Source organism: Sturnira hondurensis, unplaced genomic scaffold, assembly GCF_014824575.4.
Source record: "Sturnira hondurensis isolate 20B ecotype Veracruz unplaced genomic scaffold, ASM1482457v3 Scaffold0020489, whole genome shotgun sequence".
In the NCBI taxonomy this organism is placed as follows: domain Eukaryota; kingdom Metazoa; phylum Chordata; class Mammalia; order Chiroptera; family Phyllostomidae; genus Sturnira; species Sturnira hondurensis.
In genome coordinates, this window is record NW_028093120.1 from 7,700,274 (window position 1) to 7,844,452 (window position 144,179).

General features: G+C 36.9%; 2 protein-coding genes and 1 pseudogene across 5 annotated transcripts; 2 read left to right on the forward strand and 1 right to left on the reverse strand.

The window, feature by feature from the left end:
• The first annotated feature begins 14,059 nt into the window (after nucleotides 1-14,059).
• Nucleotides 14,060-15,470, forward strand: LOC118975720 (coiled-coil domain-containing protein 47-like; annotated as a pseudogene).
• Nucleotides 15,471-36,738: 21,268 nt separating this feature from the next.
• DCUN1D5 (defective in cullin neddylation 1 domain containing 5) lies at nucleotides 36,739-109,373 on the reverse strand. Of its 4 annotated transcripts, none has more exons than XM_037029717.1 (8): nucleotides 109,229-109,373; nucleotides 87,112-87,171; nucleotides 61,772-61,842; nucleotides 61,243-61,334; nucleotides 42,491-42,599; nucleotides 42,300-42,404; nucleotides 38,391-38,493; nucleotides 36,739-37,077 (listed from the first exon to the last, which is right to left on the reverse strand). In XM_037029717.1, the coding sequence occupies exons 3-8, from the start codon at nucleotides 61,811-61,813 to the stop codon at nucleotides 37,022-37,024; spliced, it is 507 nt and encodes a 168-aa protein (XP_036885612.1). In that variant the 5' UTR covers nucleotides 61,814-61,842; nucleotides 87,112-87,171; nucleotides 109,229-109,373; the 3' UTR covers nucleotides 36,739-37,021. The 4 variants fall into 4 exon arrangements, with proteins under 4 accessions (XP_036885612.1, XP_036885611.1, XP_036885614.1 ...); XM_037029716.1 differs by lacking the exons at nucleotides 87,112-87,171; nucleotides 109,229-109,373 and adding exons at nucleotides 66,206-66,297; nucleotides 68,309-68,750; XM_037029719.1 differs by lacking the exon at nucleotides 61,243-61,334 and having other exon boundaries at nucleotides 109,229-109,372.
• LOC118975708 (tripartite motif-containing protein 5-like) lies at nucleotides 47,538-48,434 on the forward strand. The gene is given in 3 exon segments (XM_037029792.1): nucleotides 47,538-47,961; nucleotides 47,964-48,015; nucleotides 48,017-48,434. Coding segments are annotated over 3 exon segments (894 nt in total).
• Nucleotides 109,374-144,179: the final 34,806 nt, after the last annotated feature.

Here is a 144,179-nt window from a genome sequence, read left to right on the forward strand (position 1 = left end):
GTGGGTTACATAAAATCCACTAGTGATAGATTAGGGAGGTGGGAGAAAGCAAAGTGGAGAAACTTCTGGGACTGGATAAAAAAGTAAAATGGTAGACACATACTTGTTTTACACAGGTGGGTACAGGATAATTCACTGTCAACACTACCATGATAACAATAACAATGAGGGGATTTGCAGCCTCCCCTGGGTGCAGTACCTGTGCTTTGAGGGCACAGAAAAAGGAACTCTGACATTCCAAAGATATGTTCTTGTAGATGCAAAAAGACAACAGACAGGCGCAGCTAAGGTAAAGGCTGACTTTTGTCAGGGAAGATCTAAGCCTAGGACACGACTGTGTTCATGGCCTGCTTTTAGTTTGAAAGTTTCTTAACTTTACACCATCCTGAGTGGCTACTCTAGGTCTCCAAGCTTTCAAGGCCATCACAGAGGCTCCCCTGAGCTTGTTAGGCTTAGCATGTGGCCCCTTTTCACCCACAATATATTCCAACTAATCTCGTCATTTCATTCATTCATTCATTCATTCATTCAACAAATACTAAGTGCCAACTAAGTCACAGGCAGTTTTCTAGGTACAGAGGATTCAGTAATGAGTAAAATCAAGACCCTGCTTCCACGAAGACAAAGGAAGGGGACAGAATAAACAAATGAATACGTGAAAATATAATTACTGGTAATGGTAAGTACCACAAAAAATAATAAAGCAAGTGGCAGAGATTCATGGGAGGCAGCCACTTGCTTTAGCATTGCTTTTATAGACTCCCAGATGCTCCAGGCTATGAGACTGTTCCAAGTTTCAGTGCCCCGTCTCAGCCGCCACTTACAGAGAGACTGCAGCCAAAATGAGCAAATGCAGGGTGTGATGCCCCTACTATCCAGTCCATCCAATTTTATTTAATCCCATAAACTGATATGAGAGCTGAAAACTTGACAACAAATGAACGTGTGTTAGGTTTCTAATAAAAAAATCAAGTTTATATTTAAAAAATTAGAATGTATTACATCAAGATATAAGAGAAAGAGTGTTTTCCTGCCTTTACTGCTCAAGTGGTCTCAGTGACTGGTGATAAAAGGAGACAAGCATAATCTGGATACAAAGCCAAATGGGTAACACCAACTCTGACTACAGATAACATTCTGACACCCATCTGCATTAAATCACTCACAGAAACATCACACAGAGAACAAAACTTCCACACCACAGAAATCCCGTACCAGGCTGCAGAGAGAAGCAAAGGAAAAGGTCTAGGTAATCCCCCAAAGCAGATCACTGGCAACCAAATAACTGATTTTAAATCAACTAGTAACTGCTTAACTGAGAACTGAGGCAGTATAAAGTGAAGAGCGCGAGTCTCAAAGACAAATCAAGGTTCAAAACCCATCTCTACCCTTTAATGGCCAGGTGACCATGAACAAGTTACTTAATCTTTCTGAGCCTCACTTCCCATATTTTTGAAGTTACACTATAATGATCCCCACTTAATAGGGTTACTGAAAGGATATACAGAGAAGTTTGCTGTGTCTGGAACATAGTAACTGTTAAATGAATAGTGGCAATGATTATTAAAAGTTTTCAGATTCATAACTTCAGTTCAATGTTACTAAAATAGTCTTTTAAGATGACATTAACATTAATGTGCTACATTTTTATGATTTTTCATATTGTTTAAATTAATTTTAACAAAAGTATTATTGTCAGCTAACTGAAAAGATATTATGATATCTTTATATTTTCATAATATAAATCATAAGAAGGAAATGTCAAAAATCATAGTCATCTCACTTCTTATAAACAACTAGTTATACATATATACACACATAGTATATATATGTATATAGTATATACATGTCTTTTAGATTAACTTATAAAAATTAAGTTGTACTGTTCATATTGTACTATAATTCACTTTTTTCTGTTTTTAATCCTCATCCATGGATATGTTTATTGATTTTAGAGAGAGAAATATCAATGTGAGAAATATCAGTTTATTGCCTCCCATTTGCTCCCCGACCAGGAATTGGACCTACAACCTTTCTGTTGTACAGATGATGATCCAACCAACTGAGCCACCCGGCCAGGACTGTAATTCACTTTTTAAATTTAATAATGAAAGAAGATCATTTAATAATGATCTTCTTTAATAATGAAGATCTTCTCAAAACTATTTATCTAAAACATTATTTTTAATGCTTGAATTGTATCCCACTGTATTAAGAAACAACTTACTGCCCTGGCTGGTGTAGCTCAGTGGATTGAGCACAGGCCTGTGAACCATGTGATTGTGGTTTGATTCCCAGTCAGGGCACATGCCTGGGTTGCAGGCCAGTTCCCAGCAGGGGACTCATGAGAGGCAATCATACACTGATATTTCTCTCCTTCTCTCCTTCCCTTCCCCTCTAAAGATAAATAAATAAAATCTTTTTTTAAAAAAGAAACTACTTACATATCTAGTGCCCTACTGGTGAGCAACAAAAAAAAATTTTTTTAAGATTTTATTTAGTTAGTTTTAGAGAGAGGGTAAGGGAGAGAGAAAGAGAAATATCAGTGTGTGGTTGCCTCTCACATGTCCTCCACTGGAAGGGAGGACTTGTGAACCAAAGGGTTGCTGGAATTGAACCAGCAACCCTTTGGTTCACAAGCCCATCCTCAATCCACTGAGCTACGCCAGCCAGTTCTGGTGTGCATTTTTAATTTCTACAAATGACTGGATGTATGAAAAATTTTGTGGATAATTTTGGTGCACACATTTAACATTTTTCTTTTTTTTTAATTTAATTATTGTTCAAGTACAGTTTTCTGTCTTTTAATCCCATCCCAGCCCACCCCCTCCCCAATGCTCCCCACCTCCCTCCCACTTCCACCCCTGTTAGTTTTTGTCCACGTGTCCTTTATAATTGTTCCTATGAATCCTTCCCCTTTTCTCCTGAAATTCCCTCCCCTCTCCCCTCTGGTCTCTGTCAGCCTGTTCTCTATTTCATTGTCTTTGGTTACATTTTGCTTGCTTGTTTATTTTGTTGTTTAGGTTCCTTTTAAAGGTGAGATCATATGGTATTTGTCTTTCACCGCCTGGCTTATTTCACTAACCTTATTTCCCTTTTGCTTTCCAGTTCCATCCATGCTGTTGCAAAGGGTAGGAGTGGGCAAAGGACTTGAACAGATACTTCTCCAAGGAAGACATACAGAGGATTCAGAGACACAAGAAAAGATGCTTAATATCGCTAGCTATCAGAGAGACGCAGATAAAACCACAATGAGATACCACTTTACACTGGTCAGGATGGCCACCATAAACAAAGCAACAAATAACAAGTGTTGGAGAGGTTGTGGGGAAAAGGGGACCCTAGTTCACTGTTGGTGGGATTGCAGACTGGTACAACCACTATCGAAAACACTATGGAATTTTCTAAGAAAACTAAAAATGAACATGCCTTTTGACCCAGCAATTCCACTGCTAGGATTATATCCTAAGAACCTGCAAACACCAATCCAAAATAACCTATGCACCCCAATGTTCATAGCAGCACAATTTACAATAGCCAAGAGTTGGAAGCAATCTAGGTGCCCATCAGAAAATGAATGGATCGAAAAACTATGGTATATTTATGCAATGGAATTCTATGCAGCAGAAACACATTTAATATTTTTAATATAATTTAATATTTAAAAACTGTTTATGTGAAATTTCTTGCCAAAACGGTTGTAATATTTTAAGGTCTTAAAACATATTGCTAAATTATCTTTGAGAAGGAAGTGTGAGGTGTCAGTTTATACCCTCACCAGCAGTCAGCAGTGCATAAGAGGATCTTTCTCTGCACTCTCTCAATCATGGATTACCATTTTTTCAGTAACTTTTGACAGTTTGATAGGTAAAATTATGTTGTTTGAATTCAGTCTTTTGTATGTTTACTGGCTACTTCATTTTTTCTTCTTTTGTTAGTTTAAATCCTTTATATATTTATAAACTGGAGAGTTCATCTTTCTTATAAATTATAAATTTTTTTATTAAAAAAAGTTTTATATATTAAATAACCTTTGTGTATCTCACATGTTATACCGTATTTTTCAGACTATAAGATGCATTTTCCTCCCCTCCACAACAAATTTCAGAGGAATAATGGTTGTAAATGGTATTGAATTCTGTTTACATTTACATTGGTGAAATATTATATTATTTATATTATGAAATATTTTACCACATTTTTTCCTTCAAAATTTTTTTCCTATTTTCCTCCTCTAAAACCTAGGTGTGTCTTATGGTCCAAAAAAATAGTAATTCCTTTTGCCTGATTTGTCATTTGGTTTTTAAAATTGTTTTATCATATTTTAAATTCAGGTGAATTGAGATATAATTTAGAAAGGAGTGAAATTTCCCCTTTTCTATGCATTTTTTAAAAAGCATATACTCATGTAACCATCAACACAAAATAGAGTAGTTTTATTATCCTCAAGGATATCCCTCTAGCTCCCTCCTCTCGCACCTCTTCTCCCTGGTAACCAGTGATCTGTCTTCTGTCCCTATGGTCTTGCCTTGTCCAAAATGTCATATAAAAGAAATTGTATAGTATGTAGCCTTTTGAATCTGACTTTGTTCACTTAGCATGATGTATTTAAATTCACCCATGTGCCCTGGCTGGTGTAGCTCAGTGGATTGAGCACGGGCCTGTGAACCACACAATCGGGGGTTGATTCCCAGTCAGGGCACATGCCTGGGTTGCAGGCCAGTTCCCTGCAGGGGACTCACGAGAGGCAACCATACATTGATATTTCTCTCCTTCTCTCCTTCCCTTCCCCTCTAAAGATAAATAAATAAAATATTTGTAATAAATAAATAAATAAATTCACCCATGTATCAGTAATTGTTTACTCTTTGTTGCTGAATAGTTTTCATTCCATGCATGTCCACAGTTTTCTATCCATATACCTGTTGATGGACATTTTGATTGCTTCCAGTTTCCAGTGACTGATATTTTTAAAAGTCTCCACAAACATTAACATAGAAATTTTTGGTAGACATATTTTCATATCCTGTGGTCAGACATCTAGGAGCATGATAGAGGTATACTAAACTTTGTAAGAAATGCCAGATGGTTTTCCAAAGTGGCTGTGTTCCATTTTGCACTCCGACCCGAGTTCCAGTTGAGTGTGAGAGTGCCACTTGTCCCATGTCCTTGACAATATTTAATACGGTCAGGTTTGTTTTCTTTTTCCTTTCCTTTTTAAAAAAATTTTAGCCATTCTAATAAGTGTGTGGTAATATCTCATTGTGGTTTTAATTTACACTTCTCTAAGAAATAGGATGGTAAATATTTTTCCATGTGTTTGTCTTTCTTACATGTTCTTTGGTAAAATGTTTAATTCTTTTGATTATTTTTAAAATGAGGTTGTTTGTTTTCTTATCATTAAGTTATGAATGTCTTTACACATTCTGCATGCCAGTTCTTTACCAGATATTTGCTTTGCAAATATTTTTTTCCAGTCTATGGCTTGTGTTTTCATTCTCCTCACTGTAGCTTTGTGGAGAACTTAAGTCTTTAATTTTCATTAGGTCGAATTTATCAGTTCTTTCTTTTATGATTCATATGTTTTGTCTTACCTAAGAAATATTCTCCTAACCCAAAGTTGCTAAGATTTTCTCCTATGTTTTCTTCGAGAAGTTATAACATTTAAATGTATAATCCCCTTTCAGTTATTTTTGCCTCCGGTATAAGTAATGGGTCAAGGTAATTTTGGGAAGAGGGGACAGACATCTAGACGTCCAATTGTTCTAAACAATTTTTTAAAATACATTATCTTCACTCCATTGAATTGCCTTAGTGCCTCTGTAAAAAATCAATGAACCATACATATGTAGATCTATTTCTCTACTATATGTCTCCATTTATTTCTGGGTTTATCTTTATGTCAATACCATTTTATTTTGACTTGTCTCAATTATAGTAAGTCTTAAAATCAGGTTGTAGGAATTCTTCAATATTGTTCTTTTTTTTTCAAAATTGATTTGACTCTTCTAGTGTTTTTGCTTTGTCATATGAAATTTAGAATCGACTTACATTTTTCTACAAAAATGGCATGCTAGGATCTTATTTGGAACTGAAGAATCTATAACTTTATCTGGGGAGAAAATTCATTCTAACAAAATTGTCATTCAATCTGTGAATATCATGTACCTCTCCACTTATGTAGATCTTTTTTTTCTCTAATCAATGTTTTGTAGCTTTCAGCACACATTTTTTTTACATTTTTATATAGGTATTTCATACTGGTTGGTGCTATTATTAAGTTTCCCATACCTATAGTATTTTTACTCATATATTTACTCATATTTTATAAGTAAAAGACAATGCTTCTTCTGTCCTATATTTTACTAATATTTCCTCTGATTTACTTATTATGTTTATAGCCAAATATTTAAATCTTTTCATTCTTTCTTTTTAAACAGATTCTTTATATTTCAAATTAATTCTTTTTCATCTATATTACCTCACTTTATCTTTATGATGTTATTACAGTAACATCAAAAGGTTAATTTCTCAAAGTCACACAGTTCATTAGTGGTATTTTTAAACTAGAGTCTTAGGTTCTCTTATAAATAGATTCTACAGATCTGGCATGCAGGGAGCACACAGTCTAATAGGAAAAGCATAAATAAATGAAATTAATTAAGCTTCAGTGGTTGCCTCGGGAAGTACAGCTCTTAACGTGTGAGGTGTGGTCAGGTCAGTACTAGGGAGAGTATCCGAGTGTGCCTAGTAGTCGATGTAGTCCCTAGGTCGCAGGTTAATTTAGTTCCCGACTGAGGCAGAGCTTATAAAAGTGCATTTCAAGACTTCTTTTCTGGCCTTTCTGATTCACGGGTTTTTTTTCCCTACTAATTGAAGACTTAGAGATTACATCCTGTCCTATGACAACTACCAGATGGAGTAAGCTGACATTCTAAGTATAAATTCATATATTTCTTAAGTGAAAAATAAGGCTGCACTCAAAATAACTCAAATATAAAAGATATTATCATCATGGACAACCTTTTAAAAAAGCTGGCATGTATCAAAATGTAATATACTAATAATGGTACCCATGGAATTCCCAGTTAAGATGATTGGTAAAATGTATGGATATGCATAAAGAAATGTAGCTACTAATTACTTTCAGACTAAAATCAGATTAAGCCTTTAAGGAAATGACACATATTTTCCAACCCAGAAAATACTACTATTTATCAAAATACAGGAAATAGCAGAGTATTGTGTATCCAGTTTCAGTAAACAAAGGAATATTTCCTTATGCTAAACACAAATGCTGATCAATGGCCTCATTTAACTCTATTCCCAGAATGCCAGCCCAAGGCAAACCTGCCTTCTCTTACAACAGAACCTCAATGGTGACTCAACAGGAAGCTAAACAACAAAACAAACAAACAAGCAAAATAAAAACAAAGACACTGAAATAGAGAATAGGGGGACAGTGACCAGAAGGGAGAGGGGAGGGAATTTCAGGGGGGAAAGGGGAGGGATTTAGAGGAACTAGTATAAAGGACACACGGACAACAACTAAGGGGGGTAGAAATGGGAGGGAGGTGGGGAGCACGGGACGGGGTGGGCTGGGATGGGAGTAAAAGACAGAAAACTGTATTTGAAAAATAATTAAATTAAAAAATGTAGATTTTGGCAAATAATAAAAAAAAGAGCTAAACATTGATGGTGATTAAGACAGAGTTCACAATGATTTAATACAATATTCTCAGTCTTCTGAGGGAAATAGAACAAGCCTTGTAAAATATCACAAATCATAATTTTTCAGAAGCTCCTCTCTTGGATTTTTATTGATCACCCAAATTGCAGTAAGTCCTCTAGAAAGAAAGGCTCTCCATCTGAGAGCCACTGGACCTGCTCATATATTAACACAATTTAAACAACATGTAATTGAGTTGGTTTCAGAGATTTTAGTTTTGTTTAGGTAGAGAGAAAAGGTGTTTCAGCTTTTCATAAAAAATTAAATTTAGAGATACAAAATTTTATTGAACACATTGTATTTATTCAACTTGGTCCAAAGAAGGGAAGAATCCAGGTAGGAAAGGAGACGGGTAAACTGAGAGAACTGAAGATACAAAGGTGCCTATTCTCAATAATGCATTAAAAAAACTGTTTAACCTGAAAAGATTGATGAAACTGAGAATGGAGCAAAAATAGGGGGCCAGAAAGGTGTTGGAGGAGAGAATATTTGCATGGGTGTACCTCCCACAGGTAGGTACACATGGTAATTAGGTTGGGAAAAGATAAAGCAATAGTCAAAATATATAATTAAACAGAAGATATGTGAATACATAGGGAAAAAACAGGTGTTNGAATAGGGGGACAGCGACCAGAAGGGAGAGGGGAGGGAATTTCAGGGGGGAAAGGGGAGGGATTTAGAGGAACTAGTATAAAGGACACATGGACAACAACTAAGGGGGGTGGAAATGGGAGGGAGGTGGGAAGCATGGGGCCGGGTGGCCTGGGATGGGAGTAAAAGACAGAAAACTGTACTTGAATAATAATTAAATAAAAAAATGTAGATTTTGGCAAATAATAAAAAAAGAGCTAAATAAGTGGTAAATAAGACAGAGTTCACAATGACTTAATACAATATTCTCAGTCTTCTGAGGGAAATAGAACTAGCCTTGTAAAATATCACAAATCATAATTTTTCAGAAGCTCCTTCCTTGGATTTTTATTGATCACCCAAATTGCAGTAAGTCCTCTAGAAAGAAAAGGCTCTCCATCTGAGAGCCACTGGACCTGCTCATATATTAACAGTATTTAAACAACATGTAATTGAGTTGGTTTCAGAGATTTTAGTTTTGTTTAGGTAGAGAGAAAAGGTGTTTCAGCTTTTCATAAAAAATTAAATTTAGAGATACAAAATTTTATTGAACACATTGTATTTATTCAACTTGGTCCAAAGAAGGGAAGAATCCAGGTAGGAAAGGAGACGGGTAAACTGAGAGAACTGAAGATACAAAGGTGCCTATTCTCAATAATGCATTAAAAAAACTGTTTAACCTGAAAAGATTGATGAAACTGAGAATGGAGCAAAAATAGGGGGCCAGAAAGGTGTTGGAGGAGAGAATATTTGCATGGGTGTACCTCCCACAGGTAGGTACACATGGTAATTAGGTTGAGAAAAGATAAAGCAATAGTCAAAATATATAATTAAACAGAAGATATGTGAATACATAGGGAAAAATAGGTGTTAACTATAAATAATATGGATGAGTTCACTAGATTCATGTCGTATTAGCAGATCTAATTTCCTTCCATAACAGGGTTATTAAGTAATTAGATCGAAGGAATATTCCCATTGACTTGGGATATATCTGACCAACTCTTCCCACTACTTTTAAGAATTAAAAAAAATCTAAGTTGGATATTGGCCAAGGTAGATGGGTGGATATCTAGTTGAATAACCATACCGAAAGCATATTACTAAACAGATTAATGTCAATTCATTCATTTATTCTCTAATTATAAACTTATTGAGCAGCTACTATATTAAGCCTTAGAGATGCTAAGAAGACCAAGATGTGGTCTCACAATCTATGAAAAGAGAAACAATTCTATCACAAATGACTGCAATAAACTCTTCAGTAACTATGAGTAATCAACATTAGAGGAAAACCTTTAATGAGAAGACAGTGTTCTTTACAAGCCTTAGCTTATTCAACATTTTTACCAATAATATATCTAATGCTAAAAAGGACTTATCCCTTTAGCAGGTATCATAAAACTTAATGGACATAGCTTTCATTGGTAGGTAAGAATAAGAAGTGGAGCCCTGGCCAAGTGGCTCAGTTGATTGGAGCACCATCCCATACATGGAAAGGCTGCAGGCTCAATCCCCGGATCCCCATTTGGGATGTGAATGGGAGGTGACCAATCTCCCCATTGGGGATGCATATAGTGGCAACCAATAGATGTCTCTCTCTCTCCTTCCCTTTCTCCCTCCCTCCTTTTTCTTCTCTAAAATCAATAAACATACCCTCAGGTGAGGATTAAAAAGAAAAAAGTCAGATTGTAATGACTAGAATTATAAGCCAAAACCAAGATGAATTAAATATAAACAAATTCAGTGATCTATTATACATTCAGGTTAAAAAATACAATCACATAAATACAGGATCTGGGAGACTTAGCTTGATAGCATCTAATGTGAAAAGAAACACAAAGTCGACATAGCTTAGCTATAAACTGTAATAAATGAAAACACTCATGTAATTTGAGGTTATATTATCAAACATTATCTAAGCCAAGAAGTGTTTTGATACTACATTCTGTGCCGGCAAGAATGATGATTCAGTGTGACAAATTAGAAAATGTTCAGCAGGAGGCAACCAGGAGGGGGTTTTATATGAAACCCATCTATTTTACATGTTTTAAAAATGTAAGGAAATGAAACTCTATAGTCTACAGAAAAGAAGATATAACGAGACATGTAATTATTTTCTTTTAACAATGAATAGAATTGCTCTATGAAGTCCCAGAGGGTAAAATGAGAATAACTAACTTTTCTGTTGGGATTTATTCTTTACAGAGGACTGTTTTATACATTATAATTTGGTTCTTACCATGACCCTGTGAGTTTGGCAATGCAGGCACGACCCATTACCACCATTATACAGGTGAGGAAAGGGGTTCAGAAAGTAAAAATGCTGGGATCCAAATTCCAGTTTTCTAACCCCAGACCTGTGCTTTTCACAGAATACCATACCATCCTTCCACCTAGAAGCACATTTCATCTCAGTATGAGGAAAGCCTTTCTAACAATAATGGCCACAGCAAAATAAAAGAGACTGCCTCACAAATTAATGATCTCCTTTTCCCAGAAAAAGGCAAACAAGGGCTGGAGGACTTTGTGTCGAGGATATTATCGAGGTGACTTCTACTCATAGAGAAGGTGAGTCCCCAGATCCACTCCAATAAATGTTTACCATGGGGAAAAGAAGGAAGGAGGGAGGGATGAAGAGAGGCACGGAGGGAGGAAGGGAGGGAGGTATTGAGGGATATAAGTCATCCATGGAATCCATTCATTTAGCAAAGGTTCACTGACCGTTTACTATGTGATACTAGATCCTGAAACAGTGATAAGCATACCGGACTTAAAAATGGAAACCTTGGTATTTAGTTCTAGTTCACTCAGTTATCATCTGTGTGCCTTTTTGAGTATAAGTTTTCCCTGTCAACAGAAGACTATAAAATCCACCTCAACAACTGAAAGGATTGGATGAGATAATATTTCTAAAGTACCAAGCATATAGTAGGAGCTCAATAAATACTAGTCCCTTTCTCCTCTTTAAGTATGAAAAGTGCCTGAAGTTCTTTGGAGATGGTTTTTATGAACTGAATATGACAATCAGACAGGACCCAGATATAAAGAAAGAGGAGGGCAAGCAGGACATCTCTTAGTGTTCACATGATTTAGCTGGTCTGAGTGTGACCATTCTGCCTCAACTGTGTAAGAATAGGATAGTGTTTTAATTCATATGCCTCAAATATGACATGCTCTGAAACTTTATTTGAACTTGAATACTCAATCTCAAATTTATCTTTTTTATGGATGTTTGAACGTTATTGACCAAATCGTACCAGTTTCTTATTCTCAGACAGAATTGGAGAAAAAGAGATATTTCTCTGTTAGATGCTTTTATGATAAAGTGAACACTGGAAGCTTGCTTTATAATGATTTATGCATCCAAAACATTATCCATCTAACATGCTTATAATCAGAGAAAAAGAAATCATTTGACAAAAAATAAGGAATTTTCCACTTAGTAGATTTATCAGTTACACATTTCTGTTTTCAAAATCAGGCTTCTTGGCTATTAGAGTAGTTTTGAATGTAATGTTTTTTATAATTTTGCCAGCTTCATGTTCTGGCCAGAAATAAGAATGCATCAGCAGACAATGGCTCAACTGGTTATGAAAGATTTGGGGTTTGTACATAAGCTTACCCAGCTATGGAAACCAAGCACGTAAACAAAAACTTGTTCAGCCCTGCTGAGCTGTTCTTCCAGAAATAAGACTGGGGAGAGTCTTGTTTTATTTTTTTCCTCCTTTGTTTTAATATATAAATTAAATATGTGCCCAGTTCTCTCATTAAAACATTAACAAAACTGAATTCTTATTGAATACAGCCTGGTTTACTTACTTTCATCTCCTACTATTTATCCACAAGGTTAAAAGATACCAAAGAAATGTAAGTAAATCGATGCTTAGATGTTTTCCCATGTTAAGAATATATAGTTAATACACATGATACTTCATATATATTAAATAGCAATATCAAATATATTTCATGTTTATAACAACATGAAACCCATTATGCAACATGGACACCCATTTTTGCTTGAGAAATTTATAGTCTGGTGGAGGTGGGGGGTGTCAGATATAGACAAACTTGTATAATATAAGTTAACAGTATAATATAAGATGGGTTTCACTAACATTTAGAGACTACAGGATGCAAGACAAAATTGTGTGACTGTGTACACAAACACAGAAGTTTCCAGCTTTCAGAAAAAGCCATCTTATTTAACCAAGCAATATCCTACCCAAATAGCTTAAAAACCACATATGCAAAGTTTAACAAGAAATGCAAAAATAGGAATTCCCTTTCTAACATAGTAAGAACCAAAACATCAATTCTCAACTTTTAAATGTCTAGGACTTACCTGGGAACATGCTTCTTCAATCACAGACTCCATAATCTTAAAACTCCTTGAACAAAAAAATATCAATTCCCTTAAAAATCTCTAGGAAACGACTGTTTTTAAAAATCAAAATAATTCATCATGATCACATTTCCTATTTTCATTTGATCCAGATGAGAACATTAACTGCAAAAGGAACAAATTAGAGTCATTTCTAAGGCAAACTTTCTGACAAAAAGAATATAATTTGGATGGTAGAATAAATTCTATATTAGAAAAGAGAACCTTTTTTTTTCTGGTATAACTAGGCTATCACCACATGGTATCAAAACAACCATTTGAATTAAGTAAGGGGAGCATTACTTAGTTCATAGATCATTTTCTAAGGAGAATCTATTATGTGTATAAGCCTATGGCAGATACTTGGTGGCAGATGGGAGAGGCGATGGGGTGATTGCCTGAGTGAGGTCTAAGCCCTTGAGGAAATTAAAACTGCCTTAGAGAAAATACAAAAACACATAAAATATACACAAAGGAGACAATAAATGTATGATATTGACAGTAAGCATTGGGTTAGTTTAATGAAACTTAATGTGCTCTGGAACAATCTGGGAAAAGAGCAAGAGTTGGAGCATGGAGAGTAGAGAGAATTTGGAATATGAGAGGTAAGAAGAAAACAGTATTAGCAAAAGCACAGCACACTATTTTGTCTCCGAGGCTGCTAACCTGTGGTCCGCTTCAACTGAGCTGTTATTTTGGGGTCACCAAACCACAACAATGAAAACCAGTAAAGAAAGGAGGATAGGGTAAAGAGAATAAAATATAGAAAAATAAAGGGGCAAATAAATTTCCAGAGAGAAGGATAATTTCAACTGTTAGGCAGACAAAACATCTCCTCACTGAATACCCACGGCTTTATTTAAAGTAATAATCAGAAGAAAGTAGCAAATATTTATTGAGCACATACCACATAATTCAGGCACTATCCTATTCTGAGCACTACATATATTAGTTCGTTTACTACTCCAAGAACACTGTGATGTAGGAACTCTTTCCACCTATAATCAGGGTTCCTCACAGCCCATGACCCTCTAAAATTTAGGAACTGTAAATCAAAGGTTAATTTCATTGTCATTTTCAATAGTTCCTGTTTTTCTGCATCACAGAAGTTTGCTTTAGGAAAATAGCCCTGAATGGGGGCGGGGGGGGGGGCGGAGGCTATGTGAAGAGTGGCAGGGCTGACTGAGCTACGTGGTGCAGCTGTGTCCTAGAGGTGTGGGGGAAGTAAAACCCAGCGACTGTGCAGGTGGCAGCCAGGCCGAGAGGCGCAGCAAGAGCTCTGGGACGGTTTGTGGCCCCGGACACAGAAGTAGTGAATGCTTTCCATGCTGTTGTCCTTTTCGGCGTTCCAGAGCGTCTCTGAAGCCAAGTTGGATGTTTCGAGCTAAGGAAGACGAAGAGTATGATGACGATGACTTGGCAGAATTTGAGAATGTCACAGAACATGCTGTTACTGAAGCTCCTCAGTGGCACAGAAAATGTGAAGACAAGACCACTGGGGAGTTGGGAGGGTGAGATGAAAAGACAGAGATTTTAAAGAAACAAGTACCCAGGAGGGAGATAGTGAGCCATACAATGACAAAGATTTTTAAGGTTATGAAGACAAATAGATAGTTCTTCTAGATAAAATGAAGACCAAGTAACAATTTGTTGACATTCCTGCACATTTCCAGAACAGTTGGGAGAGTTATATTATCTAGAAATTTTGATGGTGACTGCTCCACTTCTCTATATCACTGGGAAGAACAAAAACTGTTGCCCTGCTTGGGCCTGGTTTAGCATTCATAGCTTTTGGAGAGCAGCTTTACCTTGGCAGAAGCCATAAGCACAGGAAATTTAGACCAGAAGAAGCATATCCACAGCCTGGGGTTTTCTGGTCAAGTGCACCGTGAGGGGATGCTTATCTAGCTCAAGTTCCTAAAGAAACAGAACTTAGTGAGTCTCCTGGCTCGGATGTGATGTCTGTGAGTGATCAAGTGCAACTAAAAGTAGCCGTGAATGATGAGGACATGGACACCTATGTGTTTGCTGCTGGTCCTTGAAAAGCCTTGGTGAGACTGCAGAAAGAGATGCAGGAGTGAGTTTGGTAGTGACACACCTAGGTCTGGAGCAAAGTATGGACTGCCAGACTCCTTGGCTCTTCTGTCAGAGATGAGAGAAGTCATAGAAGGAACAATGGACATAAAGAAGGTTCACTTTCTTATATACTGTGCTGACAAGACTGAATCTGTTCATTTTTAGACCAGCTCTTGGGTTCAAAAATCATGCAAAAAGGCCAGTCTTAAAACCACCTGACATGAAGGGGGCACTACTGTTACGCTGAACGTGCCTGGCTCAGGTGACATTTACCCAAAGGATATGGAGGCTTTGCTACCTCTGGTGAACATGGTAATTCATTCAATTCACAAAAGCTTAAAAGTCTCTCAAAGGGAAAGAAAACGAAAAGCAGGTAAGAACAGAGGTGAAGTCGAAGAGAATTTCTTGGAGCTGAGGCATGTACAAAGACAATATGTCGCAGAGTCTCGGCATGAGGAGAAATAAAGGGCAGCAAAGGAGTGAATCATAAATGAGGAAGATCCTGAGAAATGGCATAGGCTGGAGGGAGCTGCCTCAAGGAGTGAGCAAAAGAAATTGGAAAAGGAGCAAAGGAAAATGAAGCAAATCAAGGCGAAAGCCATGAAAAATTATCCCAGAGATCTGAGTCCTGATGCCACCTGTAAATTCTAAACTCACAGGAAACGTGAAAAATACACCATTTCTCATCCTAAAGTTCAAACACTTCCAGTTACTGAGAAATCCTTTATTTCATCAGCTGTTTTTTTGTTTGGGTTATTATAGAGATAATATAGAGATACATTGGCAGAACTGTGTTAGAGTAATTTTCTTCTAGATAAGCAAATTGTTTTTATTATTTTATGAAAGGAATGATATATTGAACTCTGTGTAGTTTTAAAATGTTTTTAAAATTATAACGAGTCACCAGTGCTTTTACTGTTGTGATATTTGAAGAAATTTCATGAGTTTATAGATACATAATTGGACTACTGCTTTTTGTTTAAAAGTAGGCAGTTAAAATGGCTATAAAATTACTCTAATCGAAGATTTCACAAATAACTCTTGGAACATCACAATAAACATTGCTTAGTGTCTTTTTTTTAAAAGAAAGAGCTGTTTTTAAAAAATAGCTCTTATTTTTCATGAATAGTATATTCAATCAGTTGAAATGTAAAGTTTAAGTGTTACCATTAGGAAATTTCCACTGAGTTTTCAATACAAACTTTATATAGATATGCTTTATGTATACCTTTTAAAATATTAGCATTAATGAGAAACAAAGTATATAAACTTAAATCTCAGTGTAAGGGAACGAAAAGTCAAGTAATATGGAATAGAGGAAGCACAGAGAGTAGTATCAGAAGAAAGCCACTCAAGAATTTAATAGGCAAGGCCAATCAGAGTAAACTAGTGACCTAATGCAAAAAATGCATCTACTATACTCTTGCACTTATGGTAACAGATTAGATATATCAGTAAGAAGCCAAGTGGTTTTAGGAATTATAGCTTCTATTACTTAAAATTCCCAGCAGTTCAGAAAGTCAACATAATCTTTTTTGGGGGGCAATTGTGTTTTTTGTGACTCTGTTGGGTAATACTTAAAATTCCAAACATCTCTGAATTCTCCTAAATTTACTAAGCAAAAATTAAGGACTTAAATGCAAATTCCACCCTTGTTTAGTAATTACAAGTTTCCCTCTAACATTAGCAAGAATGTGTTCCTGTAAGATTGGTTTCCCCACATGTATGCCAAACAAGTTGTTTCTTCATTGACTGAATAGGCTCAAACCACCAATTGGCTTAAAAAAAAAGAACTTCATTAAAAGGTCAGGAATGTTAATCATAATTGCAGAAAACTTAAGGAGACATTTATTAGGCTAGTTTCCAATCACATCTAACAGTCAATAAGTTTGGAGTTCTATAAATTCAGTCATGCATTTCACATAGTTAATCAAAGCAGTATTGATGTTAATTGCAGGGAGCCATCCTGCCTAGTTTCAGGGACTGTAGCCTCATTAACAGACAAGAGTCCAATGGATAGAGCTGAGTGAAAAGGCCTTGGGACCATGAGCCACTAAGAAGACAGAACATATCCTCCTGGGAGAAGCGCAGCCCCTGCCTCCCTCACTTCCCCCTGCATGGCTGGGTGGATGACTGGTTAACCAATGATGAGGTAAGATTCCTCAAGGGACAACCTAAAACAGGCACAGTTGCAAAGGGCCATTGGGGAAGGACTTTGGGGGTCTATAGAGGAGCAGAAAGACCCTTACCCCTTGCCTTTGTCATAGCCTGAGTCCTCACTCTATCTGTAAAAACTCTCCTAATCTCTTAGTGGCTTTGCCCCCCCGAACCTGACTCAGCCTGAAAACAATGCCACAGGCAGCTGTGACCTTGTATTGGAACGAACGGCTCCCAGGGTGAATCTGGCATTTTGTCCTTTGAAGCCTGATCTGCATAGCATAACCCTGTTGATTACAGCAGCACTGGTGCCTTTGGTTATGCCATCATAACAAGAAAAAGAGGGGGAGATGTTGGGGACCACTCTGTGTGGTTTCCAAGACTATAGTCCTGTGAGAGCAAGCCCCCAAAGGGGCTACTAAGTCTCCTTGGAAAATCAGGTAAAAACACAGGTGGCAAGCATGACTTGACCCTAACACGAAGGGTTCCTGTGGGAATCGGGCCTGATAAATACATTGTATCCTTTGAAGCTTGCTCTGCTTTGTTTTGTATAGCCCTGGTGATATAAACTGGATGTTTAAGGTCAAGGCATAAGGAGTAAACCCCTTATCTCATGAAATATCTCATGAAATAAAGACCTCTGGAGTCAGCACAACTAACAGATCCTGACCTATGACAAATCTCTGTGTTCCTTCAATTGTTATCTATAGATAATACTTGTTTTTGTATGACTATAGCCTTTAGGCATTGATTGATGAGCTATGCATACATGATGTATACACCTACACATAGCATTCCCAATAAAAGCCATTTGGGAGGGCTCAGGACATTCTCCACTAGAGGGATCGCCACCCCCTTTCCCACCAGAACAACAAGATTGTGTCCGGGACAACTTATTTACCATCTGTGGCAGGTGGGAGGATTCTGCGGGCCAGAGTTCCTCCCACAGTTAATACCACTTGAAAGTAATGAAAAACATTTTAGATTCTATACCATGCTTTGCCATGCCTTATCAGGACCTTATGACAAACCCAGGAATTCAGGCAAATCATCTGGCTTCTAATCCAGAACTTTTTCTACAGCTAATAAAGAAGGATTATGAGAAGTCAAAGAGAACGCTGGACATTCTCAGTCATTAGTGGACAAATTTTCTAGTTTATATGGACTGGTCTTCTCTAGCCTGACTTTTGGAAGATTCAGACCAACCCATAATGTTGATGTACAAATTCCCCTGATATATTGGTCTCATGTGCCATAAAAACATAAAGAGATACTTTCCCAAATATAGAGACTGATATTTAAAATAAGTAGTTATTGATTGAAATGCTGATTTCTACTGATCTAATTTACTTTCAGGTATAAAGGAGAATTTCTTGAGCATTTCCATATTTTAAGTCATTGAGTGATTTTCACAATTTGCATTTTAAGTTGAAGGCTATGTTGCTGCTAGAATCTGGGTCATTGTATTCTCTCCCTGGTTGTTATTCTTTTTACTCAATTACTCTCTAGAAATTGGGTTACAGAGAGTATACAGTTTTCCAATAAAGTAATGCAGTATTTGTTTATATTTCTAGTCTTTCCTGTTTTTTTTCCATTTTGTGTACATGCATACACAAAATGTCTGAACAATTTGCTAGTTTTCCTTTAGTCCTACTGGTTTTATTTCATGCCTTTTTTCTAATCAAAGAAACAAAATAGCTCATGGCACTCAAAGCAATAGCTGGTGTCATTTCACACTGCATTTTTCCATTATTCCCACACACAAGCTACACTCTACATTTGTTTCACTGGTATCTTGGTCCATTCAGTGACAACCCCCTATATCTATATGCATTTGCTTCGACAGATATGATGTGAAAGGTGTGGAAGACAATTATTTGTATTTTAATAATTGGAAGAAATAGCATTCTAAGTTGTTCTGAGCAAAATGCACATAAACCTCTACTGGGACTGCTTTAAGTTATAGTTTTTATTTTTAAAAAAGCTTATATCACTTTAAAATATAACAGAGGGCTTCTAAATAATCACTTTAAGTCTTACGGGTAATTAACTTTTAGGTCAAGGAAAGATATTTCATGAGTGTCAGATGGACCTTGAAAATGAAGTTACCATACCATAGGCACAATCAGTTATACTAAAGACAGAGGTGGCCCTGGCTGGTGTAGCTCAGTGGATTGAGCACAGGCCTGCAAACCAGAGGATTGCGGTTCAATTCCTGGTCAGGGCACATGCCTGGGTTGCAGGCAGGTTCCCTGCAGGCCAGTTCCCAGCAGGGGATGCACGAAAGGCAACCATACATTGATGTTTCTCTCCCTCTCTCCTTTCCCTCTAAAGATAAATAAAATCTTAAAAAAAAAAAGACAGAGGCATGTTTCACATAGAAGAGCATAAAAGACAAGAGGAAGAACAAAGTAAAAAATAAAAGAATGCCTCAGAGAGCTAAGGGTAGGCCTAACGGAGTTTCTCTCTTCTCTGTTAATGCTAATGTGAAATTAAAGAAGGTAATTTCAAGAATAAGGTAATTTCAAGAATAAGGTAATTTCTCTCACCCTACACTGGTTGTATCACATCTGGAGTTTCATTTGTGCCTAGGTTCAATATTTTAGGAGGATTCAAATGGTCATAAAGTACATGAAGCAATTGTATATTCATTTATTCATCCATTAATTCATTTATCCTTCAGTACTTCCTAAGAACCTACTTTGTACTGTTACCCACATTATATGTTAGAAAATAGATTCACTCATTCATTCACTCACTCACTCATGCATATCCATCACATTCTGGGTACTGTGAACAAGCCAGTGAAGATCCCTGCAACCACAGACCACTCAGATATGTTTCAAAAACAAAATACAGTATAAAATCACTATAGTGAAGAGTATATAAAACATAGTAAAGCATCTATAAAGTACAGAGGACAGAGGACAGGATAGAGCCGGAAGAGGACACAGTTTAAAGTGGGCCTTGACAAATGAGAAAATCAGAGTATGGGGAAAGGGAGGAGGGGACTGCCAACAGGACGGCATGTGCAAAGTCACTAAGTGCAGACACACAATCAGGCTGCAGCAGAAATAAACAGCAATGTGGTCATATGAGAAAATCTTTTTTTAAAAAATATTTTATTTATTTATCTTTAGAGAGGAAGGGAAGGAGAGAAGGAGAGAAATACCAATGTATGGTTGCCTCTTGTGAGTTCCCTTCTGGGAACTGGCCTGAAACCCAGGCATGTACCCTGACTGGGTATTGAACTGTGATTGTGTGGTTCGCAGGCCCGCGCTCAATCCACTGAGCTACACCAGCCAGGGCCATATGAGAAATTCTTAAAGAAACTAGATTTTTTTTTAAACCTGGAGAATAAGACTCATAACTAGGGTATTACTATTATCTTCAAGTATTTGGAGGAAGGTCATGTGAAAAAGGAATTCCACTCCATAGGGCAAAACTTGAAGCAATTCATAGAAGTTAGAGAGAAATGAATGTACCTAGGGTTGATGTCAAGAAAAACTCACAATGAGAGTTGCTTCATGCAGAATGGGATAACTTTTGTGGAAGATCAAACTGCAGAAAATATTCAAGCATGGCCTGTACAAATCAGAAGGCTACAGAGCCAACTCCCATGTTGGGTTGGGCACTAACATTTAAAGTCAAGTGTAATTGTTCAATTTCATTGAATGCTAAGATTGGGTCTCAGTATTCTAAGTGAGTATGACAGAATTTGAGAGAATCCTGGAGAGTAACAAGATCTTAATAATAATGAATCCAATGCTTTTACTTTACCAATGAGAAACTGAAGCCTTCAATAATAAATGGCTAAGGTAACAGAGCAAATCAGTGGCTCTGTTTGGACTAGAGTCACCTCTTCAACATTCTGTGTGGTAATCACTCCACTGAGTCACACGGTTGCTCTTAAGTGAATCTAAATATCTGGAACCAAAACTCTCAGTGAATATACACACTTTTTAAATTTTCACCCAAAGATACGTTTATTGATTTTAGAGAAGAATGTGAGAAAGGAAGGTGAGAGAGGGAGTGAAAGAGAGAGGGAAGGAGGAAGAGAAAGAGGAACATCGGTGTGAGAAATATCTATCAGTTGCCTCCTGTATACACCCCAACTGGGGATCGAACCTGCAGCCTAGGTATGTGCCCTGACCAAGAATTGAACCCATAACCTGTTGGTGTACAGGACAATGCTCCAACCAAATGAGCCACCCAGCCAGGGCAGTGAATATACACATTTAATAACTAAAACTGGTAAAGGTAAAGATGGAAAACAAGCTCAGTTGCTAGAGAACTGGAAAGGGGATACATTTTTCCTAATTTTTCAAAAATAAAGAAAGGGGCTTCTGGAGACTTTTCTCTCAACCCAGGAGAAATATATACCAGATCAATGAATAGTATATAAAGAAAGGGTAATCTCAAGGAACCAACACAGAACAATTCATTCCATATTAAGCTTTACTTTGCAACAGATAAGGAAATGTATTCAGTATATGCCATCACTCATTTCTTCATCCTAATAACAAGGATACATTTGAATAGATGTTATGGGTCTCACAGTGACCTAGGCACATCAGGAAGATAAAAGACTACATCTCTGGTTTCAAGGAGCTTAGAATAATACAATGTGACACGATCAATGCTATAAGGGTAAGAGAGAATGTTGGAGTTTTGAAGGGTAAGTGAAGACATGAGGACTTTTAAGGTGGAGTAGCATGTAAAGGAAAAGTACATTTGGTAAACTGCAGTAGTGTAGAGCTGTACTATTTTTATACTGTATCTGTATTTCAGCAATTGACAAATTCTACATAGTAATCTTCATGCATAATGTAAATATGTTGGGTGGATAAATTATGGAGTGGCTGAATGGCCCCTCGCTAAAAGAAGCAACCATTTGATATAGATGGCAAGGGGCGGGATGAGTTTAATGGGCTTTGTCCAATTTTGTGAGGTTAAAATAGACTGAATGTGTAATTTGAGATTCATAGATACAAATCTTTAGTTAGCCAACAAATTCTTTCAGGCAAAATAAAATAAGTCAAGGTTACTAATTAAAGATATTGTAGGAGAAACAAGAATGAGGTTTTGTTTTTTCACTTTGAGAATCTATAGTGGTCTGTACAACTCTAAATGCCTTACAAAACGAGAGGCCCAAGTAACCAGGAAAAGTACTAGACTAGAAAGCGAATTTCTGAATTCAGATCTAGAGATGTTACTTACTCTCATTCCATCTTAGGCAAATACCTGGGATCCAGTTCCTCTCTCTCCAAAGAGAGGTTTGGACTAGATAGCTAATTGAACTCTTAGTTTAAAAAATATAATTTAACTTTCAAAAATTTGACACTTACCTTTATATCCCAATTTCGTAAGCCACAGTAGGGCCTCAATAAGTATTTCCTGAATGAAGCAGTGTTACTCTGTATAGTGAGTGTCCACTGTTCCCTATGAATGAATACCACAGGTAACCTAGGTGTTACAGGCAGGGAAAAGGTCTGCTGCAGTGGGTCCAGATGAGAACTCCTAATGTAAGGTTGGTCTCTCTTCCTTCACTGAGAGGATGTGCATAATCAGCAAAGGAGAAAGTACGCTTCTTTATAAAACCTTTATTTACTTTTTTAAGTTACAAAAGTAATACTCATTGTATTACAGAAATAGAGAATGAAGTAAAAATTAAAACTCTTGATCACCAAGAAGCTACTATTTTTCCCTTTTTGGTAGATAGCTTTTCAGTCTTTCTTCTACACATTCACATATACACTGGAGTAACTAATTGTACAGTCTGCTGTCCCCCACCACCTTTGATAATACAGCATGGATTTTTCAAGGCAGTGTACTCCACAGTATAAAGATACACTCTATAGTTTAGAGCCAATTTCTGGTTATTTCCTTTTTTTTGCCTATCTATAAACTACATTATGACAAAAAAGTTTTGAAAATTTCTAATGTTTTAGGAGAAATTACTAGCCATTGAATTACTGAGCAAGAGGATATAAACATAATGAAGGCTTTTGAATATATCTTTCCAAATGCCTTCCAGAGAAGTGTCTAACAATTTACATTCCCTTCAGCAAAATATAAAAATTCTTGTTTCCCTGTACTCTTATTGGCAATGGGTATTAACAATTTTTAAAATCTGTGCCTATTTGAGAGGCAAAAAGGTCTTAATTATTTTAATATGCATTTCTTGCTTTTTAAAAATATTTGTTTTATAACTTTGATAGATCAACATTTGAAAATAGGGCTATACTGGAATGTTGGCCATCCAGTGGGAAAAAATATGTAAACTATAGCCATCTTACACAGGCAAAATCATTTAACAGATCTGTTCACCTTCATTTATTCATCTATTTATTGAGTGCTTCCCCTATAGTTCTGAACTCTGGAGAAATAAAAGACAAAAATAATTCTGAACATTGCAGAAATAAAAATACAAAATAAAATTTTGTAATCTCTGCTCTCAAGATCAGAGTTAGGAACACAAGTATGCAAATTACACATTATAGTATGGTGTTATCAACACTCTAATAAAAGTATACACAAAACTGGCAATGCTCAAAGATGAGCAGAGAGGAAAGAATGTTTCTTTAAAAACAATCATATCCAGAATAAGGAGGCAAATCCTCAGCGCCTACAGTAGGCAGCAGAAATACAGTGTATTTCAGAGACAAAGAAAGGTGCTATGACTTTTGGACATAAGGGAGAAAGTTCAATAAATACAATCTTACATCATAAAGTTAAAGATCAAGTTTACTACCAGTTCATACATTCTAGTTCAAAAAGAATCAGATCTCTCATTCAGCTGGTAGATCGTCAACCTTTTTTCAATCACTGTGTTGTAACATAAGCCATCAATGTAATCATTTTAGGACCTAACCATCTTAGGACCATTTAAAACAATTACCAGTTATGGAAAAAAGTAACCCATTAGTAAGTAAAGATGCAAACCGTTAAAGCAAATGAAACATCCACCCTTCAGGAAGCTTTTTTTTTAAAGCTCTTCTGCATGGTTAATCTTGCAGTTTGCTTTTTTCAATAAATAAGACAGCGCCATTAGAAATGTCAGCTTGAAGAGCTCATGACTTCTTCACCTCTGGCGTATCTTTAGAGTCTCACAGGAGTTTCCAACTAATCCAAAAGCTTTCTTCTGATCATCAGATTCAGTGGCTTCACGAATTTACTTTTCTTCCCACCTGTAACATTTAACACGTTTACTGGCAAATGTAGGAGCTCATTCCAGTGGCTCCATTCTTCTCACTAGTCAATATCATTTATTCTTTGTCTTTTCAGAAAACATTTGGAACCCACTGCGTTCAAAGCATATCATCAGGTTTTACTCAGTACTTTACCAACACTTTCAAGTACAGAGTCAATACACACATCAGTATTACCTCCACTTCACAGAAGAGGAAAAGGCAGCTACAGTCATCTCAAGGCCACAGAGCCAGTAAGCAGCAAAACAAGGACTTAGAATACAAATCTCTGCACTCCAAGCCCAAGGCTTTTTTCTACATTGGGCCTTCTTCACTGGTCAGCCTGTCTCCAGTCTCTTCCTTTACTACTAACTCATGTTCTTAAAATATCAAAGTACCCACCCCCCCTCCACCTTCCTCAAGTCTCACCAGCCCTGAGACCAGCTCTGTGGATATTCTGATATCCACAGAATATCATGTTGCTCATGTTATTTGACTGGCACCAACTCAAAATGCTTAGTGGGATCTCTGTCTCCAATTATGAAATAAATTTTTTATCTATTTAGAAGTCACTGGTAGACTTTCCTAAAATCTTAAACAGGCAGCATCTGGCTTCAGCATGCCCTGTACCTCTTGCTAAGTGGCCCCAGGCCCGGCACTAGCAGCAGCCAGCCTTAGTTTGCATCTTGGTCTCTCCTGGGCACCTCCTAGGCCAGCACAAGTAGCAGCAAACTGGGAATTGCTTCGTAGCTCATGCTGGTGGCCCCAGGGAGAACACAGATGGTGGCTGACCTTGGCCTGCACCTCATGGGAGGCCCTGAAGCCAGCACATCCAGTGGACAGCTTCAGACCACGTCTAAGCACTACCCAACCACCTCCACAAGTGGAGCAGACTCAAGGAGCAGACTCAGAAGGTACCAGAGGCCCAATGAATAAGTCCTGCTCTGTGGTATGGGTCCCTGCACAACTGATCCTCAACAGTGGTCAGAGGTCAGTTGCTGGGAGTCACAGACAGGCCTCACGGCTGACTGGCCTAAGGAAAAATCCCTCCCATTAACATGCCAACAGCAATCAAGGCTCAGATACAACAGAAGGGTGCAAACAGCCCACACAGGGTCATACCTGGAGTGCCCAGATCAAGTTATTGGGGAGGCTGTGCCACTGGACCCTACAGAACACTTATTACTGTAAAACCACTCTACCAAGCCCTGGAGACACAGCAGCTCTACATAATATACAGAAATGAAGACAGGGAGGCTGCCAGAAAAGAAAACAAAGAAACAAATATTGAATGAAAGAACAGAACAGAATTCCAAAAAAGAATTAAACACAATGTGGACAAGAACCTACCAGATGCAGAGTTCAAACTAGTTACAAGGATGTGCATTGATCTCAAGTGAGAACTTCAACAAAGAGACAGGAAACATAATAATGGAACTGGAAACATAAAAAAAGAACCAGTCAGAAATGAAGAATACATTAACTGAAATGAAAAATACATTACAAGAAATCAGCGGTGGAGATAAAGGAGAGAATCAAATTAAAGATTTGGAGGATAAGGAAGCAGAAAACACCCAATTAAAACAGCAAAAAAAGAAACAGAATTCTAAAAAAATGAAGATAGTATAAGGGGACTCTGGAACAATTTTAAGCATACCAGCATTCACATCATGGGTATGCTAGGAGAAAAGAGTGATCAAGAAATTGAAAACCTATTTGAAAAAATAATGACATGAAACTTCTCTAATTTGGTGAAGGAAGTAGACATACAAGTCTAGGAATCACAGAGTCCCAAACAAGATGAACTCAAAGAGACCCACACAAAGACAAATCATGATTAAAACACTAAAGGTTAACAGCAAAGAGAGACTCTTAAAAGCAGCAAGAGAAAAACAGGTACCTAAAAAAGAGGTCCCATAAGACTGTCAGCTGATTTCTCAACAAAAACTTTGCAGGCCAGAAGGGAGTGGCAAGAAATAGTCACAGCGATAAAAAGGACCTACAACCAAGATTACTCTACCCAGCAAAGCTATCATTTGGAATCAAAGGACATACAAAGAGCTTCCCAGACCAATATATATATATTGGTAATACTGGTTTGGTGGTGATAAACTCCGTTATATATATATAAAGGAGTTTATCGAACAGGCAACCCTTTGGTTCCCAGGCTGGCACTCAGTCATCTGAGTCACACCAGCCAGGGCCCCATTTTTTTTCTTCTTAAGGAAGACCCTTAAAGTTTCATGTAATACTGGTTTGGTGGTGATAAACTCCTTTATATAGTTTATCACCACCAAACCAGTATTACATGGTGATAAACTTAAACTCCTTTATATAGTTTATCACCACCAAACCAGTATTACATGGTGATAAACTTAAACTCCTTTATATAGTTTATCACCACCAAACCAGTATTACATGGTGATAAACTTAAACTCCTTTATATAGTTTATCACCACCAAACCAGTATTACATGATGATANGTGGCAAGAAATAGTCACAGTGATAAAAAGGACCTACAACCAAGATTACTCTACCCAGCAAAGCTATCATTTAGAATCAAAGGACATACAAAGAGCTTCCCAGACCAATATATATATATTGGTAATACTGGTTTGGTGGTGATAAACTATATAAAGGAGTTTAAGTTTATCTTCATGTAATACTGGTTTGGTGGTGATAAACTCCTTTATATAGTTTATTAAAAAACTCCTATATAAACTCCTTTATATAGTTTATCACCACCAAACCAGTATTACATGAAACTTTAAGGGTCTTCCTTAAGAAGAAGAAAAATGGGGCCCTGGCTGGTGTGACTCAGATGACTGAGTGCCAGACTGGGAACCAAAGGGTTGTCTGTTCGATTCCCAGTCAGAGCACATGCCTGGGTTGTGGGCTGAGTCCTCAGTACGGAGTGCTTGAGAGGCAACCAACACACTGATGTTTCTCTCCCTCTCTTTGTCCCTCCCTTCCCCTAAAAATAAATCAATCTTAAAAATGATAAAAGTATGAGTGAAACAGAAATAAATACATATACATCAACGATCGAATCTTCAAAATAAATGAAAGTAGAATAATACAATAACCTGTTTCACTACTCACAATTGTAAATGTACTTTTGCCCACCCCTGTATATCTCTGTATTGTGACTGTAACTAGTATTACATTTACTTTAGAACACTCCTTGGAATGTTGCCATTTGATGAAGCACACCTATCATTACAGAAGTACAAAAATATGGTCAATCTAATCTCCTTGGGTTGGTTGTTATTACCTTCTCCTCTATTACATACATTGTTGTTATTAAAAATTTTTAAAAAGACACGCTGCGCTGGGTTATGAGAAACTACTCTGGTCCTACTGAAACTTAAGTTCCACAAACATTTCTGACAACCTACTAGGAGTCAGGCACTATGTTAGGATCTGAAAACATGGTTTCTTCCTTCAACAATCTTATTCTAATGGGAATGTATATACAAGGGACAAGTAGGCTTTCGGTTGGAACCTACGGTAGGGTTTTGTATGGAAAACAAATAATAATGCAAGTGAAAATTCGTTTTATGTGCCCACAACTATAAAACTTTTTCCTCACCCTGTATATAAACTTTTGATGTACATATGTGTAATTTATTTATTCATTTGTTGATTAAGCAAGCACACTCTTTAATTTACTGGCCACATGCTGCCTCTGGGCACTAAAAAGATAAATGGAACATGCTGTCTTTAAAGTAACCTACAGCTTAGGACAGATGACTTGTAAATATTTTCATTCATTCAATAAACATCTGTTAAGCCCCTATTATGTGGTAGACAGAGCAGGGAACAATGACTGACATGATCCCTGCTCATAGAGCTGTTTCCCCTTTGCAGATTATATTGCCTCAAAGGCAGAGAACTAGAAACTAGACTCTTTTTTATCCTGTTGTAAGGGGCTACAGTGAAGACTCTGTCTGTAGACACTCATTCATTCTTGTATCTACTCCAAATCTCTCTTGGCAGTTCTTTACCACCCTTTTAGACCAATTCTAGATAATAGGCCAAAAATAGAATTATCGTAAACTTTATAGTTCTAGTATAACACCTGGAATGATGCTTGAAATATATCTTATTTCATCCTAAAATGTTGGCTGCTTTTTGAAAAAGATTTTATTTATTTTTAGAGAGAGGGGAAGGGAGGGAGAAAGAGAGAGAAACATTAATGTGTGGTTGCCTCTCTCACGCCCCCTACTGGGGAGCGGGCCCACAACCCAGGCATATGCCCTGACTGGGAATAGAACCAGCAACCCTTTGGTTTGCCAGCCTGTACCCAGTCTACTGAGCCACACCAGCCAGGGCTGCTTTTTTGGCTTTTATACAGAGAATAAAATAGAAATTTCTGAAGAGAATAAAATAGAAATTTCCGAAGAAATACAGAATTTTCTCTCATTACTTGGTTCACATGTTTGGCAGGCCAATGTGCAAATTTGTAAGCAGTGGCTTTCAAAATATGCTAGTCAAAGAGCTAGGGGTTTCTTCGAGGATTCTCAAAATAACAGTAGCAGTGAGGGTTGTGAGTAGGGAAGGACTTAAAGCTTCCTACTTTAACCAGAGCACGTCAGTAATCTGTTTTATATATTGCACTTCTAAGTAAAACACCTTTGGGCACATAAAAATAAACAACTTTAAGAGAATCAAACAATGTAATAAGATATTACATTATTTTGGCTTTTTAATTTTTAATATTTGTCTTTTTAAAACAATAGAGTTCTTCCTATGAAGTCAAACTGATCCACTTTCAAAGACAACAGCTAATGTTAGTGAGCAATTATTACCTGGTGCAAGTGCACTCTAAACTGATCCTCTCATTTAGTTAATATCCCTTTGAAGAACCATTTCCCCATACTACCCCACATTAATGAGCAAATAAAACAAGTCAGTTTATATCACTGATACTAGAGACTAGTTTCCTAAGAGATTTGCAATTCTAAATGCATTGGATTTAGTGAACCACTTCCTGCTGTTTGATTTTACTACGTCAGAACACTTAGTGAACATAAGTCCATCCCACAAAGTTCAATTGATCTATTTTTAGAGAGCAGTGTAGCTAATAATACTTACAGCATGCACTGATTTCATCCTCAAAACAATGTTATGAGTTGAGGACCATTATTCTCATTGAAGAAATATCATGTAAAAGTAGGGACCCTAAAAGGGCCAGGGTAGCCAAAGAACCATGTATGGGCAAAGTTTCTGGGTGAAAGTGGGAAAGGAGTGCCGCATTCCTGAAAGCCTGATTTCACTTCAAAGTTCTCAAGCTGATGTAAGCGACTGAAGAGTTGTCCACCTTGCACATTTGTCTTTCTCTTCCACTCCAGTGACCATAAAAGGCTACACTACCTTCTCTGGATGCCAATAGGCTTTTAAACTTTTAAAATGTTTCCACGTTTTTGTTAACAGGAGATTCTTTGCAAAGATGTTTGCAAAGGCCTCAATTCCCTGTGTTCTTATGTGTGGGTTTTTTTGTCATTTATATATTATAAATTTATATTATATTTATATAATATTATAATATTTATATTATAATAAAATATATTATATGTATTTATATAATATATTTATATATTATATAGTAAGTACACAATCACAGTGCTTCGGTACACTGACCGAAGTACCAGGCACTGTGATGGGCACTTGTCGGTACCAAAGGCAAATGAGTTAGGATTTCTATTACTGAAGGAACAAAAGACACTTAAATAGATACAGCACAGGATAGTATGTGCCACAGGTGCTGCACTGAGAGTTTATTTGGCAGGAACTATATTTTACTCATCTTTAAAGCCCTCAACTCTTTTTGCAATTGACAACTCAAAGCTAACTCTACACATTTCCTAAATAGATGTTTTCATGTCCAGGATTTCTTCTGACAGGCTTCAAATTCTGTCATGTGCATTTCTTTGTATCAGATCTTAGTACAGTTGTTGTTACACTTCAGTTTCCCTGGACTTCATATACAAATACATATCCACCACCAGTCCTAGATACACTAAAATCAACCAGTAGCCTTATTTTATCCTTTCCTAGCAACAGGAAAGTGTAGTAGACAGTAAACTTGTCACTTGAAAAACAAGTACATTCACTAAATGGGATTAAATATAGGTGTTACTTTGGACTATAAATCCATTTACTACTCTTGCTTCTAGAAGCAAGTCTGCCCTCTAGTGCTAAAACTGTCAAATTGAAACAGAACTACAAAAAAGACCTAGTTCTTCAGATATATTCTTAAAATGTAAAACTGTATTATATCAAAAAAAAGGCATTCCTCCGATCAATGCTTCCATAACATTATAGAAAGCAACTAATTTTTGTGAAGTAGAAAATGTTAACATTGCATTTCTTGAAAAACCGTATCAATCCTTAATTTCACTAATATATCTTTTAGTTATAGTTCCTGACTTAAAATAGGTAAACAAGTATATCAATGACTTATTCATATACACATATCCAGCTCAGACATCTCCCCTCAACTTCAGATGCAAAATATCCAACTGCCTACTCTCTGTTTCCTTTGGTACACCTAACAGGCCTAGTAAGTATAGTATGTTCAAAACCAAGCTCTTGATCTGCCCTCCCAACCCCCACCTACGCACCAAACCTACTCCAATGAGTCTTCCACATCTTAGTAATGTTGCCTCCCTCTTGGAGGTCCAAACCAAAAATCTTGGAATCATTCTGTTTCATACACATTAAACCATCAGCACCTACTATTAGTTCTACCAAATGTTAATATGACCACCTATGTCCATTACCCTCAGCCTCATTCAAACCACACCATTTCTCACCTGGACTACTACCAATACTACTCTATTCAACTACCCACTTATAACCTTGTTTTAGTCAGAATCCTAGTAGCTTCCCACTACAATGAAAGTCTAAGGCATTAGAAGGGCCTACAGTGTCCTATATGATTATCTACGGGCAGACGAGATCATTATTCCCAGTCTCTCTAACCTCATTTCTAATTCTGGCAATACTCTTCTTTGTCATTATGGTCATAATGACCTCGCTATTTCTTAAAAACAGCAAGCACACTATCAACTCAGGGCCTTAACATGTACTAGTCCTTCTGCCTGGAAAGCTCTTCTCCCAGATGTGCATATGGCTCAACTATTCACTGTATCAGATCTCGGCTTACTATTTAAAATAGCAAGACCATAGTCATATATCTCCCAGACTCCGTTTCAACTTTTCCCTTAATAACCTTGTTACCATATGATAAAGTACAAATTTTACCTATCAATTAAAATGAAAACCCCAAAAGGGTCAGCAATAATTGTCTATTCTGTACCTGTAACACTTCCTGGCATATAATACATGTCTGGGATTTATTGAAATACTTAGACCAAGAGGAATATAAGTCTGATTATAAAAGCAAGTTGTAGAATAAAACAGAAAATACAAGAAATTTCAGTTTATACATAACAAAAAAATTGTTTTAAGGAGAGAACAATTTTAGCTAGTTGTATTTTATTCAACTATTAAGATGTATTCAACATTTACTAAGTGTTGTGGATAAAATCCCTGGTTGAACTTCATAACAATGTGGTCGATATTATTATCACTATTTTACAGAAGATGAAACTGAAGATGGCAGAGGTCAAGTGACATGTGTAAGAAGTCACATAACAAGGATATTTCAAAGAGGAAACTACTTCAGGTTTCTCTGGTATTACTTCTATAAACTCTCTCAATATTCAAGTACTTTCAAGGAATGATATAAATTCAAAAGAGGTAAAAATTCTGTATTTGCAGATAAAAATATTGTGTATGAATCTGCTATAAGCCATTTCGCTTGCACGATAGGATAATACAGGTAAAGTACTAGATAAACAAACTTCATTTAATTCAATATTCACAATAATTAGTTTTCTAAGTTTAATGAGTTGATAATATTAAGTCTCAAATCTCAAGTTGTTCAAATAGGTATCAGTCTTTCAACTACATAAAAAGTCATGGGTAACAGTAATATTCAATTTAGACACAAACACAAAAGGATGGGGTAAAATCTGGCTTTATACATATCCATTTGGCTTATTTTTGTTATCTTTTAAAAGTAATTATAGGTATGGTTATTTGAACATATCAAAAAATCCACAATTTTATCTTAATCCTCAAAACAATCCATGAAGTACATAGAACAATTTTCATTATACTTCAAAGCTGTGAAAGCCAAAATGCAGGATAAATCTTCTTTCAATGATATAATTTGGGAGAAAAATAAATTTTTAATCAAACTATTTAACTGGTCCATTTATGAACCATATTTCCATTAAATAAGTACAACAAAGCTCCAATAATACTGGAATTGTAAGACAAAATTCCATATTCATATTAATCCTATTAGATAAATTTTAAAGACTATTTAACACATGGTAAACTAGAACCCAAGCAAAAATGGCTTACTATAAAAGGTTCTTGTACATTGCAAAGCACACACACACAAAATGGAGCATATGCTGAGTATGCCCATGCCTATTCCCCTCTCCTTCCCCAAGGTGTGTGTGTGCCTTGTCTTCCTTTTTCCTAAGCTCCCAGGGCCCTCCTTTTGCCTCTGTAACTTGTTTCCTGAGTCTTCACAGCCCAGCTGGCTCACTTCTACCTCTGTAACTTTCTAAATAAACTTTTGCTGGTATTTGACAAGATAATTTTAAAGATTTTATGTATTCATTTTTAGAGAGGGGAAGGAAGAGAGAGAAGAGGGAAAGAAACATCCATGTATGGTTTGCCTCTCATGCTCCCCCTACTGGGGACCTGGCCTGCAACCCAGGCCTGGGCCTTGACGGAACAGAACCAGTGACCCTTTGGTTTCCAGGCTGGCACTCAATCCACTGAGCCACACCAGCCAGGGCAATATTTGAAATTAAAAAAAAAAGACACAAAACACTGGTCAAGCCAATTTCAACTAGGAAAGGAACAAAGGAAGTACTACTTACAAAGAATACAAAAGATTGTGAGGTGGGCAGAGCAAATTCATGGTTTGTTATTAAGATTGGTGTTCAGAAAAAGGTAAATAAATTATGCTTTAAAAGCCCTAAAGATATGCTCCAGTGAAGTAAAAGTTCACTAGAACAATCTGTACAATTAAAGAGTCAATTAGTGATAACTCACCTATGGCTTGGACAGAAATTCATCTTTCCACAATCTATAATCTATATAAATTTCCCATAAAGGTTAGGTAACTACGTCTTGTTAAATAAAGGCCAAGTCTTAAAAGCAATCTTTTTTTTTTTTGGTCTGGCTGTTACCTAGTGTTTATGAAAGTAATAAAACTACATTCACTAAACAAATTATATGATCCTGAATATTTAGTAATTAAGACTAGTCTTTCCTATTTAAAAACCAATGAGAGTTTGCTGTTATTTCTTCTTTCTCCTGAAGAGAAAATGAACCATTCTTGAAAATGTTTCCTTGAAATGATTTGCAGTACCACTCAAGAAGTGATACTTTCTCAAGGGAGAATTCCTCTTTAAGAATAAGAATTCTTCTTTAGGAATAAGATTAAGAGATTATTTTGCCTTTCTCTTCGTCTAACAAATGCATTTAAATCATTAAAATGTATTACAATGTTGCCAATTTATATGTTTTAGACATTTGGTCAGCACATGAGATGTGCTACAAAACTTGAGCCAATAGAAGCCTAAACAAAACTTTATCCAAATATGAATTATTATCACAACAGTTTTAAGTACACGTCTACAAGAGAGCAGTAAAATGAAGCCAACATTCTATTTGCTTCTCAAGATGAGCACAAAATAAATTCTAGTAAATCCTTTCACAATTTTACCATTAACGATTGGGCAGGAAGAACATAGTCTGTTGAAGAAATACTTAGTTCAAACTAAATGTTTCACTGTTAATGCACCTGATGTTCTGAATCTAAGCTATGTTACATAACTTGTATGCTTTAGGAACTCTAACTTTAATCTTAAAATTCTATTCTCTTCCTCTTCTCATCACAAAATGATGACAAATATTGTTAGAAAAATTTTTCATTTTCTTGGTGAAAAGGCATTTGTACTTAAAAGAAATATTCCTGAGTCAATCTAATATCCCCACGGAAAGCCTTCAATGACAACTTAAGAAACACAAAGTCCACAGTACACTTCAGTAGAGTAAAACCCAAGTCAACAAACCCTATACGTTAAACATAAAAATACTACCTGTCAAAACTGTATTGTCAAGAATTTTACTGGCAGCATTTAAAAAACAAGAAATCATTAGACAAATTTTAAAAACAAACACTGTAGCACAGAAGACAATCAGCATATAACAATGCACCATTTTTTTTATGGTGGATTAAGATAACACTATGTTACCTGAATTCCTTCCAATGACCTAAGAATACCAAGTCTTGTTCAAATACTAATTCTTTGGGGTGGGGGGAAACTTCCCTATCCTTTCACAGCTAAGAATCAACACCTGGCTCTACTTTCTTCAAGTAGTTTTACTACAGTTGTATGCTACTCTCTAAGAAACAAGTCATTTCCCATTATAAAGCACCATTGAGTATTTTATCCTATACAAAGAAATCCTGAAAATTTTACAACAGAATTCCCAGAAAGGCACTTAAACCTAACTAATTAAACAAGATGGACAACATTTAGGAGACTTCTTTCTTATACCACAGGCTCCTTAATCCTACACTCTTATACCATTTAATCTCTTTTGATCGTAAGTTTCCCAATAAATTAAATGCTGTTCAAATATAAAGAAAGTTATAACAAGAAGGAACAAGCCCACATCCTGACTGATAAGTGAGGAAGAGTAACTCTGCCTCCAAAGTAAGTGAATGTTATGACTCTAAGGAGGCTAAGGGAACAAGAAGGAGCAAGGGAGTAAAGCAAGCATTGGCCTGGATAGGAATAGGCTCTTGACTTAAGGGAAAAAAGTTTCATCTTAGTTTTCAGATTCAGAAAGTCTTAAACATATCTTTGGATAAGTAAGCGAAGTAAATAGTTCCATGTATTTTTTAAAGGTCATCTGTGAGTCTTAGTGTTTTGTTTTTTAAATTCAAACAATGAAGATGGATAAAGACATTACGATTCGTTTAGGCTGTAAAAGAACGACTTGTAAAGTTTCACTTAAATTAAGTGTTTTGGAATTAAGCAAAAATGGGCAATATTCTTCAAGTTCAGCAGTTGTGCCTTAGAGAGCAGAGTCAAATTATAAAGACTGAAATGTCTAAAAATCAAAGTACTTTATACTTAAACTTGATATTAAATATCTTCATAATGTTAAATCATAACATTGTCAGTATGCTCGGTTCTAGTAATTCAGTGACTCTAATACTTAAAAAGTTGTTTCCCACTATTGCATCAGTGTTCTACAAAGTAATTTCATTAAGAAGGCAAGTAAAACAGCAATCATTTTCTCCCAGCTTATTAATAAAAAAGCAAAAAAACCCATAAAAATCTTTACGCTATTCTCCCGTAAATGATCAATACTGAAAATCACTCATTCAATAAATTCACCATAAAAAAAATCAACCTTCACCTTAAATCCCAATAGAAATGGCATTATGGAAAAATATTCTATTTACTTCTCTCCACTCTTACAATGAAATTAGAAATGTTACTGAGGTTATGACTGGACTATGAATGTGAACAGTTTTCACATAACTGGGATGGATGGTTTGAAAAGGAATGTACAACAACCCTGCTGCTAGTGCAAAAAATGCTTTCTATGTGAAATAGAAAAGGCCGCCCTTTCCTCAAGATACTTTACTGCCAACAGTCAGAAAACTGGGATAATTAGCAGTACCGTGATCATAAGAATGTAAGTGGCAACTGGGAGATGTGCACCATTATATCCAGAGTTCTCTGATAATTTCTTATTCTATTACCTTCTTTTCCTATATATATCTTAAATAACTCCACAACATTGAGTTAAAGTAATCTTAATGTGGGGAAAAAAGCACTCAACACAGCTCCCTATATCACAAAATGACAGTTAAATGGATACATATGCCACTAATAAGAACAATGATGATGACACAACTTCATTCAATATTGATCTTCATTCTCTCACACGGCTGTCTGATTCTAAGGCCATCAATATATGAGCCTTGCTTTTTCAAGTATAAAAGGTACTTGTAAAATGACAGAATACAGAAAACTTAAAATTCACATTAAGAATATACCTGGAATGCTGCTTTATGCTTACTGACAGTACTAGTTAATGACTGGAAGAGAAAATGACTACACATCATCTTTCTAATTCTAAACTTTTCAGATAAAGTATGTACATCAAACCATGGCAGCTTTCACAGAAAACCAGAGCTGAAAGTTGGAGCACTTCCAATCTTGAAAACTGTACTAGCTGCATCAGAATATTATTATCCCAGAAGTCAATAAATATTCTTCCTAACTGAGCAGAGATGAAGACATTAAGCCATACCATCATCAGAATACACTGCCAAATATAAAGGTTATTTAAAATATTTAAAATTCCACAAATTCATGGTGAATAGAACCTCTAAAATTCAATTAAAATTTACAAAAATAAATACCACTCTGACACTCAAGGGACATTTTCACTTTAAGGCCTTTATCACAAATCGGAATCTTTATTGTTCTGAAATAAATGTAATAAACATAACTCAAAACAAAAACTGAATATTCAGTCTCAGAAGAGGTGTGGCACAAGGCCCATCACATGTAACAAGAAAACTTCCTTTTAAAAAAATGGAAAAAAGAAAGTACTATGAGAAGTCTTTCATATGAATAAAAATGCACCCTTTGGATTTTTCTTTTCTCATCTCATTTAACTTGTATACACATAGGAATCAAAAGGTTTGCGTTTTCTTCACAATAGTTCTTGCTATGATGTTTGACGGACTTTTTGCCATTCAACAAATTCATCAAGAAGAACAGGCCCTAGAAATAAAGAAACGATTTTTGTTAGAATTCAGTGAACTCATCTAACTTATTAGAAAAACTCCTCATGAGCTCTGTGAGGGTAATAAAGGAACTGACCTTTCTCTTACTCAAGTGTTTTGCTTCCAGCCTCTTTTCAATTTAATGGTGCTGTCTTAGCTTTTTCTTTTTTTTTTAAATAAGGGGCTTGTACACAATGGGTTATCTGTAGCAACTTCCTTCTCAAGTTTTGTTTCATGAACTCTCCAATAACTAAATCAATGTTAAGCTCTCCCTTATTGCAATTGCACATAGAATTTGCCATTTCATTATTAAACAGTATGAAAAGTGTTAAACCTAGTATTTCTGTTACCTCACCTAGAAGCATGTGCTTGTTGAAGGGGTAACTATATTAGAGACTTACACAGTTCCAGTTAAATCTCAACACAAAGCAAGTGACTAATAAATACCTGACCTAAGAACTAAAGACATTTTTATAATTCAGGGGGTTAAACTCATTCATCTACAGAAGACACCCAGGTAGGCAAATTTAAATGAGCTCACTGTTCACTTTTTAAAAATTTGTTTGATTTTATTTTTATTGCCGACTACTACAGATGCCCTCCATTTCCCCCCTCTTCACCCAGCACACCCTCCCAGGCTTCACCACATTGTTGTCTGTGTCCATAGGCTTTGTAATATGTTCTTTGGCTAATTTCTTCTAGTTCTGCCCCACCCTCTCCCCGAGATCTGTCAATCTGTTCCATGTACACATGCCTTTGGTCTTATTTTGTTCCAAAACTCATTGCCATGAAAAAATATGACTACCCTATTTTTCTTAAAATGAACAACCCCCCTGTGGTAGTCACTATTGTTCTCTTGCTTTTGATAGACCAGCCACTAATTCCTATGAAAGACTACAGGTATAGTTTTATGAGATTTTAGAAGTTTTCATGTTAATATCATAAGCTTTTTCTATTATAGCTGATGTTTTGCTTTTCTATTTTTTTAAATCCTGAGTATTCTTTTCTTCCACAAAAAAATGCCAGGAAAGGCAGACATGAATTTTAGCTTCTAGATACAGAGATTATAATTTAAATTAAGCTTTATTATGCTGTTACTTGGAAACTAAAAATATCTCATTTATCACCACAGATTTTGTAATATTGCTCAATCTAAACTCTCTGCCTATCTTCTACACCTGCCTCCCCTATACTTCCTATAAATTAAAAGTTACTGTTAAACAGTTTAAGTCCTTTATGGTAATGTTACACAAAAGCATATTTTCATTTAATAGTTTAAAATTTTTTATTTTCATAGGAAAACATACTTACAAGCACCATCTTCATCATAGTTACTAAGATCGGCATGAACTGTTCTGCTGAATTCTAATACATTGTACCACTGATCTTTGTTCATAACACGATACTTTGATTGCTGAGGAAAATAATATAAATATTTGGATTATAGAACAAGCATTATTTATTAGGACCTGACTTCTCTAAATCTAGTTAAATTTTGTAATCTGGTCATTCCTAAAACATTTATTCTTCTTTTAAATTATTTATGTATCTAAGAGATCCTCAGGGGCATCTACATTTTAATGTCACCAATTTATTTCTTCTTTTATTTTTCTTTCATTTTTGAAGAATAACAAGAGTGTCAGGGTACTAATGAACATTTTACCTATGTATATACTTGTGTAACTAAAAATGACATCAAGATATACACTATTTCCTATCCAATTAGTTCCCTTCTGCTGCCTCCCAGTAATTCATTTCTTTGAATGACATTTACTGTTTAGACACATTTTGAAGTTGGCATCTTTAGAGACAATGGAAAGACTAAAGACATGGGTTCAAATCCCACTCTGCCACTTAAATGAATGACTTTAGGAAAGTTACTTAACAATAGAACCCATCTCCTCATTTGCTAATGGGGATTAAATGTAATTCAAAATGGTGTTCTATAGGCTAACAGTGTTCAGAGGAGAGAGGGGAGAAAATTTCAGGGGGAAAGGGGAAAGGTTTACAGGAACAAGTATAAAAGACACATGGACAAAAACAAGGGGAGGTGGAAATGGAAGGGGGTGGAGGGCTGGGATGGGGAGTAGAAGACAGAAAACTGTACTTGAACAACAATTAAAATAAAACAAATGGTGTTCTGAAGATTTAAAATAGTATGTCAAACACTCTCCACTGGATAACAAGTGTTTGAAAATATTTAGTCCTCTTGGTTCTTTTTGGAAATGAGTATTTCTATATTCAGTTATATTTAATTTTGCCAAAACTACTAATAAGATGAAGACTGATAACATCCATCATCGACATGTACCTTATTAGACTGAAAGATTTAAGTGTACACTAAATGCATTCACACAAGACCTTTCATACCACTGTCTCTTATCATGAGCTTTAAGCAAAATACTATGGAGAACTTGCTATGATAAACAATCAGCTTTATGAAAAATTATTTTCAAAGCAAAAAGCAGAACTGTAATACAAAAAATGATGAGACCTATATAAAAATAAAACACAGGAACTTCCGGCCAAGATGGAGGCATAGGTAGAAACACTGTGCCTCCTTGCACAACCAAAATTAAGGACAACAAAGATTGAGAAACAAAAACACAACCAGAACAGACAGAAAATTGAACTGTATGGAAGTCTGAAAACCATTCAACCAGACTGGTAAGAGGGGTAGAGTTGGTGGCCTGTGGACTGAGGTCACACAATTGCACACAGATAAACTAGGCAAAACGAGCAGCAAGACAGACCACACAACCCAGGGCTCCAGTGTCAGGAAATAAAGCCCAAAAGCACTGATTGAAAAGGTGCTGGGAGAGACTCCTAGCCTCATAGGAGAATTTGCTGGAGAGACCCAAAGGGTCCTAGAGCATAAACAAGCCCACCCACCCAGGAACCAGTACCAGAAGGGCCCAATTTGCTTGTGGGAAGTGGCAGAGGGGACTGAAATCTGAGAGGGAGAGGAGCAAGCACCATTGTTCCCTCTGACCGCACCCGACATACAGGGTCACAACCCAGCGACAGCGGTGGGGCCCAAGGTTGCTCCACCATGGTGAACACCTAAGGCTCCACCCCTCATATGTAACAGGTAAGACAAGACAAAAAAATGGCCCAAATGGAAGAACAGATCAAAGCTCCACAGCAAATACGACAGTGACCAAGAGATAGCCAACGTATCAAATCCACAGTTCAAAACACTGGTGATCAGGATGCTCACAGAACTGGTTGAATTTGGTTGCAAATTAGATAAAAAAATGAAGGCTAAATTAAGTGAAATGAAGCAGAATGCACAGGGAACCAATAGTGATGGAAAGGAAACTGGGACTCAGATCAATGGAGTGGAGCAGAAGGAAGAAAGAAACAACCAAACACAAAAGAATGAAGAAACAAGAATTCAAAAAAATGAGGAGAGGCTTAGGAACCTCCAGGACGCCTTTAAATATTCCAACATCTGAATTATAGGGGTACCAGAAGGCGAAGAGGAAGAGCAACAAGTGGAAACCTTATTTGAACAAATATTAAAGGAGAACTTCCACAATCTGGCAAAGGAAATAGACTTTCAGGAAGTCTAGGAAGCTCAGAGAGTCCCAAAGAAGTTGGGCCCAAGAAGGAACACACCAAGGCACATCATAATTACATTAGCCAAGATTAAAATGAAGGAGAGAATTCTAGAAGCAGCACGAGATAAGGGGACAGTCACCTACAAAGGAGTTCCCATCAGACTGTCGGCTGATTTCTCAAAAGGGACTTTACAGGCAAGAGGGGCTGGGGGCTTACAGGCTGGAAAGAAGTATTCCAACTCATAAAATGCAAGGGCCTACATCCAAGATTGCTATATCCAGCAAAGCTTTCATTTAGAATGGAAGGGCAGATAAAGTGCTTCTCAGATAAGGTCAAGTTCAAGGAGTTCATCATCACCAAGCACTCATGATATGAAATGTTAAAGGAACTTATCTAAGAAAAAGATGATAAAGAATATGAACAGTGAGCCCTGGCTGGTGTAGCTCAGTGGATTGAGCACGGGCCTGCGAACCACAGGATCGCGGTTCTATTCCCAGTCAGGGCACATGCCTGGGTTGCAGGCCAGGGGACTCATGAGAGACAACCATACATTGATATTTCTCTCCTTCTCTCCTTCCTTTCCCCTCTAAAGATAAATAAATAAAATCTTTAGAAAAAATATGAACAGTGAAAGGACAGCAAACTCAGTTATTAACAACCACACCTAAAACAAAAGCAAACTAAGAGGACAGCTAGATCAGGAACAGAACAATAGAAATGGAGATCACATGGAGGGTTAACAACAGGGGAGTCAGGGGAGGAGGAGAAGGTGGGGAGAAGGTACAGAGAATAAGTAGCATAGAGGGTGGGGAGAAAATAGACAGGGGAAGGCAAGAATAGTATGGGAAATGTAGAAGCTAAAGAACTTAAGACACATGGACATGAACTAAAGGGGGGGAATGTGGCTGAGAGGGGATGTGCAGGGTGGAGGGGAAGGAGACAACTGTAATGGCATAGTCAATAAAATACATTATAAAAAAAAAACAGAAACTTTTCAGGCACAAAAATGGATAGAAAAGCAAAGGAAGCAATGGAAAAAAAGAAACAGCATCTTCTTAAAACCACTGCCTATAGTATGTAAATCTTTTAAAAGAATACTTTTTTCATAAATTCAGCATACTTTTTTAGTATGAAGTACATTTAGGTACATACACCATTATAGCCACCCTCGCATCTGTGGGTATCAAATATGAAAAGCTTTATTCAAATTCTTTAGATTAAGCCGTGAAAAGATTTATTACTATAACTGGTTCTTATGTGAACTTCAGTTGAGACCCTGTGTAACAGAAAGAAATCTGATTTAGAAACTTCAGATTTGCACACTATCATTAAGTTTTCCTGCCAAAAGCCCAAGAAAGTACTTTTGTGTGAAGACTGTGCTAAAATTATTTATTGAAGTTTCTTTTTTAATGAAAAGCAAGGGAGCATGCTAGGCATAGAATTAAAATAACTATGTACAGAATATATTACTGAACATGAACTTGTGTCTAAATATGACAGCAGGTATATATATACAGTTTAAAAGAAATTTTCTACTAAAGCAGAATTTTTTAAAAGCACAGTATTAAAAATCTATTTGTCTTTTTTCAAAGATATATTGTCAATCAGATTAAATTTTTAAAAAGTATTTTCAAAACCAAAGAAAAACACTCATACCTCCAGGTACTGGTAAAATAGTGAAAACAGTGGCCATGTCCTTCCAAGCAGAAGAGCTAACATAGATTTAGCAGTATCAATATCAAGGCTTCTCTGATCTTTATCCTATAAAATAAGTTAAAAAAATTTCCTAAGTGTGGTCTCAAGATTAAAAATCTATTAGAATTACAGAACATGAATATCCCACTTACCCTTGCAAAATCAAAGGCATATCTGTAGATATTCTTAAACGAGGATGTATCATTCAAATGTGAGCGCAAAAAGTCAAATTTGTTCTGTAACTTTTCTGTGCAGTCACACCTTAAATTTAAAAATCAAAGATTATATAATCGTGAAAATTAAATAAAAGCACCTTTAGAAAATTTAAAGGAATTCATTACAAAGAAAAGTGGAAGCAAAATAGTTATTTAGATCTAAAATTCTGATTCAAAATTCAATATAACAAACCAACCTGTTGCCTTCTATCTACCAATATAATAAAAAAGGGGAAAAACCCCTAGAAACCAATTAAAGTTCACTCCAATGACAATCACTAAAAAAAAAAAAAATCTCAATAAAAAAATCCAATAAAATTAAAAATGTCTCTTAAAAAAGAGATGTATTAAAATGTGTTTTTACTTCATAATTAGCAAATGACAGAACAAATGAAATCACTCAGGCCTGTGTCATATATTTCCCTGGAAAGTTCTTAGGCACCAGCTTGGTGAGAGATTAGCCGTAAGTAGTTTTAAAAGTTTAAGTACTGCACTGAGAAAATTAATATATGTTAGTGTTTCAGTCATAAATTCAGACTCCTACATTTCTAATGAAAAATTGAGGAAAATCAGTGGCAGCACCTGACTTCAAGTAAGGTACATATACATGCAGAAGAATGCAAACGAGTTACACATGTTACCTCTAAAGACAAGACATTAAACATAAAAAGCTAAATAAACAAAATGCTCAAAAATCTTTACTGGCTTTGACTCTCACTGGGTTCAGATATTCCACTCCACTACTTAGCAAGAAACAAGGCAAACAAAGCCTTTCACAATTGGCCCAAAGCTCCTGTTACATCATCTGCCATGTCCCAATATCCTTACTGTATTGTATTTATATGTCACCATAACCAAATGCCACAATGATGCTTTAGTACATATTATTTTCCTCTACTTGAAATGCTGTTCCAACACTTTCACTAAATATTACTCATCAAAACCTCATTCTGCCATCTCTGTGAGACCATCTGACTCCCTTTGATCCAATTAGTTATGCTATCTACTGTGATCCAGTTATTTCACTCAAAACTGAATTTTAGTACTCATCATGTAGTATAGACACCTAGCATTCTGTTTTAACCAAGATTTTCACAATTCTAAATCAGTAATATGTCATGTGGTAACTTATTATTTTATTACGGTGTAAATATTTTTATTAAATTTCTATTGTTCCTTAATCTTGCATACCTAGAATAAGCCAAATTTGAGGGTATTTATTACCAGTTAACTCATTGCTAGATTTTTTTTTTGCTATGTTCCCATGTGAGACTGGCTTATATATTCACTGTTACATTCTCCTTTCTTGTTTAGTAACAAACTTGTAACATAAGCCTCAGAAAAAATAAAATGAATACTAGTATTCTTTCTTTTGAAAAAGTTTACTGACCACTGGAAATAGCATTTGTCTAAACTCTGGTGAAAAACCAACTGGGCCTTTTCATTGAGGGAGGAAAAGACTTTTAATCACTAAATCAGCCTTTTAATGGTTACAGGCCCATTCAGATTTTCTAATTCTTTTTCAATCCCATTAGGTCATATTTGTACACTTTTCAGATACTTTGCATACTTCACACAATTTTATTTAAATATATCAATTAAAATTATTTATAACTTCTAATATGCATTGTATTTTTGCCTTTTATTTGATTTTCTTGACCATCTTGTCAGAATTTAATTCTCTCAATTTTAGCTTTGCTTTTAATTTTATTAACAAACCTCTTTCCCTCTTCTTTTGCCTTCCTTCTTTGGGTTCTTTTTAAAACTTCTTAAATTAGATACTAGCTCTTTCAGTTTCAGGCTTTTTTTCTTTAGGTATAAATTTAGCTTCAGCCAGTGATTTGATTATCACTGCTTTGATTATTCACTTGTAAATGATGCTTTGCCAAGTGATTTCAGAGGAGGGGTAGGGATAAACGTCTTACTAGAACAGGTTTAAGAGGAGGAGGAGAGAGGAACTGGAGAAAATAAGTATAGACATACAGTTCTAAAGAATTTGGTCCTAAAAGGGGACAGAGAAATGAGGAACCAACTAGAGAGGGACTGGTGGGGGGGTGGGGGTGGGCGCAGAAGGTTTATTAAAAAAAGAAGATAACTTATGCTTCCAGGAAGATGAAGTAAATGTACTTTTCCCTCTCTAGGTCATTCAACTAAAAGCCCTAGACATTATATATAAAACAAGCATAAGAAGTTGTTTGAGGAACAATAGTTGAGTTCCCTGGGTTTTCTTTCTGCCTCCTCTCCCCCAGCTAAAGGAATCAGCAAACCAGAAATGTCAATGGGGCAGGGAAAAAGATACCCCCCCCCCAAAAAGCCCCACCATTGCCAGCAAAGACTGAATGGCAACCTAAATGGTTCACCCTCACCATGTATAAGGATGCTCTGCTCTCAACTCCTACATTGTCAGTGGAAACCACATGGGAAACATGAACTTCTCCCACCAGGTAGTAAGGAGTAGCCAATACTCCTCTGTCCTTGGGTAGTGTCAAAGGAAGACTTGTGAAGAGACAGGGCTTTCACCCTCAGGTGATTGGAAACTTCATGGGGAATAAGAAGGTGTAATCAGTGGAGGCCTAGTGGGGATCTACAACTCTCATGTTTGCCAACGCTAATGAGGACCTCCCTCCTCAGATGTCAACAGATGAAGAGGAAGAAACTTCAGTTTCTACCTGCAACTGAAAATAATTGCCAAAGTCGTGTTATAGGAAGCTAGTTAAAGTAGTAGGTTTAGCCCTTATCAGTGTGGGTCAGTGGACTGTTCCACAATCCAAAAGGTCGCCAGTTCGAATTCCTGTCAGGGCACATGCCTGGGTTGTGGGCCAGGTCTCCTGGTTGGAACATGCAAGAGGCAACAACCAACTGATGTTTCTCTATCATATCAATGTTTCTCTCCCTCTCCTCCTCCCTTCCTTTCTCTTGCTCTGACAAGAAATAAATTAAAACAACAACAAAAAAACCCAGTAGGTTTAAATAAGATCCAGAATTTCATTAATATTCAAAATTTCCAGGTTTCAATAAAAAAATCACTTGTCATACTAAGAGCCAAGATACTAAAGAGAGTGCAAAATAACAATCAATAGATACAAACACATAAATGACATTTAGATTTGACACAGATTTTAAGTTATTATAAAAATGCTTGAATAATCAATTGTGAACAGAGTAAAAAATGAAGATAGAAAGTGTAAGAAAAAATACAACATGTAAAAGAAAACCAAATGAACATTTTTGGATTGTAAAATACAGGACAGAATTAAACCCTTCACATTAAATGCTAGTAGCCTAAAGAATAACATTAGAAGCCCTGGCTGGTGTAGCTCAGTGGATTGAGTGCGGGCCTGCGAATCAGACGATCGCGGTTCAATTCTCAGTCAGGGCACATGCCTGGGTTGCAGGCCAGTTCTCTGCAGGCCAACTCCCAGCAGGGAACACACGAAAGGCAACCATACATTGATGTTTCTCTCCCTCTCTCCTTCCCTTCCCCTCTAAAGATAAATAAATAAAATCTTTTTTTTTTAAAAAGAATACCATTAGAAGACAAAAATAGACATTAAAAAAAAAGACCTAACTATATTCAATCTAGAAAAAAGAAACTGACCTGAAGGCAGATTGAAAGTAAAAATAATAGAAAGTGACATATTGTGGAAGCAGTAAGAAATGATGGGTGAAGCCCTGGCTGGTGTAGCTCAGTGGATTGAGCATGGGCCTGTAAAGCAAAGGGTTGCTGGTTCGATTCCCAGTCAGGGCACATGCCTGGGTTGCAGGCCAGGTCCTCAGCAGGGGACACATGAGAAGCAACCACACACTGATGTTTCTCTCCCACCCTTTCTCCTTCCCTTCCTCTCTCTAAAAATAAATAAAATATATATATATTAAAAAAAAGAAATGATGAGTGACTATGTTAGTGTCATTTAATGTAGAGTTGAAAGCAAAATACTGTCATAACAAAGAGGAACATTACATGTTGATAAAAGGAAAAAAAGTCAATCCATCAAGACATAACAATCCTAAATATGTACGCACCAAACAAGAACTGCAAAATATGAAAAGCAAGTAATTTTAGAACTGAAAGAAAAAAACAATCAACAATTAAAAAGATTTCAATAACCCCTTTCTTAGCAACTGATAGTACAAGTAGAGAGAGCATCAGCAAACACAGAAGAATTCAGTAACAACACCCACCAACAGGCTCTAATTGACAATAACAGGACACTTCACTTAGTGACAACAAAACACATATTCTTATCCAGTGCCTTGGAACATAAGACAAGAGAGACCACATTTCTGATCCATAAAACAAACGTCAACAGATACAAAAAAACTCAAATAGCACAAAATATATTCTATGACCACAATTAAACCAAAGTAGAAATAGCATAAAGATGACAGCAAAATCTCCAAACACTTAGAAAATAAATAGCAAAGTCCTAAATAATCCACAGATGAGGGCACATCTCGATGAAAAGCAAAAAATATGTTAAGCTGAATGAAAATGAAAACAGAACACATCAAATTTTGTGAGACAAAAAGCAGTGCTGAAAGGGGTAGTACTAAATGCAAACATCAGAAAAGAGAAAAAGTCTCAATCAACAATCAAAGCTCCCAACTTTAGAACCTAAACAAAGAGCAAAATAAACCTAAAGCAAGCAGGAGAAAGCAAATAATTAAGAGCAGAAAATGATGAGATTAAGAACAAGAAAACAAGAGAAAAATCAATGGAACAAAATTGATTTTTTGGAAAAGAGCAATATAACTGACAAGTCTTTAGCAGGATGCCAAAGAAAAAAAGAGAAGACAAAAATTACCAACAAGAATAAAACAAAGAATAATATTACAGGTGGACAATAGGCCCCTGCTTTGCAGAGTGAATCCTGCCCACAACTGCCCCTCAGGGTGGAATTCCAGAACAAGTGATCAGGCTTTCTTCCCAGGAACATTGCAGAAATCTCTCAGCCAGAGGAGCCTCAGATCAGGATAGACTGCAATGGATTCAGGAATCCTGTTGAAATGAAAGGAGGAGCTGACCTGCCCCATCTGCCTGGAGCTCCTGACAGAACCCCTGAACCTGGACCATGGGCACAGCTTCTGCCAAGCCTGCATCATTGCAAATAAGGAATCCACAGTCGACAAAGAAGGAGAGAGCAGCTGCCCTGTGTGCCAGCCTGGTACCAGCCTGGGAGCCTGCGGCCTAATCAGCAAGCATATGGCCAACATAGTGGAGACACTTAGGGAGGTCAAGTTGAGCCCAGAGGAGGAGCAAAAGAGACATCTCTGTGTGCATAAGGGAGAGAAACTACTGCTCTTCTGTAAGGAGGATGGGAAGTTCATTTGCTGGCTTTGCGAGAGATTTCAAGAGCACCGAGCTTTCCTCATGGAGGAAGTTGCCCAGGAGCACAAGGTAAAGCTACATACAGGCTGAGGGCTGAACACCAAGAAGCTGAGAAGTTGGAAGCTGACATCAAACCAGCTAACTTCGTGGAAGGATGTGAATCTTATCATGAAAAGGGGTAAGACCTTTACTCTCAAGTCAAAAGCCGTCTCCCAAAAACAAATGACAGTGTTTCAAGCTCCTGACCTGAGTGGGATGCTGCTGCGTGAACTGACTGATGTGCATTGTTACTGGGTTCACATTACTCTATACCCTCCCAAGGATAAAGAAAATGTTGCCATTTCTGTGGATCTGAGACAAGTGAAATATGAGAACCATCTTGATACAAATAAGAACACTTCTACTGTACTTGGTGCACCAGTTATCACACCAGGGAAACATTACTGGGAGGTGGATGTGTCAGAGAAACAGACCTGGGCCTTTGGGGTACATGGTAGAACTCTGTTACCTCTAGTTGTGAACCTAAAAAATGTTTGTGGTTTATACTATTAGAGAATCAGTTTGAATACAATGTTTTTGTGTTATCTTCCTCCTCTGATCCTGTGGAATTGACCCTCAGTCTGACTGTTCCTCTCCGTCGTGTTGGGGTTTTCCTAGACTACGATGCTGCCACTGTCTCATTTTATAACGTCACAAACCATAGGTTTCTCGTCTGTAAATTCTCTGCATGTTCCTTTACTCGGAAAATGTATCCAATTTTCAGTCCTATGACACGTACTGCCCCCATGACACTGTGTTCTCCATGCTCTTAAATCTTACACCCTCACTAACTCCTTGTAGTGCCTCTGGCATTGGATGCACCTCACGCACCGAGTTTACCTGCACCATTCTCACCAACTTTTTATTGCTGCCTCCTTTTTTTTTCATTTCAATACCCTTTATTCAACGATAGGGTTTACAATTTGCCTTGTGTCATGCACGTTTTTTGCAACATCCAGTTTGCATAGTAAAGAATCTTAATTCACCATTTTCTATAATCCCAAGTTAAATGACTAATGCATCATAAAAAAGCCCTGTATGGAGAGAAATCTATGCCAAATGTTTCCAATTTCATTTCCTGTGCCACTGAGAAGAATTTTCAACAACTTCTTTTACATATTATTCATTCACTACGAATGAGTCCTCAGGGGTATGTCAGTTCAACCATGATGTTCCTTATTCATCTAGGAGTGAAGGAGACAGTTACTAAGTGGAAGGTCTATCTTCAGAGTGTCTGAGTTCAAGTCCATTCTCTCTGCAGTTTTAACTTTCAATAAGATACTTGAATCATGGCTTCATTTACTAAAAACTGTCCTGGTATTAAAAACACACCATAGTTAGGATTGTAATGAGAAGAAAAACTTCATTAAGTATAAAATTGTCTCAACTTAACATTTTTTCTACTAAAAAAAAGAATAGTATTATAGACTTGCAGTTATCAAAAGAATATAAATTTGACAATGTAGATGAAATGGACCAAACCCTTAATAAAACAAAAATTACCACAAAATACACAATATGAAATAAATAAATCTCTTTCAGAAAATAAAAGAAAAAACTCCCCAAATCATTGTATAAATCCAGTATTACCTCGACACCAAAACCAAACAAAGAAAGTATTTAAAAAAAAAAAAATCACAAGAAAAAAACTGTGTAACTATGTATGGTTATAGATGTTAACTAGACCTACTGTGGTGATCATTTTGCAATACATACAAATATTGAATCATTATGGTGTATACCTGAAACTAATGTAATATTAGATGTCAGTTACATCTAAATAAGTAAATAAATAGGAAAAAGAAAATTACAGTCCAATATCCTTCATGAATCCTTAACAAAATGCCAGCCAGAAGAATTCAGCTTTATAATAATTATACACCATGAAAAAGTGAAATTTATTCCAGGTATGCAAGAATGATTCAATATTCAAAAATCAATGCAATCACGATATTAACAAGAGAATAAAGAAAAACTACATGATTGATGATTTAATATCATATACATGTAGAAAAACTACATATGTATGATTTAGTGCAAAAAAAGCATTTAAAATATTTAACGTTCATTTGTCTTAAAACTCACAGAAAAATAGAAATAGAAAATAACTTCCTCAACTTGATAAAGAATATTTATAAACAACCTACAGCTAACATACTTGATGGTGAAAGACTAAGTGTTTTCCCTCAAACTGGGGAGCCAGTAAGGATACCTACTCTTCGCATGCTATTCAACATATTGGTATAAATTCTAATCAATCCAATATATGGAAGAAACAAAATAAAAGGCAGATAGCCTAAAAATAAATAAATAAATTACTACCTATTTCCCTATTTTATGGCATAACCATATGACATGATTACACAAGTAGAAAATCTATGGAATGTATACACACACACATATACAAACCTTAGAAAAAGGAAGTTCAGCAACATCACAGGATACAACACAAACATATGAAAATCAATTGTATTTCTACGTATTAGTAATGAACATGTGAATGCTGAAATTAAAAATATTTACTACTACTACTACTACTATTACTATATTTGATACTACTACTTACAGTGGCTCAAAATACAAACAAAACATTTAGATATAATTCTAAGAACACGTATACAGGACTTGAACGCTCTAAACTGCGCAAGACTGATGAAAGAAATCAAACACCTAAAAAAATGGAAACATGTATCTTCCATGTTTTGGAAGACTCAAATAGCAAAGATGGCAATTCTCCCCAGATTCATACACAGTTTAACCAAAACCTCAGTAAGTTGTTTGTTGTTTTTGTTGTTGCTGTTTTATAGATATAAAAGATCTGGTATAGTTATAACAATTTTGAAAAAAGATAAATCAGTATAAATAGTATACACAAGAATATACAGTGGGGAAAAGGCAATCTCCTCAATAAAAACTGAACAGAGACATGCAAAAATTAAAAGTGAACCACTTTCTTATACCATATGCAAAAATAAAATCAAAATGGATGAAAGATTTCAGCATAAGACCTGAAAAACCATAAAACTCCTAGAAAATAACATAAGCTGTAAATTTTTTGATACTAGTTTTGGCAATATATTTTTGGATGTCTCTCTGGACAAGAACAAAAACAAACAAGTAAGAAGACTACATCTAACAAAAAAGTTTCTGCACAGCAAAGAAAATCAGCAACAAAACAAAAATACAACTACTGAATGGGAGAAGTATTCACAAATGATGTATCAAATAAGGGGTTCCTATCTGAAATATATAAAGAACTCAACATAAAAAAAGTTAAAAACCAGAGAACCTGAAGACATATTTTTCTAAAGACTTATAGATAGCCAAAAGACGTATGAGAAGATGTTCAATATTGACTAATTTTCAAAGAAATACATATCTAAACCATAGTGAAATATCATCTCATATCTACAGAATAGCTATTATCAAAATGTCAACATGGTCAGAGGACCTGAACAGACACTTCATTCAAGAAGAGACACAAATGGCCAACAGATAAATATATGAAAAGATGCTTACCTTCACTAGCTATAAGAAAAATGTAAATCAACACTATAAGGAGATACCACCCCATACCTGTTAGAATGGCTGTTATCAACAAAACATTTCATAAGCATTGGAGAAGTAGTGAAGAAAGAGGAACCCTCACTCACTGCTGGTAGGAATGAATATAAATTAGTATAGCCACTATGAAAAACGGTACAGAGGTTCTTCCAAAAATTAAGAATAGAGTTACCGTATGATCAAACAACCCTTCTGATAAACAAAAATTTGAAAATATTTATTCCAAAAGATATACGTATCCCTATGTTAACTGCAGCATTAGTCATGGTGGCCGAGACCTGAAAACCTTAGTTTACTTCAATAGATGAATGGATAAAGAATACGTGTTACATATATATACAGTGGAATACTAATCAGCCACAATAAAGATGAAATGTTGCCATTTGAGAGAACATGAAATGGATCTCAAGAATACCGTGCTAAGTGAAATAAGCCAAGAACCACATGATTTCATGTATATCTGGCATATAAATCTGAAAGCAACGAATGAACAAACAACAAACAAAACAAGGCAGACAACAGCATGGTGAGTACCAGAGGAAAAGGGAATCAGGGTTGGGGGCATGGGGAGGAGCAAAAAGTAAAGAGGGTAGACAGGAGGAGATATGACTTTGGGTGGTAAACACACAATGCAAGATACAGATGATATATCATACAGTTGTATACTTGAAACCTATATAATCTTATTAACCAATGTTACTCTGATAAGTTTAATAAAAAAAATTTAAGTTAACAAATAAATGTTGGTGAGGATGTTCAGAAAAGGGATCCTTTGTACATTGTTGGTAGTATTGTAAACCAGTACACCCACTATGGAAAACACTATGTAGATTCTTTAAAATATTAAAAACAGAATTACTATATGACCCAGCAATTCCAATTCTGGGTATTTATCCAAAGAAAACCAAAACACGAATTTGTTTGATAGATATGTGTGCCCCCATGTTCACTGCAGCATTATTTCCAATAGCCAAGATATAAAAACAATCTAGGCGTCCACTGATAATGCAGCCTGTTCACCCATAAAAGGGAATGACATCTTGCCATCTGCAACAACGTGAATGGACCCAGAGGGTAGCATGTTAAGTGAGATAAGTTAGAGAGTAAAAGACAAATACTATATAACTTCACTTATAGGTAGAATCTAAACAAACAAAACAAAGGAACAAACAACACAGAAATAGACTCACAGACACAGAGAACTGATGGTTGCCAGAGTGAAGGGGTAGGGAGATGGGTGAAAAAGTGAAGGAGGATAAGTACAAAATTTCAATTATATAATGAATAAGTCATGGGGATGTAACACATATAGGAAATATGTATACGTATATGGCATAGGGAATATAATCAATGATGTGGTAATAACTTTGTATTGTAACAGATGAATATAAGTGGAAGGTCTATCTTCAGAGTGTCTGAGTTCAAGTCCATTCTCTCTGCAGTTTTAACTTTCAATAAGATACTTGAATCATGGCTTGAATAAGTTCTTGAATAAGAACTAGACTTATTGTGCTAATCACATTGTGAGGTATATATATGCTTAATCACTAAGTTGTACACCTGAAACTGATAAACACTGAACATTAACTACATTTTAAAAACGAACATGATTTTGTATACAGCTACAGCAAAGCAGACTACAGTGTTGGCAAAGGTTAAGACACAAGATTAACAGACCAAAATAGAGGATCCAGAAATAGGCCCAAACGAGTATGTCCAACCGATATTTGGTAGAGGTGCAAAAGCAATTCAATGGAAGGACTTTTTCCACAAATGCTACTGGGGCAAGTGCATATCCATAAGCAAAGAAATAAACCAAAACTTGCCTCACACCTTTTTAAAAAATTAACTCAAAATGCATCACTAATTTAAATATAAAATGTAAAAATATAAATCTCCTTAAAAAAGAGAGACGGAAAATTCTCTGTGTCTAGGGAGAGGCAAAGAAATCTAACACTTGACACCAAAATCACAATCCCATGAAAGAAAGAACTGATAAATTAAACTGCGCCAAAATTAAGACCTTTTGCTCTGCAAAAGTTCTTTGTAAGAAGTTCAAAATACAAGCTACAGAGTGGGAGAAATAATTTGCAAGCCACATATTCAATGAGGAATTTTTATCTTGCATAGAGAGAAAACTTTCAAGAGTCATCAGAAAAAGAATCATTCACTGTCTCTCAGCCTCTCTTCCCTATTTTCCTCAGATACTGTAGGTCACTGATTCCCACTTCTCTACACCTCCCTCAGTTCATCCACTGAATTTTAAATCTTTTATATTTTTCACTTTTAGAAATTTAATTTTATATCTGATCATCTGAGACCATTCCTCTTTTTAAACACATTAAATGTAGGTATTTTAACTGACACTGTGACCACTCATGGGGATGTAAGAGTCTGATTCTGAAGTTTAAGATGTTTCCCAATATGGTTAGTGATTTTTTCTTGTTAGTTGTTAAATAATGATCACTGAACCTTTTTCTGCAGACATTAAGGCTTCTGTTTAAAATACATTCTTATACAGAATTACTTCCATTACATACGAGAGTACTACTTATTGGGGACAATTCTAAAATACATCTTTACTTGCATCATACAAATAACGAATTTCATCTTTAAATCTGTGAGATAAAACCTTTTGACTCAGAATTCTCTGAAGTGGAAGCCTTTCACCTCCAAATGTATGCAGTACTGAGCAAAAGCAATCAAGTCTCTATCAATTAGGTAGGTTTTGCATTAATGACCTAATGCGGGAATTTTTGTTGTGATTCCTATCCAACTCAGAATGTATGTGCAATTTGTCTCGTTTCCAACACGCATGACAAAAAGTTCACAGCAGGTAAAATGCCAGTTACATAGATCTCTATTAAATCATCATCTCTCATCACTTCTGGCCTGATTATTCGCCTTGATTTAGTCAAGTCCAGGTATGCTTTTCAAAAGATGTTTTAATACTTTATCCAACATTAAGTGTCTTACATGAGATATGGTCTCTGAACATTTAGTCTGCTATACTGCCAAAATGGAAATCAAAATTTGGATATTAACTTTTGTATGGGGCCTAGTCCCTTACATGCTAATCAATGTACAATGGGTTTCATGAAGAAACAAGAAAGATTATTATTTATTAAAAATTCATTTTTATTTCAGTAAGTTACTTCCACTAGAGCAAAAATGCTTCATTAAGGGAAAAATAAAGCTTTAATGAAAGCTGAAATGCAGTTAACTTGTACCAAAAGGATATGCAAAAGAAATAAATTTTCAGGTTATATGCTACTATAACACTGTTTGAAAATTTGCACAAAGTCTTGTAGATCTCCAGTTACTAGCTGAGAATAACATTTTAATGAACTAGTTACACGTACTCCCTTCCTTGTCATGATCCATCCTAAGTAGGAGGTATTTTCTTTGTAGCTTTTGAAGCAGTGCTTTTTACATATTTTTAGTAATGCAGTTCATATTTTCACACAAAATCTCAAGCACAATCTTGTTAGACTTGAAATTCAGGTCTAAACAGGGCAAAACGGATAAAGGACAGCTGCTCTCCTTACCACTCAAATTTAAAAATCATTCTCTTGCCACAAAACAGGGCCTGGCATAAAGAGGCATTCAAAAATAAAACATTTTTATTTGTTAAATAAAAATATGAATACAAAAACCAAAAATGTACATAATATATTTATTTGATTATTAGAAGTTTCAAAATTCCAATCTAGGGAAAGGTTAGTGAATAATTATAGTATAAACAAAATTGTAAAGTGCATAAACAGCAGCACCTAAGTCCCTAAGGAGATAAGAATCCAAGAAAGCACCATCTTTTCCAAATATTTTACATTTCCATACAAGGGAATAGTATCACTAAGGATGTGAACTTAAGACGCTTAAGACAGAGATAAAGTAAAAAAAAATAAGTTTCAAGTCAAAAATACAGTGTTTAAAATTTTAACTTCTCCATTTGCAGCCATGTGGCTTTAGGCAAGTTACTTAACATTTCTCAGTCTCAGTTTTCTCACTAAAAACAATACACTAATAAACAATCTGTAAGATCAAATGCGCACAGATATATAGTTCTGAGTGTGGTATGCTTCCTTAGAGGCAAATAACGTGAAAGTCAATTACACATGGCAGCTCTCTTCAAAGATTTCATACCATTCCTAATGGTCTATGTAAATTGTGAGCAGTGAAAGAATCTAACTGAATAACTGACAGTTTTTCCACTCTACTTGAAGAGTAAAAAAAGTAAGAGCACAAATGTCCACATCTGTTAGCAGCATCATTGAGAGAGTGAACAGACCTAGCAAAACCAGTGAACATATGCAGTCACTACAATTTTTAGATTTAATATAGCCCAAAATGGACTCAAAAGAATTAATGTCAATACCTCATAACTTGGTAAGTTTAGAAAGAACATTTCCCCTGAACTAAAAAGAAATAATGAATACTTAACTATTATGTCAATGGAAAGCAAAACATAGTTTTTTGAGTAACAAAAAAATCTCATAGATTTTAGGGAACACAGGTACCACTCTCCAAGGCTATTGATGTTAGAATATGTCAAAGTGATTTTAAATTTCAACATTAGGATTTGGGAATTGACTTCCTGAGTATAGGTATCCCTGCTCTTTCTGAAGTTCTCATTATGTCACTTTGCTATTATGAAAGGTCTACATAGCACTATGTTTTCAATCACTGAATAAAATCTGAAGAGGATTTTTGCTTTTAATCAGCTGGTACTTGTTTTGCAACAATCTTTTACAGAGATAGCATGCACCCCAAGCAGTGCCACCAAGCTCCTTCCCCAGAAACTACACTTACCATCTCAGCCCTAGGTTGCCATAGTTAAGACTGTGTATGTTTTACTGTGTGTGCTTTATCTTGACTTATTCTGTGCACCCACCTATTAGCAAGATATGTCCTAAAGTACGTAAAAGTCTAAGAGTTCATAAGGGTGTTACTGCTTAGCATAAAACTCTACATAAATATAAGTGCATTTAGTATGATTTGCTACATTACTTAGCGGGACTAAGAATGCTCAAAAATTTTTCCATATATATTAATGGTAACTGCTTCTTTGCTTTATGCCATTTTGGCTCCCAAAAGGTTTCATAGGAAAGCTCTTCTTTTGGATAGCAGAGTAACGCTGTATTATTAACAAGAGAGGCTTTCAAATTTCTGCTTCATTAGAGACCTTCAAAAGAAATTCTCACATATTAGATCTAAGTGAGGTTCTCCTTCTTAATCAGTAAGTCCCAGTAAGTATGCTCTGATAGAGTGATATGTAAGAGTAAAAATTGTATTTCAAAGTCCTGGATTTAGAACTTTCTCTGAATCAGGTCTTGACCAAAATAATATAATCCACCTCTGGGGGGTATTTGGAAGTGTGGAAGGGGCGAATTTTTAAGTTGTTATGATGATCCTGGGGGAGAACAGAAAGAAAGGATACTAATTGCAGGCAGCAGTTAGGCCCCAAACCCTCAATGATAGTGACATACCACACATACCATAACACCCCACATACCCCACTCTTCCACACCCGCCAAAAGAAACCATATAAATGTGCCCCATTCCTCACTCCCCTCAACAAAGTCAAGCTAGATCATGACCCTTAATCTTCAATTTCCAGGATTCAATATGGAGTTAGTATACAGTTTGAAACCTGACAGGCAGCTTAGTTACTACCATTCTTGTCATATGTTTATCTTCTTTTCTTTTTAAAATTATTATAATATCAAACAGTCTTTTCAATGTTCCATGCTCATAGTTTTCTCCACCATGGTATTTCACCCTTGCCCTACCACTGAAGCTAGCAGATATGAGGAAAGTTCTCCACTCTAAACTTGCAAGTACCCATGAAATACTGAACCTATAAATGCAAGGAGAGGAAGATCCATATGCAACATTTGGTAACAGCACATGTGCAATTAACAGAAATAAGGTCCACAGTTTTCATAAAGTTCTTAGAAGAACCTATGACCTTAAAATATTAAAACAACTGTTCTATTGAAAACTATCCCCAAAATTTTGATGATTCCTATGCTCAAAAACTTGTGATGGTTTCCCAGTATATGTAACATATGCTTTACACTCTCAACATGTTAGCCAAAACCCTCCATAATATAGCCATTATCCCAATTATCTGGATTTTGACCTATTTTATCAATTTTCTTCATTAGCCATTTGATTTTAACAACCAGACTACTTCCTTCAAATATGCTTTCCTTTCTCAAAGTTATGATCACAATTTCCTCTTCAGAAACATTATTTTCCTATATTCTCAACCACCAAAATCCTAATCATCTTCAAGGTCCAGTTCAAACACCACCTTCGAAAAGATCTTCCTGGCTATTCAGCTAAAATTAACTTTATGAGCAGATGTGCTTCCATAGTATTTTGTGTTTTAACCTAGCACTTGTCCCATTCTACCTGGATTTATGGTTTTTGTATTGTAATGCTTCCCTTGCTCTTTTAGAATGTAACTAGAGAACGTGAACCATATTAAGCCTCAATGAAATCACCAGTAAGCAGTGCAGTACCTTATATAATATAGGTGGCTTAATATAAATACCTACTAAATTAAACCCAATCTGAAAAGAACTTTGCATATTATTAAACAATGATGTAAACTACGAAGAGCCAAATACTTAGAAAGAACATGGCAATTACATCCCTTAGGCCCTTCTAGTCTAATTATATACCAATTAAACATAAATCCTTTCACACAAAAGAGAAAGACAACTTAGTTTTGAAAGTCTGCATGAATAAACAGGCTTAAAATAAATGAATGTAAAAAAAGTTATTCTAAAAGTTGTTAAGCATTATAAAATCAGATTTGAATCAATCATGGTTAATCAAGTCCATTATCCTTGATCATGGCATATGCTTCAACTACCAGACTGTTTCTGTTCTTTAGCAGGGCTCTAGTAAAGTTATCTAAGGGTTAAAATTAATTAATTTTAAACAACTGACGACTGAAGTCAGATAATTTAGGAACCATCAAATATCTAAGGCCTAGGTTAAATTAAATCCTAAAATTATGAAAAAATCTATAAATGGAACTGAGTCTACCAAGTTTTACTTTTATAATTGTTATATAAAACCAAACATACTAGACATTTATAAATTTAAAACTTTAAACTTACATAGATTCCTTTGTCTCTTTTACATTCAAATTTTAAACTATTTTACTCTTAGCAAACTTTTTTTTAAAACAAGATTCAGAGCATAGTAAGATTTAGACAACTGACCCATGAACAATATGGACTTCAACTGTGCAAGTCCACTTAGATTCATATTTTTTTAAATAAATATGTTGGAAATCTTTTTTGAGATTTACTTACTACGGTGAAGTAATTACATAGATTATACTAGCTACCATAAAGCAATCATAATGCTGCTTCTGCATTATCAATGCATAAGTTATTATATCTGCAAATAAATATGACTTTCTTTTTCCCATTATCTTTTCATTTTTGATATCTAGTATAAGTAATACACATAATATCCACAGTATTTTGTATCATATAAGACAATACTGATGTAGGTAGTGACAGACAATTCACTATGTAAATCAGAACACAGCATATGGTATAGTAAATGTATTTTAATAAGTGCATTTAATAAGATACAGTTGTATAATAAATGTATTTTCTCTTCCTTATAATTTTTATAACATATCATGTAGCTTACTTTATTGTAAGAATTTAATATATAATAAATAAAACTGACAAAATATGAATTGATCGACTGTTTATCAAAAAGGCTTCAGTCAAAAGCAGGCTACTAATAAAGGTTTGGGGGAGTTGAAAGTTATTCACAAATTTTTGACTAGCTAACCCTTGCACTGTTCTAAGGATAAACTATACTTCACATAGCAATCTAGATTATGAGGAAAAAACATTTATTTTTACAGTCAAGTATGCCTGCCTAACTTGAGTAACTTTAAGGTTATTCAACAAACTGTTCTAGGCGGATGGAGAGGAAATAATGAATGAAACAGAAACCTCTAACTCAATTTTAAATGCCATATAACTGTTATTTTGTTAGCTTGTGAACTGCCTATAGGAAAGATGTGCTAATAAAAATATGTTCATGGGTTAGTCAATTTTTATCCTTGGACCCAAGGTCATATGCCAATAATTACTCAGGATAAATATTAGAAACAACTTGTGTTCACACATTTCTGTTATACAAAGTTGATATATCAAGTTATGCAAAAACATAAATTTAAAAGTTTTTGTTTTAAAAATATACAAAGACTTGTTAGTTGGAATTTTAAAAAAATTTACAATGAAAACAATTAATGGTACTACAAAAAGCAGTTATAATACTAAATAAGCCATATTAAAATTGATACACATTTCAATAAAACAGGCTGAGCTATGTGAAAACCAGGTTTATATTCTTTGCATACTCTTTTGCATATGCATTTTATCTCTCCCTATAAAGTAAATTAAAGGTAGGAAATAGGCCAAAAATTTTCAGAATCAACATTATTTTAATACAGCATTTTATGACACCCTGATAAATAACAAAATTCAGTCTTGGCTATAAATACTATAATTTAAAAAGTTAATAATGGCTTTCTGTTTTATCAGGAATGCTAACACCAACACAAAAAAATGTACAAATTACAGTATGTTAGACTGGTAATCATGAAATTTAAATCTAGGTCCCAGCTCTGTCACAAAGGAGCTATGTAAACTCCAGCAAATATTTTCTTTACCTCTCTGAATCTCAGACTCATTATCTCACCTTCACATAATGGAAGTGAGAGGGCTGATTTTATGTCCTATTCTAAAAATTATTATTTGGTTACATGAGCAAGGTTTTTACCTAATCGGTATATTAATGCTAGTTAAAATATGATAATTACAAAACATTAGACACTAAAAATTCAAATGGGAAAATTTAAGTTTTATATGAACAAATATACTTGAAAATAATCAGGTACTTTGAAATTTAAAGACAAGCAAATAAAGAGTAAAGAACAGTTAAATGTGTTAAAGCATAATCAGAAAAAGAAACTATATGGCTGATAAATGCCCAGTTTGGGGATCAAAAATATTATAAATTAATGATTCCTCTATTTTAGGATGTGACAATTAGTAACATCCTGCATGAACATTAGAAGCATGATAAAAATTATATGTATTACTAACTGATTCTGAAACTAAGCCTACTTTACTCTGGAAAGCCAAAATCAAATTATTTTTATAAAGAAGCAATTCTATTGCTTATTAAAGTATATAAGCATGCTAATACTACTGTAAAATGGCTAAAAGTTGCAGAGGGGGCATACATACAGCATTACTTTTGTTCTTTATGAGATTTATTTGGCCAAAAAGAATTAATTAAAGTGCCATACAACTCTATCTCCAAATTTCATTTTTAGATCAGGTATAAAATTTAAGAGGAAACCCCAAAGCTTAGCACTGCCCCCCAAAACTCCTTACATATTAGAATTCTATATTCAAAGAAGAAAATCCTTTATTGCCCAAACAACTTGTGAGCAAAAAAAAAAAATTCATCACAGACCTCTAATTCAATCACCAAGAGTCAATAAATTTTAATAGGACTGTACTGAGGTTCTTTCTCAGACAATGTGAAAAACTGTGTAACTGTTCATTCTGCCAAACCAAAATATAAATTGTTAATTTGATTATATAAAATGAAACCTTACTCCTGAAAATTACAAAGCACAAAATATTAATTAAGATCTTGAAATAGCCCATCATATTTGTTTTTTAAAAAAATATCTTACTGTAATGAAGTCATTCCCTTTAACCATTCTTCCTTGGTAAAAAATCCCATGCTTTCAGCCTCCAATTTCCACGCTAAAACTAACATAATAATCTGGAAAGAACAGAACATAAAGGATAGGGGAAAAGTCAGCATAGAGATAATCATGTCTATATTTATCATGGAGAGCACTTTTATACAACTATTTACATCTTTCAAATATTAAAGAATACAGCCTTTGGAATTATTAACTATAAAGAAATTTAGATGGACAAATTTCTTAAAAGTAAAAAGTTCTAACAGTTTCTGAAGATAGAATCACCCTCAACTCTATCAACATTTCTAACAAGAAAGAGAACTCATGACCAATTTATTTTATTTCATTTTTATGACCAATTTAAATTGATTAAAAATAGCCTAAATAAAAATCTACAATGAAAGACATGAAGACACAAAAACCTTCGTATAAAATTAAAGTGTCTCAATTTTTAAAAATTTATGAATGTGCTATATCCCATTTGTATCCCATTCTACTCAGAAATAAAACATACATTTTCAGGTTCAACACCAATGTCTTCACAAAATTTTTCCATTCCTTCTGGCCCTACAACTTCATCAGGACCTTCGAAGACAAAAATAATTTATATATTTTATTGCTATAATTTAATATCAACATAAAACACAAGCCATTGTGCTAAAGGCATGAATACACCATAACATTTCCACACATAACTAAATTTAAAATTTTTGAAATGTTCTTTAAATACATAAAATAAAGAAAATAAAAAATGAAGCAGCATTAATATCCATTATAAAATATTTACTGAGAGCCTTCTCTAATGAAAATTTTTGGCAATGCATAATGAAACCTAAGGTTTGAACTTCTTATTCCACTAGAATGTGCCAGTGCGGATACACAATTTAAGACAATAATCAGAGAATAATGTTTAATTATTAAAACAGAAGGCCATCCATTACCCTTTTGAATATACCCAAATAAAAACTCTAGATACACATATTATAAAAATGATGCCTTAAAGAAATGACATTCCAATTCTAGAATGACATATTTTTCTTATCATCTTGGGTCTCAAATAGACAGTAAAGCATTAGTTGTATCACTTCAATGTAGAAACAAATGTTTAATTCCTTCAGTTAGCTTGACTATCATTTGTCCAAAAATTAACAATACTTGTTTCTTATTTTTCTCTCAGTAACACTAAATATTAAGTCAATGCACCAATTCTCATACATTTTGTTATTAGATCCCAAAAATACAGCAATTACATTATTGCTAGGTTCTTTTTGTGACCAGGTAAGATTAAAACAAATTTGTGGCAACCTGGATAGACCATGAGGGCATTATGCTAAGTGAAGTAAGTCAGAGAGCAAAAGACAAATACCATATGAGTGATGAACTTACATGTGAACTCTACACTTAAACCACCCCCCCCAAAACCCACAAAAGCGAACTCATAAATATAGAGAACAGACTGGTGGTTGCCAGAGGTGGGAATGCAGGGTAAACAAAATGGGTGATGGTAGTCAAAGGTCCAAGCTTCCAGTTATATAATTATAAGTCCTGGGAATGTAATGTATTGCATAGTGATTACAGCTAATAATACTGTATTGCACTTGAAAGTCACTAAAATTATAGATCCTAGATCTCATCATAAAAAATGTTTTTGTAACTATGTGAGGTGATAGATGTTAACTAGAATTATTTTGGTGATCAGCCTGCAATATATAAATATATTTAATCATTATGTTGTATAATTGAAACTAATGTTATATCTCAATTTAAAAAGACTAAAGCAGCATGAAATGCAATAGAAATATGTTTACCACACTTGGCTTTGAAAATATAGTTTTGAAATATTATTGTTGAATTAGCCAAGACAAACTTGTTTTTCTTTTTCAAGGACTAAAACTACTCCAGCTTTACAAATTACAGACTAAACCAAGGCTTGCTCAGGTGGCATTTTACATCACCATCATTAGTTCACAGCGTGACAAGAAGCTAATGTCCTCAAGGTTTTTCTTAACAGAATATAGCCAGCCAGTATGTGGCCAATGAAATCTGGAGTTTCAGATGAGATCCAGGCTGCTAAGACAATGTAGTCTGAACCAAAACCCTTTTTAAATTTGTTGGTGTAAGTAAGTACTGCATTTATTTACACAAAGAGGCATTAAAAGGGGAAGGGGTGACAATTATAGAAAGCTTTCAGTTCTCAATATATACCTGGAGGATTTTCTTTTTTAATGAGAATGCGTTATGCAATTTAAAAAGCACGCATATACAATAATGCTGTTTAAAATATATCTGAATATGTATCCTTATGTTATATGTGGTTTAGATGAAATTAACATCAGATAAAAAAATAAATTAAACAAAGTTTTTTTAAGGCAATATAGGAATATATTGAATTTTTCTAAGCAACAAGTTGACTTGCTCTTGAAGCTGCCATCATCAATAATTAGAAGAGGCTGGAAAGTATGTCCAAAAATATCAGTTACTGTTATAAAATATAGCCTCCCTAGCTACTGTGAGATTAGTGATTCAAATTAGATTAGAACCATGTTAAAATATATACTAAAATATATAATATACTAAAACATGTAACATATATATAGTACTAAAATATATAATATACTTATAAGACCTCTCTGTAAATGTTAAGGGACTTTCCAAAGTAATGCAAATACTAACAGACCTAAATCTAAAATAAGGTTTATACTAATGTTCTTTTCTCAGATTGTTAATGGTTCTTCTTAAAACACTCTTCCAATAAACTACTCCTAGGGAGCTGAATTTAACTATCTTTCAAACAACAACAACAAAAAAACAGGTTTCCAATCAATTTAAGAAGCTATGAAAATGTTTAGTTTACTCTACCAGCTGCGTACTTTATTAGTACTGAAATTCTAGCCCTATTTTTGATTCTTTATAAAACTTTCAAAGTGCCTTTTCATTTTCCATGTTTTTGTTCAGTAATAGGCCTAGCCTATTACTGAATCTTTGCTAATTTAAATACAGGTCAAGATAAGAGATCTTGTGAAAGGACAAAACCATTAGGCTTATCACATATGACCTATTAATATTATATTCACATGGCTAATGGTAAAACATTTTAAAACAAAAAAATCAGAAAACTCATTTTTAGTAACCATAAAGAAATGTTCTCAGCTATAACCATAGAGCCTAAAACCATGACAGCCATAGCAGATGATCAGGAAAAAAACTAAACTACATGAATGACACAGCATCTCCAACATGAGTTACACAGGAGCTACACTGGTAATTCTGAAACAGTACTGCAAACATATATAATCAGTAAATCTGATGATGTGATACTATTACTCTTTTAACAATAGCTAACAGTTATTGAGTTCTGATTATATACTAGGTACCATGATACATGATTTGCATGTGTTATCTTAAGCAAATTACTTAATCTAAGCATCACTTTTCTCATCTGCAGAACAGGGATAACACTGTCTACTAAACAGAATGGTCATTAGGAAAAAGTTATATAATTAGCATTATTTTAAAATAAAGACAGCAATTATTATGCTGGCTACTATGAAAATGCTACTACAGGAAACAATTGTTTAATTATAATCTTACACTAGACAGGAAAGTCCCCTAGGAGAGGTAAAGCAAGTAAGCATAAAGGGGGAAAAAAGACTAAATTTATGACATCTAGTAACCTTTATAAGTAAAATAACATAAGCAACCTTTTGATTCTATATCATACATAACAATAAAATGGGCATTTTGAATAATGGGTCAACATTTTAAATGGAGGTCAGTAATAAAATGAATTCCCTTTATTGAATTTGGGTTAGTGGTTGTCTTGGGATGCCAGTAATAGCAGTTTTTCTGGTCTAAAAAGAATCTGTTCTATTACAAAACATTTTTTAAATTATACTTTTGGGATCCCAACAGTGCAGTTATTGCCCCATCTCCTGCCCTTACAGTTAGCCCAAACTTACATTTCAAGTTCAGAGTACACTTGAAGCCTTAGCTCCATTACACTACATATAATACAATGACTGCATATACACTGTTTTATTTTAAACACTTAGAATGATGATACAAGAGGGGAAAAGAGAGGTAAGAGAAAAGAAGCAAGATGAGAAAAGAGAGCTTTAAAACCAGTGAGATCAAAAGCATTGCAATGGGGAAAAATTTTTCATACATGCTTATGAAGACATTAGTAATAAATGGGAAACAAACATTCTTTTTCATATTATTTGCTTAATACTTCGGCTTCATCCCTGACTTTTTCACCCCACCCTAGGCCAAAAGCTTTACTTACATCCACCACTTACGGGATTTAGTTGGTTAGCTTCTTGAAGAAGCCTTCCCTGATACTTTCAAGGTTGGGTTATATAGTTCTCCAAGGAAATTTCATAGTGCATCGTCCTAATACATTATTTATCACATTGTATTAGTATAATTCCATTTATTTTTTATTTACTGTATCTCTCATAGTAGTGCCTAAAGAGCAATTATTAAAGATATGTTACGTCATGATATGCTTGAGTTTTATATCTTTACAATGCCTCCCAAAAATTTCAGAAAAAGTCAGTTTCTGAAAAAGTCAGGCTCTGTTCAAAAAATTTCAAAATATTGAAAAGAAAAATAAGGACTATGTACAGTATAAAATCTTTTATCATGTACTTTATGTTTTACAGAAAACCAACTCTACTTTAGCCAATGAATGTAAGTAAACCAAGAAGTGAATCTGTTTCTTTACAAACTGTATTAATAGTAAATGAGTTTCACCCCCTCACTAAATTATATATTTAAAGATCAAGCCTGAAATGGCACCAAATTCTACCCACAATCCTCAGTCTTGACCCTGATCCCAGTGCACAGCACTAACACATAGCAGGCTGAAATAAATAATGTTAAATAAATGAACCAAAAAAAAGTTTTAAAGCATGTGACTGATATCTTCTTATATTATTTTCATTACCTGCATACTCATAAAACCAAGCCAGGCACTTCTTGCTTGAAAAATGTTCCTCTCCACTTATTAGTCTAGCAGGGGGTTGGGATCTGCAATAGCTTAGAAAACACACAAATGCCTAAGAATTTATCGTCTCAACTTTTAGTGAAAAGCTAAGTTCAACATGAACTATGTCAATTTAAACTAAACCAAGTTTTTTTTTAACAGCTTGTGTTATGGAAAAAATAGTGGAGTTAAATATTTGCAATTTAATACAGTAGTCTATACATAAAAACTTGTAGCTAACAAAACCCAAATTCTACTTTGCTCACTATCAAATTCCAAATATAGGAACAAAAATTATTTCCCCACATTTCCAAAGACCACACAGAAGTCCAACCTAATGGTCTCAGTGCAGTACTGGTAGTTGGGAAAGTATAATTCTTTACAATGATTCTTCTGAATTCCATGTAAATTATACTTGTATAATACAATACACATACATATGAAAACGAAATTTAGTATATTTTAATAATCTGTCAATATTTCAAAAGAAAACTACATATTTTGAGTTGTTTACTATCTAGCAAGATTAAATGGCTATTTAATGGTAAAAGACGCTTTAAGACCTAAGGGTATATTTAAATTCCACCAATTAAAAAACAACAAAAAAATCCTAAAAGATAACATTAGTACAAATAATTGGGCCAAGGTCTTTAATCCAATTCTATCTATCTTTTCCATAAAGCCATTTAAAGCTGAAAAGTTCATAAATTGCCTTTAGGATATAATGAACTTCAGAGAATCTTTTCTCCAGGACCTGAAATAGTTACACTATACCACAACAACACAGAAATGCTATAACTTCTGCAATTGAGTAATGCAATGTAAAATAAGGGCACCACATTTAAAAGTTTAAGTTGATAACAAAATATCACCTGACTGCTCAGCTATGTTGAAGTGTTTAATTTAAATAATTTGGATACATTATATGCTTAAAGTACCTAAAATAATAAAAAACTAATCTGCATGTTTCATAATATTTTGAGCTAGTGAAGTAACCTTATCAAGTTCTAGAAGTATATTTAGGCTGTTTTCCCAAACAGTATAATGAACGGGGGGGGGAAAAAAAGACCCAGAATCAATTACAAAAAAGAAGATGCAGACTAAAGAAGTTACCTACCTCACATTTAAAGCAGATCTTTAAGGAGAGTTCTAGCATTATTTCCCTTTTATAACGCTGGCTACAGTGTTATAATGGTAGCATCTGAAGTTGTCATACCAAGTGCCAACCACAGATACAAAGACACTCCATAAGGAGATTTCAAAAATCCACTTCCCACACCTAAATTGCAATAATTTTTTGCAGCATTCAAAGTTGCTGTAAAGCCTCAATAACATGCTACAATGGGATCAAAAAGCTCTATCTACAGCTCTGCTTTGTTTTCTTTTTCTCCAAGAGGACAGAGTACAAGAGCTCTCAATTATTAATATTTATGTTGAGCACTAATAGTATCCTGAATACTAGAAAGTAAAACACATGGAGGGCCTTCCCAATTCCGCACATAGAGATATGGCGCAGGTGGAGGCACTATAGTTCCAAAAAATGGGCTACTGCCATTTAAAACAACTGCCTGGATCCTCCAAGTTAGACTACTAAATCTGGAGGCCAATTACAACATGCGGAGCTTTCCTTTCTATCATTCCCATAGCAGCTGTCAGGTCAAAGTATCTCATGTCCTGCTCCTTTCTCCACACTCTACAAAGAAATTCTAAAAGTGACCCCCTTCCGCGCCCGTTTGGAGAGAAGGCCGAGGAGGGATTAAGGGAGTACGGCAGGGGAAAGCGCAATTTACATATGCATTCCAGTTTCCCCACCCTCCATGGCTCGTGGACTCCAATGCGAGGCAACTGGGCTCGTCACTCCACAGGCGCCAGAGAGCACACGCACCGAACACGAGGTGGAGTCCGACACAGAACACCGCGAGTGTCTGCGTCTACCACGTAGCTTTATTGGGGGTGCGGGGCAGTCACCTCTACCCAGCTCAAGCCTCAGAGACCCAGCCCACCTCATTCTCCTCTAGCCATCCAGCAATAGAGGGAAGACTGAAGGGTGGGGGAAGGAGGTACCTGGAGATTTTACACTTTTTGAGGCCTCCGTCTTCCGCTACTGCTGCTGGCACCCCAGAGGATTTTCTCTTCTTCTTCACTGGCATCTTCCGCCCTCCCCGGCAGGGCAGGCAGGGGAGCCGGGGAAGGGGGTTACTGTCCGCTGAAGATTCCTCAGTGCTGGCACCCGGTTCAGAGAGACAGCAGCAAGCGTAGGAGCAAAGTCTCCGGCCAGTACCACAGTGGCCCAGCCCGGCGCCCTGCCGTTCCTAGGTCTCTCCGTCTTTCTCTCTCCTGGGCAGGGGCGGGTCACTTCTGACCGGTGGACACTGCCGCGTAGTCACACCGGGAAGGGAGAAAGCCGACAGCCCCACACCTCCACCACACTCCCAGAGCTACAGGCTCAGTCTGACCCGGATGCGCCCAACCAAGGGCCGGAAGTGACACAACGCTGGGAGGGGCGTGGCCCCATTCGCAACCTACTAGCCCGCTCTCAGAGGGAGGATGCCTGTACCTGCCAGGAGTGGAGAAATCGGATTTTGTTGGCCGTTTGACCGCCTTTGTTGGTAACCACTGATAGTCTAAAGTTGGCCTTAACAATAACCTGGCACAGTAAACCAAGTTAAACTTCTGAGCTTTTCCTGAAGCTAACGTGAGGAATCCTCACATTGTTACCCCCACCTTAAAAATGCACATTTTCTTCATGTGCTTCCCCCCTTAAAAATGCACATTTTCTTTATGTGCCACGATCAGCCCTCCACTCTCACACCCATCCTTCGTTTTCCCTGACTTGTTTCCCTTATTAAAACTTAGCTTTACCATTTCCGACCTCTCAGACAAGAGACAGTAGGCGGTCACTGACCTAGTTAAAAAAAATTGGGGAAATGTTTCTAAGGGGTCTTCCGCCAAGCTTTTTTACCCAAAACGTTTGCAATCACTCCTTCATTACAGTGAAAGTATTTTTTTATAAATAAAAGTTGCTGCATGTAAAGATTATATAGTAGAAAGTCACTTTAGTCAATATTTAAGTTTGTATCTGTAAACTAAAGTGTGATTGCAGAGGATGAAAAGTTTCTTTAAATTCAGCAACAGTCCATGTGGTTCTAGTCAGACGACTTCCACCTTGGTGCTCTCATTTGTCCAATCAGAATTCCGTATTTCCTTAGTGCCATTAATTAGTTGACACTGACATATGACCTAAACCAGGTGGATCAGTCAGTGCCAGTGACATGAAACAACCATCAGGAAGCAACTTACTTCCTATGGACTTGAACCTGAGAAGATGTTGGAGAATGAAGCCAAAACTCAGACAAGACCAGAATCAAGCAGAAAGGGAGAAAAAAAATGATACATGACTTTACAATATAGGGCCTGAATCCACGATATGCCCTGAAAAATATCACTGCATGAGCCACTAAACTCACTACTTTGCTTATGCAGTATTGTTATCACTAAGTGAATGTTGTTCCTGAATGATGTAAAATACAAATTCAAAAATACATGAGGTCAAAATGTCAAATCTGAATAAGATCAAGTCTCTAAAAAATAATATCTGTAAATACGGACAGAGGAACATGTTAACACTCAATGCAATCAGCAACATCTAGACTGTCAAAAAATCTTCAAGAAAAATGACCCAGATTATTCAACAAATGACTGTATTTTGCCATGTATAATGTGCCCCTATGTATAATATGTACCCACAGTTTTGGCCCAAACTTTCAGGAAAAGAGTCTTTAGTTTTAATTTTTTTAATTCAATTTCTTATTTATTTGTATTTAGATACTTGTTTTTTGTTATACAAGAATTTTGTAATTTTTTGTATTTTAAATGAATTTTAAAGGAGTTACACTTTCATGCATAAGCATAAAGTAAAAGAATTAAAGACTTTTATATAGATATTGAATTAGTACTACCCATGTATAATGCATGCTCTTGTTTCCCTCAAAACTTTGGGCAAAAAAGTGTGCATTATACACAGCAAAATACGTTAGAGATAGAAATTTTATATCAATCATTTTTCCATATGTGATTCTTATTTGAATCTTGGGCCAAACATTCTGAACAACATTATGACATTGATAAGGACAACTGGAAATCTGAACACTAGCTGAGTAGTTAATGAAATTCTAGAACAAAGTTATTTTTAGGACAGCATATCAGCAATGCTTGGGAACTGGGATGGGGTGGTAATTGAGAATGAAGACTGCAAAGAGACACAGGGAACTATTTTGGATAAAAGACATTCTATGTCTTGACTGAGGTGGTGTATATACTTGTCAAAGCTCATTGAACTGAACAACTATAATAAATGGCCTTATTATACATTATTCCTCAGTAAAATTGATATAAATATTGCAAACCAAAATAAAACAAAAAACAGTAAGACTGTATTAGAAATAACAAGGCTTATTTCTTCAAGAAGTGAACTATAAATGCTAAGTATCCCTTTTCACAAATAGAACAAAAAAAATGGAATGAAATCTAAATGATGAAGACATCGACCTCAGAGGACAATGTTCACAGGATATCCTTCCAGAGAGCAGAATTAAGGCTGAATCAAAGGGTAAGGATCCTTTATAATGCCTCTGTAGCAGGATACCAGCATTGCTATGGCCCAATTGACTACTGTGTATCTTCTTTTCTAAATAGGAATATTTATTGTGGTTATCATGTCCCTCCTCTACATCAATTACATGAGAGTGGAGATCAGATAATTAATTCTTTCTTAGTTCATAGGCCACCAGACCATAAGGAACCACTTCCAGAGATAAAGAAGAAGACCCTACTACATGTGAAGATTCTGGAGATTCAGCTGAATGCAGTGACTGAAAGCAGTGATTGCAAGCAGGATAAGAGCCTACTTGCATGAATAAAATTCTCTGGAAAAAAGGGGAAAGGCCAGGTCTATGTATGGTATTCATTTAGTCTGTTATTCAAATAATATTTAATAATCACTTAAAATAAACCAGAACTGTTTTTGTTTAGGGATACAAAAGGCAGGCAGGAAACCTGAAGTCATGAAGTTCACAGTCTGGAGGGGGGCTTATATACAGCCCACTTGCATTTGAGAGAACTTTGTAAACAAAGAATAAGGTCAATTATTTGTGCTTGTTAACAATAATAAAGGGATGGTGATTTCCAGAGTCATGTAGATCATTTTCATACTGCTTTCTCTGGTGAATACCTACTGCCACCACCATTCCCTAAAAATGGAGCATTCCATTATTCCAGTTACTCTCACAGAAGCATCACCTCCTGCGAGCAGTATGGAAGGGCCTAGTTATGTGGTGTTAATCTTATCTGCTGCTCATGAACACACTGAAAGTACATTATTTCCCATCAAGAGAACACCTATAGTGGAGAAAGAAACTATGAAGTACTGCAGTTCCTTGCTGAAATGGGAAAAAAAGAAAAGTAATGAGAAGGAAAGGGAGGGATGAAGCATTTACCTTGAGCAGAAACTCATGTTCTGGTTTCAGATACTCACTGACTTTAGGTAAGACACATAACTCCCTTTATCCTTCATCTTATCCTACTGTTACAGAGAAGGATGTAGAAAAAGTGATTAAATAATATCCATCTATAATGGCAGCAGGTATACATTTATGCCAAATACAGCAGAAAGCAGAAGGACTGAGACTGAGCCACAGTGTTGTCATCTATTTGACATGTTGGTTATACATGCATCCCTTAGCACTGGGGGCTACAGCATGAAGCTATGAAAAAGATCCTTTAAAATAGCAGTATCTGTATCACAGCAGCCAATACAATGCCCTAAAATGTGTTGACTGACATAGCCCATATTTTAATACCTCTTTAGAATAGGGCATTTCCACTTGCCAGGAAAACAAGGAACACAGATATTCAGTGGTTTATGATATGCCACGTTATTGTGGTCCTAAATTTATACAGGTATGTCCCTGTCCATACGTTAACACTGATTTTCAAAACAATCCTGTAGGTCAAAATTTTGTAAAATATTTCCATACATGTCAACCCTGAGAAAGATAACTCTTAAGAGAACAATAGAAAAGGGATGTTAAAATAGGACCTTCTGTTTCTGATCATCAGCAAAGCTCATTGAAACTCCTAGTGTTTTAGAGAGGCCCAAGAGTTCAGGACCATGTAACATATGCCAGGTACCCATTACATGCTAAGCAGTATGCTAGAGCACATTTATTGCAGCCTGACTGTGGCTGTGGTTCACTCTGATACCCAGACTGAGGGAGTGGCCACTCTCTGTAACATTACTTGTTACCATGATGAAGGGAAAGGAAAACATGGTGAGCCCTATGCTGGTTCTTAAAGATTCTGTCCTGAAATGACAAAATATCACTTTTGTTTAAGTCATACACCTGAGTTTTTCAGGATAGGAATGTATAATTCTCTTGCAGAGAGAGGGGCACTAAAAAGATATGGGATTGGAATGAAATTTAATTTCATTTGCAGATCTTCTTCCAGAAGATCCAGGAAAGAGTGAATTCACAGAGTAGTTTTAAAGGGGGAGAAGGGAAACTAGAAGATCAATACCTGCTTATACCTCACATTGACACACTGTTTTTCCAAAGATGGACGCAATGATATCTCTCAACCCACCTGTTCTTCTAGACCCTTATCACTCCTACTTAGTAAATGGTGTAAATAACCATCATCTTCATAATCATCCTTTATCATCAATATTGGTTCATTACTTGTGAAGAATGTACCGTGCTAATATAAGATGTTAATAATAGGGGAAGCTAGACATGAAATAATGGGAACTTTCTGTATTATCACTGCAACTTTTCTATAAAACTAAAATTCTTCTAAAATACAGTTTATTTTTAACAAGTCAAAGTGAATAGAAATAAAAATTTAAACATAGTAGAGTGCAGGGGCTAATAGGCTAATAATTCAAGTAAGCTACCCTAGTATTCATAAAATTCTGGATGTGGGATCACTGGTAGAAAGCACTGTCTAATCTATCAAGTGGCCAAAAGCAAAGCACTTTCAACTTGAAACCTTACCAGAAGCACTAGGAATTAATTTTCAGGGAGGAATTAGTGATGGAAACCTGATTTGCTGTCCAGAATATGATGAATATGTACCCCAAATGAAGAAAAATAGTTCACCAAATCAAATTACTACTGGAAGAGAGTGCATTGTGTTGATGACTTGCTACAGAGAAGAACTCTCTTTTTGGATTAGTGGTACAGAAAACCAAAAATGAGTACAGGCAGGTTGTGTTTAGGGATGTTCTTATAAACATTTTCATAGTTTTAAGCTTAGATGGGTGGTGGTCCCACTTTCCAGAGCAATATGGGAAAGATGGCATAGTGGAATTAGTTTCTTAAAATGAGAACCATCATTGGACTGATGGATTTGCCTTTTTAACTTGTGCAACCTTGAATAAAATATTTATCATGTGACTCTGTTTTACCATCTATATACTAAAATATATGCCTTATCTAGACATGGCAGCATAGCATTATTGAAAAATAACAACAAACGGGACTGCATTATCAAAACTAAGGAGTACATAATTACTTATCAGCTGGAATAAAGTTCTTCTCATCTAGAAAGGGGATTTACTCAAGGTTACTCACAGAACCAAAGGATGGGACTGCAAAGAAGGGGACATGTAAGTGGTCCATTTCCACCCAAATTCTGCTAATGGGTCTTTCCCTTCCTATCATCACCAACTTTACTGAATGTCAATGACGCTGTCTGTATGTGTAGGGATCTTAACCAAGTTCTCAACCATTAAAATAGGGTGGTCTACACAGGTCAGTCTGAATGGGGCTCAGCAAATTCTTAGGCCATAGTTAAGCAACACTTCTTTAGAAAAATCCATAGGTGACATATGGGCAGTCACTGAAGTCCCTCACTATTCAGCACAAAGCTGATCAGTTCACATGACTATAGCATAGACAATGATTTCTAGAAATGAGTAAATGATCTGCAAATAGTCTCATTTACTTGGCGCCTACACTGCTGTGGTCACTGGCAATGGCAGTTTTCATATTTCTTAATGTTGAATCTGCTCTTCTCCGTGTGTTCCTTGCAGATTTGCTCCCCCCATCTATAGCTTCACAGGGATCTCTGCCAAGTTTGAGCCCTATCCAACTCTTGAACCCCTTCCCAGCCAAGATGATCTTCAATTGTTATGGCATTAACTGTACACTCTGCTTCTTTCGGGGCCTGTACTTTTAATGTGCAAGAATCTTCTTGTCTCTAAAGTAAATACGGCTCCTGAGAATCAAAATTTTTGGCTTTCAATTCCTTTTTTTTTATATCATGGGGTTTCAAAGCATATTTTTAAAGTAGACAAAACTAAACATCAACTGTTTTTCATTTTTGATTTTATAGTCAATACTTGAGGCAATGAAAATGACACTGGCTATTAAGGTCATGAGTAAGAATGTGCAGAAAAGAAAACCACACAAATTTTTTCAAGATATTTTCTATCAGTCTTCAAGTCTTCTATCTTTCTTTCAAGAAAGCAACAAGACAATTCTCAATCTTCACTGAAGTCTTCCACATTCTGTATGCAGCTAAAGCTTCTATCTGCGCATCCTTCTGGTAAACTTATACCTAAGACATGCTACATAATTTGTGGGGCCCTGAGAAAAATGAAAATTCTGAGTCCTTTGTTCAAAAATGATTTAATGATCTGTGAGAGCAGAAGACCACTAAACCCAGAACAGGGCTCTTCTAAGCATGAAGCCCTCCAGACTGCATGGTCATGAAGCCAGCCCCACACACAACTTAAAAGCAAGTCAAGGCCTGGGGGACCTGCAATTCCATTCAATGGAGCTCCAGACTTCTGTGTCAGAGAGTGCTTATGTTCTAAAAGTCATTATTTCATATTTCAGAGACAGATTCTCACCCTGTCTTGCAATCAGGAACTGCCATAAAAAGGTCCAATGTAATCAATCAGCCAGATTCAGAATAACTCAGGAGAGAATCCTGTCATTCTAGGGTATAGTGGAGCCACAGAATAGAAGAGGTGTAGATCCCTGAATCATCACATGGAAGATTGCCTGCCAAATACTACACTGAACTGAAGGAAATGAAGGAAAGAAAAAATAAAATTCTATCATGTAAAACCACTCAAATTTTGAGGTGGTTCATTGTTACCATTTGCCATTTGCCTGTGACTGTATGTCAGGACTAGGCTATGTTAAAATAACAAATGACACCAAAATCTCAGTATCTTACAACAAAAGTTTGCTGCTTATTTATGGTATGCTATCTAGAAGACTATACCCATAGCTGCTCAGGGAACTAGACTTCATCATGACTTACACTTCAGCTTCCATAATCATCACAGCAGTGAAATGCAACTATGATTACATACTGACTTTTAAGGTGGCTGTGCATACGTGATACATCACTCTTACTTACATTTCAAAGATCGTAAGTCAAATGGTCATGCCTATCTTTAAGAAGAGCAAAAAAGCACAATCCCATGTGTCAATAAAGAAGAAATTCAGACATATTTTGTAAATGACAGTAACGAGTACCACATAAATGCAGATGTTGGTTTTTTGAAAGCAGAATGCTGTCATACAGAAACTTAAAATATGTTCTATAAAGTAAGTAGTCAGGTGGCAAAAAAAAACCCCAAAACAAAAACAAAAACAAACACATTAGCAGACTAATTGATTAGCTGGGGACCTCATTAAAATACTCAGTAAACCTGTCTCCTTCGAGAAGTGCAAGGCAGACCATAACATAAGCTTGATTAGACTCTAACTCTATTTGAAGTAGATAGAGGGAGGGTAATGGTGTGAAGTGACACAATCTTTTTGCAAAGATCAGATTAAGGATTTTAACTTTATCATCCAAACCTACTGTTTCAGATAGCCTCAAGAGAGCCACCACTAAGTGGAGAGGAGCATTTGTATGAGGAAGCAAAGAAATAAATCATTCTTAAGAATTATATATAGGAAAAACTAGAATGTGAAGTTTAGAATTTAAAACTAAAAGCAAATATATCCAAAAGCCTACTAAATTTTTAAGGGAATTATATTGTTAATGAAACCATGGGCCTAGTCTAAAACAGACTTTGAGCAATCATTAAGCTCCCAGAGCTTCCCCAGCAGAAAGCCCAGGTAACTTATCTTTGGTTTATAGGTTGTACCTTGGGGACCCACATTTAAACCTGATGGAAAGGTCTGTGCATCACATGGAGATGATTCGCTGACTTCATAGCCCCATTCCTGACAAGTACATTCGACACGTGATAAGAATAACTTTCATTGGTTTCAGTGAATATGTTTCTTAAGAGTGTAAATTTTCAAATATCATATTCGTTAGAAATCTTCAGGGATTAAAGAGACCAAGGCAATGCACGAAAAATGGGAATTGTAACTTGGCCTCTTTTCCCTGAAATTTATCCTGAGCTACTGAAATTTCTGGATCACAGGATATATTCATTTATGTATTTGTTTTATTAGTTATTTTGGGGAAGAGGGAAAGGGAGGAAGAATGAGAGAGACAGAAACATCAATGTGAAAGGGAAACACAGATCCACTACCTCTCACACGTATTCTGACTGGGTTTTGAACTGCAACCCAGGCATGTGCCCTGACTAGGAATCGAACCAGAGACCTTTCACTTTATAGACAATGCCCAACCAACTGAGCTACACCAGTTAGGGCAACATATATTTATTTTTTACCTCACTTAAGAATCTACACACTACCAATAGTATAAGAGAGTTCCTATAGTTCCATATCCATGTATTATCTTCATAGCACTTACTGCTACCTGAACATTTGTTTACTTGTTTAACGTCTGTCTTTCCCCAGGGTAGATTGTAACCTCCAGATGAGCAGAGACTTTGCCGATCTTGTCCACTATTTTATCCCTTACACCTAGAACAGTGATGGAAACAGCGCTTGACACACACAGGGGCTGACCAAATATTTGTTGAAGTGCCAAATGAATAAATGAAAATTCCAGCTCATTAACAATTTCAGCCAGGGCTAAGCAGATAGACAAATGGCCTTGCTTGGTGACTCCAAAAATACGTATTAGGTTATGTAATAAAAAAATGAGTATGTAATAACAGTTTGGAAAACTGTGTAAATACAAAGAACAAAAGTAGAAGAAAACAATCCAAAACTTAGAAATATTTGTCTTAGAGGAAGTAAAGAGTTTTATTCTCCCTTCTCCCCACTTTTACCTTTTACATATTTTCCAAAATTTCTTCAATAAATTTCATTCTGTGAAAAAAGTTAAACTTTAAAATATATAATTGTAATGACAAAGAATGAACTACTGATATACAAAATAGCATGGAGGAATCTCATAGAAAAAAAAGGTTGAGTAAAAGAGTATTATGCCATTTATCTGAAATTTAGAAACAGGCAGAACTGGTATGTGGTGACAGAGATAAGTCTAATGGTTACTCCTGTGGGGATGTCGACTGGGAGGGAGCATGAGGGAGCTTTCCAGGGTGACAGAAATGTTCTGTATTCGGCCCCGGGGGACGGTTACCCAAGGGGGGTACATATGAAGAAAATTCATCAAGCTATAAATTTAAGATTTGTATACTCTACTGTATATAAATTATACTTCAATTTTAAAACCAAGAACAAACATGTAAATGAAGAATAGGAACAAAAATTAAAATTAATTTTTTGAATTTCTATTGTTTTGCACACATGATAATTCCAATTAAAAATAAAAATAATAGAGGCCCAGAAAGAAGACTTCTTAAGGGGCTTAAGAAAGCAGTACTAGATTTGTAAATCAAATTCCTCATACCACGTGGAAGCAAAACCTTTTTATGACAGTTTGAGTCTTTTAGCTTTCCTCTTCTTCAGAGTCCTTCATATTCTGCAGCATGAGACACACTGTACATTTAGAATATGTTTAGAAATAAACTAACAGGTGAATGTGTAGCAGCAGAGCTTTTCTCATTCTAAGTAAATTTGAATTTTCCAAAATCAGTGACAACAATATTGTTCTTAGCAACAGAAATGCTGAGAGGACTGACTTAGAAAATACATGTCACGTGGCTAATATGCTCAAAAAAATTTTCCCTTTTACTCCGTTCCTTTTAGGAATAGGAGATTCTATATTTAACACTGTGGCAGACGTCAAATACAGTATTTACAAATAACCTAAGGCTTATTTTAGCAAATTCATTTGCCATTACATGCTCCTGCTGTCAGATCAGAAAATGAATATCCTTCAGACATAAGCACCAATTGCTATGTAAGAACTAGAAAATGAAAATTACTCAGATTAAATGTATATGCCACTATTTACCATTATATAAGGGAGCTGTGGAGCTGGAAGAAATAATGCAAGTATAGGGTGGTAACAACCAGTAAGTACTCAAAAACTGCTCAGTGTACTAGAGGTATAAGCCAATTTTCTTCCTTGATTCAGTTAGCATTTCCTCACTCATGTTTATCTCTGGAATTTGCACCAACAGAAAAATTCTTTCAAAAACTGAACAAAGAAATACCTCAGATTCCTTAACCTGGCAGTGTTCCCTTGTTGGCTTCATTATAAAAAGCTGTGTATTATGGTAAGTTCTCAGAAGAAGCTTACAATCTAGTTGAGGTAAAAAGGTGCACATGAAGACTTTAAATAACAAAGAAAGGTAGTGTGTAGATAAATTCTAAAATGAGTTGTGCAGGAAACAGAACTATAATGTTCTCCTAAGAAAAATCACTGTGGATAGAATTAATTCAGAAAGACATTATTTAAGAGATGGAACTTCAGGGAAGCCTCTAAAAAAAAAAACAATTTGAATATGTGGAGAGCAAAGGGCTTTCTAGGTCTCCAGACAAAGAGGTACAGAGATTTGGAATCAGAAATTTACAAGTTCCATTTTGAAAAGCAATATGGAGATCAGCCTAGTTATGTGTTTTGTGGACATTAGATCAGATTTAGTCATTAGATCTGGTAATAAGTCCACTGGTGGGTTTCCAAAGTACTGGAGACAGGGGTTCAAGGGCTTCCTGCATCTATTACCCACCGTAGCAGACGAAACTATTACATGTGTTGCCAATTTCTAGTTTTTATGATAACATTAAATGATATCTCTCAGGATTCAATTCAATTAACTGACATGCTTAAGGGGATGTAAGGAGGACAGAGAATCCTCCCAGCAGAAGAAATAGTAATGTGCAAAGTCACTAAGACAGAGAAGCTTGTAAAATTCAAAGAACTTTAATAGGCGTATAACCAGTTAATACAGTAGTCATTAAAATCTCAGCCTTTGAAGCCAGACTAAGGTTTAAGTCTTGGTTTTGCCACTTACTGCCTTACTTGCTCTGTGACTTGGGCAAATTGTTTAACCTCTCTATGCCTCAGTTTCCTCTACTGTAAAACAGAGATATTAATAGTCCCTATCTTATAAGAGTTTTGAGAGGACAAAATAACATAGTATATGTACAGTTTTCGCATCATGCTCAACATATGGTAAGTGTTCAAGAAATGATAACCTTTACTTATTGTTATTGTATTTAAGGCTGAGGGGCACAGAGTGCAATTATCCTTGTTGGCCTTGTTAAGAATCCTGGACTTCATTCCAAAAACAATGGAAGTCCCTGGAACAGTTTTAATCAGATTTTTGTTGTTTAAAATATTTACTTCTTATAAGAAATCCCAAAGAAAAAATTTACTACCAAGAAAAGTTTTGCTTTCTTTGAGAGGTATGCCCCTGTCTCTCTCTTAAATAAGATTCTGTATATAACTACCCATTCTTTCACTCTGACACCCAGGAAAGCTTAGAGCCAAATCTGAAGCTCTTGGGGCCTTATTGTCTGACATGTATGTTCCCTTCCCCCACCTCTAGTGATAGTTTTATACTGTTCTATATATTTTCTGAATCACTTCTTTATTCTTATTTATGTTTTAGAATTACTGTTTTTGTATTATTCTCCTTTAAAGGTGCACCAGACATTTATGGAATAAAATGCAATCTAACTAAAAAGGGCATAAATATAAACAGCAGAGCCTTGTACCGCATGAATCCCTCACTGTAGATGCAGTCCCAGCATGTTGCCAAAATCAATCTTTTGGAGTAAACCTAGTCAGATGGAGCAAGAACACCAGAAGGCACAGGAAACTTCTCTCTATGCAAAGAAAGAGCAGCTGAGGAGAGTGGAGAGACCTAAGACCCTTCCTGAATTCACAGGGCAGTTAGGGCAGTCAGTGCCAGCCTCAGAAGAGAACTTGAAAGTGTCAAGCTGCTGGGAAGTTATGTACAGGATCAGGGTAGAGGAGTTTTTTTGTATATAAATGTTTTATCCAGAAAGTACCTCACCTTCTTCATAACCTTCGTCACTTCACCATACTATTTTTTTGAGCTCATGAAACCAATCCCTCTGTTGCTTCACTTGTCTCCCTCCTGAACTTGGATCCCATCATCAGCCATTTCAATTCTCACCTATTGGGCCACAGCAACTCCTAGGTGCATTCGTCCTCCTACCATTCTAATCTCCAACCTGAGTCATTTGGATTGTCTACTTTTTCTCCTGTCAATTGGAAATAACTCCTGACTCTGAGTCTATCATGAACCTCCTCACTGCTAATTATCAATGCTTTTATTCCTAACATTATGAGCACCACTGGCTGCTCTAAACCTTTCCCCCAACACTACAGTGTCCAATGTACTGCTCTTTCTTGATGTCTCATCTGCGACATTACAGAATGGATCAAATCTATTCTATATGAACAAATGCATCTTCCTTCTGTTTCACTCTGAAATGCCTCTGTAGCAATGTGCTACTTGGTTTTCAGAATACTGCATTTTCTAGGTCTTCTCTGACTCCTTTGCTGGTTCTTCCTCCTTCCCCAATCTTTTAGTGTTTGAGTGCCTCAGAGATCAGACATTGATATCTTCCCTAAACATACTCACTATTTAGGTGGTGTCATCTGTCAAAAAATCCCACTGATTCTACTTTCAAAACATCGTTAAGTCTGACCACTCAGCACTAGGTGCACTACTACTACCCTGGTCCAAGCCATCATCATCTCTACTGGACAACAGCCTCCTACCTGGTTTCCCTGTTTCCACCCCAGCTTACTGCAATCTATTCTCAGCACAGAAGCCAGAAGGATGCCTTTAAAATGTTAAATTAGAGGCAATCACTTCTTTGCTTTAACACTGCTAATGGTTCCCTAATTTTATTCAAGGTGAGAGCCAAAGTCCTCACAATGACCTACAAAGCCCCCAAATCTGCCCCACCCCTCTCTCCCATTTACCTTTCTGACTTTATCTCCTATTATTCTTCCTTGGTGCTCACTCTTGCGCTTCCCTCTTGCTTGCTTCTCTCTAGCTATACTGACCTCCCCCCTATTCTTTGAACACACCAAACACATTGCTGCCTCAGGACCTATCACTTACTCTTTCCTCTCTCTGGGTAACCCTCTTCACCCCATATCTACATGACTGAGCTTTCTGATTTTTGCTCAAATAACAGTGAGGCCTTCCCTGACCACTCTATTTGATATTGTAATCAACGTCCCCACTCCTTATCCCCCTTTCCTTGCTTTATTATTTCTGCAGCACTTACTGCCATCTGATATACTGTATAATTTTCTTATTTTATTTATTGTCTCTCTCTCTCCACACTAGTATGTAAAGTTTATGAGACCAGGGATTTTTGTCTGTTTTCTTCATTGTGGTATTCTTACCACATAGAACAGTGTGTGGTACACAGCTGATTTTCAATAAAGATTTCCTGAAAGACTGACTGACTGACTGAATGAATGAATGAACGTTAGAAAGAAAAGGAAAAAAATGAGAAAGAACAAAAAGAAAGAAGAAAGCAGATCCTGGCTGGGTTACTCAGTTGCCCCAATATGCCAAGGTGGCAGGTTTGTTGATCTCTGGTTAGGGTACATATAAGAAGCAACCAATGAATGCATAAATAAGTGGAACAACAAACTGATATCTCCCTCTCTCTCTCTCCTCACTTCCTCTCTCTCTAAAAATCAACAAGTAAATTTTAAAAAGAAAAGGAACACAAAAAAACTTGCTCAAAGCATTGCGACAACTAATATGGTATAAGCAATATTTCAAACATTTATATGGAACCAAATACGACTCCAAATAGCCTCAGCAATCTTGAGAAAGAAGAACAATGTAGGAGGGATCACACTACCTGATGTCAAACTATACTTACAAGGCCACTATAATCAAAACAGTCTAGTTAGTACTGGCATAGAAACAGACACACAGATCTATGGAACAGAATAGAAAGCCCAGAAATAAACTCATGTCTCTATGGTCAGTTAATATTTGACAAAAGGGGCATGAGCAAATAATGAAGTAAAAATAGGCTCTTCAATAAATGGTGTTGAGGGATCTGGACAGCTACATGTAAAAAAATGAAACTAGACCAGCAACTTAGAACATACACCAAAATAACTAAAGACAGATAAAAGACTTAATTATAAGTCATAACACCATAAAAGTCATAGAGGACAACACAGTAAACTTTCAGATATCCCATGCAGCAATATTTTTACTGATACATCCTCTAGAGCAGGGGTGTCAAACTCATTTTCACAGGGAGGGGGGCCATATCTGCCTCACAGCTGGTTGCCTTCAAAGGGCCAAATGTATTTTTAGGATTGTATAAATGTAACTACTCCTTAACTAGAGGCAAGGAGCTCAGCGCTGCCACTGGGTAGAAACAAGGCGCTGGGCAGGATAAAACAAGGTGGAGAGCCAGATTCAGCCCCTGGGCCTTGTGTTTGGCACTAGTGGTCTAGGGCAAAAGAAATAAAGGAAAGGAAAAACAAATGGGACATCAAATTAAAAAACTTCTGCTTGGCTAAAGACAACACTATCAATATAAAAAGGGATCCAACCATATGAAGAAACATATTTGCTAATGATACCTCAGACAAGGGTTTGATCTTCAAAATATATAAAGAACTCACACAACTCCACACCAGGAAGATAAACAATCCAATTAAAAAATGGGCAAAGGACCCGAACAGTCACTTCTCCAAGGAGGACATACAGAGGGCCCAGAGACATATGAAAGGATGCTCAGCATCACTATCCATCAGAGAGATGCAAATTAAAACCATAATAAGATACCACCTCACACTGGCCAGAAAGGCCATCATAAACAAATCAACAAACAAACGTAGGCAAGGATGTGGAAAAAAGGGAACCCTAGCGCACTCTTGGTGGGAATGTAGACTGTTGCAGCCACTGTGGAAAATACTATGGAACTTGCTCAAAAAACTAAAACTGGAACTGCCTTTTAACCTGGCAATTTCACCGCTGGGATTATACCCTAACAATCCTGAAACACTAATTCAAAAGAACCTATGCACCCCTATATTTGTAGCAGCACAATTTATAATAACCAAGTACTGGAAACAACCTAAATGCTTATCAGTAAAAGAGTAGTTCAAAAAGCTGTGGTACATTTACACAATGAAATACTATGCAGCAGAAAGAAAGAAGGAGGCCCTACTCTTCTTGACAGCATGGATAGAACTAGAGAATGTTATATTAAATGAAATAAGCCAATACCATACCAGCCAATACCAGCTAAAACAAATACCCAAATACCATATGATCTTGCCTGTAAGAGGAATCTAATGATTAAAACGAACAAATGAGCAAAATAGAACCAGAGGCACTGAAACAAGGAATAGACAGACAGTGACCAAAGGGGAGGGGTAAGGGGGGAGGGGGGAAAGAGTAAACAGAAGGGGAAGGGACTAGTCAAGGGACATGTATGAATGACCCATGGACATGGACAACAGGGTGGGGATTGACTGTGGGAGCAGGTGGGGGGGGCGGGGAGGAGAATAGCAACAGGAAAAATTGGGACAAATGTAATAGAACAACAATAAAACATTTACTAAAAAAATATGGTATAGCAAGATCTGCTTGGCATCAAAGCCCATACCATTCTGTTATAACATCAGTTAAGAAGCCTCTAGTTGAAAAAAAATCTTAAGAATTTAAATAAGCTCAATAAGCAGTAACATAAAGAAAAAGAAATAAAGAGGCAAGCCAACTACCTTTCCTGAACAATTAGAAAATAACTGAATCAAAACTATTTACTTAGAATTCAACTATAAATAACTTTTTTTTCAAAATCACAGACGTATATATAATTCCTTCTTTTAAAAGTAACTAAAATTAAAGATAAATTTAAATGGATTGGAGACTTCTGCTTTTAATCAAGATGGAGTAACAAGAACTAAATTTACCCTCTTGCCTGAAACAACACTCTTCTTTCAAAAACAAAATTATACAAGACATTGGTTTATAAAACACTGAACATCAGGCAAAGCAGGAGAGTGGTCCCTGAGAGACGGAATATAAATGACGTGTGACCAGTGAAAGCACTGAGAAAGTATGGAGGCCAAAACATACTTTTCCCCCTGAGGGGGAAGCCAGGCCGAGCCCAGAGACAGAGCTGAGACTCTAGAAATAACAAGGCGAATAGAGGCTACAAAACAGAGTATCAGAGAAGACAGGTCCACACACAGAAAGAACACTGGAGATCTGTAGACCGTCCCCCTTCAGCTTCAGAAGTGTACTGATTTGTACATGTGTGTGGGAAAACTACCCAAGGCCAAACAAAAAACCAGCTGAGCAGATTAGATAGAACAGTGCTGGGTACCAGGAACAGTGCCTGTTCCTACTGGCCAGGTTAGGCAAAAACAAAACCTAGACAGAATTCATTAGGCAGTGGGGAAAGGGCTCCAAAGTGTGAAACAGTCAGACCTAGACTAAGCACTGTCCAATCACCAAAGAAGACCCAAATGGATCAAACTTTCCAAATAACTACACCCCACAACAAAGATCAAGATGAGCTATAAAATACAAAAATATATGGCAACCAAGAAGGGAAAACTGACAATGTCTACCATCCAACAAAAGACTAGCGGGCATGGGGGAAAAAACAGGCAAATACAACCAAAACTGAGAAGAAATATCAACCATTTAAAACTGATCCAGAAATAACAGAGATGCCAGATAGGAGACATGGAAATTAAAAGTAGTTAAAACTGTGCTCTGTATGTTCAAAGTGCTAACTAAAGACATAGAAGATGTTTTTTGTAAAAAAAGGCCCTAGTCAAGTTTATACACCTGAAAATAACAATGTCTGAGATGAAAAATAAACTGGATGAGATTAATGGCAAATTAGACATTGTAGAAAAAGAGATCAGTAAACTTCTGCTAAACATACAAGGTTTTTTAAAAATATTGAAATCTCTTTAAAACATAATTGACTTTTTAGACAAAAATAACAATACTGTACTTTGTGTTTTATAAAATAGGTATATGAAAAATATTTGACAAGAACATAAAGACCAGAAAGTTAAATAGAAGTATGCTATTCTGAGGCTCTTATACTATATATGAAGTACTAAATATTACTTGAAGGTAGACTATAAATTAAAGACCTGTATATGGATATCTGCTGCAACTCGTGTGCAATAACCAAAAACTGAAACCAAGCCAAATGTCTATCAATACATGAACGAATAAACAAAGTGGGGTACATTCATATCATGGGATTTACTAATAACAAAAAATGACCTTCTAAAATACATTAAAAAAGTGGATGAATCTTAAAATAATTATACTTAGAGAAAGAAACCAGAAAAAGAGCACATAGTACAAGATTACATTTACATAAAACTCTGGAAGACACAAACTTATCTAGAAGACAAACTAGTCTAGAAGACACAAACAGAGAAAGAAAACAGATCAATGATTGCATGGTGGTGAGAAGGGACAAGACGGATTACAAAGGGCACAGCGGAACTTTTGAGAGTGACGGGTATGTTGATTGTGGTGATGGCTTCTTTTACATATATAAAATTTATTAAATTTTACACACTAAAATATGTGCAATTTTTTTGCATGTAAACTATTCCTCAATAAAGCTGTTTAAAAACAATTTTGGACTTCAATTTAGGTTAAAAAAATATTTAGACTACCTAGACTACCTACTACTCTTGCTCCACAGAGTAAAAATAAAATAGATGAAAGCCAGAACTAATAAAATATGTGTAATATTTAAGGGTTGCAATGAATCAGAGAAACCAACTACTCAAATACTTTCTTATTTGAGATAAAGGAGTTAAGAGCCCCAGAAAAGTACAGTGACTTGGCCAAGGTCTCACAGCTGGAGTTAAGGGCTTACTACACTGTTTAAGGTCCACAATGGCAGGGATTGTGTTATCCGGGTTACCACTGTATCCTTTATACATAGTACAATGCCTGGACATAATAAGAGCTCAATAAATATTTGTTAAAAAGGTGGGTAACAAGATAAAAGAATAGACAACAAAACAAACAAGCAAGCAAAATATAACCAAAGACACTGAAATAGAGAACAGGCTGACAGTGACCAGAGGGGAGAGCGGAGGGGAAAAGGGGAAGGATTTACAGGAACTAGTATAAAGGACACATGGACAAAAACTAAGGGGGGTGGAAATGGGAGGGAGGTGGGGAGCACTGGCGGGGGGGGCTGGGATGGGAGTAAAAGACAGAAAACTGTACTTGAACAACAATTAAATAAATTTTTCAAAAAAGATAAAATCTCCCTTGAAATATGACTGAAAGTTTCTCACGATCTTCAATTCGTCAAACTCTTTACACACGTGAGAAAATTAACCTGTACCTTTAATATCATAAATATAAGAGAATAAATTATACTCCACATTTTTAGCTTACTGGATATTTTATTACATTCTAATCCTTAAAAATATTTAAATTCAAGCAACCAACTCTTAAACATGCAGAAGAACAGAAAAAACTCCAGTCATGAAGATTAGTGATGTTTTCAAATTTTAAAAAATTAAAGAAAGGTGCTTACCAAAAATTTCTCCATTTCTGACATCCTCACAAAGTACAACATATTTTTGGTCTCCATTACCTATTGATAAAAACTCCATATTAGTCTGACAGGAAAGAATTTCAATTTATTACAACATCCTATTGAGTTACTTATTTTAAAACAACTAATCAAAGTGTCAAAGGTATGAACAATTCAGAAGCCGGCCAAGTTTAAAAGACACAATATCCTGATGCTAACACTCTGGTGAAAAACCCAGAGCCTTGCTCTCTCAAGGGTGTCCATGGACCGGCAGCAGCAACACTGCCCCGGGGGCCTGTCAGAGATGTAGGGTCTCAGCCTCCATCCTAGACCCAGTGACATAGAATTGGCATGTAACAAAATCCCCAGGTGATTATTATGCACATTTCAGTTTCAAAAATACTAATATAGGTCACAGGAGTTTTGAAGATCAACTTTTACCACCTCCTCAGTAACTTTTTTAGGCTTGTTTACATGGTATGATTAAGAAAGGATAATAAAATACAGCTCAGTTTATTTGGCCTGTAGCCTAGCTAATATGGCACAACGTGATTTTTCCTATTATAATTGTAACATAGAATTATTATTTTAAAACATTGTTCAAAAGCTTCTTCATAACTCCACTGCTACATACTTTTATTTAAATGAGCTTTCCCAGGTTCAGAAAGGAAGCCCGTCATTTTCATAAGCTTGATTTTTCAAACTATGCTGAACCGAAAGGAAATGAATTTATACTATTCAAAAAGAGTAAATTTTAGATTACTTCTCTGTAACACTCTTATCATTTTATATGTGGGACATGCTACTAACATCAGATGGAGTTACTATGTACTGAAAGGCTAACGTAAATCTGCCCTCGCATGCAGGGGTAGAACTTCCCTATCAGACCACGGAACTAAGAGCGACCTACATGTTGGGTCTAAACAAGTCAAACAGTAAATCACTTAACTTATTATTTAGTTCAAATAAACAGAATTATCATGTGAAGCTTGGTAATTGTCATCTGAGTTTAGCTTATGGTTCATCAGAGACTTCTAAGAATGTGATTATTTTCTTTTGACTATCCTCTTTATAACTTTTTTTTAAAAAGCTTAATGAGAGAAATATTCTGGTATAAAATTGACCAAAGAGATCCTCTATAATTTTAGAACTTCAGGAATTGTTTTGAGTGACACCCGATAGTCTCTCATTTTTAGCTAATGGTAATGCTAATAATCCCCACACCTTTAATTGCAAATTTATATCAATAAAATGTTGTTTAGCCAAATACAGATATGTATGTACTTATACCTGTACATGTATACACACTTCTGCCATGGTATAAATATGTTATAAACATTAAAAATGCACACAAGGAGATAAATCTAAAAAATAAATATAATCAGCAGTTCTAATATTTTCTTAAACCCCAATGGCACTGTGCCCACAGTGGTACTAGTACTAGGTCTCTGAGGGGTAGAAAAAGACCCTCACTTGTACACCGACTTCTGTGGTATATATACTACAGAAGCATATATACTACCACCACCAATTTTGAGGTACTAACATGATTTAATCAACTTGCAAATTTTCTGAAAATTTAAAAATCTGCTCAGCACCAAGTTGGGCCTTGGCTGCTGTTGGCAGGTTAATGGGAGGAATTTACCCAGACCAGTAGCTGCAAGAACTGGCTGTGACCATTGACCACCAACCTCCGCCCTCCATGGAGAATCAGCTGTGTTCAGGGGGCAGGGTGGTGGTGCTCCAAAGTGGTTTGTAGCTGTCCCCTGGGTGTGCTGGCTGTAAGGGTTCCTGGGTGGTGCAGGCCAAGGTCAGCCCGCACTTGTGTTTTGCCCGGGGCCACCCTTCCTAAACTATAAAGCAACCTGAGAAGGCTGCTACTTATGCTGAGCTAGGAGATTCCCAGGGGAAGCCAAACTGTGAAACTAATCTGGCTGCTACTATTGCCTGGTTTAGGGCTCATTGAGGACAGCTGTTGCTTCTTTGATAGGATTTAGAAAGCTGTGAAGCATAAACCAAGACCAGTTATTCATATGGAAAAGCAGGTTGGGGGATCTCTAAGGCAGCTCAAACAGCGTTAGCCAGGTTGATGGAGTCTCCAACATAGTACCAGCCTGCAGGCTCAGTGGCTCTATGGTGGAGGGCCTCTGCTTGCCCTGATGTCAGACACTTCAGCCTCTCCCAGTATGCCACTGGTGACCTTCAAGCTGCCACCCCCACATTAGAGATCAGAGGGAGTGAGTATGAGTAGGTGAGTCCATGTGTGGGATTTTTAAGAGGAACTGCTTGGGGCTTCAAAAATTTCTTCGACCAACTCAATCTCCACTGGTTTTTGCAGCCAGAAGTTGTGGGGACTTACTTATCCTCCTGGCACTGGAACCCTCAGGTCCTGGTATAGGGCTCCTTGTTCCTGAAATATCCCAAATTTTTATTTACCATATGTGGGTGTGGGACAAGCCCATTCAACATGTGCATCCCTCCTACCAGTCTGGATGAATGTGGTTTCTTTAATTCCATAGCTGTCAGACTTCCATTCAACGCAATTTCTGATGTTTCTGGGTGATGGTTATTCTATATTTTAGTTGTAATTTTGATGTGGTTGTGCAAACAGGTGAGTCATGTCTCACCATCTTGACAGGAAGCCAACATTAGGAAATTCAAAAACTAGTTTTTCAATACAAAAAATTCTACATTACAAGCATTTAGTATTACATTATTATTCCTAAACATGAATTACTCTCTATAAATCTGAGAAAATCTTCTTTTAAAAATACATAACTTACACTTAAAATGGGTTCGGTTTCATTTTATAAAAATTATATCTTAATAAAGTTGCTTTTAAAAAATGATTCAATTACTTTACCTGATAAAACCACCCAAATAAAATATATGATTTAGCTCAGGGTATTACAAAGTATATCACTAGGTAATATACTATTTTGGGCCTTTGTATTTCACAAAACAGTAACACTGTACTTTTTGAATAAGAAAAACTCCCATGTCCTCATTAATGGTACCACCATCCTAACCCAGCAGGTTTGAGCATAGTTTCACAAATACACAACTGTCAGCTTTTTAAATAAATAACTTACAATCTGAGAGACAACTTGAAATTAAGCTACTGTAGTAGATTTTACTTTCCTAATTTTTTTATTTAAATATAGAAAGATGGATGTATGCAACTTAAGAAAAGTATGACATTATCCTTTTTTATACACTGAAAAAATTAACATGAAAGAGAAAAATAATAATGCAAAATAGAAAACTAAATGTGAGAAGCATGGAGAGTTGTAAGTCATATCTGACAAAGCCTAATGAAGTGAGGATGGCCCAACATTTTCTGTGTTGTACTTCTCACGAGATTTGCTCAAGGTTCACTGCATCCAGCTGAGCTTTAGCTACAATTTTACCACCAAATGGATCCCGTAAACAAATAAATCAAGTCAGTGTGTAAGTCAGTGTGTAATGGTTAACATTTTCCAGTTACAATCTTTTTAATAAGTGACATCTGAGACGTTCCCTCAAGGTTCCGATGACAACCATGATAACTAGTTTAAATTCAATACTCATTTATTCCACAGATATTTCTGGAACATCTGTTTAAGACACTGAAGTGGATTTTTTTTAAAGATTTTTATTTATTTATCTTTAGAGAGGAAAGGAAGGAGAGAAGGAGAGAAACATCGATGTATGGTTGCCTCTTGTGCACCCCCTGCTGGGAACTGGCCTGCAACGCAGGCATGTGCCCTGACTGGGAATGGAACCGCGATAGTGTGGTTCGCAGGCCTGCACTCAATCCACTGAGCTACACCAGCCAGGGCGACACTGCAGTAGATTTTGAAAAGCAAGTGATATGTTCCAAAGATTACAGACCCTTCTGATAAAAAGCTAAATACAAAGTATTAAAATCCTTCTATACAAAAAGACCCAATTGAGTTAAATGTTTTCAAAATCAAAGAGCAAAAGCTCAAATGTTAGTAATTACACTAAATTTTGACTTTCTTTAAAAAATCTAATTTTTAAAAATATGGCCTGTTCCTGTCATAACTAGATGGGAACTCAAACCATTCCTAAGTTAGTAATTTGAAGGAACTACATTTCAAGGTGAATAAGTAATCAGAAATCAACAATCATATACTTTTTTTCATGCAACCAAAAACTCCTAATTTGAAGAAAATAGTAGATGTTTGTTTGGAAAATATGCCATTCTGATTTAAATAAGATTTTCAGATGATTAAACAGCACCCAAACTTAATTATAATAAGTTCTGAAGAAACTCTAAAATGTATTTCATATTCTATACACATATTCTGAACACAATTTAGTTTTATGTTGTTTCAGGGTAATTTTTAATATTAATTATTCTATGTATTATAATAGTTTAAGACTCTTATGAGGTATCCAACAAAATAGGACTCAGCTTGTCAATTCCTTCAGACTCCTCTTTATACAGTTAGTTTTTTCTTCTTTCCTTACTGCTACTCTGTCCTTTGCTATTATCTCTACTGTAAGTTTTATTTCTTATTTATCCCTATTACAAATTTGCTGTCACAGCTTGTTCCTTCATTTGAATTAACTGTAACTCACAGAAGAACTCAAGTTCCCAAAGAAGTAAGATTACCAAACATAATATGTAAAATTAATTTTTTGCCTAAAAAGAAAAGTGATGATACCTTCTTAGCTAGGCAGTAAAGTGCACAGGTTTTTGTGATAGCTATTTTGATTATGTTTGCTAGTGTTTTGCTTCTAAAATCAAAATATTCTGGAAAGTAAGAAGTGCTAAACTTTCCTCGAAAAGAGAATACAACACAGTATTATCTTTTTAACTAAAAGTTAACAGACAAAAAAATAAGTGTATACTTGAATCTCCTCAATATTCCTTAAGAAGATAACGTAAACATATTTTGAAGAAAACGTGTCGCTCTACAATTTCTGGACTGTGTACCACTAACCCCTGCTGAACAAAAAACTTTAAAAACAAAATGGCTCAACCCACCTACTGTATTTTGTCATAGACACTGCACTCCCATATGTAATGAGCAACCCCGTTTTTGTGCACATTATACATGGGATTGTTATGCCCATTATTATTCCCACCTATAATGCGCATCTTTATTTATTTCTCCCTCGAAAATCTGGGCAAAAAAGTACACATTATACCAGGCAAAATGTGGTACAAATAGAAAAAAAAATTGGAGTGGAAAGAATTACAGTTTTTAAGATTGCAGCATGACTAAGAAATTTTTTTATTATATATAAATGAGGGGGGACCCAAAAACCCCAGAATTACCTTCTAGACAGTGGGACCCCGTTAGTACAGGCTTCCCCCACTAAGTGAATGTTCTAGGAACCCATCTGTATCAGCGTACCAGCTGGTGCTGTTGTTAGAGGCTGTGTTCAGCTTCAGTTAATTTTTTTGAAGACTCTTTCAATGCATCTGCCTATTTCTTGAAACACACCTGCCCACACCACACTGAGTGTTCAGCAGTTTCTCACCAAAAATGGCATGACTCCTATGTCCCACCCTCATCCCAAGGAACTTTTTTTGTTTCCCCAGATAGGGACACATTTTGCCATGTGGAAGAGATGAAACAAAAAACCGCAGAAGCATTAAAAGGCATCAAAATTGATGAGCTCAAAAACTGTGTACTGCATCAAATAGAGAGTACTTTGAAGGTGACTGAAGTTTAAATATGTAAGAATACATGACTTTTTATAAATAAGCTCAGGGTTTTTTGTATCCTCCTTTGTATACAGAGTATCATATTTAATGATAAAGAAAAAATCTGGACACTAAATACCAATTAAAGCAAGGTATTACCAAGAGGTATTACCTCTTTTATATGCTTTTAGAAGCACGGCCTCAAATAATTAAAAAAGTGAAAAAAATATAAATTATCTAATTCTCTCCTCAATTTTCTCTTGATTCACAGATATATGTACCATACGTCTGTGTGTTCATACCTTTACTCCTCGTTTATGGCTGCTATAACATTGGGAAAAGGTAAAAGACTAAAGAAAAAATGGAACATGTATTAGCATGCTTCTTGCTTATAATAGGAGGAGTAACAAGAAGACCCCAAAAGTAATTATTCAAACATGACAGTTTATTTCATGCTCTGCAGCAAAACTGAATGGGCGAAAAGCTAGAAGGTGGCCCTCCTCCATGAAGGCATACAAGAGATGAAAGGGCCTACTGCCTCTAACGGGGAGCTTCCCTGGTTCCCCTGAACATTGTCTCCACTCTAGACAGAGGATAAAATCTCGGAGGATCCCTCATATGAGGTTTTCATAGCACAATTATTTCTGTTTTCTCCATTAGTTAGAACTCAGTCATGTGACCGTACCTAATGCCAGAGAGGCCAAGAAAGAGTCCAGTTGTAGGTTCATGAAGAAAAGGAAACTGGATTTTGGGTGATCAGCTCTTTACCATACTCTTCTAGGTAACTTCTTAACAATGGGATTCTTTACCAAGTATTTCTCCAAAATATAATGATGATGATGACCTTCACAACTGCACAGCACTATTTAACAAAATACTTCAACATATTTTAATAAAAAGTTTTGTCATTTACTTCTCAACTTTGTATAGTAAATGGAATAAGCAGTAGCCCCATGAGTTGATGAAAATGAGTTTCAAAGATACTATATAATTAACAAAAGGTTCTACAGCCCAAGTGAATTAATTGGGAAATAACTGCAGGTCTTCTAACTAAAATTCAAATTTTTCATTATTTCAAACAGCCTATTATTCAAACATTTACTGAGCACCTACTGCATGCCCAGAATTATGCCCAGGATACAAAAATGAGATCTGATTCCTACCCTCAAAGAACTTTATAGTTTTTTTAGAACAAACAGAGCACATTATAGAAAACAGTTTTCATCAACCAAAGATCTGCATTTGGGGATTTCCCCAATGGTGTACAAAAGTCCCAACTTAGAAAATAATTGTATTACAATAGTTCATTTTGAAGTTAACTATGAACTTAAATTTCTGGGAACTTACCCTCTGCATCTCTTCTCTACTTAGTTCCGAACACAGTACCTAAGATGAAACCTGAATGGTAGTAACAGTGAAGCAAAGGAGTCTATAAACTGAAGGATCCCTTTGTTGTTGTTTATCTAAATTATTCTACTCTCTAATTCCCAGTTATGAATACATTTAAAATAACCTTCAGTGAATTTATTGGAAATAGAAAAATTAATATTCCTCAGTGAGAGTTCAAAAGGAAAGTTTCTTATACAACTTTGGAGGGTGTATTGAATACTCCAGAAAAATTACTATCAAACTATATCCCACGAAAAGTAGCAATACTGAATATTCTAACCACAGAAATAGGAAAATGTGAATTAAAAACAACAAAATACCTAATATGTCAATTATATCTCAGAAGATGCCATTTTCATTTACTATATTGATAAAGATTAAAAAATAAACACCCTTGTGAGCTAAGGCTCACTGAGATAACAACTTTTATATGCTGCTCCTAGGAATATAAACGCTATAACTTTTCTAGGAGGTAATTTGACATCACTAAGAACCTTAAAAACCATTCATCCCATTTATCCCAAAAATTCTACTTCTGAGAAATTATTTCAAGGAAATAATCTGAAATGATAAATATTTATGTGTAAATACATACAATAAAGTATTATTTATAACATTAAAAATAGAAAGTATTAGGGAAATAAGTACATGAATTATGGTAATTTTATATTATGACTATTACAGCTCCTGTAATAATCATATTACAGTATGACTATTGTACTGTAGCAATACAGCTACTAAAATGGTTCCTTTTAATAATTTAGAGTTCTTAGACTAAAATACTAAATTAAAAATTGATATCAGTGCAGTCCCAACACAAGGAAAAATACTAGGAATAACCAGATAGAAACATAATGGAACGTTATCAGTAGGTGCAAAAACATCATAAACTTTTTTACATTATTAATTTTCTGTTCAATTTTACTTCAATGAGCATGAATACTTTTCCAAGAAGAAAAAAGAAAAATGAAAATGGAATTATATTTATCAATGCACTAACTTCTCCGTCTGTGAAATATTAGTCATTTTCATTGTATTTTCTAAATTCTCTATAAAAGTTGATATAAGATTTAAATATTAATTAAGCCTATGTACATAGGTTTTCAATAATGTTAAGTAAAAAAAATGATACATATAAAAGTAACAGCTATGTAAAATACAAATTTGAACATAAGATCAGGGATTACATGTAAGAGCAGAAATAGTGGTAGCTGATGGATAAAAGGAATATTTTCATTTTTCAAAATGTTAATTTAGTGGCAATGCTACCTTTTGATAACTTTAGAAAAATATTGCTTCTCAGAAAAATAATAATCTCATACACTTAAAGAAACTACACATACAAAAGTGACTTCGAGGAACTTTATAAGGAAGTCACATAATAAGAGCTATTCTTCTAGTAACCAATCAGAAGAAATTAACGTGTGTTTGCTGTCTCAGGTAATATCTGGTTCAGTGTTACTACTAACACACTACTTCTACACTGTCCCTCTTATTTTTATTTCAACACTCACAAAGATCATAAACAAGGCCAGATACACATACTGGCAAATAAATTATTTGGTAGCAAGTCCTTCTGTTACACATAGTACAGCTGCTTTTGAAATCTAGCCTACTTCACAGCACAAGATTAATACCAAGACTACTAAGAAGAATCTTAAAATTTTTAAGCAAAATATAAAACCGAATTGTATTAAAAATAAGTTCTCTTTTTCAATAAATAATGCAATTTAGGGTATAATATACTCTATTTCTTCTTTCTACCCTTTTCGCTTTTTCACACATTTCACTTTTCAGTGAAAAAAATCAGTGTTCAGAATATTCTTGGTATCACTATTGCATTCCATGTTCTCTTAAGGATAAGTAAATAGCCAGCACCTAGGTGCCATTTTAATCAGGTAATTTTCAGAACCTCTGTGAAATATCTTTAGGATCCCATGGACCACATGTTTACGTGTTCTTTAGCTAAGTAATAGAGAGGAATCATACTGAGGAAAATTCAATTATCTGTCATAGAAAAGGTCTGAAAATAACTAATGACAGTTATCACTGGGTAGTCATACTATAGGTAATTCATTTCATTTATATTACTTTAAAATTTCTCAATAAACATGATAAATTTGATTAAAAATATATGACTTCCCCCACCACTGCAGACAATTAAACAAAAAATAATTTAAAAAAATTAAAAATAAAAATAGAAACATATGACTCTTTAATATATAAATAACCTTCTCACTTGGCAACTTCCCTCCTAGGAATTTAACCTCAATTCTTCCTTCCTAAAAAAATTAAAAATGCAAAGAGTAACATACGCAACAATTATTCACTACAGTACTGGCCCATGTGGCTCAGCTGGTTGGAGCAGCACCCTGTAAACCAAAAAGGCCACGGATTCGATTCCCAGTCAGGGAACATACCTAGGTTTCAGGTTTGAACCCTGGTAGGAGTGGGAGGCAACCAATTGATGTTTCTCTCACATCAGTGTTTATTTTTCTCTGTCTCTGTCTCTGTTTCTGTCTCTGTTGCTTTCTGGAATCAATACATATAGTCTTAGGTGAGGATTAAAAAAGTTATTCACTGCAAATTATTTACTCTAAGTCAACATTATCAACTATATAGTGTTCAATAATAAGAATAATTACTAAGTAAAATAAGATTCATCTGTAAGGTAGAACACTGTAACTATTAAAAATGTTTCATAAAGTTACATATAATAAGCAAAATGCTCATGTTATATGTGAAAAAAGAGATGGAATTTATATAAGTGGATCTACCATGTGATCACATCCATGGAAAAATGCATTAAAAAGATGACTAGATTCAGAAAGATAGCGGCCAAGTAGCTGGAAACTGAGTCCACTTGCTCTTGCTGCCAACTTGGATACTTGGCTCACCTTCCAAAAAATAAACTGAGCATTCAACAGAATCTTAGCTGAGAAGAAGTTTGGACACTAAGGAGTACAGAAGATGCTTCACAATGGGCGAAAAGGAGATTTATAGGTTAAAGGGGAAATACTCCATGCATGGTGCCTGCAGCTGCAGAGAGCCTGCTCGGAAATCACAGCTTTGCAGCTCCCTCCCTTCCCACAGAACCCCCAGACTCCAGCTGGGCATGACTTAGATACACAAAGTTGGGGGATACAGGCTACACACATGCACAGCAAGCAGTACACCCACAGCTGCAGCAGCAAATGACAACTGGGACAATTCCAGAGCGACAGGGATTCTATCTTTACCTAGGTCGGGCAAAGGAGGTAGACCACACCAGCTGTGACTGTGAGAAACTCTTGGCTTTTCAGAGAGGTGATGTGTACGGAAAGCTGGACAGTGACTCAGTGCTGCGGTGGGAGTGCCTGGAGACACTTTTTAAAAGGGGAGCTGAGGCTTGCTGGCCAGGGCCCCTGCAGCATCTGCCTTGCCAGCAAAAGTAAAGGACTTAGGACGTGGTTTGCTCCCACTGAGTGCAGCTGGGCAGAGATCAGAAAAGCGGACATCAAGGGGATTTCTAGCCCACTGAACCTCCCCAGCACAACTGGCAGGGTGGAGGCTGTGCAGAGTGGAGTTCAAGACACTGTCCATTTAGTAATTGATTAGTTTAACTAAGGTGGAAAATACAAAGCAACCAAAATGGAAAGACAAAGAAGCAAACCCTCAATGAATGAAAAAGTGATTTTTCCAGAGGAACTAGATGAAATAGAGGCAAGCACTTTATCAGATAAGAGAATTTAGAGTAATAATTAAGGATACTCAACAGCATGAAAAAAGACATAGAAACCATAAAAAAGGACCAGTGAGAAATAAAAAAGGCAATACCTGAAACAAATAATTCACTGGAGGGAATAAACAGTAGTTTAGATGAAGATGAGGACAGGATGAGTGTTTTGGAAAACAAGGTAGATAAAACCACCCAGGCAGAGCAGCAAAAGGAAAAAAATTTTTAAAAATGAGGAGAGCTAAGACACGTTTTGGACAACTTGAAGCAGAATAATATCCACATCATAGGAAAACCAGAAGGAGAAAAGAGTGAGCAAGGGTTGGGGAACCTATTTGAAGAAATAGCTTCTAGTGAAGGAAAAAGTCATACAAGTCTTAGAGTTTAGAGAGTCCCAAACAAGTTGAACCTAAAGAGGTTTATGATGAGACATATCATAATTAAAATGACGAGGTTTAAAGACAAAGAGAGAATCCTAAAAGCCACAAGAGAAAAGCAGGGATTTATGGACAAGGGAGCACCAATTAGATTGGCATCTGACTACTCAACAAAAATTTTAAGGAGTGGTGTGAAATCCTTAAGGTGATGAAAAGCAAGGACCTACAACCAAGGCTACATCACCCTGCAAGGCTATCATTTAAAACTGAAAGAGAAATAAGGAGCTTCCCAGACAAGAAAAACCTAAAGGAGTTTGTTAACACCAAACCAGTACTACAATAAGTGTTCAAGGGCTTGCTTTAAGAAGTGAAAAAAAGCAGAGGAAAAACAGTCTAACATTAAAATGGCACTACATACACATCTATGAATAATCACCTTAAATATAGATGGCTTAAATGCACTGAACAAAAGACAGAGGGTAGCTGAATGTATAAGGAAATAAGACCTATATATATGCTGCCACCAAGGCAGCCATCTGAGATAGAAAGATACACACAGACTAAAAGTAAAGCAATGGAAAAAGATATTTCACACAACTGGAAAAGAGAAAAAAGCTGGGGTAGCACTACTTTTATCCAACAAAGTAGGCTTCACAACCAAGGCTACAGTAAGAGACAAACAAGGACACTATCAGGGGTATCCAACCCACGGCCCACAGGCTGCATACAACCCAGGATGGCTATGAATGTGGTCCAACACAAAATCATAAATTTACTTAAAACTTTTTTTATTCATCAGTTTTCATTAGTGTTTGTATATTTAATGTGTGGCCCAGGACAACTCTTCTTCCAGTGAGGGCCAGAGACGCCAAAAGGTTCAACACCACTGCACTATATAATGACAAAGGGAAAAATCCAAGAGGATATATAGCCCTAGTAAACCTTACACATCCAACATAGGAGCACCTAAATATGTAAAGCAAATATTGATGGACATAAAGGGAGAGACGGACAGAAATACAGTCATAGTTGGGGATTTTAACACCCATTGACTTCACTGGATAGATCTTCCTGGCAGAAAATCAACAAGGAGACAGCAGCCTTAAATGACACACTAGCTCAAATGGATTTAATTGATATTTTCAGAGCATTAAACCCCAAAGCAGCGGACTTTTCAAGTGCACATGGAACATTTTCTAGGGTAGACCACATGTTAGGACACAAAGCAAGTCTCAATAAATTTAAGAAGACTGAAATCATATCAAGCATTTTCTGTGACCACAATACTATGAAAATACTAAGCACTCACAAGAACACTGAAAAACACACAAAGACATCAAAGCTAAACAATATGTTATTAAACAATGAATGTGTCAACAATGAGATCAAGGAAGAAATCAAAAGATAGCTTGGAAAAAGTGAAAATGAGGACACAATTGCAAAATCGTGGGTCTTTGGGACGGCAATCCTAAGAGGGAAATTTATAGCATTACAGGCCTATCCAAACAAACAAAAAAGCTCAAATAAACTCCACACTTAAAGGAACTTGAAAAGTAACAACGAACAAAGCCAAAATTGAGTAGGATGAAGGAAATAACAAAGATCAGGGCAGAAATAAACAAAATAGAATCTAAAAAAAAAAGATACAAAACATCAGTGAATCCAAGAGCTGGTTCTTTGAAAAGGTAAACAAGATTGACAAACCTTTAACCAAACTAATCAAGAAAAAAAGAGAGGACCCAAATAAATAAAACCAGAAACAAAGAGAAATAACAACTGACACCAAAAAAAATACAAAGAAAATATAATGAACAATTATATGCCAACAAACTGGACAACCTAGATGAAATTGGTAAATTCCTTGAAACATACAACCCTCCAAAAATAAATCAGAAAGAATTAGAGAATCTGAACAGACAGATTACACCTAATGAAACTGAAACACTAATCAAAAACTCCCAACAAAAAAAAAGCCTTGGGCCAGACGGCTTCACAGGGGATCTTTACCAAACATTCTGAGAAGTAACACCTCTCCTTCTCAAACTATTTCATAAAATCAAGAGGAGGCAAGACCCCCAAATTCATTTTATGAGGTCAGTATTATCCTAAATTCAAAACCAGACAAAGACACTACAAAGAAAGAAAACTATAGACCAATATCCCTGATGAACATAGATGCTTAAATCCTCAAGAAAATATTACCAACCCAAATACAGCAACACATCAAAAAGATCATACACCATGACCAAGCGGAATTTATTCCAGGAATGAAAGGTTGGTACAATGTTTGCAAATCAATGTGATCCACCATAAACAAAATGAAGGATAAAAACCACATGATAGTATCAAAAACCACATGAAGGATAAAAACCACATGATAGTATCAGAACTAGATGCAGAAAGAGCTTTTGATAAAATTCAGCACCCATTTATGATAAAAACTCTATGCAAAGTGGGAATAGAGGAAACATACCTAAACATAATAAAGGCCATGTATGACAAACCCACTGTCTACATCGTACTTATGGGCAAAAACTACACCCACTCTATAGAGAATGGATCCTTCTGGCAATGGCAAATGTAGCCCAGCCCAATTGGAAAAATGACAGGTGCAAATCAGCACACAGGAAGCCAAACCCACAAATCAGCTTTCCTGTGGGAAACCAGGCCTACACTATACCTAGGCTGCTTTGAGGCTTGCTCTTGCTAAAACTCCCTCACCCTGAGTTGAAGCAGAAAATGCTTACTGAATGTCTTTAAAGTAACTTCCTGAAGTCTGTGCTAATTCTCCCAAGGACAGAGTATAACCAGACCAATCACTCTTATCATTCCCTTGCACTTGCAACAATTTTTTCTTGTTAATCTGTAAGAAGTAATCAGTAACATCCTTTCCTTTATAATCTGTAAAAAGTAATCACCTAAAGCAAACCTGAGCATAATGAATGAAAGCCTTCTTTGATGTACACTATTAGAAAGCAATAAAAGCCTGTCCAGGCAAGGGTTGAGGCACTCTCTCTCTCTCAGAGAGTGGCCATGCCATCCCTTTTTCTCCACAGGACTTCTGTAGTCCATGTGAATTTGTTCGTTGCATCCACAACATACGGACCCCACTGGACAGAGTCCACATCAGCACTCCCCTTAAGACTGGAAACAAGAAAGGGATGTCCACTTTCACGTTTCTTATTCAACATAGTACAGGAAGTCCTAGCCACAGCAATCAGACAAGAAGAAACAAAAGGCATCCGAATTGGAAAGGAGGAAGTAAAACTGTCTTTATTTGCAGATGACATAATACTACTATACATAGAGAACTCCAAAGATTCCACCAAGAGACTACTAGAACTCATAAATGAATTCAGCAAAGTAGAATAAAAAATTAATATCCAGAAATCAGATGTATTTTTATATTCCAATAACAAAATAACAGAAAAGGAAATTAAGAAAACAATCCCATTCACAATTGCTTCAAAATGAACCAAATACCTACGAATGAACCTAATCATGGATGTAAAAGACCCATACTTGGCAAATTATAAGACAATGAAAGAAACTGAAGAAGACACAAGTAAGTGAAAGCACATACCGTGTTTATGGACAGGAAGAATTAACATCATAAGATGGCCATACTACCCAAAAACAATGTACAGATTCAACTCAATTTCTATCAAGATTCCAATGATGCATTTCGCAGAACTAGAACAAATATTTTAGAAACTTATATGGGACCACAAAGGTCCCAAATAGCAACAGATATCCTGAGAAAGAAGAACAAACTTGGAGGAATCATGCTACCTAACGCCAAACTATATTATAAGGCCACAGTAATCAAAATTGCCTAGTACTGGCATAAGAACAGACACATAGACCAATGGAACAGAATAGAAAGCCAAGAAATAAACCCACACCTTTATAGTAAATTAATATTTGACAGAAGAAGCAAACACATACAATGGGCTAAAGATAGTTTATTCAATAGACGGTGTGGGGAAAATTGAACAGATACATGTAGAAAAATGAAACTAGACCACCTTCTTGCACCACACACAAGAATAAATTCACAATAGATCAAAGATTTAAATATTAGATCAGAAACCATAAAAATCCTAGGAAAAAACACAGGCAGCCAAAAACTGGACATTGCTCAAGCAATGTTTTATCAGATATATCTCCCCAGGCAAAGGAAACAAAAGAAAAATAAATAAATGTGACTATAGTAAAACTAAGATGTTTTTACACAGTGAAGGTAATCATCAACAAAATAAAAAGACAATCCACAGAATGGGAGAGCACACTCACTGATACATTCAATCAAGGTTAGACATCCAAAATTTACAAAGTACTTATAAAACTCAACACCAAAAAACAAACAATTCAATTAAAAAATAGGCAAAGGACCTGAACAGACACTTCTCCAAAGAGAACATACAAATTGCAAATAGACATATGAAAAGAAGCTCAAAGACACTAATCATCAGAGAAATGCAAATCAAAACCACAATGATATACCATTTCACATCTATGAGAAAGGCTATCGTCAATAAATCAACAAGTGCTGGTGAGGATGTGGAAAAAGGTGGAATCCTTTTGTACTGTTGGTTAGTGCAGCCACTGTGGAAAGCAGTATGGAGATACCTCAAAAAATTAAAAATTGATCTGCCTTGACCCAGTGATGCCACTTCTTAGAATATAGCTGAAGGAACCCAAAGCACTAATTTGAAAGAACACAAACATCCCTATATTCATTGCAGCTTTATTTACAATAGCCAAGATACAGAAGAAGCCCAAGAGTCCATCCATAGATGAGTGGACAGAACAACTATGGGATATTTATACACTGGAATTATACTCAGCCATAAAGAAGAAAATTTTACCCTTTGTAACAGTATGAATGGATCTGGAGAACATCATGCTAAGTGAAATAAGCCAGAGAAAGACAAATACTATACAATTCCACTCATGGGTGGAACGTAATGAACAAACTGAACTAACACACAAAACAGAGACAGACTCATAAATGGAGACCAGATGGCAGTTTGTAGGGGTGTGGGAGAAGTTAGGGGGCAGAGGAATTGAGTAAAAAGAAAAAAGGACTCAGGGACATGGACAACAGTGTGGTGATTGCTGGGGAGAGGCATGTATAAAGGGACTAAATGATAATGGAAAAAAATAAAATAAAGATTAAATTAAAAATAAAAAATGAAAAAAGGGGAGAAAAGAGAGTAAAACAGGTATAGAAAATAATGGCAATGAGTAAGTACCTAATGATAATAACCTTAAATGTAAATGGATTAAATGCCTCAATCAAAAATCACAGGGTAGCCGAATGGATTAAAAAACATGACCTGCATATATGCTGTCTACAAGAGACCAACATTAGAACAAAAGATCTACAAAGGTTGAAAGTGAAGGGATGGAAAAAAATATTCCAGGCAAACAGACATGAAAAGAAAGCTGGGGTAGCAATGCTTATATCATACAAAACAAACTTCAAAACAAAAGCCATAAAAAGGGACAAAGAAGGTCACTACACAATACTTTTAAAAAATATATATTTTATTGCTTATGCCATTACAGTTGTCCTATTCTCCCCCTTCACTCCCTTCCACCCTGCACACCACCCCCCACCATTACCCCCCTTTAGTTTATGTCCATGTGTCTCAAGTTCTTTAGATTCCATATTTCCCCTACTATTCTTGCCCTGCCCCCTATCTATTTTCTACCTGCTGTCTATGCTACTTATTCTCTGTACCTTCTCCCCCCTTCTCCTCCTCCTACTCCCCTGTTGCTAACCCTCCATGTGATCTCCATTTCTATGGTTTGGCTCCTGATCTAGCTGTCCTCTTAGTTTGCTTTTGTTTTAGGTGTGGTTGTTAATAACTGTGAGTTTGCTGTCCTTTCACTGTTCATATTTTTATCTTCTTTTTCTTAGATAAGTCCCTTTAACATTTCATATAATAAGGGCTTGGTGATGATGAACTCCTTGAATTTGACCTTATCTGAGAAGCACTTTATCTGCCCTTCCATTCCAAATGAAAGCTTTGCTGGATACAGCCATCTTGGATGTAGGTCTCTGGATTTCATGACTTGGAATCCTTCTTTCCAGCCCCTTCTTGCCTGTAAGGTCTCTTTTGAGAAATCCGCTGACAGTCTGATGGGTACTCCTTTGTAGGTGACTGTCCCCTTATCCCTTGCTGCTTCTAGGATTCTCTCCTTCATTTTAGTCTTGGCTAATGTAATTATGATGTGCCTTGGTGTGTTCCTTCTTGGGTCCAACTTCTTTGGGACTCTCTGAGCTTCCTGGATTTCCTGGAAGTCTATTTCCTTTGCCAGACTGGGGAAGTTCTCCTTTATTATTTGTTCAAATAAGTTTTCCACTCGTGGCTGTTTCTTTCCCCCTTCTGGTACCCCTATAATCCGGATGTTGGAACGTTTAAAGATGTCCTGGAGGTTCCTAAGCCTCTCCTCATTTTTTTGAATTCTCATTTCTTCATTCCTTTCTGGTGGGATGTTTTGTTCTTCCTTCTGGTCCATTCCATTGATTTGAGTCCCAGTTTCCTTTCCATCACTATTGGTTTCCTGTGCATCTCCCTTCATTTCAATTAGTTTAGCCTTCATTTGTTCCTCTAATTTGTGACTAAAATCAACCATTTCTGTGAGCATCCTGATCACCAGTATTTTGAACTATGCATCTGATAGGTTGGCTATCTCTTGGTTGCTTAGAATTGTTGGCTCTGGGGCTTTGAGCTGTTCTTGAGCCATAATGTTTTGGTTTGTTCACACCTGTTATATATGAGGAGTGGAGCCTTAGGTGTTCACCAGGGCGGGTCAACCCAGTCTCTGGGTTGTGATGCTGTACGTGCAGGCAAGGTCAGAGAAGGGCAACGGCTTTTGTTCTGCTCTCTCTCGGATTTTGATCCTCTCTGCTGCTTCCCGCAAGCAAACTGGGCCCCCCTGGTGCCAGCTCCTGGGTGTGTGGGCCTGTGCACCCTCCAGGACCCTGTGGGTCTCTCCAACAAACTCTGTGAGCCTGGGAGCTTCTCCCAGCACCTCGACCCTAAAAGTTTTTCCAATTGGCACTTTTAGGCTTTAATTGCCGTTGCTGGGGCCCTAGTCTGAGTGGTCTGTCTCACTGCTCACTCCTTCACCTGGTTTATCTGAATGCAAATATGTGACAGTGGTCAACTAGCCGCCTTGCACCCCCACGGGGTCCGCCCGTTGCCACCCCATACCTGGGATCTGCCAACCTCTACCTGCCCGCCTGGGTCAGTCTGGCCGATTTTTCCTGCGAGACCCCGCTCCGCCAGCCACTGGCTCCACCCCTCTTACTGGTCTGGCTGAACAGTTCATTCTTGTGAACTGTTCGGCACAGTTCAATTTTCCGTGTTTTGGTTGCATTTTTGTTACTAAAACTTTGATGTCTTTAAACTTGGTTGTGTGAGGAGGCGCAGTGTTTCCACCTATTCCTCCATCTTGGCCGGAAGTCTCACTACATAATACTTAAGGAAAGAGTCCAACAGGAGGTTATAACCCTTGTAAACATATATACACCCAACATAGGAGCACATAAATATATAAAGAAAATCTTGGAGGACTTCAAGAAATATATAGACAACAACACAGTCATCATAGGAGAATTTAACAGCCCATTGTCAACAATGGATAGATGTACCAAAGAATCAACAAGGACATTGTGGGAGCCTTCATCAAATTGACTTCACTGATATATACAGAACCTTCCAGCCCAAAATATACATTCTTTTCAAATGCACATGGAACATTTTCAAAGATAGACCATATGGTAGGACACAAAACAAGCCTCAACAAATTCAAGACAATTGAAATCATATAAAGCAGGTGCTCAGATTACAATGGAGTGAAACTAGAAAGCAACCCAAAGGAAAAAAACTCAAAAACATTCAAATACATGGAGAGTAACTAACATGTTATTAAATAAGGAATGGGTCAACAATGAGATCAAGAAAGAAATCAAAAAGTATCTGGAAACAAATGAAAATCAACCCCCAACAACCCAAAACCTATGGGACACAGCAAAGACAGTACTAAACCTATGGGACACAGCAAAGGCAGTACTGAGAGGGAAGTTCACAGCAATGCAGGCCTAACCAAAGAAGACAGAAATATCTCACATAAATAACCTAACTCTACATCTACAAGAACTAGAGGGACAACAACAAACAAAGCCCAGAGCAATTAGAAGGAAGGAAGCAATCCAGATCAGGGCAGAATTCAATGACACAAACTAAAAGAACAATCCAAAGGATCAATAAATCCAGGAGCTGGTTCTTAGAAAAGATACACAAAACTGGCAAACCTTTAACCAGACTCATCAAGAAAAAAAGAGGTCCCAAATAAATAAAATCAGAAGTGAAAGAATTAATAACTGATACTAATGAGATATAAAGGATGGTAAGAAATTACTATGAACAACTATATACCAAGAAATTGCACAACCTGAGTGAAGTGGACGAATTTCTAGAAACACACAATCTTCAAAAACTGAATCAAGAAGAAGCAGAATGCCTGAATAGACCATAACAAGTTAAATTGAGGCAGTAATGAAAAAACTCCCAGCATACAAAAGCCCTGGACCAGATGGCTTCACAGGTGAATTTTTGCCAAACATTCAAGGAAGAACTAACTCTGGTTTCTCTCCCTCTCTTTTTCCCTTCCCCTCTTTCTGAAAGTCAATAAATGTCCTTGGGTGAGAATTTTAAGAATAAGTTAAATAAAGTAAAATAATACTGGACAATTATAGCTAGCAAATTAGCAACCACTACTGCCTGAAATAGTTTAACAGTCTAAATACTATTATTCTTTTCCCATTATGCTAATTTTATAATTAGCATAATTCACAAACCAATACTACAAAGCTTTTATGAAGTATTATATTAAGAAGCTGGATTTCACGATCACCTGCCTTCCCTTTTGTGTGCAAAATTGACACAAATATCTAACATGAGAAAACAAAGTGTCAGTATGAGCCCCACTTAAACAGTGCTTAGATACTGTATTGCCTAAATTCACCTAATAAATAATAGCTAACTTAATTAAATCTTGCTACTAATACTGGTAAGAGCTGATGAGAAAAAAATGTTATGAATTGATGGGTTTGGAATTCAACCACATAACAATATATAGTTCAACAGTTCTGTAGCAGCTCTCTGTAAAATGCAATTTGTTTGATTTTGGGGTACTGTTCTGCAAGGCAACAGGTGGTCTGTCAGATGCCTGGTCAGAGCAGTGTCTGGGTTTCCACAGGCAGTAGATCGATGTTTCTCTCTCACATCCATGTTTTTCTCCCTTTCTTTCTCCCTCCCATCCCTTCTCTTAAAAAATTAATTTGAAAATATAAATAAATAAAATATTTAAAAATGCTAGGATCAGATTAAGTAATCTCATTAGTCACATTATTTATCATTACAATCTAAATTGTTAACACAAAAATTTGTTAACAATTAATGAATTGTTACCAATTTCCTCCTTTGAGAGGAAAACCTGTGACTTTGGTCCTGATGCTAAAAAAATATGTCTTATGTGAGTACTTCAGGATCAGTAGGGAGTGGGAAAGCAAGGATGACCCAATGACATGGACCCTTTCTTTTTGGAACTGGATTCCTTAACGAAAACAAAGGAAAAACGAAGTTAAGCAAAACTTCTAAGAAAAAGAGCTACGAAAATTAATTACTCAAGTTGTCAAAAGCCCTTAATCTTACACCACCATTCTGAAAAATAAAAAGGTCCTAAATTATTCCACATCCAGGGACATCCACACTAACATGGGGAAAAAATGAAAAGGATGAAAACTGGAAACAAGCAAACTGAAAAAGGATGCAATTCCAGAACTACAATAAGGCAGAGCACAGCACGTCAAAAACACTTGATTTTATTCTAAAGAATGCTTTTGTTTCTACCATTTTTCTAAAGAGTTTAATCTGCACGTCTAAAAGTAGAGACCCTGAGGAGAGCAGCTTGATGCAGTGGGAGAAAAGGGGGGGGGGGCGAGTAGGAAAGAACACACTTGTGAGAAAATACGTGCGGTGCATTACATTGTGCAGTGGATTGGGGACGTTGATTTCACCGTCGGGAAGCAGTTGCGGGTTTTATGATCACAGTAAAGTGTAATCTGCTGCAGGTCAAGGAACGCATTATTCGCAGCCAGAAGGCACACCTGGTTAAGGGACAACCCAGGATAATAAAGACCACCCCATAAACCGTGCAAATGCAGAGAAGACCAATTCAACCAGTTCCATTGTCTAGAGTGTTAGATGAAAATACCTTAGGCACCAGATCAAACTGGCCTGACAGCAAATCAGACACCGTGGGGCAAAAGGAAGGTGAGAAGATGGGTAGTGGCCGTCTGGCAATTATCGGCAACGGGGATCCCGCGGAGCCATCGGGGCGCCGAGATCACAAGGAACATGCGACGCCGGGTCTCTGGAGTCCGAGCAAGGGCTGTCCACACCAAAGAGACCTCGCCAGCCCACGAGCACCAAGACTTCCCCTCCCACCCTACTCCCAGTCGGAAGGACGCAAAACTTGGGCTCACCGGCGGAGGCCAGAGACCAGGCATCATTAAGGTTAGAGGCTCTGGACAAAATTCCGAGTGGCCACCAGAGAGGCGTAGGGAAAGCAAAGTACCAACTGGTCGGGCTTCCCGTCGCACGACACTGGGGTCCAAGCCCCGGATCCCCTCGGCGCTCACCGATCCCCTGCACCGCCTTGGTCCTCACGTCCCAGGCCCTCTCGCCTCAGCTGGCGACCCGACCTCTCGGGTCTCCCCAAGCTCCAGCTGCAAGCGCCTCTTTCGGTAAACACTTCCCCTCCCGAACCCTCGCCTAGGACACTCCAGACGAGCCCTGGGCCACACCTCCGTCTTGGTGAGGCGGCGCCGCCCCACCTTCACCGCTGGGAAGTTGCCCTTGCCCAGTGTGCCCTCCAGTCGTAGAACCTCACCGGAACTCGCCAGCTCTGCAAGTGCCTCGGGCCATCCGCCATGACCCTGCTGGAACCCGCTGCTAAACTCCGAAGACTGGAGATCCGACGACTGCCGCTGGGCTAGCTGGGCTAGCTCCTCTGCTCCGTCTGTCCCACCCCGCAGGGCCCAACCAAGCGCGCGAGCGGCAGCTGACGTTCTCCGACGTCACTGGGCCGCTTTTGGGGGTGGGGGCGGGACCGGGGCCCCAGATTGGTCACCAGGGCGATGGGAGCAGCGGGAGAGAGGCTGGAAGTCGAGACTGACAGGACCTGGACGCGCGTTCCTTCCGGGCTCTGACTCTCTTGGCCCTGCCTACCGACTGGCCGCTGCCAGCGGCACGGGTACCCCCCTGGCCGGACCAGTTCCTTGTCTTCCCAGCCTAAGGCAAAGAGAAAGCCCTTTAGGGCCAAGCCGAGGGCGTTGCGTTGACTGGGACTCGGCCAGCAGTCTCGTTCCCTAAAGCCGGCGTTTCCCGCCCACCCCCGGACCTTCCAGCCAAAACCGCTCACGTGTGACCACAGGGTGTCATAAATTTGGCAAGGTCAGAGAGCTGTGGCCCAGCAACTCATGGCTCACAAGCTCCTTTCTTTGTATCCTTTTCCCATTTTGTTTCTATATAAATCCCCCCACAGTTCGATGTCTGAGTAAACATTCTGACAGCAGCACAGTCGCTTACAGATTAACAGAAGGTCAGCATTGAGAGGACCTTAGAGATCGCTTACGCAGAGGTGTGTAACCTCAGCTGGACCTGGAAGCCTCAACCCCCCTAAAATGTATGCAAACTTTACTTTCTTGAGTTTGTCTCTGGGGATTTGGCACTATAGTTTTTAGAAGATTCCCAAACGTGTTGGTGATCCCGAAAAGGTTAAGAAATACGTACTTATCTATTCTAATATCTTTTCCCATGAGGAACCAAAACCAAACCCCAGGGAGTGAAGGGAATTGCTAAGGTCACTCAGGAAATGCTAGAGTTAGGACTGCACATCACAAGTCTCCGGAGGAAATGGTTACAGTGTTATTCTAATATTTTGACTATATTAATGTGCCCCCAGATCTTGGTTTCTAAATGCCACTCTCCACCAAACAGAATCAAATTCTTTGGAGAAATGGCTGATTCCAGGGAAAAGAGCGGGAAAATATTAAATGCCCTTGAAATATCTTGTGCAATAAAACAAGATTTTTAAAGGATGAGGATATGTGGAAAGGAATTAAGACAGGGGAATATAAAGTACAGCATAGGAAACACGGCCAATAATATTGTAATTGTGTATGGTGCCAATTGGGTACTGGGAATATCAGAGGGGATACTGTGTAAAATATATAATTGTCTAATTACTATGTTGTCCACCTAAAACTAATGCAAAATAATATCAAATGTAAGTTAATTGAAAAAATTTACAAACATAAACATATATAACCCTAGGGGGAAAATACTAAAGCTAATAATAAACTAATTACTTCTGGGAATAAAAGGAAATAGGAACTAGCTTGCATGTAATTCAACTTACTAATGTGGGACAATTTGAACATCATGAATGAATAATGATAGGAATGAAGTATAACATTTTTTAAAAAGAATCTACTGCATAGTTATTCTTAAAATTTTAAATATAAAGGGAAAATGACAATTCTTGACTGGAATGTGAAGTAACACACATAGAAGCAATTAAATTAGGAACCTCACCATTTTGCAACCATTATAGTAATAATTGACTCAGAATTATCAATAGATGTTAAAATCACTGAGTGAACATTTGCTGGGGAACTGGATATTTATGCAATCACAAAGTATTCTCAGATTTTTTTATTCACTTCAAAAGGATAAACATAGTACCTTTATGATGAAGTCTAACAGGCATCACCTTAACAAAATGGTCAAAGTTAATGTCACCAGTTATGGCATAAAATGACATAATGTACTTTCTGATGTGAAATACTGAGGATACAGTATCTCTTCTGTAGTATTCCCCCCAAAAAATGCATACTGTGAATTTAATCACAAAGGAATGATCAGAAAAATGCAAACTGAGAAACATTCTACTCCACCACTGGCCTGTACTCTTAAAACAATGTCAGTGTCATGAAAGACAAAGAAAGGCTGAGGAACAGTTCTAGATTTAAGTGTTTAAGGAGACATACCACTAATGGCAATATGGGACCCTAGATTGGGAAAAACATGTTATAAATGAATATTTTTAGGAGAATTATTGACATTTACATATGGCTTTTATACTAAATAATAGTATTATTTAAGTGTCAAGCTTCTTGAGTTTCATAACTGTGCTGTGGTTATTAAGAGATACACAAGTATTTAGGGATAAAATATTTTAATATGTGTAACTTACTCTCAAATGGTTTAGCAAAGATAGATGAGGCAAATGTGGCAAAATGTTAAATTGATAAATCTAGGTAAAAGGTATATGATAGTTCATTGTATTAGTCTTGCATCTTTTCTATAGTTTTAGCTTTTTAAATGAGATAATATATGTATGCATTTTTATTTTATTTTTGTTATTTTGTTTTATTTTTTGTGTAATATCTACTGGCTCTTGAGCCCTCCATGCCCTTCATTCACCCAAGCAATACCTTATTCTACCGTGAGTTATATTATTTGCAAAAGTCAGAAGGGAAGTGGGGGTAGGCTTTAAGACTGATGATATTTCTAGATTGATGATAGTGTATTAGGGTTCATCTAAGTAAACCAGGAAGAACTCATCTATGTACCCCAGTTTTTAAAAAAAAGTGTTCACATATACATTATGCCTGTTAGATTAATGTGTTTTTAGTTGCTCTGGGGATTCCTTTGAACTCTGAGGAAAGCTGCTTACTTAAGAACCAGAAAATACACATAGAGTCCCACTAGACTTACCAAACCCCTTCTTTGAAGTATGCCTTTTGGACAGAAATGAAGACTTATATCTAACTGATTATTGTTATCAAATAATCAGGCTAACTACCTACTTGCACAATCTGGGAGTGAGATTTGATTTGGGGCCAGAATGAAGAGATCACAGGGAAGACCAAAATGTTTTGGCGAACTAGAGTTATGAGGGTGCTGAGTGTCTAGAGGTTATGAAAGAAAGGCCAGAGACTGGGGAGAGGTAGTAGGGTCTATGCCATAAATGAACCCCGCCTACTTGGAAATGCAGCGAGTGGGTGTGCCACTGAGCGGTACGGTGGGTTGTAAATGTGGACTGTTAAGAGTATTGCAACCTTGGAATCCATGAATCAATCCAAAAGATCTACTTCTCCCTTTTTAATTTCAACCCTGGTATGTCCCTTATGTGCTTTTGCTTTAATTAAATATTAGCTGAATACATTTTAACAGTTATTAGTATTATCCAACTCTTGCTTTTCTCTGCTCTTCCTGTTTTTCCTCTTCTTTCCTCTTTCTCTCTCCCTAGACATAAACACACACACCACCACCACCACCACTATCCTCACTACCCTACCTCGGGAAAAAGAATAGAAGATATGAGGAGAAGGAGAAGAAAAGAGAGTCATACAGTCCCGTCTTTTTTGTCTCTGGTTTTATTTGGTATCACTGATGTAGAGTGCTGCAGTCACCAGATTTCCTATTGCTTGACTTTTAAAATCCAGTCCCAGCCAAGGCTATGAGTATAACACTGTTTGCCACTGAGTAGATTTAAAAAATATTAAAATCACACTTCAAAAGGCAAAAGGGTAAACACGTAGAAATAATTAAGAAGATTATAAGAGACTGAAATAAGAATTAATTTTATAGCATAGTTAAAATAAAATGAACTTAGAACAAAAACATGGAATGAGGAGAAGTAATGAAAGAACCATTTGAAACATGAGGAAAGCAAACATCATGGCTCATGTGCTATATACACACTTTGCTGAAGCAGAAAGTCCATGAATTTAAAAACCAACGTATGCACCATATGTTTACTTGATCATGAACAAGTTGTACACTTTTACATTTTTATCATTTCAAGACTAAAGGAAAGTAAATACACGAGGCTTAGACCTGGATTTAGATTTAGTTCAGACTAAGTACTGGTGAACTCTTTATTAGGTGACTTTGCTTAGGAAAAAAGATTACAAAGCTAGAATGAATACTTTGCTTTTTATATTACAAAGGGCTGAAAGTGCATGAGAAAATCCAAATCACTGACTCATGTCAGTTACAAGTGCTTCTTCATATTACTAAATGCATACACTAATCTATCAAGTTGATGATCACATGTGTACCACTGTGTTTAAGATACTATTATGGAAATAAACTAGAGCATTGAGGTAATTTAAAGGAAACTTTCTTTAGTTCTTATAAAGAATGGGTAACCATGCTCTGGTTTTAATCTTTTTATGTTTAGTTTGAGCTGTGATGGATCTTCTTTAAATGAAGAAAGTGTGACCCTCTCTAAAATTTGAAAATAATTTTAAAATATTTTAATCTTCTCCCAGATGACAGATTTTTCTTAGGATCTTAAATTTGAAAGGGAGCTTAGTATGATATGAGTTCATCTTCCCATCTGTTACAGTAATCTCTAGACATTTGACAGATGGCATCAAACCTTGTTTTACTGCTCCATGCTTCATTACAGGTAGTATATGTGAGGCAGTTCATATCAATAGAAAATGATTCCTCATACTCATTTCACAAGTGCTTCTCTTTTGACTCCTGACCATAGGTTTGGTTATTTTCCCTGGTGCAAGATATTACAAATAATAGACACACCCCTACTGTCATATTCTTTCTTCAGATTTCCAGGTACAACATTCCCAGACTCACTCTCAAGCTGACTATATTTCTAGTTCTCTACCCTTTCCTTTTGTGCATCTCTGGTCTTTGGTTTGTCTGGTTGTTGGTTTGTCAGTAAAATATTTGGTCCCCAAACTGAATGCAGTAGCCCAGATGTAGTATAAGCAGTGCCAATTACTGCTTATGTTGACCAGTCCCTCCTTTGATTCAGGCCAACTAAAACCCCTGAGTCTTTCAAAATAACAATCATTGTTATAATTTTCCTAGGAAATTGACTTTTTAAAAATATAAATGGAAATTCTGATAGTTAAAATGTCATTTTGTTGGTTTTGCTCATTGTTCCAGATAATAGAATCATTTGGATTCTTCACTCTGCCATCTATCATATGAACTAATCTATAGTTCTGTGAGCCGTCCACAGATTCCACCAGCACACCTTCTGCATCTTTATTGCAGTCATTATTTTTTGTATCTCCTCTCCTAGTATAAGTGTGTGCCTCATATTAGGTTCATGACTAGATTTGTAAACCGGTAAATAAGGCAAAGCCGGAGGCAGATTTTAAAGCTTGCCATTAGACATCTTCAAGGTTGAATTCCAATAATATATTGGTCAACATTCATTTAATTTGATTTGTTTTTTCATATAACTGTGAATTCCAGGAAGATTCTAGTCTATGCTGCAGAGATAAGATTTTAAAATGGTTCTCAACATTCTAATACTGATGTTCTGGTATAAGCTACTTGACACTTGGTTAGTTTCCCTTAGGTCATTACTGGAGTGTTCCCTAATTCCCCCAACCCCACTAGGTCATGAACTTCTTTGGATCAGATGTTAGTCATTTTTGAAATTTATAAATTTTTTACCAGCATTCAAAATGCAGTTTTGTTTGATATTTTTTGTACTTATGTGGTAACTGCCTTGGTAGCCACCAGGGATGCAAACAGGAATAGGACACAGACCCTCTCCTTGAGAATTGAAGGGGTAGAGTGGGAACTCTGAAGTCTGACTGCTTAGGTGAAAGCTGTGGCTATACCACTGTGTCAAGCACAGCATTCGGCACTAGCGATATAGATGTGAACAAGACACACCCTATCTTCTAGCAAAGGAAAAAAGAGACAAATGTGCAGCCAAATATTGTAGGTACTGTGTTAGAGATATGATACAATTTTCATATTAAAGCTCTGACGGACTCATTTTCTTAAAAGCAGCCTTTTTGTTACAAAATCATAGTTGTTGTGAAAAGTGTAGAAAAATCAGTGTAATTGAAAAAATTACCCACAATTTTATGGTCTAAGGTGATGACAGTTAACATGTTGTATGTATCCTTCCTTTTTCAAAAATTGGATTATTCTTTATTTCCTTTTTTATCCTCACCTGAGGGTATGCTTATTGGTTTTGAGAAAGAGAGAGACAGAGACAGAGGAAGGTGGGGCAGGGGAGAAATATCGATATGAGAGAGAAACATCAGTCAGTTGCCTCCTGTACACTCTCCAACAGGAACTGAACCTGAAACCTAGGTACGTGCCCTGACCAGGGATCAAACCTGCAGTCCTCTGGTGTACATGCTGCTGCTCCAACCAACTGAGACACCTGGTCACAGCTCAAGATAGCTTTGATTTCTAGTTTCATATGACTGTGGCTATAAAACAGAGTTGGTGTGGTTTTAGTCTTCCTAAATTTGCTGAGACTTGCTTTGTGGCCTAACATATTTTCTATCCTAGAAAATGTTCTGTTTATGCTTGAGAAGAATGGCTATTTTGTTCTTCTTGGATAGAATGTTCTACGCATACCTCTTAGTTCTCTGTGGTCTATAACATTGTTCAAATAATCTGTTTACTTATTGATTTTCTGTCTGGATGATCTATCCATTGTTCAATGTTGGATATTGAAGTCCACAATTATTACTCTATTGCTGGTTATAGCTCCTGTTAGTTCTGTTAGTATTTGCTTTATATGTTTTGATGCTCTGATGTTGTATGCATGAATATTTACAATTTAAATATCTTCTTGATGGATTGATACCGTTATCGCTATATAATGACCTTCTTGGTCTCTTTTGGCCATTTTTAGTGTAAACTCTACTTTTGTCTGTTATAGGTACAGCTACCTATGCTTTCTGCTGGTTACTGTTTGCTTAGAATATCTTTCCCCACATCTTTACTCTCAGTCTGTGTGCATCTTTATAGCCAAAGTGAGTCTCATGTTTGCAGCTTATTGTTGAATTATTTTATCTATTCATTGATTCCATCTTTTGACTGGGGGACTTTAATCTATTTACATTGAAAGTAATTTGGGATAGGTAAAGTCTTGCTATTGCCATGTTGTCTTCTGACAGATTTATAGATGCTTTGTTCCTGGTTTTTTATCTTTTTGTCTTTGCGATTTGATGACTTTTTGTAACAATGTTGTTAGACTCATGTATAACAATATTTTGTGTAATTACTACAGATTTTTCCTTATTGGTTACCATGAAGCTTACATAAAATATAACACCCTTTAAGCTACTAATTTCATTTTGATAACATATATAAACTGGACATTTTTGCCCCCACCCCCTTATTTTAGGTTATTGATGTTTCAACTTACATAAATTTTATATTCTATTCAATAACAATGATCATAGTTATGGTTCTTTTTAATATATTTGCTTCTTAACTTTTAAACTAGAGTTGTCATTAAATTATATACCACCACCAAAGTACTAGAGAATCTGATTTTGATTCTATATTTACCAATGACAGTTAGTATTATACTTATATTTATATGTTTTTATGATGTTAATTAGCATCTTATTTCTGCTTGAAGAACTTACTTTAAAATTTTTTTTAGGCAGGTGTAATGGTAGTAATGAACTCCCTCTGCTTTTGTTTTTTTGGGGGGAAGGCTTCATTGGTCCTTTTTTATGAGAGACAGCTTAGCCAGGGATAGTATTCATAGCTGATAATTTATTTTCCTTTCAATATTTTCAATATATCAACTTGTTCTCTACTGGCCTGCAAAATTTCTGCCCAAAGTGTTATTGCAGTTGGGTGGGTCTGGTGTTTTGCTCTTCTGCTGCATTCTGTCTTTGGCTTTTGACAATGTCATTACTATGTGTCTCTGTGTAAACCTGAGGTGGTTTACCTAAATAAACAGGTAAACCTAAATCTTTTAGGTTAAACCTGTTTGGAATCCTTTGGGCCTCATTCAGAAAATGACTCTGAATGTCCATTTCTCTCGCCAGGTTTGTAAAGTCTTCAGCCATTACTGCTTTAAAAATACTTCCTGTCCCTTTTCCTTTCTCTTGCTTCTGGCGTTCTGATAATGCATATATTTTTCTTTTGATGGTGTCCTGTGAGTCTCATCGGCTTCATTCACCCTTTCTCATTCTTCCTTTGAGCTTCCCTTTTTAGTCAATGTTTCTTTCTTTTGCTTGACTGAGTCAGATGTTTGAGTTCTCCAATGAATTCTTCAGGCCAGTCATTGTATTGTAGTTTTAAATGCTTTGACAGTCATACCACATAATGACATTTCAGTGAACAATAGCTATACATGCCTATGTATGTAGTAAACTATAACTTTTAGGTTTATTTAAGTACATGCTGTGATGTTTGCACAATGACAAAATCGCCAAGTAACTTGTTTCTCTGAACATATTGTTGTTAAATGCTACAGACTATACTGTGTCAGTTGATACAACTATGTAATTTTTCTTTTATGGCTTGCTTCAGTGGTGGAAGCATTGATTGATAGTCAAATATTAAACTACCTTTACATCCCTGGATAAACCTTCTTGGTCATAATATATAATTCCTTTTATATATTCCTGAATTATTTTTGCTAATATTCCTGGAGTTTGGGGAATTTTATTGTATTCTCTGTCTTCAGGGTACCACAATAATGCTGACTTCATGAAATTAGTTGGGAAGTATTTTCATCTCTTCTGTATTCCGGGAGAAATTACTATATAGATTTTGTATTAATTCTACTTTAAACTTTGTACTAATTTAATTTCCTTAATAGTTAACAGGGCTGTTCAAATTTTATATTTTATCTTGAGCAAGTTGCGGTAATATGTGTTTTTTGAGGAATTAGTGTATTTCATCTGCACTATCAAATTATTTTGTGTAGAGTTGTATATAATATTCCCTTATCCTTTTGATGTCTCATTCCTGAAATTGGTAATTTATGTTTTCTCTTTTTTAGTCTTCATCAATCTAGCTCAAGATTTATCTATTTTATTGAACAGTCCAAAGTATACATGTTTGTTTCACTGATTTTTTGTGCAGTTTTCTCTTTTCAATTTCATAGGTTTCTGCTCATTTCCTTCTGCCTATATTGAGTTTAATTTACTGTATTTTCTCCTAGTTTCTTGAGGTAAGAGCTTAGATTACTGATCTGTTACCTTTATTTATGTTTAGACAGAAGGGAAGGGAGGGAGAAAGAGTGGGAGAGAAACATCAATATGTGATTGCCACTTGCATGCCCCCTACTGGGGACCTGGCCCACAACCAAGGCATGTGCCCTAACTAGGAATCAAATCAGCAATGACCTACCTTTGGTTGGTAGGTCAGCACTGAATCCACTGAGCCAGACCAGCCAGGGCTGATACCTTTATTCTTTTCTAATGTAAGTGCTTAGTGCTATGAATTTTTCTGTGTTGCTTTAGCTACATCACACACATTTTGATATGTTGTATTTTCATTTGTATTCAGTTTAATGTATTTTTAATTGCCCTTGAGGCTTTCTCTGACTCATGGATTATTTAGAAATATGCTATTTGGTTTCCAAGTTGGACATTTTTATGCCAAACTCATCTTTTTTATTGTTGATTTCTAGTTTGATTCTATTGAGGTCAGAGAACATAGTCTATGTGATTTCAGTTCTTTTAAATTATTTGAGGTTTGTTTTCTGGGTCAAGATATGGTCACTCTTAGCCTAGACATGTGGATCAGATGGTTTGGGGTGTCATCCCATACACCAAAAGACTGCAGATTTGATTTCTACTTAGGTTGCAGATTTCACCCCCAATTAGGTAGCATATGGGAGGCAAGAGATTGATATTTCTCTCTTACATCAATGTTTGTCTCTCTCTCTCCTTCTACCTCTCTCACTTTCTTTCTTTCTACCTCCCTCCTTCCCTTTCTTCCTCTCTCTCAAGACTAGTAAACATATCTTCAGGTGAGGATGAAAAAATATGGTCACTGGGTGTATATTTTACGATCACTTGAAAATAATGCATATTTTGTTGTTATGTAGTTTTCTATAAATCTTGATTAAGTTATGTTGGTTGATGGTGTCCTGCAAGTGTTCAAGGCCATGCATGTTCACATGAGATTCTAGCAGACAGTAGGATATATACAGAGCCGACGGGATGCCTGACATGCCTTTATTTAGGGGTGGGGCAATTCACATGCTCCACAAGCCACAAGTTCCACTGTGGAAAGTCTCGACTCCCTTATATAATAAATGCACATAAAGCTGGCAAGGTGGCTATACTGACCTTCTAGTTATATAACAGAGCTTCATTCTACACATGCTGGCCCCTACTCAAGGTTATGTGAACACAGATATGTTATGTTTTCCTGAACATCCAGGTGAGGGAGGCTGAACTTCATTTCCCCTACAAAGGTGTTGCTGAGTTCTATATCATTACTAACTTACTGTCTTCTTGTTCTATTAATTTTACAGAGAGAGAACTTCTGGCCATGAGAGAGGTATAGGTAAACACACTTCACCTCCATGCACAACTACAGCAAAAATTACAACCAAACTACAAAACAAATTTCACCCAGGTTTGTCAGAAAATTGAGCTGAATGGTTGTCTTGTCTGACAACCAAGAATTTAAGAAGCCACATTCATCCAGATGGGTAGGAGGGGTGGAAACATGGAGGCATAAAAATGTGTTGAGAGGCAGCAGAATGAGCAATCTCACATTCACATGAGGTAGAAAAATATTGGGAGGGATATTTCAGGAGCGAACAATCCCAGCCCCAGACCAGACCATCCAGCCCAGGGTTCCAGTGACAGGAAGATAAGTCCCCATAACTTCTGGCAGCAAAAACTAGTTGGGGCTGGGAGGCAGAAAACTGCAGGATTCTCAAGAGACTTCACTTAAAGGGCCTGCAACAAACTTAGGACTCACATAGACCCACTCCCTGCGGGATTCAGCATCACAGGGCAACAGCTGGGAGGGCACAAGTAGCATATGGGGAGAAGGGGAGACAGGGAAGTTACTGGCAAGGGGGCAGTACTGGCGAAACAGCTTCCTCTCGGGCGATCTCTAAAGGCCAGGCAACAGCATTGCAGCAAAGCAGTTCTACCCTATACACAGAAACAAACACAGGGAGGCTGACAAATTGAGGAGGCAAAGAAATATGGCCCAAATGAAAGAACAGAACAAAACTGAAAAAAAAAAGAACTAAATGAAATGGAGATAACCAACCTATCAGATACAGAGTTCAAAACAATAGTTATCAGGATCCTCAAATAAATTATTGGATACTTCAACAACATAAAGAAGACCCAGGCAGAAATCAAGGTTCCATTAAGTGAGGTAAAGAAAATTCACAGCTAACCAACAGTGGAGGGGATGAAGCTGAGATTCAATGATTTGGAATATGAGGAAGAAAAAAGTAATTGAAACAGAACAGCAAGAAGAAAAGAGAATTTAAAAAAATAAGAATAGAATAAGGAACCTCTGGGACATCTCCAAACATACCAACATCTGAATCACAGGGGTACCAGAGGGAGAAAAGGAAGAGCAAGAAATTGAAAACTTATTTGAAAAAATAATGAAAGGAAACTTCCCTAATTTGGTGAAGGAAATAGACATGCAAATACAGGAAGCACAGAGAGCCCCAAACAAGTTGGATACAAAGAGGGCCACACCAAGACACATCATAATTAAAATGCCAAAGATTAAAGATAGAGAATCTTAAAAGTCACAAGAGAAAAGCAGAGAGTTACCTACAAAGAAATTTCGATAAGGCTGTCAGTTGATTTCTCAAAAGATATCTTACAGGCTAGAAGGGACTGGCAAGAAGTATTCAAAGTGATGAAAAGCAAGGACCTACAAGATTACTCTATCCAGCAAAGCTATCATTTAGAATAGAAGAGCAGATAAAGTGCTTCCCCAACAAGGTAAAATTAAAGGAGTTCATCATCATCATCAAGCCATTATTATATGAAAAGTTAAAGGGAACTACAAAAGAGAACAAAGATCAAAGTTATGGACATTAAAATGGCAACAAATGCACAATTATCAGCAAGTGAATATAAAAAACAAACTAAGCAAACAAGCAGAACAGGAACAGAATCATAAATATGAGATCATTTGGAGGGTTATCAGCTGGGTGGAGAAAGGGGGAGAATGGGGGAAAAGGTACAAGAATTAAGAATTATAAATTGGTAGGTACAAAATAAACAGGGTAATGTTAAGAAAAGTATAGGAATTGGAGTTGCCAAAGAACCTATATGCATGACCCATAGACATGAACTAAGGTGGGAGGATTACTGGAGGGAATGTGGGTACCAGGTGGAAGGGGCAAACGGGGAAAAATTGGGACATCTACAGTAGCATAATCAATAAAATATATTTTTAAAAATTTTAGAGAAATATTGTTTTCAGCTGTAATAGTGTATCTCTATTTTTCAATTCTATCAGTTTCTGCTCCACATATTTTGCAGCTCTTTTATTTAGTACGTACACATTTAGATTTGCTTCTTGGTAGATTGATGTGATGTAACATTACTCTCTGTCTCTGGTGATTTTCCATGCTGAAGTCTACTCATTGTGATATCGATACACCTGTTTTCTTTTAATTAATGTTTTCAGTCTATCTTTTTCCATCCTTATACTTTTAACATATTTACATCATTCCATTTGAAGTGAGTTGCTTGAGGGGATTAAAGTTGTGTCTTTATTTTTTAAATCTACTCTGCTAACCTCTGCCCTTCAGTTAGTGTATGTAGACCATTTGCACTTACTGATTTACATGTATTGCAATTATTGATTTGTTAGTACTTAAGCCTGCTTTTTGGTTGTTTTCTGTTTAGTCTCTCTGTTTTTAATTTCTATTTTTCCTTTTTCTGCTTTCCTGTGGGTTACATGAACCATTTTTAGAATTCCATTTTGATCCAACTATAGTGATTATGAATGTATCTTTTTGTATAGACATTTTAGTAGTTGTTCTAGGTATTAAATCATTCATATAAATATACAATATGCATGTATGTGTAACACACATTTTGTGACAATACTAGTGTAAATATTTTACCAGTTTGAGTAAAGTGTAGAATGTTTATGCTCTTTTACTTCCCTTTATTCTCCCTCATGTATATGTTATATAGTTGTTTTAAATGATTTCTTTATATGCAATGATATGGACACTAGGCAGTACTGTAGTTTTTGTTTTAGTTTTTTTAGATGTTATTTATTTATCTTTAGAGGGGAAGGGAAGGAAAGAAGGAGAGAAATATCAATGTATGGTTGCCTCTCGTGGGTCTCCTGCTGGAAACTGGCCTGCAACCCAGGCGTGTGCCCTGACTGGGAATCGAACCGCAATCCTTTGGTTTGATCCACTGAGCTACACCAGCCAGGGTGGCAGTACTATAGTTTTTTGCTTCAATCATCAAACATAATTTAGGAAAAGCAAGAAGAGATACAAATTCAGTTGTATTTAATCATGTTATTGATCTTACTCAATTTTTTTCTCCTTGTTATTGCAAGATTCTTTTTTATCACTAAACTGATGGTTAGAGAACCTTCTTATCCAGCTTTTTAGAATTGGTGTGCTCGTTAGAAATTCTCTTATTTTTCCCTCATATCACAATACCTTTATTTCTCTTACATTCCCAAAGGATATTTGTCATGATTATAAAATTCTGGATTGGCAATTCTTATTTTTCAGCACTTGAAAAATATTATGTTACTTCCTTGTAGCCTCCGTATTTTTTAAAATCATAAATTCACACTCATTTGAGTGGATTTTCCCTTATGAATTAGGAGTTTTTTTCACACTACTGGCACGATGTTTTTGGGTGTTGTTAGTTTTTAAAAGTTTGACTGTCATGTTTCTTGGCATAGCTTTCTCTAGAGTTAATCTTGCTTGAGCTTCACTCAGATTCCTGAATCTGTTGGTTTATGTCTTTTGCCAAATTTTGGACATTTTCAAGCATTAATTTTTCAAGTATTTTTTTAGTCCTACCCTCTTTTTCCCCTCCTGTGGCACTTTGATGACATGGATATTAGGGTTTTTTTTTTTAAATAGTCTCACATGTTCTTCAAGTTGTTCATTTGTATTTCAATCTGATTTTTCTGTTTTCCATCTGTGTTTTCATTTTGTTACCCAATGTTCAGATTGTGTAGTTTCTGGTTTTTCTTCAAGTTCAGTGATTCCTTCCCCCTTCATTGTATTTGGTTATTATATTTGTTCTAAATTTTTCATTTGGTTCTTCTTTATATATTTTTTCTTTATTGAGATTTTCTGTTTTTTCATTTGACGACTTATGTTTATAATTGTTCATTGAAGCATTTCTTTAATGAACATTTTAAAGTTCTTTGGCAGATAATTCTATCTGTGTCATCTCAGTATTGATATTTGTTGATTGTTTTTTCTCATTAACTTTGATATATTATTGGTTCTTGGATATATAGATTATGTTGTAAGACTCTAGAACTTAATTAAATTTTGCATTTTAGCAGGTCTTTTCTGACACTGTTCTATTAAATTAAGGTTACCACCTCATTAATTCCAGGTTGGAGTGGAAGTCCAAATATTCTACCTCACCTATGTCGACACGTGTGATAGGTGGAACTCCTCGTTACTGCTGGATAGAGCTTGCAGTTGAGGCTACCCTCTCTATATCTTCTCATACCACTCTTACTGCTCCTCGTGTTGTCACCACTTACATTATGTGAGGGTGGTTTGTTGCTGCTGAGTGATAGTGAAATTCGTGACTCTACACTAGACCTTTGACTTGACTCCAGCAAGGAGAGGGAGAAATCCCATATTAGTACCAGCTGGGAGAAGTCCAGGCTCCCCATGTGCAACATGGTCTCAACTTACGGTGAGCGGGAGGTGATTGATGGAAACTATTATCACTCTGCAGAGATTAATGGCCTGGCTCTCCACCCAGCCTTCTTTGACATTATTCCAGCAGGAGAATTGGAGGAGTGTTGAGGCATCTCATTACACCCTAGCAAGGTGGAATTCTTTTGCTGACTTGGGTGGATGTGGAAACCAAGTCTCCCAACCAATTCTATGGTTCTCTTGTAATAAACCCCAGGTTCAGCTGCCAGCAGCAACAGAAACCACACTTATGAATCCAGTGGAACTTGCCGTACCCATGCTCTAAAATGCAGGAGACATTAGCCACATGCTTTAGTTGAGGATTCTTCAAAGAAACAAACCAAGTGGAGGGATAGCTGGATAGATGGATGGATGGATGGATGGATGGATGGACGAACTGATAGATTGATTTACTATAAAAAGTTTGCATATGTGTTTATGGAGACTGAGAAGTCCCAAAATCTGCAGTCAGCAAGCTGGAAAGCCCAGGATAGCTGATAGTGAAGTTGTAGTTCAAGTCTTAGTTCAGGCTAGGAGAAACCTGATGTCCCACTCAAAGTCAGTCAAGCAGAAAGAAATAATTATTTCTTACTCAGCCTTTTGTTTTCTTCAAGCCTTCAGTGGATTAGATGAGTCCCACTCACATTAGGGACAGCAGTCTGCTTTACTCAGTCTACTGGTTCAAATGTTAATCTCATCCAGAAACACCCTCACAGACACACCCATGAATAATATTCAGCCAAATACAGGGTGGGGCCAAAGTAGGTTATAGTTGCGAGTACACAAAACACACTTTATTCTTGTATTATTATTTATTATACTATTTTCTATACAGACAACTGTAAATCTACTTTTGCCCCATCCAGCATATGGGTGCCCTATTTTTGGGAACTGCCCTGCGTGGTTTCAGAAGCTGTAAGACCCCCTGGCTAAGGCTGACTGAGAGACCTTTTGACCATAAGCCACTAAGGAGACAAAGCTTATCTTCCCAGCTGGGGCACTGCCTCTGCCCATTTTACTTCACCCTGCTTCGCCCCAGGCAGATGACTGGTTAGTCAATGATGGGTGAGATACCTCAAGGGCCCTGGCTGGTGTAGCTCAGTGGATTGAGCACAGGCCTGAGAACCACAGGATCACGGTTCGATTCCCAGTCAGGGCACATGCCTGGGTTGCAGGCCGGTTCCCAGCAAGGGACTCACCAGAAGCAACCATACATTGATGTTTCTCTTCTTCTCTCCTTCCCTTCCTCTCTAAAGATAAGTAAACAAAATCTTAAAAAAAAAAAAGATACCTCAAGGGAGGGACAACCTAAGACAGGCATGGCCACAAAGAAGCCATCAGGGAAGGACTTGAGGCACTATAGAAAAAGGGGATGATGGACCCTCACTCCTTGGCTTTGATATAGCCCAAGTCCTTATTCTGTCCATAAGAGGTCTCCTAATTTCTTGGCTGCCTTACTTCCCCCACTGCCTGACTTATGCCTGAAACAATGCCAGGGGATGGTACAGCCCAGGGAAGGAAAGGGCGGTTCTCCAGGACAATCAGGCCTAAGAAAGAATTCATAAAATCCTGTGAAACCTGCTTTTCTAAGAATGCCCTCAGTTTTCTGATAGGGGTCCAAGCATAAAATGAGTATGTTTCCTAAAGTTTTATGGCCCTTCAGCTATCTAACCCTGATTCAAAATAAGCCCTCATAGTTCTTTGAATGTTATCTATTGTTTGATCATTACTGCCTGACAGTGATTGATGAGCTTTACCTGTACTCCTGTGCAAATTGAACCCAATAAAAGCCCATTGAGGGACAGGCTCAAGGCCTTTCTCCTTTGAGATACTGGCCACTTTTCCTCCCCAAGCAGATCATGTCTTGGTAGAATTGTTTTCAATTGCAGTGGCCAGGGGTGCTCTGCAGGCAGAGTCCCTGTACACCCCGTGGCTCAGTAAAGTTGACACATAAAATTAACCATCATGTTGTATATGGCTACGGATCACTTAATTTTATTTAATTTTAAGTCATTTAAGTTTAAGTAATTATACATGGCTCATGGTCACTGTATACAGCAGTAAATTTTCTTAGTCCTAGAATGGAGCATCTACCATATTTGATTTAAAAAGTAAAATTAGTGACACGTGCACAGGCCTGCAGTGCCCTCAGTGTCATGGATGAGATATGAGACAAATTCACACAGACTACGGAGACCTGTGGAGGAAAAGGGACTGCACAGCTACTCCCTCAAGGGGGGAGTGCCTCAGGGCAGCTTGCCCACTCTCTCAAGGGGAGAGATTGCTGACCCTTGCCTGGACAAGCTTTTATTGGGCTTAATTTGCACAGGAATACAGGTACAGCTCATTAATCATTGTCAGGCAGTAAGGATCAAACAGTAGATAGCATACAAAGAAGTATTAGGGCTTCTTCTGAGTCAGGGTTTATCAGCTAAAAGGCTACAAAACTTTGGGAAACACCCATTTCCTGCTTGGACGCTTATTATTTAACTAAGACCATTCTTAGCAAAGCAGGCTTCACAGGATTTTACAAATCCTTTCTTGGGCCTGATCACCTGGGGAGCCCACCATCATGAAACCCAAGTCAGCGTCACCGCACAGGCTTTCTTCAGTGGCCAGAGGATGGCGAAGTGGGAGTGGATCTCTCAAATGTACTTCACATTTGGCTGGGCTCTCAGAGGTTGTGCTGTCTCTAATAGAAGGTTGGAAATGAAGGGGTGGTCCAGGCAAACAAGGAGGGGGAATCTTCATGGTCTTTCCAGGAATGAAGGAAGCTGGCAACTGCAGAAATGAAGGGAGAGAAACAGAATTGGTAAGGACCTGGATCAATGGGATGGCCTACTTTCTCTCTTACATGGTGCAATACATGTATGACATCTAGGAACAAAAAAGTGTATGCTGCAGTCTCTTAGGTGCTGATGCTAAAGCTGCCACTGTGTTTGGAGGCTGTGCCACGATCCTTGCTCCCTCCAACTCCCCTTCATCTTGATAGAACCCTCCTTAGTGCTTCACAGGTCCTTCTGCCTGGACTGCACAGCCCCGCCTGGGAAGCAGGGGCATAGTTACTCATTAAGAATTGATATTTTAAAAGGACTCAGAATTGTTTATGTAGATTAGTTCATCTTGTTTAAATAAATAGGGTTTTACCTTTTACTGTTAGTGGTGTTCCATGGGATGGGTATGCCACTATTTGTTTACTCTCATGCCATGAAAGATCTGAAAGTTTTCAAAATAGTTTTTATGCTAAGCATTATCATAGATAGACTCTGGTACCTCATTGGGGAATTAACGTGTAGTTCCTAATGACTAATGAGGTTTTTTTCCTGTGCTTATTACCATCAATATATTTTCTCTGGGAAGAATCTTCAGATCGCTTTCACACACAAAATACAGTTATTCATTATTTAAAATTTTAGTTTAACCATTTTTAATCTGTTTTGGGGGCATATCTTTATAAAAGTATAAATCGTACAATTTTGTTCTTTTTCAACATTGGTTTGGCTAGTTTGGGCTCATTGCAATTCTATGTGAATTTGTTGACCAGCTTTTCTACTTATTTAAAAAAGGGTGAAATTTTTATAGAAGTCTCATATAATATGTACTGATTTAGATGGTACTGACCTCTCGGTAATTTGTCTTCTAACCCAAGAACACAGCATTCCATTCTCTTTATTTAAACATCTTAAATTTATTTTATTCCTTCTTCATAGTTTTCAGTGTACATGTCTATAAGGGCCTTGGTTAAGTTTATTTGCAGGTATTTAGTTCTTTTAGATGCTATTAAAATAGAACTGGTTTTTATAATTTTCTTTATGGATTCTCATTGCTGTCGTATAGAAACTCCACTGATTCTTATATGTTGATCTTATGACCTGCAGATTTGCTCAATGTGTTTGTTCTCACCACTAGTAGATTTACGGTGGACTCTTTGTAAAATTATATATATTCATGTTATCTGGGATACAGTTTTACTCCTTCCATTCTCATTTGGATGCCTTTTTACACCGTTTTTCTTGTCTAACTGCTCTGGCCAGAAGTATGAACTAGCAGTGGTGAAAGTGGGCATCTTGGTTTTCTTTCTGATCGCAGTAGGAAAGCTGACAGTCTTTCAGCAGTGAGCTACTATAAGGATGCTTTAGGAAATTGCATTGGTGTTATTCTTGGCACACTTATACCTCTACTTGATGATCAGATGGAGGTTCAGGAACAGGTAATTCTGTAAGTCACCTTCAAAATGATATTGGAAATACATGTATAAAATATTCTTGGAAAGATCTGAGTGTTTTGTATCATTGGTGTAATTCATTATTGGAGTGAAAATATTCTTTACATGGTGAAAAACATTCTCAGTAACTTAGTGGTTGTAAACATTCAATTACTGAACACCTAGTAATTTTGATCTAGTAAATATAACCTGATAGTTTCTGTCTTCTATGGTGAAATGCAAAGGTAGTCAAAACTAGGGATAGCACTCGGCACCACTGTGATGGTGTGTGAAATATTACTTAAATTAAATATTTCAGTAATATCAGCATTTCGACACATCAGTGTCCACCCTGTAGAAGCACTTTACTGTTTGTTAAATTACTTGAAAGCAGGGAAACAGGAAAAGCTGTGTACCTTCCAAGTCACTGGAATATTATATCTGAACTAGGTTAGCAGATTTATCACATGTTACAATGTGTTTGATTATTTACTTTAAATATAATTGAAGCATTTCTCTCCTTTTGGCTTTTTCTTCTTTTGAAATTATGCATAGGTAATGAATGAACTTGTTGAAATCCTTAGTGATAGGTAACAAGGATACTGGGAACCTCTAGATCAAGATTAAACTTTCAGATCCTATTTCTGATTATGTTGTCTTTAAGGATCTACATATGACTCAGAAGAATATCAAAGATAGTAGAGGACCTTTTGCACTTTTGGAGGTAATGTTTATGCCATCATCTTACTATTTTACATTAGAAAATATAGACTGTGGACATTTTGAAAACCTCTACTTCTGGGAATGTGAAAAACTGATGATCTTGTTTTAAATTATGATGAAAAGGGCTGGACTGGTGTGGCTCAGTTGGTTGGGTGTCCTTCTGCAAAGCATCAGGACACATACCTTGGTGGCAGATTTGGTTCCAGGACAAGGCTCATGAGAGTGGCACCCGAGGTATCTTTCTCTGGCAACTTGACTTTTTTCCCCTCTCTTTCTCCTCTTTCCATCTCCCTAAAAAAAAAAAAAAAACCATATATCAAATCTTAAAAAATGTGATTAAAAATAGCAGATCAACTCTCTTAAATCAGAAAATGAATCTTTTTATAGATGTATTTAATTTTTATTATTAAATCATTTTATTCTTATGTGTTACAGTTGCCCCAATATTTCCTCCTCTGCCTTCCTCTGCCCATCCCACTCCACAAATCTCAATATATCCTCTTGCTTTGCAGCAGTAGAAATACATGTTTCTCCATTAACATTTGAATTTAAATAATAAAGACATGTGGTATATACAATGTATGCTTGATTTTCATATGCTAAAATCCAGTAATATCTCAAAACTACTATGTGATTCTTTGAGGGACAATTTAAGGTTTGAATTATAGATATTTAACAATTTAAAGAGTTTTAAAGTTTTAGTTTTGTTTTAGCTTTAGTAAACCTCAAAATTATGTTCAGGTATATTTTTCCTTATAAACCTTATATTTTAACATATATACTTTGCTATGTGTTTTGCTATGTATCAGTATGAAAATATAGGCAAGTATGTTAAGATCTACAACTAGAGCTACGGTACTAAAGACATAAGAACTTAAACTTTTCTCTCTAGTTGAGCATGCTACAGCATTCTTAAAATCTAATGATGTATTATGAGGTAGTTTATTAGAGTTTAAACTGAAACATTGTAGGATTCAAAATGGAAGAAACCACTTACTTCTAATCTGTTTGACAGTCATAGTGAGACAACTAACTATGTGTTTATCATGGGCACTTATGTTTTTTTTTTTAATTTTATTTCATGGACCTAACCAATAAATGTCAAAAGCAATTCCATTTTTAACTAATTTCTCTTTTAGGAAATGAACCATTTCCTTTCAGTGTTTCGGACGCCCTTCGGTTGACAAGGCTTGAAGGACTTGAAAGATCTTCAAAGACAACCACCAGAACACAAAGGTCCGAGGATGAAGCTTATGAGAGAATTTCAGGATACTAACGTCATTTAATTTTTTTATTTATTCTTAAAGTGTAGTTTTCTTAAACTTTTTACAGAGGGAGGGGAAGAAATGGAGAAAGAGCGGGAGAGAAAAAAGTTGTGAAAGAAAAAGATCATGGGTTGCCCTTGCAAACATCCAGAACTGGGAACTGAACCTGCAGCCTATGAATGTGCCCTGATGGATTCAAACCCATGGCTTTTGGCTTTGGGTAACAATGCTTAACCAACTGAGCCCTACTGATCAGAGCTCAGGGTACTCATTTTAAAGAGGTGGATCATTTGTACCTATTCCTTTCTGAAAGAATCTTTTATAAATTCATGCTCTGGGTTTCATTGCCATGAACTTAGACTCTCATCCTTCACTCAGGCCCTCATTGTTTCTCTTTGAAAAACTCAAGTCTTGCTAAGAATTTCCCCACCTTCCACTATTCCCAGGCTATCCATCCTACTACACCTGTGCCAGAATGGTTTCTCCAAACCAAACATGCTCACTTTCTCCTATTGCTTACAAAGTGTTAACTTCCTGCTGCCTGAAAGGAACATGAACTCCTTAGAGCCAGGCACACAAGGTAATCTGTGTCTGCCTACTGCTCCAACTTCCTGTTTTCTGTTTTTCCTTCTTTCCAATTTATTTGATAAAACAAATTTGTTTCATTTTAAACATCATTTTAGTATTTGTGTTATGTGCATGTCTGTACATTTATGTATGTACACACACATACACATCTTTCTAGCTTCATTAACATAAGAGAGCACATAGTGTTGTGCTAAGTATGTTTCCAGAGAAGCTTTTCCTGTTTCTGTGTTGATTTTCAGCATCCTGTGTGCCCTTTGATTTCATATTTCTATTGTACTTTTGTTGTGCTAAGTATGTTTCAAGACGTATTTTGGTTTCAACCATCTGAATTCAGCGTTTCAAGTGCATCTGTATTGAGATCTACATCTATACAAAATAGGAAACACCTATCATTTCTTCTCATTGCTTTGGGTATTTTATTGGTCAAGACCTGCCTTATTTAATACGGCCACTAGCTGTTTGTAGCTAATTCAATGTGAAGGAATTAAAATGTAATAAAATGTAAAATTTGCTCTCTCCATCGTAATAGCACATGAAAGTTCTCAGTAGTAACAAACAGCTAAGTGGCTGTCATTGGACAGTGCAGGTTATGGAATATTTCCATCATTGAAGAAAATTGTATTCTCAACGCTGCTCTACACTGAATGATAGAGGTAAAGAAAGAAAAGCATGCTTTCAAATTTTTTCTAGCTAAGTGATGATTTTTGTGTTTCTGTTTATGATTTTGTTAAGATATTAACTTTTCTGTACAATCTAACATGTTTTTCTGTCTTTGTCTTCTAAATGTTGCTGATCACATTTACGTAATTTCATTATAGGCAATTGCAAGTACATTTACATCAAGTACAGTTATTTTTTATTCTTTTATTGAATTTATTGAGGTGTCATTGGTCAATAAAATTATATAGGTTTCAAGTGTACAATTCAATGACACATCATCTGTATATTGTGTTGCGTGCTCACTACCCCAAGTCCAGTCTTCTGTCACTATATACTTGGCCCCCTCAGCCCTTCTCTAACCAACTCCCCAATACCTCTTCCTCAGATTACTACCATATTAGTTTTTGAGTCTATCATGTTTTTTTTTGTTTCTTTGTCGTGTTTGTTCATTAGTTACTTTTAGTTTTTTATCTCACATATGAGTGACATAATATGTTTTTTGACAAATTTTGTCTTATTTCACTTAGATCAATTACTCTCAACATCAACCTATGGCAGTTTTAAAAAATATATTTTATTAATTATGCCATTACAGTTGTCCCATTTCCCCCCTTCATTCCCCTCCACTCTGCACACCCCTCCCCCCATTCTCCACCTTTAGTTCATGTCCATGTGTCATAAGTTCTTTAACTTCTACATTTCCTATACTATTCTTGCCCTCCCCCCTGTCTCTTTTCTACTGACCATCTATGCTACTTATTCTCTGTACCTTCTCCCCCTTCTCCTCATCCCACTCCCCTGTTCCTAACCCTCCATGTGATCTCCATTTCTATGGTTTAGCTCCTGATCTAGCTGTCCTCTTAGTTTGCTTTTGTTTTAGGTGTGGTTAATAACTGTGAGTTTGCTGTCCTTTCACTATTCATATTTTTAATCTTCTTTTTCTTAGATAAGTCCCTTTAACATTTCATATAATAAGGGCTTGGTGATGATGAACTCCTTGAGCTTGACCTTATCTGAGAAGCGCTTTATCTGTCCTTTCATTTTAAATGGAAGCTTTGCTGGATAGAGCAATCTCGGATGCGGGTCTTTGTATTTCATGACTTGGAATACTTCTTTCCAGCCCTTTCTTGACTGTAGGGTCTCTTTTGAAAAATAAGCTGACAGTGTGATGGAAATTCCTTTGTAGGTGACTGTCCCTTAATTCTTGCTGCTTCTAGGATTCTCCCCTTCATTTTAATCTTGGGTAATGTAATTATGATGTGCCTTGGTATGTTCCTCCTTGGATGCACATTCTTTGGGACTGTCTGAGTTTCCTGGACTTCCTGGAAGTCTATTCCCTTTGCCAGATTGGGGGAGTTCTTTATTATTTGTTCAAATATGTTCTCTAGTTGTTGCTTTTCCTCTACCCCTTCTGGTACCCCTATAATTTGAATGTTGGAATGTTTAAAGATGTCCTGGAGGTTCCTAAGCCTCTCCTCATTTTGTTCAATTCTTATTTCTTCATTCTTTTCTGGATGGATGTTTCTTTCTTCCTTCTGGTCCACTCCATTGATTTGAGTCCCAGTTTCCTTTCTATCACTATTGGTTCCCTGTACATTTCCCTTCATTTCACTTAGTGTAGCCTTCATTTTTTTCTTCTAATTTGTGACTAAAATCAACCAGTTCTGTGAGCATCCTGACCACCAGTATTTTGAACTGTGCATCTGATAGGTTGGCTATCTCTTGGTCACTTAGAAGTATTGGCTCTGGGGCTTTGAGTTGTTCTTCTACTTGAGCCATAATGTTTGGTCTGTTTAAGCCTGTTATGTATGAGGGGTGAAAGCTTAGGTGTTCACTGGGTCAGGTCAACCCAACCCTGGGTTGTGACTGGCGGCACGGTCAGAAAAGGAGAAATGGCATTTGTTCCGCTGTCTCAAATTGCCGTCCCCTCTTCTGCTTCCCACAAGGAAACTGGGCCCTTCTGGTGCTGGTTCTCGAGTGGGTGGGCTTGGTACATTCCAAGACCCTGTGGGTCTCTCCAAAGGAATATTCTGTGAGGTGGGAGCCTCTCCTGGCACCTCAACTTTCTAAAGTTTTTTCAATTGGTGCTTTTTGGCTTTATTTCCCAGCGCTGGGGCACAGGGTTGCACAGTCTGTCTCACTGTCTGTTTTTTCACCTGGTGTATCAGTGTGTGAATGTGTGACCGTGGTCAGCCAGCCAACTTGCACCCTCACTGGGTCTGCCTGTTTTCACCCCATGCATGGGATCTGCCAACTATTGGCTGTGAGCCTGGGGTGGTCCTGCAGCCACAGCTTTTTCCTGTGTCAATCCTTCTCCACCAGCCACCGATTCCACCCCTCTTACCAGTCTGGATGAGTGGTTCGTTGTTGTCGGACTTTGGTACAGTTCACTTTTCTGTCTGTCTTGGTTGTGTTTTTCTTTCTAAATCTTTGTTGTTCTTAAATTTGGTTCTGAGAGGAGGTACAGTATTTCCCCCTATGCCTCCATCTTAGCCGGAAGACCTCTATGGCAGTTTCATATCTTTCTTATGGCTGAGTAGTATTCCATTATATACCCCACTACTTCTGGGGTAAAAGTCCCAGGCCTCTATGCAGGCTGGTTTCAAAGGACAGCCTAGTGGAGACAGGAGAGACTCTGGCAGTTTAGGCAGGGGTCTGGCTGCTTCTCAGGCTCAGTCTCTACTGTGCAATGCTGGGTCTTACTGCTGGGTAGCACTCAGGCCTTCTAGGTGGGTCCTGGTCCTGTTGGTGATAATTCCTTGACTCTTTGAAACTGTGTGCAGCATGGATACAGAAATCTTGAAAGAGGAGATCAACTGGGATAGCAGGGGTCCCTGGACTTCCAGGGAAAGACTTGGTCAGCTTCTCAGTGGATTTGACCTCCTCCTCAGACCAGAACCAGTCCCTTGGTCAAACATGGCTGCCATGTCACTGAAGGTGGTCAGGGTGACTGTGGGGTCGGGGTGGTTGCACTGCACTGACTATGACTTTGCTGTCACCAGCCAGTCCAGTTCTTCCTCTGCACAAACAAATTGTCTCTCGCTCTGTAGGCCTCTGTAAGTACACCTGGTGGCTCTTCTCTCAGAGCTTCTTCTCTGTTGCTTGAGTCACTGCTTCATCTTCTCCATGGCTCTCTTCTTGCTCTCTCCCTGTCACAGTGGAAGCCAGTCAGATACGCTGCCATGGCCCAAATTTTCCCGCTGAGAGCTAAGCACCATCCAAGGTGGTCCTCATCTTGCTGCTTCTTGTTGCTGCCCCTAACTGGAAGGCCTGCCCAGATTCCAACTCATCCAAGAGGAGAAATGCAATGGATTTCTGTACACTGATTTTATATCTTGCCACTTTACTATATTGGTTTACTGTTTCTAACAGTTTTTGGATAGAGTCCCTACAGTTACTACCTAAAGAATCACATCATCTACAAAAAGTGACAAGTATAATTCTACATTCTCTAAATGGTTGCTTTTTATTACTTTCTCTTGCCTGAATACTCTGGATAGGACTTCCAGTAGCACTGTGTTGAATAATAGTGGTGAGAATGGACATCCTTGTCTTGTTGCTGAACTTAAAGGAAAAGCTTTTATCTTTTCACCATTGAGTAGGATATTTGCTGAGGGTTTGTCAAGTATGGCGTTTATCTTTGGTGCTTTCCTTGGATAGTCACTTCATTGAGTGTTTTCATAATAAATGGATGTTGTATCCTATCAGTTTTTTTCTGCACCAATTGATACGATCATATAATATTTATCCTTTATTTTGTTAATCAGTGTGGTATATCTGATATAGTTATTTGCATATGCTGAACCATCCTTAATTTCTTGGAATGAACCCCACTTGATCAGCGTTGTATCAAATATTATCTTTTTAATGTTTCACAGGATTCGATTTACTGGTATTTTTCATGTGTATTCATCAGAGGTCCTGGTCTGTAGTTTGTGTGCGTGTGTGTGTGTGCTACTCTTGCCAGGTTTTGGTAATAGGATAATGTTGGCCTCATAAAATGTATTAGGAAGCACTGATTCTTCCTAACATTTTTGGAAGACTGTGAGAAGGATATGTATCCAGTCTTCTTTCAATACTTGATATAATTCACTAGTGATGCTCACTGGTCCTGGACTTTTAACTTTGGGGGAAGTTCATGATGGTTGTTTCACTTTCCCCACTGTTGATGGGTCTATGGCCATTTTCCACTTCTTTGTGATTCAGAGTAGAGAGTTTGTGTATTTCTAAAAACTGATTCATTTCTCCTATGTTATTGAATTTGGTGTCATATAGTGTTTCACAGTATCCTTGTTGATCCTTTGTATTTCTTGTGGAGTGTGTGGTAACTTCTTTTCCTTTCTGATTTTTTAAAAATATTTTATTTATTTATCTTTAGAGGGGAAGGGAAGGAGAGAGGGAGAGAAATATTAGTATATGGTTGCCTCTTTGCGTCCCCTGCTGGGAACTGGCCTGCAACCCAGGCATGTGCCCTGACTGGGAATCAAACCTCGATCCTTTGGTTCGCTGGCCCGAGCTCATTCCACTGAGCTACACCAGCCAGGGCTTTTCCTTTCTGATTTTGATTGATTCTTTTCTCTTCTTTAGTGAGTGTTGCCAGAGGTTTGTCAATTTTATTAATCTCTTCAAAGAACAAGCTCTTTGTTGCAATAATTTTTGTACAGTCTTTTTCTTCTCTATTTCATTTAATTCTGCTCAGATTCTTATTTTTTATTTCTTTTCCAATCCTCACCTGAGGATATGCCTATTGATTAAAGAAGACAGAGGGAGACACACAAAGGAGATGGAGAAACATCAATGTGAGAGAAATATGGATTTCTTACCTCTCTTATGTGCCCTATCTGTGGATTGTACTCACAACAGAGGTACGTACCTTGACTGGGAATCAAACCCATGACCCTTCAGTGTACTGGACAGCACTGCTACCTACCCATCTGACCAGCCATTGGTGCTTTACCTTTTTTTTTTGTATTTCTTTTATTTCACTGAGTTTGGGCTTCTTTTGTTTTTCTTTTTGTAGTTCTTTAAGATACAATATTAGATTATTTACTTAGCATTTCTCATTTCTTGATACAGTCCTATAATGATGTAAACTGCTCTGTTATCATCACTTTTGCTGCACCCCCAGTGTCTTATATCATTTCACTCATAAAAGGAATCTAATGAACAAAATAAAGTAACAGGCAAAACAGAACCGGAGACACGGAAACAGGGAACAGACTGACAGCTTCCAGAGGAAAGGTGGAGGGAGATGGTGGGGAGAAAGGGGAGGGATTAGTCAAAGAACACATCTGAGTGGCCCAGGGACAGGGACAATGGTGTGGGGAGGCAGGGTGGGGTGGTGGGGTGAGTAGAAGGAAGAAGGGCAAAGAGGAAAAATTAGGAAAACTGTAATACAATAGAAAATAATTAAAAGAAGAAAAACACAATTGTGGCCATTTTAAAGAAATATTTTTTAAAATCAAGGTTTCAACATGATGTGATTGCCACTCTCTTTGGTTTATATACATTTTGATCTCGCCTTTTATTTCTTCCTTGACCCAGCTTGTTTACTAGAATGTTGTTTACTCTCCACATATTTGTGTTTTTTTCACTTCCTTTTGCACCTGATTTCTAACTTCAAAGCACTCTGGTTAGAGGATATGGTTGATATCACTTCATATTTTTATGGTGCTTCAGAAGACTTATTTCAGCGTTCTGGTCAGATGATTTTAACATAGCAGCATATTGTAAAGAAAAGTGCTGTCTCCATTATAGTTTAATGTTTTCAAAACTTCTCCTGGGTAACCCACAAGTTGACATATTGGTGACACTCTTGTCAGCTTGTTGCTGTTCTCCAAGATGGACTCAACTCACTCTTGCAGAACAGCAGTTTTACGTAAAGTCTTTGGGTGAATGACTGTGAGGCTGGACATTTTTGTTTGAAGGGTTATTTCATAATATTTTCTATACCTGTAAAAGTTTCTCATTTGGGATTAAGGGAAATGTGAGATGCTAGTTCAGTAATATTTCTGCTTCATTCCAGTATCCCAAAGCCACCCTCTTCGTATTATTCTTTCTTAGACACTCATGTACATGTGTATATATGTATGTGTGTGTGTGTGTGTCTCTCTCTCTCTATATATATATGGGTGTGTAAAAATATATGTGTATAAAGTAAGACATTACTCACTGACACATGTGCATAACTGTCCATTTGAAAATGATGCCCATAAATATTTAGGAAAATCAGATATACCTCTTTAGAGCAAAGTTCTATAAAATGAATTCTGGTATATATTACAAACGACTGGTACTTTATATATTTTCATATAACAGAAATAAGAATGAGGATTTGAACTGCTGGGTTAAAGTCAAATATTAAAAATGTATCAAGCCCTTTACTATCACCCTCGGGGGCACCCTAAGTTAAGGTAAACAGCTAATATCGGGACTAATGTAGGGTTTTATGTTTAGTGATGACAGAGGGAAAATTCACATGGGAATCATCTTCAAAGTATCATGACAGCATGCTTCAACTAAGAAAAATGAAAGAATAAGAGCTTCTTTACAGACCTTACTGCCTTTCAGGGGAGACTTGCCTATCACTGGAAGTCTAATTCTAGGATACTTTCTATTTGTATATTTTATGGAAATATATCTTACATCCTGGTTGGCGTGGCTCAGTGGAGTGAGTGCCAGACTGTGAAGCACAGGATTGCCAGTTCAATTCCCAGAGAAGACACATGCCTGGGTTGTGGGCCGGGTCTCCAGTAGGGAGAGTGCGAGAGGCAACCACACATTGATATTTCTCTCCCTGTCTTTCCCTCTCCTCTCTTCTAAAAATAAAATCTTTAAAAATGAAATAGATCTTATATCAGGAAAGTGTATAGATCATATGTATATAATTTCAAAAATTCTCACAAGTAGAACACACTGTGCATTTAGGCCCGGACCAAGAAGGAGAACCTATGATACCCTATGAGTTTTCTTTGACCAACAGGTAGATCTCCTGTGCATAGTGGTACTGGTTATGGGGACAAACCATAATTGCTAATAGAACCCTAAGTGGCTCCCCTGTGTAGAATCAAATCTTTGTTCCCAAGATTAACATCATACTTAGTGGTAAGGGATTGAACGTTTACTCACCTAGACCAGAAATGTTAAATATTTGCCCACTTTTACCACTGCTCTGCAACATTACATCGGGTTTTAGCTGGAGCAATTGACCACAAAAATGAAAGAATTATTCAGATTAGAAGGGAAAAAGTATAATCATGTCTACACACAGGTGATACCTATGTGGTTTGTGTGTGTATATATACACATAATGTGTGTACATCTACATATAATGTCAATGAATGTATAAGAAAGCTACACTAATAGAGCTAATAAATGAATTTAGTAAAGTTGCAGGAGACAAGATAAAAACACACACTTCAGTCGTGATTCTGTACACCAGCAGTGAACAGTGCAAAGATGAAATTGGGATTCACTTACAGTATAATTTAGAGTAGAATCTAGGAGTTAAATAAATTCTTCAGGATAATTCTTAAGAATTAAATTCTTTTAAGGAATAAATTCCTGTAAGAATAATTAAATACATGTATTCAGGACATTAAAGCGTTGGTGCACATTTTTGTGTTAGGAGGGAATCACTAAGGACAGCACACAGTTAAGAGGAGAGGAATTGGGCTTCACTTTTTGAAAGGGAGAATAATTATGAAGGAATTTATGTTCACAAATTCCACCTTAGCTGTGAAAGAGCATGAGGGAGCCCTCTGGCAGGGAGAAAAGATTCTGTTTTCAGCTGGGTATTAATAACACACATTGGAAATATAGTATGTGTGTGCCCATGCATGCATTCGTCTATGGGTGAGTTTTTGCTAAATGAGTGTGTGAGGTTTGTGGTCCTTATGTATATGATATCTCAAAAATTGTAGTTTTAAACTCTTGATGCTCTCATACAGTACCTAAGCTAAACTTTCACCCTTTGTATCTATATTGTGTTTGTAGATACTCTATGCCATAGGTTAAAAGAATATAGGGTAAACTATAGCCCACATGGATGATACATAGTGGAAATGACAAAATATTGATATTGTCCTGGATTGTTAACAAACAATTCACAGACAAACAGCTCAGAGCCACACATTGAACAGCACCTGGAGTAAGGCAGACCTTCTCCTGTCATAGCTCTAGTCCTAGGGAGAGTGCAAAGATGACATTAAGACACCTCCCCATCAGCCACATGTACTTCCTTCTATGCCCAGATTCTCTAAAGAGTACATGACGCAGAAAAAGGCTTCTTCTAATGGAGATTTAGCATCCAAGGGGGGATCCCAAGGGAGACTGGGAAGCACAGTGGATGGTCTATGAAGCTCCTGAGGCATAAGTTTAGGAACCCCTCATCTGAATGCATGTGCTAAATAAATATGTACATCCATTGTTAAGTTTTATTACTATTTTTTAAAAATTTTATATACTTATTTTTAGATATAGGAAAAGAGAAGGACACAGAGAAATATACTTCAATGTATGGTTGCCTCTTGAGCACCTCCTACTGTGGACCTGGTCTGCAACCCAGGCAGGTGCCCAAGGCTGGGAATCCAACCAGTGACCCTTTGATTCACAGGTCAGCACACAATCCACTGACAAATACCAGCCAGAGCTTATTCATAATTTTCTAAATACTTATTAATTGCAATTGACATATGATTATATTCATTTCAGGTGTATGAGATAGTGATTAGACATTTGTATAATTTACAAAGTGATCACCTCCATAAACATATTCAATAGTATCCATCTGACACCACACACAGTTATTACATTAGTGTCTGTATTCCCTTGCCATATTTTACATTACTATGACTGACTGTATTGTACCAAACAATTTATGCTTCTCTGCCCTGCTTGTAGGGAAGCAGTGGATCAGACTCAATGTTATACTCCCCTACTACAAGCACTGTGAGCTCTCTGAGAGACCCAGCTTGAGGCTGTGGAGGCTTTGATTCAGGGGACAAATGCAGAGAACAAGGGTCCAGCAGGGTGTGGGGCTGGCAAGCACCAGCACTCACCCTGGGCTACTGAGATCAGGAGAGAAAAGACACAGTGTCTGAAGAAGAGGAAGAGGAAGAAGATTCCATGGCCTCTGTGCCCTCTGCCAAGGTGAATAACTTACTGAAAGAGTGTTCTGGCACTAAGGAAGAAGAGGTATATTTACCACCCAGTTGAAGATGGGCTTGTGGGAAGGGTGGACATCAGAGTGGCTGTCTTCAAGGTTTCAACCCCCGTCAAGGGTGACTAGGTATGCATAGTCATGTCTGAGGTGTGTCAGGAGGGCCCCTGAAGACCAGGGTGGAGTCCCAGTGGTCCAAGGTCATGGCCTTGCAGAACAACTTGTACAACCAGTAAGAGGAGACTGCAGGAGCAGGCACAGTGCAGATGTGGCTGTGGTGGGAGCCCAGAGAATGCAGTCAACCTCAGGCCTCTGAGGCCCCAGGATGACTCCAGTCCTGGGGAGCAGAGGTATGGCAGTTGTGCCTGTTCCTGCCCCAGCTTGAGATGGAAAACACCTAAGGGTCCTTGAGAGTCCTCTGGTTGCACCCCATCCCCAAGAACCTTGAAATGCATGCTCATTCCTCAAGGGCATCCCCTGGGCTCCCAAACTGGGAGTTCCCAGTGTATCCTAACAACAGGCCCAACAATCAGCTCTTGGCTTTCTACAATGTTGTTGGCTGATGAAGGAGCTTGCTGAGATCCTATTGTTTGTTCCAGGACACACCTCACTGAAGAGCCCAATGGGTACTTATCTGGGCAGACACAGCCCATCCCCCAGCCTGGGTACCAGAGAGCCAGCACACTGCTCACCTTGCCCAATAGATGGTCTGCCAGTGGCACCCAGTTGTCCATGAACCTCCTTCTACTCCAAAATCATTCTGCTCTATGTATCTGCCCATCTGGTGGCTATGCTGTGTTCCCGCATTTCTGAGACGGTGTTTCAGGATTGCAAAGACCCTGTGCCTTTTCCTAGGGAACCTTACCTCTTTCTGCAGGTGTCACCATCAGTGAACCTATGAACAAAGGAGAGTGATGCCTGAACAAGAATAGGACCCCAGAGTCACAGAAATGGAGGCCCATCAGGAAAGTGGCCCAGAACACAGAAGCCCCCTGAAACCACAGGCCTCTGTGAGGAGCTCCTGCTATAAAAGGAACACCATCACCAGCTCCTACAGCTCCACTCAAGGTTTCCTTCCAGTGGAGAGGAGGAAGCAGCCCACCACTGTCCACACCAGGCTGCCCCAGAGGTTCACAAAGACAGTGAGGCAGGAGGGCCCTCAGGTTCCCACCTTAGCTGCTGTGATTGCCCAGAGGAAGAATCAGCTTCACAAGGGCCAAGGTGACACCCACAGGCAGAATCAATCCTTGAGAAATCACTCAATTGACTGTGACAGGCCCTGTAGGCAGAAGATTCCTCTGCTGATGGGTAGGCCCAGGGAAGGGCTGAGGATGTCATCCCCTCCTAAACCGTGTTAGAGCGTCACCACCAAAGATATTGATGCAGACGAGCAAGCACTGTGGCAGCACATCTGTGGGGTGATGTGTAGGCCACCTCAGGCTGAGATGCTTCAGAGCCTTGCTGGTCTTCCCACAGCCTGCTGCAGGGCCTGCTCCTGTCGCTCCTCCTAGCACCCCTTCATCCACCAGCCTGCCAGTCACCTCTGCAGGGAGTGCCAACCACTTAGCAGGTATAGTCCCTGGCTTGGCTCCCAAACTGGCCTCCAACTAAGAGGTTACCCCAATGGACAACACCCCACCTACCTATGATTTTTCCAGGGGGTATTCCTAATTGTGGTCTAGAACAGGAAGCTTCCACCCCATCCCGTGCCCTAAACCCTACTGCCGGCCAGCCAGCCAGCCCTGATCAACACCATACAGGCCAGCTTGGTCACACAGGCTTGCTCCAGGCCAGCCTTTACTGCTATGGGTCCCTCTGGCACAGCCACTTGGTGCTGTGCGGGAAGCTTGGGACAGAACTCCCGAAATTGCTCTCACCTCTTTAGCGCTGCACAGGTACTCCTGCCTGGACTGCAGAGCCCCACCTGGGAAGCAGGGACACAGTACTCCTTAGGAATTGATATCTTAGAAGGACTCAGAATCATTTATGTAAGATTCGTTCATCTTGTTTAAATAAATAGGATGTTGCTTTTTATTGTTTAGTAGTGTTCCATTAGATGGATATGCCACTAGTTGCTTACTCTCATGCCATGAAAGATCTGACAGTTTTCAAAATGGTTTGTATGCTAAGCATTGTACTAGGTAGACACTTGTATCTCATTGAGGAATTAATGTGTAGTTCCTAATGACTAATGAGGATTTTCTCCTGTGCTTATTACCATCCATATATTTTCTTTAGGACAGAATCTTCAAATCACTTTCACACATGAAATATTTACTTGTGTGTGTGTGTTTTTTTTTTAATTTAACATTCTGTAACCTGTTTTGGTCCCATGTCCTTTACAATACAGTGAGTCCTCCAATTTTTTCTTTTTCAGCATTGCTATGGCTAGTTTGGGCTCCTTCCAATTCCATGTGAATTTGGTGACCACCTTTTTTATTTAACTAAAAAGGGTGAAATCTTGATCAAAATTGCATATAACATGTACTGATTTAGACGGCATTGACCTCTCAGTAATTTGCCTTCTAATCCAGGAACACAACATGTCATCCTCTTTATTTGGACATTTTAAATTTCTCTCATCCATTCTTTACAGTTTTCAGCGTAGAAATCTTTCATAGCTTTGGTTAAGCATGCTTGCAGGTATGTAGTTTTTTTTTAGATGCTATTAAAAGTGGAACTGGTATTTATAATTTTCTGCAGGATTCTCATTGCTGGTGTGTAAAAACATAACTGATCTCATGACCTGAAAAACTGCTTGTTCTATGTATGATCTCTTAGTTGTAACTCTACTGAAATATAAATTCTACATGTAGATGTTTTTGGAAGGTGCTTGGGAAAACTGGGTCCTTAGATTTCTCTAAGGTAGCTACACAACCTAGTAAAGATACATCTTACCCCAAGACTTTTGAGGTAAGAGAAGATAAAAACTTCAGTGTTCCCTCATAATGCTGACCTACCTGAATATTAATAATACACTGGTAGATGATTGGTAAGTACTTAATGAGACTATTTCTGAGAGTGTTTACTTATTGTGACATTCAAGGGAAATGATACTTCACAAAAACCAACTTTTACAGTAGCTTTAAAGCTTTTTCTTTTAAGTTGCCATATTTTCTTTTGGTCTCAAGTACTTTAAAGAAAATCATTGTATTTTTACTAGTGAGAAAAATTACCAAAACCCTATTATGTACCAGGCATTTGATATAATGATGAATATTCTACACAAAGTGCGTGTGAAATTCTGGGGAGAGTAGAGTAGACATATGGGTAATAAGAAAATTGCCAGGTGCTTCCACATAAACCATTAAGATGGGGGATGCAAACTGGGATATTTGGGGCCTTTGTCAAAATCAAGTGTGCCACTTTTTTCTGCTAGATAGAGTCTTTGTACTTGTCAAATTAGTCTAGAGCAGGAATTTCAGAACTCAAAAATTGTTAACCAGCTCAGTGTTCTTTAATCCATTTATTCTCTGAAAATAAAATCACAATAGATATTAGAATAATGTCAGCTTGCTGGTTGTGAGATTATTTTTGCTCTCTTTC

What these genes read in the sequence shown, in the direction of transcription:
- DCUN1D5 (XM_037029716.1), bottom strand. Translation starts at nt 68,394, where the DNA reads ATGCCAGTGAAGAAGAAGAGAAAATCCTCTGGGGTGCCAGCAGCAGTA. An exon ending in TTGGTGTTGAACCTGAAAAT is followed by an intron (nt 61,335 to 61,771) that starts GTATGTTTTATT and finishes TGTTCTTTCCAG; the next exon opens with ATTATTATGTTAGTTTTAGC. An exon ending in TATTTTACCAGTACCTGGAG is followed by an intron (nt 38,494 to 42,299) that starts GTATGAGTGTTT and finishes TATTTTCCTCAG; the next exon opens with CAATCAAAGTATCGTGTTAT.